At 45.7% G+C, this 128910-nt stretch overlaps 3 protein-coding genes across 3 annotated transcripts; all 3 read left to right on the forward strand.

Annotated features, from left to right (window-relative positions):
* Nucleotides 1-35202: 35202 nt before the first annotated feature.
* LOC144124240 (uncharacterized) lies at nt 35203-60281 on the forward strand. The gene is made up of 8 exons (XM_077656883.1): nt 35203-35521; nt 39348-39949; nt 43006-43274; nt 48022-48294; nt 54143-54369; nt 57746-58887; nt 59673-59863; nt 60275-60281. The coding sequence occupies exons 1-8, from the start codon at nt 35203-35205 to the stop codon at nt 60279-60281; spliced, it is 3030 nt and encodes a 1009-aa protein (XP_077513009.1).
* A 382-nt stretch (nt 60282-60663) lies between these two features.
* On the forward strand, nt 60664-96559 carry LOC144124241 (papilin-like). Its single transcript, XM_077656884.1, has 19 exons — nt 60664-60843; nt 63017-63131; nt 64353-64621; nt 66279-66557; nt 69352-69458; nt 71046-71104; nt 71611-71885; nt 72809-73087; nt 74481-74580; nt 76873-77141; nt 77671-77949; nt 79990-80089; nt 81538-81806; nt 82584-82870; nt 91343-91483; nt 91570-91643; nt 94999-95547; nt 96391-96502; nt 96549-96559. The coding sequence occupies exons 1-19, from the start codon at nt 60737-60739 to the stop codon at nt 96557-96559; spliced, it is 3681 nt and encodes a 1226-aa protein (XP_077513010.1). The 5' UTR covers nt 60664-60736.
* Nucleotides 96560-117126: 20567 nt separating this feature from the next.
* LOC144123453 (papilin-like) lies at nt 117127-124170 on the forward strand. Its single transcript, XM_077656277.1, has 3 exons — nt 117127-117388; nt 119362-119640; nt 123957-124170. The coding sequence occupies exons 1-3, from the start codon at nt 117192-117194 to the stop codon at nt 124105-124107; spliced, it is 627 nt and encodes a 208-aa protein (XP_077512403.1). The 5' UTR covers nt 117127-117191; the 3' UTR covers nt 124108-124170.
* Nucleotides 124171-128910: the final 4740 nt, after the last annotated feature.

Here is a 128910-nt window from a genome sequence, read left to right on the forward strand (position 1 = left end):
GGAGTCCTGGATGCCTTTCTTCTGATATTTGCAGTCAGAAAAAAAAAACATTGTCTGAAAGTCTAACACGATCATGCTTCGCTGCATAAGGAATAGGTTTACAACGGAACAATTACTGTGGGTGTCGAGGTAACCTGGCGTATCTTAGGCAATTTTTTAAACAGATAGTAAATGTTAAAACTTTTGGTTACTGTTTTGTATAATGATTGAAAATTCTTTGTCTTAAACCACCCACAATACTATTAGTTATCCGGTTATAAACCATGAGCACTCGTCTATCACTACAATAAAAATGGTCTAAAGTAAAGGCGCATCACCGATATTGTACCTCTTGTGCACAGTGGCCATCCCCCACGACCGATCTTTGTGCGGCGGCTATGGCACCTTCGGCAGCACGAAGTTCCGGACGGTGCTACTGTGGCACTTCGAGTGCACTTTCGCTCCGTCGGAGCTCCTGCTATTCCTCATCATGGCAGGCATGGTGCGGCCTGCGAGACAGGGTGCGGCTCGACACTGGCGGCAGCTGGAGGTCGACTCCGTCACCGGCTTGTCCAAGAGCGCCTTCCCCACCGCCAAATCGACTGTGCCTAGACCACACACCTCCACTCTCGCTGGACGCCTGGAATTGTGACCGCCTCGAACACCTCACTGAACAATGTAACAACATTTTACGCCCAACGACCACAGATATACAACCGCAGCTAACCATGAGGACCACCACTACGACAACACAAGGACCAGAACAACTGCTAACACAACTACAATCACCAAGGTCACCGAAACGAGCACAACCACCACTGCTACTACCCCTACGAGCCTCACAACAACCTAAACTTCAGCTACACCTACTTCAAGAAGCAAGAAGACCATTTGCTTTACTGCAAACACTACACCTACAATCACTACCACAAGAGCTGAAGTGGCAAATGGGCCCAGAACTGCAAACACATTGCAAATACAACTACAACCAGAACTACTACGACAACGAGTTTCACAATAAGCACAGATGAACCCACAACCACAATTACAACCACGACGACTAAAGGTATAGCTAGTTCCACAAAGACGGCGACCCACCACGACGACTACGACAGCAACTACTGCTATCATAAGCGGCTTCACAACGACCGTAGCAAGCTTCACCACCACAACTAAAACCACGAAGAACAGTTTCCACTACTGTGGTGCCCACAACCACCATCACAACTACTACCACAATGACCCCAACTGCTCACACGACTTGTATCGCCACTGTCACTATAAAATCTACCCCCCCCCCCCCCCCCTCCTCGGAACTACAGAAATGCTACCCACAACTACTAGGCAAACATTACCCCTATCACAAGTCGACCACGAGCTTCATAACCACTGCAGAAATCAAAACCACAGCCATGACGACCACTGCCACAACCCCAACACTGGCAACCACTACACCGACGACCACTTCTTCAACCAGTATAACGACTACTAAAACTCCAGTGGGAAACACCACGACCAGGGCCAAGAGGACCGCTACAACGATCGCTACTATTACTGTTGCTACTACAACTACTACAACAAGCGCTGTTTGTCAAGCCAATTAGTTACAATGGCGACAAATGCCGCGGCCACAGTGTCGACCACGAGCTTCATAACCACTGCAGAAATCAAAACCACCGCCATGACGACCACTGCAACAACCCCAACACTTGCAACCACTACACCGACGACCACTTCTTCAACCAGCATAACGACTACTAAAACTCCGAAGGGAAACACCACGACCAGGGCCAAGACGACCGCTACAACGATCGCTACTATTACTGTTGCTACTACAACGACAACAAGCGCTGTTTGTCAAGCCAATTAATTACAAGGGCGACAAATGCCGCGGCAACAGTGACTTACATGTGCACACCTTTGGCAGGCTTTGATAGCCTTCATTGTGTATAGTCTTGTATAGTGTGACGGTGTACAAGAACCGAAAAGCGCAAAATGTAGTGCTTGAGTCCAATTTTACGAGTAGACTGTGATTCTCCGATTCTATGCAATTAGGATTTCGGCCTTAAGAAAATCTTCATTGGGGCAGAGTTTTTGAACGCTTTCGCAAAAATAGCAGCTAGCTGTGAGAAGACGCTTCAAAAACGCGGAAATGCTAAGATGTAATAAATATCAAACACAGCCCAAAGTCGAGGAGGAGGAGGGGGGTATCAAGTAAAAAAATCATAGGTACCGGCTCGAGCGGTTTGTTGTTGCTTAAGAAGACTAATTCGAAGCATGGAGCTTCATGATGCTTTTGCTTTGATAGTTACTCAAAGCAAAAGCATCATAAAGCTCAATGCTTAAGACCTCCAGATACGGTATTGCTTGAGGCAGATTGCGATCAAAAAGGGACGCGACAGCTGCGCTGAAGATGACAGTCTGTTGTCTACCTATAGATCACGCACTAGAACCCATGGGGCAGTTTTTTCTTGTTCTCGCTTTGCGGTTTCTTAATAGAAATTCATCCTGGCTACGTGCATCAGAGGACAAAGTCCTCTCTCGTAGTTCTCGAATTATTCTCGTATAGTGCCTGCTCCGGGCACCGTATCCCCGCAAACTACTACATCTCATTCCGCCCATCCAACTTTCTGCCGCCCCCTGCTACGCTCGTCTTCTCTTGGTATCAAGTCCGTTACCCTTAGCGACCTTTGATAATCGTATGTTAGAATTACATGTCCTGCCCGAGCCCATTTATTCTTGAATTAACTAGCTTGACATTACCGCGCGTTTAATTATCACATACTCCGCCCTCTTCCTGTTCCTTAACGTAATAACATTTCTGATACCATAACTCGCTGCGTACTCATTAATTTTAGTTGAACCTTTTTCGTTAGCCTCCATGTTTCTGCCCCGTAGGTGAGTACCTCAGACCTGACCTTAGACAAACGGCTCCACTTCTTCCTTATTTAAGGTATTTCCTTCTCGTGATCTGGATCAGCGGTCACTACCGGCTCTAAGTAGACGTATTCCCTAACGACTCCCGCACCCTCGCTACCTACTGTTTCTTGGCGAGACTGTTGAACGTTACTTTGGTTTTCTGCATATTAATTTTTAGACCCGCCATTCTGGTCTGCCTGTCTACTTACCGATAATACCCAGCGACAGTAAATGCGGGAGCGGTTGCAAAGACAGTCGCTGTCGTACCCATTAACACTTAGGAGGCAAGTTGTAGCTATCTGCATGATCCTCTCGGAGGAGAGAAGAAAAAGCAAGCCTTCTAATATACATGCTATTCTTGGGGTGCCCCACTTCATGAAATTAACCATGGTGTCACTGCTTGCAACAGGAACCATCTCATTGGGCTTATTTTTATGAAGCTGTACTAGATTGCCATGAAAAATTTGACTGAATCTATAATATTTTGAATCGACTGGTGCATCTCAATTGTCGAAGTTAGTTTAGACCTATATTTCTCCGTCATCTTCATGCTGAAGTGATGGTGGCTTGTTATTCGTTCGTGTTCAACCTGCACAGCAACCCAGACGTAATCAGCTCGTAATTGGAATATAATTAGTTTTGAAAAACTAATAACTGGTTTACAGAAAGAAAGAACCCCATAAAGTGTGTGTGTGTGTGAAAAACTTTATTTCAGGGAGGAAGCTTGAGGTAGCCGGAGCAACCTCTCGCAATCTCTAATTGGGCTCCTCATTACAGGAGCCCATTGGCGACCGCCGCTATGCGTCTTTTTTCCTCCGAGGTAATGCACTGGCATTGCGCGACAGGAAAAAGCAAGCGTTCTAATATACATGCTAGTCCTGGGGTGCCCCACATAACGGCCATAGAGGCGGCATCTAGGCTGGAAAATGAATACGAATCCACTCTTGTACTCTGCTGTACATGTGAAGAACTATAGCTTCGCGAGTAGGGGTACATAATTGCATGTATGCTGTATATGAACGCTCACAGAAGGTGTGTTGTCGCCAATATCTTTACAAACGTTACAACGTTAGTTATACAATGCTTTCCATGTTAATTGATGTTTTTTAAAGTTTCTAGTGTCATGTTTTGGTTATATAAAATTAAGGAGGTGCTACATTTGTTGGATTACTGTGTATTGTTTGTGATAATGTTAATGGGCCATGGCAGTGAGAAGAGCGACATAAAGTTTTGCGCAGCCAACAGAATATATCTTTTGCTGTGATTATGGTTTCATTTGAAGATGGGTCTTCTGCACCTTATTTTTTTCATGCTTCACTATGAATCCATTAACGAAGTCTTATTTTAGGCCAACTGCCTTGCTGTAATTGCTCCCCTTTTCTTTTCTGATTGTTCTTTAGGCAGTGGTGTGCTTTTGGTAATGCCTGTGCAATTATCGATGAAGTTTCTAAACGCTTTACATTACGGCTTAGACACTGTAGCTTTTTGCTGTGCCCTCTTCGATGTCACAAATATTTAAAAGGGCATTTTTTGAGGGTCCCGTCCTGCAGGAAATGCGGTGGCGTTCGTTGCTAGCGAAAAATGCGGATTGGTCGAAAAGCTGTATGTGTCACTCGCGAATAAGAAGATATAAAAAAATTAAAATATCAACTTTAGGTGTGAGTTCAGGTCGGCAGAGGGAAGGAACACGGAGTGTGTATACTAACCGGGACGTCATGTGCGTAGAAAAATTATCTTTCGATGCACTGAAGCTGGAAAGAAATTAGCGCCATATCTCAGTAGATGAGGGCCCAAGCTAAAAGCCATAGCACCTGAGATTGATTACCCTGCCGTGTTTGCAAAACTGGTTTTACTATGTCTCGTCACCAAATGGCTGTGAACGCCGCCTAATTAATAGGTCGCGGCTCGGCACAGCCCCTTCCTTAACGCACTGGATGCTTTGCGGCGATGGAGTGGGTTCTGTTTACTGAACAGACGGCCGAGAAAACTACAGAATAAAAAAATAATTAGAAATTAAATTTGTGGGATTTATTAACTTTCAGCTCCGATATAATTTTGCTGAACTCAGCTCGAAGCTAGCAGTCGGGCGAAAGCGCAGCATTGTTGAAGACAAGAACAATTTCAAGTTGCACGCACTGGTTGCAACTTGCCGCCGTAAGATTCCCCACTGTGCCCTTTTTGTGCCGAACCTGAGGCAATAGATCACTTGCTGCAATTCTGCCGCCGCTTCTCTTCTTTGAGGAGGCGCCTCTTGCATATTCCGTTTCACCAACTCGGTTTGCCTGTGTCCTCTGCTGTAGTTCTTTCTATTGGCGCTTCTTTGCTAAGACGAAGCTACAGTAGTGTGCGTTCTGCTGTGCAGAATTTTCTCACAATAAACGCAGTGACTCCCATTCTGAGTTTTTTTCCTTTTAATTTCTTTTTTCCTCTTTTTTTCTCTTCCCATTCTCAGTCAGTGCGAAATTGAAACATTGCAGGCGCCGTATACAATTATGCACTTTAAGCCATTGCCCCGTCTTCGATTTTCGAATTAAGAGAACCTCTGTCCTTGAGCCTTAAAATCTGTCAGCCTATATATATACTGTTACTACTCCTTTTCTCTTCGAAACGCTCCTTTTTCCAGCAATTAACCGCCTGTGTCTTGGCCACTGCCCTGTAGTGGGTATGAGCCATCTTTATTTGAGGCCAACCAACCAACCGTGGGTATGTGCCATTAAGCCTGAGGTCATCATCATCATCATCATTATCAGCATCAGCATCAGCATCAGCATCAGCATCTTGCCACGCGCCACTTCTGGTAGTGCCCCTGCATTCCGATCAGATGCTCTTTGCAGACGACTGCTCCTGCTCCGCGGAGAGTTCCTTTTCGTGGCTATTCCTGTTGCTTCTCTCTTCTCTTTCGTTGACCGCACGCCTTGAGCGCACTCGAACTCCGAGCCAACCGGCAGATGAGACTCCGCTCGGAAAGACCACGCCTGTCAAGGACATCACGGCCATGGAGGAGGAGCCTGAGGGCGGAATGGGCTCGTCCACTTCCCGACGTCTTCTCAGCCCACGACGGCCGTCTGCTACAGTGTCTGCCGCGACGGAGGAAAGCTTGGAAGTTGAGTCTGGAGCACCGCACACAACATGTAAGCCCCGGTCGCCAAATTTATAAAGCGCTCCGAGGGCCGAGGGCAGAGTTGCACATGCTGTTAATCTCGACGAAGCGTCGTTATCTCAACCGTTTACAAAAACTACGCGCGGCCGTTTAAGGCACCTTAAGAGTGGAATGCGGTAACATTACATTTCAGATCTGTCACAGCTTTTGTTGCAAATTCTGCACGTGTTTGCGTCAGATTCTTTGCAATTATCGGTCTATCAACAGCCACATTGAGACTGTTAGATGCAGTAGCAGGTATACGCTGTGCTGTGACGGTGCCAATATTTGCACCCGAGTGGAGAAGCAGGTTGCTCACAACTCGGTGGGCAGGTTGTGATGACGTCACAAGGTCACGTGAACTCCGTCGACTAATCAGTGAATTTTGTGACATCGGAGAGCGGATTTTGCTCCTGAGCGAGGCCTAAGCGAGGCCGGTTGCGAATGGTAATTGTGTTCTAAAAGCACTGGTAAAGTTGTGCGTCGTTGCCTAATGGCGAGTAGCAAGTTCCGAGGACATTAAAGCTGAGTTTTTTGCACGCATAAGCACCCTAACTCTGTGATACTTGCGTTATATTTTCAAACAACATTCCGTTGCGTCTGTTCCGGTAGCTTTAGGGAATGTAAATTAATTGCAGCAAACTATTGGCAGGCGCTGACGGATGCACCCAAATACGCATAACAGCCAATAGTAATGTTATGTGTGGCCTGCAAGCTTAGGGATAGACGCTCTGTGGAAAATTTTCTTGAAACCTTTATTCTTCAGTAAATTTTATGCACACAGACAAGTTTTGCACCAGCCACAGATGTTTTGCGATTTTCATCGCCACTTATAAACTGTCTCATAATTTGTAGGCACAGTAAGTGGAAGTTGTAGCACGTTGCTCAGCCATATAAACATTTCAGCCATCATGAAATTTTTTAACTGAGTCAGCTCGAGATTTTGGCGATTGTGATACACCGGTGAAAGATAGAAATTTTGCCATTCAAAGACGCTCGGCTCTAAACCTTGTGAAGCTTTATAGAATTGATTAGTACTATGGTTTTCTCTAATTTTTGGATGCCTCGTCATGGACATGAACCGTCAGTCTAACGTTCTCAGGTCACATGGCTTGCTCTTGAGCCGTACAGTACAACATTTACGCCACCTCTACAAACCTAATGGGGTCGAAACGTGATTCCGACGATTTTCGCTGTCCTATCGAGATTAAGAGCTCTAGTAGTTCTACAGGCAGTTAATTTAGAGGGCTTAAAAGCAGATAGCGTAGCGTGAAGACTCGACCAAGGCTATAATACATGTCCTGGTTTTCAAACGTGGACCCTGTTTGCTAGTGCCTGATGCTTCAATGAAACATATCACGTTTAGCTGTAATGTAGGGCATTTTACAATGCAGCTTGCACTTCTGTGCCAAGAAATTTGGACCTTTTAGAGGTGACTGATAAACGCGCCATGCGCGCACAAGAAATGACAAAAAGAGGTCAAGTCATTGAATTAGTTAATGCCATTATTAACGGAACCCGTGCTGTGCGACCAAATTTAAGTCATGGCATGTCATGATTGCACGCCTTTAAGTCGGCAATAAAATTTCACATTAATATAAACAGTTTATATAAGTACAAAATATTCTTTATATTAGCAAAATGTAATAAAAAATTTGTCTCAGAAAAAAATCCGCCAGTGTGCAAGTCTAAAAAGTGTCCATTAACTCGTGTGCCAGCACACAATTGGAAAGTATCGATCAAGATTGCAGCTCAAAAATAGCATTATTGCCAATTAAAATTCAGTGGATATGAGGCCTTGTCCCAGTGTAACTTGCCCTCATCTGCCGTTTTATAGGATCATGGTTCTAAAAATGATGGACGCTGTTCTGCAGAAGGAATGGGGTCGAGAGTACGCATTACATTGGCAAATGAGTTATGGTGAACTCAGCAAGTACAAATGACCCTCAGGCCAATGGCATTCTATTTGTGCATGCTATGCCGCGTGAATGACAATTACTGTTCAGGCATTAAGTGCTTATTGGCAACAAATATGTGTTTGCGTCATGGGTATAAGACTTGAGCGCGAGAGAGCGCGATGATAAGCTGCCTTTTGGGATCCATGGGTATTTTTTTTTGTTGCCTGCGATAATGATATCGATCCGTGAGCTTTTGCGTCTGAAACTGCACCTGTTGAGTTATAGCTAGGCTCATTTGTTCAGTGGCTCTCAATGTTGTCTGTGTCAAAATTTATTGAAACTGTTGTGAAAGCCGCGCCACAGCCAGGATACCAGCAGCGTTAACTCTTTTCGTGCATAAAAACGGTGCTCCATTTGATTGTATTCTTGCGTCTGACCGTTTGGTTACCACGAGGGCGATTTAATCCGCGACCACCTTTCTAACGTACGCGATAATACAGTAGTTCACGATGAAGCTCGTTGGCTAGAGCTACACGTTTGCGTTAGTTGTGGCTAATATTAAGACCCAACAGACTGTTATGCGGAGTCGACGCAGTTAGACAGGCTGACAGGCAGCATGTCCACAGCAGTGTCACTGCTGAGTAGAAAGGATTAGCTTCATCCTGGATGGTTAGGTTAATACACTTATTGCGTTCACTTGTTGCAGGAAAGCGGCCGAGCAGATGCATACAAATTGAATAGAATGATGTTGCCGGTGACGGTCGAATGGAATTAAGAATTCTTGCGGGCCTTCATGAGTGCATTTTGGGGATTTGAGAGTATCAGGTTTTCATGTAGAGTGGCACATTGGTTGCAAAGCGTGGCGATAAATATCCGCCCTTAATCCCCAGAACCGTGCGAATGAATCGGAGATACCCGTTGTTCATTTTTCCTTTAGAGGCTAACGAACAGCGTTTCTTCTCTGGTACTACGGCTACTCGTCCCGTCATTAAAATGACTAGGCTCTCTTCTAGCAGCGGTGAACAACACTGGTTGAAAAACTAAGGTAACCATGTTCGCAGCCGTAAGCCCACGTTGAAAAAAGGTTTTCTGAATGTCACTATGATTGATTATAGTTTAGGCGTCTGTGTTCCCGGGCGTGTCCTCTAATAGGCGGGCTCTAAGAATTGCATATAGTTTGATGGCATCGTATATTTGAAGAAATATTCTTCTTCTAATACAAGCAGCTAAGACTTGTTCATATGCTTCTGTCGTAGAGACAGTGGTACATGGACCTATGTAAAATACTGAATGGACCAAAATAGGCAAGAATCTCTGCTTAACGAGGAACTAACTGTTCAACAACAGTAACTAGAACTAACTGTTCAATGACAGTAAGCGACATTTATTTCCAACTGGTTCAGTCAGTTTCCGTAAATATTGTGAAAAGCCTCACTGGTATTCAGGAAAAATTTAAGCATCTTACGTATGCAGCATGAACTTCATGTCACCAGCAGCCACTTTTCGTAGTTAGTCGCCCCAGAAACCGCTCGAATGACAGTCATCTGATCCAACCGACGCCAGTTCGGCGCGCCGAGCTAATCAAAACTTGAATTGCTTCCAGAATTTCTAACAGATATTCTGGCATGCGTCAGCTCCCTCTCGCTCTTTTTGCGCAGCGGTCTCCGGGCTCCAGCGACATTTATACGACGAGGATGACTCGAGCACCGTGAAACCGTGGACGATGCTGGCGTGGCGCTGCGGGTTTACGCTTGCGCTTGTGTTGCTCCTGATGTTCCTCATCGTGTCAGGCATGGTGTGGGCTGTGAAGCAGGTAGCCTTCCAAAAGGGGAGGGCGACAGACGTCAGCATCGTCTCCAGCCTGTCCAGGAGCGTCTTTACCAGCGTCGAAGTGACCTTAGCCGAACCGGACCCCAACCACACCCGGAGTACACAAGACGTTGTGACCACTGAGACTACTACACCAACTACGACCACAGAGGAAACCACAACCACACCTACAACCACGAAGGCCGCTAGTGTCATTACCACTACAACCACAACGACCTCAGCTACGACCACACCTACAACTACCACTACACCCGCAACGACCACGATGTCAACTACGACTCGAAAAACAACTGCGAAGACGACTACTACGACTGCTTCGGGTGATTCCAAGACGAGTATTACTGCAGACCCACTCATTGGAGACGTAAGCTGTGAGGAGAGTGTTCTGATATTTGAAATTGTTGCGGAGACTCTATGCTGAGTGGCGTTCAGTGGCGTAATACTTTGGGAAACTTAGGGAGGCATCCTGGCCTCCCAAGTGCGGCTTATTGATTCATTGGAACTGGCGCAAGAAAGAAAAATGAACGGTCGAGAATCGCAAGCAAACGTCATCTTTTTTTCGGAAGAGGCGGGAGTACGCAGCCCCTATAGTTCTACACAAACGCAACAAAGACAGAACATGGCCCAATTTCGCATAAAAAGGAAATGAATAATATAGAAAGTTTCGAACGCAAGAACCAGTATTTCTCTTCTTGATCCTGAGGAAATCCTGCCATTGTAAATATTTTTTATCTGAACATAAAACACAATGGCCGAGTGGCGGTTTTGGATAATTTGTTTGCAGCATCGTGCTTAAAGGTCACGTACTGAATACACTAGTTACCGATATTTTGCTTAGCGAAATGAATGGGTCGTATTTTTGTTTTCATATACTACATAGACCCGATTGTGCAAGGTTGCGGAAAAAGCATGCCATTGGTTTTGAAGCGGATATCACCGCAGCTGCCATTTGAAGCAGTACATTCTGGTTTATGTTAACGCAAATCACGCATCTTTCTCTGCAGTGTTTAGGCCGAGGCCGCATCTTCCAGTTCTGCGAGCGGACAATCCCGGGGGCCTACAGGGACTCGTCGACAAACAGATGTTACGATGTCAAAGACGAGAACCTGTATCTGTGCAACGACGGTCCCAACCGCTTTGCCACTGTCGATGATTGTCGCAAGGAGTGCTTGACGCGGGAGCCGCCGCAGCGCAGATGCTCTGTAGCGCCTAACTTGGCTCCCTGCCGAAGTAAACACCTCAAGAGGACGTGGTGGTTTTACGACAAACGAAAGTAAGCGGCCAAGACGGCAGTTTTTTCCATTTCGGACGCGGTGCGCTCGTATTTCAACGCTTGCAAGTGCAGGATTTTTGGGACATCAATTTTAGTTGTGAGGTGACTGTGAAACAACGTAAGTTATTGGTATAAAACTATTGAAGATGCTGGTTCATTCTTCCGGTGCGTAGCGAAATCTTTATTTTAAATGTTGTCCATCGCCCATTGTCCCATCGCCATTGTTCATAGAGTAGGTTGGAATTGAAAACCAATGGGAAACGCTTTTCACGATAGCTAAAAAGTTAATAGTAAAAAATACAAGGCTCTCAATGGGAGAACTGCAGGAACACTGATTATTAAAGCGGCACATTAAGATCTATGAAAAAAAAATACTGTTCATAACCAACATCGCATCGAAAAATGCTCTTGTCCAGAATTTCTGGATATGTTCTTTCACTTGACTACCTGTGTTTGAATTTACTTTTAGCTGCATTTCTGCAGTAATGTGGTTTTCAATCTAACCTGCATTAGTAGTGCAAGTTTAGATGCACAGGTAAGGTTGTCCACACATAGGTGTAGCTCAGAGCATTATGGGATACATATAAAGAAACATAGAAGCGAGTGACAGTGTTAGATGGGAATATGACTTATGAAATTTTGCTGAGATAGTTTGCTCCCAGCTGGCTCTAGACTGGTTTAGTTTGAATTTAGATTGGAAAGACCCTGGTATCCAGTGGACCAGGGGTGGCAATGATAATGAAAGAAATAAAATTTGAAATCACTGTCTTCAGCACCTGACACAGGCGGTAAAATATCGCTGATGACTAAGCAGCCAACGAATAGAATCTGAGGGTTAGCACATTAAGCATTTTTGATAGGCGAGACCGGCGCTCGAGGTCTGTGCGTTGAAATCTAGACAGACGCTTCTTAACACAGTATACTGAACTGAACAACAAAAAGTGCTCTTGCTCACCTCCCCCGAGCAGTTGTTGTCAGGGATAGAATTCGAGGTGTAAATGTGCAAACCAGCCCGACTTCTGAGCTCCACCGGCCTTCATCGCTTAAGTTCCAGGTGCGCGGAATGGACCCACGGCGAAGGAAAGTGCCCCGACATCGAGGAAAGGGTGCCTGAGTACAGCACCGAGTCGGAGTGCATGGCGAACTGCAACAAGGATTCCCCCTCGGAAGGCTGCTACTCAACGGGCTCCAACAAGCCCTGCCCCGTCAGCCTCATGAAAGAGCCATACTTCGCGTTCCGTTCCGAATACGGGCACATGGAGTGCTACGTGGCGGACGTCCCGACTATGAGCGAGCACCGCTGCATCGACGAGTACCGCAGGTCAGCTGACAACACGATCGCGCACAACGCTGCTTTTTGTCGGGTTTCTTGACTGAATATTCGACGTTTCGAGGAACCCATTCGTGCTATTGCAACCCTGCAATCGAATCGCAAACAGCTTTTATATTGAAGATGAGTACAAGTTGGCATATCAGCGTCCTGCAGGCGAGGCACTTGATAGAGAAAATACAGAAGCCTGGCGGGTGGTTTTTGCTCACAGGGTTGCTTGGGACAAGAATGGTTGTAAATGTTTCATTGGCTGGATTAAGAACGCGTGCTGCATTGGCTTCCCTGTCGAAAGCAGAACCGTGCTGCATGCAGTTAGTTTATGCTTCCACCAGAAAAATACGGCTACTAATGTAACTGTGCTGGTAATCATTGTATCTTGCGCGCGGAGGTAGGAGGGGCAGTTTCTGCTGAATACGGCGGAGGCCTAATCGTTTCGGAATTCGACTGTTAATACTAGGCACGCTGGAAAGATACGTTTTAACGAGGAGCGCATGACCTCCACTTGCTGTGCTTAGGTGGCATGTGCATGTTACAGCTGCGCCTTCTGTACACAGCCCGTAATGTTGGCGGTGTAAGCAAAATCAGGAACCGGTTCTTCCATTCCGTGTTTCTTGTCAACGGTAGTTATTTGCTCAGTGGAGGCTTCGAGGCATGTTTGCGGCTTCGCTACCGCCCTCGGAGCTTGCGTTTTTTTTTTCTTGTAAGGTTGAGGATTCGATTCTGGCCGGGGTTGCATTGGAATAAAGGGGAAATTCAGCAACGCCTGAACTCCAAGATTTCAGTTCATCTGTGGTCGCCCATGTGGCAGAAATTGATCGAGCTCTTCACAATGGTGTTGGTTGTTGGTTGTTGGGGAAGGGAAATGGCGCAGTGTCTGTCTCACATCTCGGCGAAGACCTGAACCGCGCCGTAAGGGAACGGATAAAGGAGAGAGTGAAAGAAGACAGAAAGAAAGAAAGCAGTGCGTAGTGTAGGGCTCCGGAATAATTTCGACGAACTCGGGATTTTTAACGTGCATGGACGTCGCACAGCACACGGGCGCCTTTTGCGTTTTGCCGCCATCGAAACGCGGCCGCCGGGGTCGGGTTTGAACCCGGGTACTCCGGATCAGTAGCCAAGCGCCCTAACCGCTGAGCCACCGCGGCGGGTACAACAGTGTTTCTCATTGCCGTTTTCTTTGCTTTGGCACCTCATTTTTTTAGTGCGCATGCACTGATTTTATATGTACCAATCGCGAGCAAATTCGTCCGTTGTCTGTTCCCGCGGTGGCTCAGTGGTTAGGGCGCTTGGCTACTGATCCGGAGTTCCCGGGTTCGAACCCGACCGCGGCGGCTGCGTTTTTATGGAGGAAAAACGGTAAGGCGCCCGTGTGCTGTGCGATGTCAGTGCACGTTAAAGATCCCCAGGTGGTCGAAATTATTCCGGAGCCCTCCACTACGGAACCTATTATCCTTTCTTCTTTCACTCCCTCCTTTATCCCTTCCCTAACGGCGCGGTTCAGGAGTCCAACGATATATGAGACAGATACTGCGCCATTTCCTTTCCCCCAAAACTAATTATTATTATTATTATTATTATTATTATTATTATTATTATTATTATTATTATTATTATTATTATTATTATTATTATTATTATTATTATTATTATTATTATTATTGTCTGTTCGCCTAGCGTGAGCGCTCCGTCACGTGGCCCTGCCCGCCCATCGTCGTCTTTTACGTAGCAAATATGCGTGCTTTCGCACTAAATTGAATGCAGTAAACATTGTCTGTAGTTACTATTACTTCATTCATTGCAATCTATTAAGAGCTTTTGACCAAACGCAGGTTTACCAATTTGGACGACTGCTTCGAACGGTGTGTAGTGCAACGAGCGATCCAGGCTCTGCCACCGCTTTTCCAGCCGATGCGGTTCAGAACGAAAGACACCGCGTGGAGGACCAACGTCACAAAGCCAGCGTCAGAAGCATTGCACTGACGCACAAATGTGTCCGGCATTGCTGGGAATTCTCACAGTGTTCCTGAGACAATATCGTGTTCGAAATTACGCTAGTGTTGATCACTGATTAGGGTATATGTGAATGGGTTACGGGAGAAACAGCTTTACTGTCGTAAGCGCACACTTTCATGTTTTATTTTCGGAGTGGTAGTATTCCTATCACTCACTTTTTTTAGTAAGAATACATGAAGACTGCGGATATGTGCGTCTAAACGTTACAAACCAGGCCCCAAGGATATTGTTCTGTAGTGGAATTGAACAGAAGCTCTGAAACTGACAAGCTCTATGAATAGGAAGACCAAATGTGCCTTTCATGTGCGTCGAGAGGGCATGGTGGATTTTTTTCTCAACAAGGGAGCGAATATTGTTTGTGCAGTGTCCACAGTTGTGCCCCTGTTGCTGCCCAAAACACATTGAAACGGAATTGCAGCTTCTGAAAACGGAGGCACTGTGTACTTAGCAGAAACTGCAGCGTAACTTGTCATGTCGCATCATGTTATGTGTAGTAACGTATCCCTTCAAATGTTCCATGGTGTGCAGAGACTGGAAGCCCATTTTGTAAACTAATCTTGATCAATTTAGTTATGGTCGTAGTAGCGACCGATTCCGAATCCTGTATCAATTATATTACTTCGTACTCTTAATCTACTACTCGTTATGTTTGCAGCCAAATACGTACGGCAGAAGTATGCTGATTGCTCACTATACATGCCTTTTTTTTAGTTTTTTTTCCACGTTTTTCTCGCGGAAGTCATTGTGTACAAGAAGGAGTCAATTGGCCCAGAATAATTTGGTAATTAAAATGACGGGATACACCTTGCTCGGCTGACGGTTTCGAGAGAGAAACATAGTACAGATTGGAGACCGCCCGTTGGTTATCCCTGTCCAGTCTATGCAAGGGACATAGGCTCAGAATTGTGGCGAACACAAATAAAGGGCTAACTTTTGTAATGTCATCGTACATAGTCGCTGAGGACAAGCGGTTTGTGGAGCGGAGCATCAGATAGTGAGATGCGAGATGAATGACCACGGGTAGGGAAAACGATACAACTATCGCCATTACTACTATGGGTAAAGAACGGGCGCATAATCCTGGAGTAATTTGATCTGTGCTCTCGGAATATAGACACCGCATTAAAGCAGAAGCTCTTAAGCTGCATTAACTGGACTCCGAATCTTCGCATGAAGCACGCCCGCTGAAGAGACTTGCTAAAATTCCGTGACGTTCCCGGAGTTAGTGTCTGAGATCGCATGGGTGATACGAGCAAGATTTCTTTTCTCGAACATCAACTGTGCAAAATCAGGCCTCATGTACAGCTTGTAGGAGAAGAAACTGATATTGCTTGTAATCATCGCTATCGCTCGATATCCGTAAAGAAACAGATGGTGAAACGAGCGAACCCTGATCACACTTTACTAGGGATGTCAGAAGAAATGTTGTGCCACTTTCTTTAAATGCAACTCTCGGATGCGCAGTCGATTTTTCAAGAACGCCATATAGTAGTTTTGACATTTCGAGTTGTATGCTTAATGATTCATATACTTGTTTTGCCATGACCTCTAAACAAAGATGTGCACCAAGTTACGCAACAGCAGTAGAGCAAAACACTTCTACAGAAAAGGAGCTTTTACTTTTTACTAAGGTTGCAATCAGTTGGTGAAGTAAAGACGGTAGTTATCATCTGATGCCGGCACGGGCATGCGGAAGGGCGCGGTCACAAGTCTGTGCGCAGCAATAACACTAAAACTGCTTTGCAGAAGCGCGACGAAATTAATTCCCGCTGCTCTTGTCGAAGGAATTCAGCATAGACATGGGTACGGCAGATCACTTTCACTCACTAGAAGACAAACGTGAGTTTAAACGAAAACTTTACGGCACTGAGCAATAGATCCAAGGGAATTAGATAAATAACGGGCTGAAGCATGAAAGAGGAATTCCACTGCCGGTCGTTCAACGCATGGGTTGAGATTCTTCTCACCAAGATCGAGAGGCAGAAGCAAAGGGACTTAGGCGGGATTACTGTGCGTGGGGATAACTAGAAGCACAGGCCATCGGACATGCACGCATGATGACCGCGAGGTGTGAAGAAACAAAAGCAATGCAGGTAGATAACTGGGGCAGATTAGAAGTGCAAGGAGCGAAGCAACTGTGTGATGATAATACGAAAACAGTAAAGCGCCCACAAAACCAGCCTGTCTCACCCCATGTCGAAACAGGCTAGCTCGGCGAACGCCGGTATACTCATTAACAAATTGAGCAAGGAATTCTCGTATATGCCGAATTGAGTGCTAGATATAAATTAGTTCATGCTTGTGTGCGTGGTCTAGGAGTATATACGCGGCGCAAATTCAGGTTGCTACATTGGTCGGTACTGATTCGCGAGCATCTTCACAAGAAAAATCTTTGGGGTGATGCATCCAGCTAGAGAAATACATTAAAACACGATACTGAAGTTTCTGGATAAATATTGTGGTACACAAGCCACTGTCAGGAACCACATTCTTTTCTACTCGTGCAACATGCATACCGTTTCGGCTAACAACGTGTAGTTTACATTTTTATTTCTCTAATAACACTTCGAGAATGTAATTCACTGACATGTGACTGGATACTGTAATGGATATTTTGTTTTATTTTCGGTTGGAAAATGAGCGTTCGAGAGGAGCTTTGTTTTCTTGTATGTCCGGATTAATATTTTTGTTGATGAACTCAATGAATGAAAAAAATAGGGGTGGTCAATTTGATTGATGCGGAGGAAATGCGATAGCAAGCTTCTTTCACTCGGCAGTTAATTCCATTTCATATCCTACTTCAATTCTGAGTTCATTGACTTTCACTCATTCCACTTCTTATTCTCTTCGAATATAGGCTGCGCAGCTAGGAAAAATGTGTCAGATTTATAGATCGAGGCGAGTCCTCCAAACGCTGTCAGCGCGGTGGAGCAGGGTTTAAGCGAAGCACTACTGCGCTGGCAGGCGGCTGTTTTAAACACAGCCAGCGATAGGGACTGCGAGGGGCAGGTTACTCTTTCGGATCAATACTTGAAGTAGCAGCTCCAGTAAACTTCATTTCTGCATAGATAGTTCTTCTGGAGGCTGATATCCGGTACCCCTTTTAGTGCGTTAGCACTTAGCCGTTTTGTGTTTGTTTTTCAGTCTGTCTCTATGTCTGTAGCCGGCTTGTGGCAGGTTGCCGACTTGCCCACCGCGTGGTGACCAACCTGCCCAGGTGTGTGTTTATAAATGTCTACACCTGGCAGGTTGCCCACTTGCCACTGCCCACCGTGTCTTGGGCAAGCTGCCCACCACAGCAGGTGGCTGTTCAATAAATGATTGGTCGCGAGTGGCTGCTCGGGAAGAGCAAACTGAGTCTCACAAGCCCCATCGATAGTGATACCCAGGCTGCACTTAAAGGAAAGTGGCATGTGGCTTAACCACTGCACCAGGAGTGGTATGAGGACTCCAAGGGATCTATGAATGTAGAGAATGGCCAAGTCCGCATATATGAGCATTAACTCATTATAGGTATCAGAACAAATTCTATCCGCTAACAATGGCTCCGAACACCGAAACCGAAGTAAAACCGAAATGCTAGCGCATGTAATTCGCATTTGGCCGAAATATGCGAATGGACAGTGATTTTTTATGCTACACGATCGGTAGCCTGATTAAAAGCCGGGATACTTTAGCAGAGGACAAAGAGAGCCAGTGTTCGCCATGTCTTTCTTCGATTGGGTAGATTTAGCTCAATGTACAAATGTGAGGCTGTAGTTGCGGGGGTGTACTACCAGCTATAGCCCACTCGGGAAAAAGTTACTCTGCATGAACTTGGGACGTGCAGTTGAAGAAAATTACTTCCTGAGCTAGCTGGTATCAAATCCACTTTGGGTCAGAGCAAGAGACTTCATCTGCAATAGACTCCCCCTTTAGCGGAACCTCTTGCTTTCCCACCCTCACTAAGAAAGATATCGCCATAAATGTTTAACGCGTTAGCATTAGATCCCTTCTTGTGAGCACTAACCGGTGTCGGTGTATCTAAGGCTGTGAACGCTGAAGAGCCACCTGCCACGCTTAGCTGGTGGAAAAGGGCAGAGAGAGAAATTTTCCATTGCATTTATAGTGGAGAGCAGGCAGAGACTGGAATGTCGCTGCCACAAAAAGAACCCACCTCCCCCCACCCCCCACTCCCAAATAGGATCAAAGAATGACTCTGCAAAATGTATTATGACTAATAATGACTCAGCAAAAATGAAAAAGAGGAGTGAAAAAATGGGTAAGAAGTACGAAATAATGACTGAGAAGAATACGACTAAGAAGGAGAATGAATCTCTAGTTGCGATTAAATCCTTAATAGGTCAACGCTCTTTCATCATATAAAATAAATAGCTACAATCTTAGCCGAGTCTTCTGGCTGCCTTATTGAACGCCTCTCCAAGTTCACATGAATGCCACATCGTACTATGCAGCTGCATTGCCGAAGAAAAGCTCTAGCATCCCGACATATAGTCAAGGTGTGCCCAGAAACTTCGCGGCTACACAAATCGCTACATAGTGCGCAAAGGCCTCTAATGCTAATTATTAATGCCCTTTAAGCGCGTAATGAAATTAAGCACCACTAAGCACTTTCTATTCAGTGTCACCAAATATTCTATTCAGCAACGCGAAAGGACCTTTTAAGAGCGCAATTTCCTTCTTGACACATAAACTGTATGGAAGTGTTAAAAACAGCCGCTGTTTCTAAGTAATACTTAGTCTTCCTTAGCGCATAAGTTTTTGGCATATACATTGTATAATTTGATTCCACGCTTGTTAATGTAGTCAGTTTATTTGCTGTAAAGAAAATAAACATTTGTACGTCTAGCACTACACTAATCTAACATGAATTCTTCTTATGAAGCACTCGAATCATTTACCAATTTATTTGTACGTATTCGCAGGAGCACTGCATGTGCACTGTTACCATTGTGATTGCCTTGCCCGAGCAGCATTTCTGTTTTCTCTCGTGGTGAGGTCAAGCCCGCATTACCAGCATTCTGCATTCTTTCTTCAGAAGCCGCATCCTTTATACATTGATGTCATTTTGGTTAATTTTGACTATCTCAGTTAATCATCATTCTAAAGACCCAATTAGATTTGTGAAAAAGTGTTTTCTTTATTTTTGTTAGGCACTGACACAGTGATGCTGTCCATTCATACCACCTTCAGGTTAAATAAAAAGGAAGAAGCGGAAAGGTGACGAAGAGAAGAAGAAGAAGAACTGTGCCCGTAGTCAGCAGGGCCGATCGCGTTCTCCGGTGCAACGGCGCAGTCTCCGTGTAAAGCGACGCTTCTATGCAAACACAGGAATAAGGGATGCTCACTACCTCACGGCTGAGGAAGCGAGCGGTTACGACCGCGACATGGGTGTCACCTTCGGCAGAGGCACAGAGTTCATGACGGGCCGCCCGACGACCTACGAATCGAGCCGCCGGAGACGCCAGAGCGAGGCGTTCAGCACAGCGTTCGCAGAGACCGGCGAAGGAGCAGTGAGCGTCATGCACCCCACTCGAGGCAGTACTACCGCCATTCTGCACTCGGACAAAATACAATATTTTCGAGGTAGGCACCCCCGACCATTAAGTGTTTTCTTTCACAGCGGCAGTTGCTACAGGCAGTATTTCAGCGCCAGATTACTTTGGCTAGTCATTGAAGAGTGCCGTACGTAGCTATAGCGCAATAGGCGTAGACGAAAGAAAGAAGGAAGACACAAGAAAACTCTGAACAGGGGTGCCTGAAATATTGGTAGCGTAGCCGATATCGCAAAACTCTACTCTTATTGATATTTTATTGTGTTCATTCATCCCACAGTCTTAAAGACTAAAAATAGTAAACATGCCAACTTGTGCAAGCTGAAGGCGCGCGTGCGCTGCGAAGCACTAACAGGAGTTTATACTATATCTTACAACTTCTTGCAGTGGAGAGAGGGCTATTGGCCACTTAGAGCCCTTTGGGTCGCTCGTGACTGCTTGAGAGCGCAAGAAAGGACACACCGTAGAGACAAGAATGTTATTTTCCTCTGAGTAATGCTCTGTAGCAGCTCTTGGCTAGTGCGGATGACGTCATGGCCATGCGAGAACGCTATGCATAGCCCTTTCGTGAAGATTAGTGCTGAACGCGCGGCTGCGTCGCCTCTATGGTGACGAACATGTGTGCATGTGTGGCTACGAAGAAACGAAAAGTGAAGAATCTCTTTCACGTGATAACGTGCACAACGTTATGGTGGAATAGTAGAAGGAGATGGTTTATGGGAGTTTAGCGTCCCAAAGCGACTCAGGCTACGAGGGATGCCGTAGTGAAGGACTCCGAAAATTTCGACCACCTGGGGTTCTTTAACGTACACTGACATCGCACAGTACACGCGCCTCTAGAATTTCGCCTCCATCGAAATTATACCGCCGCGACCGGGATCGAACCCCCTTCTTAGAGAGCAGGGGTTGCTCTAGAGGTGGGCTGTAGGTTAACTTTAAGGAGTGCCCATTAGAAACAGAATCTTTATATTATTGCGATGGCATTAGAAGCCACATTGCGAAGCAAATCTGTCCTCGGTGGCTAAATTTGCTTATTGGCTGGAAGGAAGTGACATCACGAGACCTGACCATGTACACTAGCTGAAGAGAAGTGATGTCACCAGACCGGAGGGTTCCCATTGGCTAGAGAGAAGTGACGTCACCTGACAGGAGAATTTCTATTGGCTAGAGGGAAGCAACATAACCAGGCCGGAAGTAATGTCACTTCTGTTAAAGGCTTCAGCCACTGTTAATTCTATCGCATTGCCAACAGATAACAGAATTGGGTGCCCTAAAACGTTTTACATTATCTTTGCGCAACACTTTAGTTTATCTTCAACATACTTGGCACTCTCGATGAAAGATGCTGGGGGTTTGTACAATGTGTTGCACTGCATGACAGTGGTCCATATTTAAAAGCTGTAATTGAAAATTTCGACTATTTTAGACGTAAGCCTCTATGTTGTCACATTGCTTGTTTTTTTATTCGAAGATGAGCTGTATTAAGGCAGGCAACACGGAGAGGGGTAACGGGTAATCTTTCCACGCTGTGAGCAATCCAACAAAGTGAGACGCCGGCTCCTTGGAATGCTACGCGTTTGATCCAGCCATGCGCCCTGAAATATGTGGTGTCAGAAATTTGTCACCACACTGCCTTTAGGCACGAGTGAAGGAATGGCTGTAATTTCTCAAAAAAGAGCAATTTTGCAGATATCTTGCGCAGGTAGTTCCCCAGCTATTCCAGAACCTGTCGCTGAAGTAAGGATGGGATATGTTCATTGTAAAAATGGCATATTCGATTTTGTTTAAACGCTGATGGTGAATGCACTGCGTGCATCTCGCAGCACTACTAACTAACTCAAGTAGCACTGAAAACCGCTTACAGAGTCTGTAACAAAAGCATTTATAGAAGCGTGTTTCTTCGCTGGTAGCGTCATTTCTCGCACTTTGAAATTAAAGCGACCACTGCGGCAGAGACTACAGCGAAATGTACACAAAGGCAAATTTTGAATACATCTATGGTATTTTGGCTTTATTTTGAGAGAAAATTTATCCTTGAGCAAAATCTTTTATATTCATTGAACATAACGATTTTTAAATGACCATGAAAAGATTTCGTTGAGCATATTCTATTGCAACAGATCTGTAGAGATGGCCTTTGCGGGTATTCGAGTCAAATTGGAAAGCTCTGCGCGGGCCCTGTAATTTAGAAATATTTAAAGAAAACTCTGCTCGAAATAACTAGCAGCCGATAGGGCGACACCTCAATGCCGCGTCCCCTACCCCGATGACGTCAGAGCTTAGTCTAGACGAGTCGCTTAATGTCCCAAACCCTCGCTTAATGAAACTTTTCCACCCTGCTACACCAGCAGGGTCGTAACGACGCGATACGAAAACGGCAGTAATCCCGTATTATAGCACTTCTTCCTTTTATACTTGAGAAAAACTTCTCTATCTACTTATTTACGGAACATCAGGGGCCCTGTCATGGGGAATACATAAGGTGCGGGCGGTAACAAAATCCATGAATTTGGATGGTCATGGTTGTTTTCGACGGTTGATTTAAAACGGGAGTGACGTGTCACCGTAGGGAAGTTTTCCGAGAGGTTGTTCCAGTCTTCGGCTGCACGTAGGAAGGGCTGTATAAACATCACAGTATGCGCGCGCTGTTGATAAGAGTTGTTGGGAAAACGTAGAACAAAGGCTTGATACTGAAGGGAATGTTATTCGTCTTTTTTCGCAGGCATGGGGGCCCTGGGTCTTGATGGGCTGGCATTTCATTTCGCATCGTTGCCTTCAGTCTTAGCTGTTTTGCGACCCTACAAAAACACGCGATTACGTTCGATGGAGTGCTTGCTTCAATTTCATGGCGTTCCTTTTCACGCCCAGCGGCGCGAGAGAGAGGCAGTGCCAAGTGGATTTGCTGTGTGTTGCTACTGGTCACGCTCTCACTGCGGCTTCTCCTGGTCTTCTCTGTCTACGCGGGATTTGCCTGGGCGTCCTTCCTGAAACAGGAGAGGAACGTGACCACGGGTCTGCCGATTAAAGCTCCTTCCACCAGTAGCAGCCCCGCTACTACCACTACAACTACCACCATCACTACCACAACCACTACAACTACTACAACAAACACAACTACCACCACCACAACTACTACAACCACTACTACAACCACCACAACTACTACAACCACTACTACAACCACCACAACTACTACAACAACAATTACCATCACCACAACTACCACCACCACTACTACAATCACTACAACTACTACAACCACCACAACTACTACAACAACCACAACTACTACAACCACAATTACCACCACCCCTACTACCACCACAACTACTACCACCACAACTACCACCACCACAACTACTACAACCACCACAACTACAACCACCACAACTACTGCAACCACAACTACCACCACCACAACTACTGCAACCACTACTACAACCACCACAACTCCTACGACAACCACAATTACCAGCACCACAACTACCACCACAACTACCACCACCACAACTACCACCACAACTACCACCACCACTACTACAACCACCACAACTACTACAACAACTACAAGTACTACAACAACCACAACTACTACAACCACAATTACCACCACCCCTACTACCACCACAACTACTACCACCACAACTACCACCACCACAACTACTACAACCACCACAACTACAACCACCACAACTACTGCAACCACAACTACAACCACCACAACTCCTACGACAACCACGACGAAAAAACCGGAACCGAAGAAGTTGGTAAGCTTTGGAAAGAACCTAGAAGCTTGCTTGTACGCAAGATTTCTGACTGCTAATAATGGATTGCGATTCACGAACCTTGTTATGAAGCTTTTGTGATGACAATTAATATTGGTGTGTCGAGCAAGAATTTGGTAATGAAAGGCCTACATACAATTATTTGCTTCCGCGCTGAATGTTTCCCTATTTCTCATTTATTCATGCTAACAAGCGCGCTGGCTTTGTGATTTTGTTTAGTCCCATTAACTTAGCGAACTGGCATATTAGTTCTTCCAAGGACGAGTCAAGGGAAGTGAGCCATATGTTCCAGCTGCCGGTTAAAAACAGTCTGGAGAGTAGCACAACAGTGGGGAATAGACCGGAAGCATGGTGGTGTATTATTTCGGCGGCACTTAATTTAACACCATCTACCATAGTTCCCGCCTTCCAGGCAACAGAAAAAGTTTCCGTGAGTATACATGTCCCGCTCGCGCTGTGGCCATCGCTGCAGCTTCCCAGTACTGCACACTCATGTTACAGGAATATGCGCATGTATGGGCCTTCGATGATGCTTACGCTGGCTACACAAGAAGCTCAAAGCTGCAGGTTTTATCCAGTGTTCTTAAACCTTGTCATTTAGGAATCCTCGATTCAATTACGACCAGAACCCTCGATAATCTTCATAAGCTACCAGTTTATGGCGTCGCTGATGATTTCAGCAACTAGTTGTGGGGCCCTCGACGTTCTTCCTTCACCACATATGGGAAGTTTATTAGACCGCCGCCGATGGCATGGAAGTCCGCTAACGTCTTTACATTGGGCTAAAAAAGCTAAAGTTGAACACGTGGACCATATTGAGTATTTCACAAACGATATCATAAAAGAGCGCAAGGCTTCGAGGAGTTAACGCATGGGGTTGAGCGGAATAGTACATTCTGCGCCTGGCGTACGCGAGGGCTCCTGCATTGTTGCGGCCATTTCACTAGCATTTAAACGGAGAACCCGCGTTGAAACAACACGTAGAAAAGGCGAGGACAGGAAAAGGAAATGCAGTAGGGCTTTCCTCTCCTCGCCTTTCCAACATGTTGTATTACGCTACATTCTTCGCATAAACAATATATCTGACCAACTAGCCGGCCTATTCTACCTTGTCAACATTTAACTAGAATTGAAACCAAATATTTGCACTGCATGGTCTTCATGGATCCCGCAAGGTTCTGTCACAGATAAAATGAAACGCTACACAAAAGTTCCTACAATTCATCATAATGTCAAATTGGCATCACGCTCTGAGTAGGCTGTCTAGACTAGAAACACGAATACGCCTATATGGGAGTAAAAAGGGAATAGGCTGTCCTCTAGCGCACTTTTAGGGCCAGGGTATTCTGCCCAAGGCAAGGGGTAAGCATCGATCACTAAATATTCGGAACGTTCACTCATGGCAACGGAAGCACATTCTCATCGCGAAGCATAGTAACTTCACGCAGTCAACAATAAGAGGAGGCCCTTAAACACAGCATCCTGGCCAACCTGCTGAAGAAAACGAGTCACCAGCCAGTTTTTCTGGACATTGGGTATATCCATCATTTAGCTATTGCCGCAGGCCACTGCATAACATTTCAGTGGGTACCTGCTCACTGTGGCATTATGGCTAATGAAAAAGCAGATGAAGCGGCCCGTAAGGGCCATCAACATCAGAGATACATTCGAAGTTTTCTCACGAAATCTGATGCGTCCCAAATGGCTAAAAGTTTTGCGTACGAAGAAACGTATTGGCTTTGGAGTTTGCCGACACATCAGTACCAATTTCTTCACTCAATCGACCCACATATTAGATCAAGACTCTCACACAGAATTCCTCGACAACTCTAAACACTTTATCACCGACTTCGTCTGAATGCTGCATATACAAACGGCCTGCGATACCGTTTTGGACAAATGAACAGTCCGCATTGTGAAAACTGTGCCTCGATAGAAACTGGAACATATCCTGCTTGAGTGCCCTGCGTATGCTAACGAGCGTGCGTACTATGAACATTGCATGCAGAAGCTCTGCCCAGTGCCCCTAACAATGGACAAAGTTTTAGGCCCCTTAGCCTGCTTCAGGCAACAGAGACTTGCAATGAACTTTCTTTTTACATATTTAAAAGACATTGGACATCTCGATAAGCTCTAAATTCACTTGCAGGTTACCTTCATGCATTCTTCCTGCAGTGAACTTCGTCAGCCCATTTGTCGGACTATGCACTCCATCATTCCATAGGTTACATCAATACTCGCCACTGCATCCTTAGTACCCATTTCATGGCTGCATTTTATCTTCGTTTTTTTTCTTTCCTTCCACCTCTTCACGCTGCTCTCCTTCAGTCTTTATCTCCCAAATTCCCCTCCCTACGCAGAGTAGCATGCCAGCGATATTGAAACGCCGGCTAAATTCTCTGTTTTTTCATTAAAGAGTCTCTCTCTCTCTGCATCTGATTTCTTGAAGTTGTCAAGTATAGGAGATTGAAATATCGTCAGTGTACTGCTAGAACTTCGCATGTTTTGAAGAGAAAATTTCTTTGTTGTCCACGGTAAATATTCCGTGTTTTAAATGATGGAAATCTAGCGCAAGTATTAGCCAACATACCCTGCATCTTAAAGAAATGGCGTTAGGGGACAGCTTACTCGCTTTTTTTATTCCATATAGGCTAATTCATGTTCACAGTGCAATGCATCTCCGTTATTGTGTACCTCGACTACTATTGTTCAGAGAAGCATTGGTCGCGCCTATAGACTACCTCGTCAAACACAATAAGACTAGGAAAAAAAAAACTGCGCTCTTACGACTCCCTGCTCTTTTTGCAGTCAAGTATGGGCCTTCTGATTTCAGATTATTGCTGGTGAAATTGAAAGCTTGAGGACCTGCCGAGATTAATATTGCTTATGTTGTCCAGGATAGTTGTTAGCCCTATTGTAACTGTGGAAGAGAGACCATTTCCACAGCATTTCGCGTGTTATGAGCAGATGTCGCGGAAAAAAGTTCGACTATAAATACAGCTCGTATAAGTTTAGATTTCATTGCCTCACTTTTTAAAAGCAAGATCTCTTCCCAACGTAACACGCAGTAAAGCGCGTTTCCTCAAACAACTCGAGAGCTTGTCTATCCCATCGTGAATAAGAAAGTACCCTAAATTGTTTACTTTCCATTGAGACGAGCTGAGAGTTCTAGCTGAGAAGAACTTCTGAGAACTGAGCTCAAAAGCTCAGTCGCATTTACACTGTTTTCGCTGCTGACGTCGTCAGAATCTGCGTCTTACTTGGCAATTGTGCTGCATTCGCTGCAGTGCCACCCGACGAAGAGCTTCTTCACGTTCTGTGAGAAGAGCAACATCGGGTACTACTATGACGGCAGCGAAAGGAAGTGCCGCTCGACCAATGAGGAGGAGCATTACGCGTGCGACAACAGTGACAACCAGCTCACCGACGCAAACCAGTGCCGTAAGCAGTGCGAGACGCCGGCGTGGCCACTCAAAAAGTGCGAAAGGGGGCGGGGCTTGATGCCTTGCGAAAAGAAACACATGAAGAGGACTTGGTGGTTCTTCAACAAGCTTGAGTAAGTGTGTTAGAAAAAGATACCTTCTTTTTACCCCATCTTGTTCGCATTTGTACGCATTTGTACAGCTATCGAACCGTTAGAAGAGTTCGGGCTTTAGAATTATACGGGTGAATGTCCGCTCACGAAGACGAAGAGACGAAGACATAACGAAAAGTGCTCATTTCCAATTGGTTCTCAATCGTGCGAAGAAACGTTACTGATGCTTGCTTCTCCAGTGAGCGATAAACATGTATTTGATGTTTTATTTTTGTTTTTACAAACAGCTCATAAAGGGCTGGAGAATCCCTTTGTATGCGTAAAAACTGCAACATTAAGGGTAGAAATATTGTTTCTATACGTGTTTAATACGATTTAGAAGTGAGCACATAGAGCCTTTGTCTTTCATTCTTTTCGCGTTTATGAGTGCTTTTTGATTAAGATGCTGTTTTTTTTTGCGCAAGAGATGAGTGCTTTTTCAGCATCATCATGCTATTCTAATTCTCAACTTTTAATTTGTCATCCAGCACCTACACACGTTATTTTCTAACTGTGCAAACGTCAACTTGTTTCTCAGTGGTTTATACGCATTTCTCTGATTGGGAAGCACAACTGATTGGGAAGCAAAAGAAGGAGATAGTTTAGATACACATATTACAGAAGGAAACAGCCATTGACAACAAGGGCAGCATAGGTTATTTTTTTATGACAGTGCTCCTCAGGATGAGCAATGAGTCGTGTAATCTATTTGAGAGAAAATATTATAACTCAGAAAGTAAAAGGAGAGACGCCCATGCGCCACCGATGTGATCAGAATTTATGGCCAACTTTTTACCCTCTATTAGTACTCGTTGTTGTCAAATTAGGATGCGTTGTATTGTATTTTTGTTTGTATTTTTTACTTGTGTTCTTTTCTCTTTTCTAGATAGTGTGTCATCTCTATGAAACTGTATTGTTCCTCTTGTATCCCCTCCTACAACAATGCTCCAAACGGGTGCTGTAGTCATCAGAATAAATACTTTGGCGTGTTTTTTGTTGTTAAAAAGTATCCTGCAGTGCACTACCATTTGAGCATTATCGGGGTTGGCGCTAGAGAACACAGTCAAGGCTAACCTGTACTGAACACGAAGTAGGAGGTCAGACAGCCGCCGCCGTAGCTCTGTTTGTAGAACACCGTACGCGACATGTGGAGGTCGGGGGTTGGGATCCCATCCGGCTCATATGGTTAACTCTTCCTCTACTTCTCCTAGAATTAGCTTCTACAAGAAATAATTACGCAGTACAATTTTGCACTCTCATCCACATCATTCCCTTGCTCTTTTCTTGTTTTCACTGACTTACTGGTTACTAAGGAGAGAATTATTTGTTTTGACTGCTCGAGTTTTCTGCACGAGCGAGACGCAACACTTGTGTTGAGAAATAAGTCGGTGGAGATACAGTCACGAAGAACAAGAGCGTGCGGGAGACAGACAAAATCATTTCCCTTTGTTCAGCGCTTGTCGTGCCTTTGATACTGGTTTCAGCAGAGTCGTGGCCATCTCGCACAATTTGTGATAACAACATAATGACTAACAGGAATAACGGAGTTTTGTATTCGTTGATATGAAGTTGCAATAATTTTAAATACGGCAGTTGGAAATATAGAGTTTACTAGTGCATGGTAAAAATTGCCAGCCAAGTTAATGTCTGTAGTTCTTGGTGCTGTACGCCCTCTGTAACGTGTTTCTTGCATCTCGAAGAACGCGTTTCAACCGAACGTTTCGAATACGACATAGAAACAATGCTATGGATTGATGTTCGAAGGAAATGCTTGGAACAAAATATTATATTACGCTTGGCAACAAGAATAATAAGAGAAATAACGGGTCCTAAAATTAATGAGCCTGGCAGCCATTTGAAGTTGCCCCTCTCAACGGCTCTCCGCTTTCCAGTTCAAGGTGTCTGGAGTAGGGTTTCGAAGACGGCAGGTGTCTCAGCAACCAATACGGCTACGATCGGCCCGACACTAATCACGGTTGCATTGGAAAATGCAAGACTGATCGCTACCTGCCAGGCTGGTACGCTCCAGCCTCCGGTGAAGCCTGTCCCACGTTTCTAATGCACAAACCATATTTTGCGTTCTGTCAAGCGAACGACCATGCGCTGCTATTTGGCGAGCGTATATACGATCAACAATCACCGCTGCTTGGAGGAAAAGCGAAGGTCAGTTCGCACAGCACCTGCACACTATGCTGTGCATGGTCGCAGTGCCACTGCTTTCGTAGTGTAAACAAACATGACGCTAAGGTGAGCACATGCGGCCGAATTTCACAGTCGTTTTCAGCCGCTTTGCCTTCCCCTCTCAAAAGGGAAAGCATTTTTAATGTATCGTGGTCTTCAGTTAATCGCAACATAAAATTGCCTCCGTTCGCTCTGTTTCATAGCTGCTGACTGAAATCGCGTCATGTGGCTCATTCATTCTTTCTGTGTAGTTTTCTGTTGTCCTTTAAAAGTGTTAGGACATCCTTACAAATTGCCACTGAAAGTTAAATGCTCGTTTTCCTCCTGTTAAAAGCCCGTTGGTTCACACCGCATGGCGCTTCGAGAAGCTTGGTTCAAAACCAACTGTATGAATGGCCAGGACCATTCGGGGCATTTCATGAACCAAGTAATCAAGCGTATGTGACTATGCGTGAACGAGACGTCGGGTATTGTGAATATAGAAAAATTGGGTGCAGCGATGCCGACGAAAGTGGAAATGAAACTGCGCGGAAATGAAACTGAACTCACCAGAAGTGAATATATACGAATATTGCCCTCGGGAATGAAGATCAATTTTCTTGATGCGTTGGCATCAGAAGCCACATTAGGGACGAATTATCTGGCGTTGGTGCCCGGTGTGTGAAGCCATGAGAGAGAAGTGGCAAGGAGGAGAGAGGGAAATGGAGGAATAAGAATAGAAGGAGGAGAGGAAGAGGGCAGGGGAAATGGAAAGAGGGTATCACTGGGAGGCAACGGTTGGCGAGAGCGAAACCGCGGTCGTTATGCAGAGTCGAGGAGGGAGGGGGAGGGCAGGGAGTGGCGAGGGTGTACCGCCTGCGTGGCTCACTGTGACTTTAGGATTTGATCGGCCGAGTGAGTGGAGAGGGGTACGGCGTGTCACACAGTGACTGATGGACTAGATCATGTTACCAGCCACCGATATGCAATTCGTTGTGTCGGTTTCTTAATCGCATGATGGCCGCTCGAACTTTCTTTGGGTGGTCTATACGGCATCCAATGGAAACCTATTTTTTTCTGTTCCCGACTTCAAGTTGTCTACCCACACGATGGGTCGATCAATTTCGTTGTAATTAGGGTGATGACATTGAGCTGTCACTGGCCCGGGTTGTAAAAGTCATGTACAGGATACGAGTTTATGCTGGCCATTTACGTAATGTTTTCCTTCTGTTCTCTTGATATATGCATACTGACTGAACACACCAGCACCTGGATCATTAACTATTTGTTTTAACTGATAGCCTTATCTAGGGATGGCAGCCAACTTTGAATACGGTTTACACCTGCTTGAAACACGTGACGAGAACGGGCAAGAAAACAAAAACACGCGCAACGAGTAGTACGCAGAGAATTCCTGTACTTTGGTCTGTTTTAAAAAACGGGGACAGGAATAAATAATTTAAAGAATATCAGGTAACGGTAGTCAATATAGACTAATTTTGCAGACTCCTGAAGGAAAAAAATTGCCCCAAATCAGGGTATATCGGCTTCAAATTCCAAGTAAGGGAATTTGTGGTTACAGCACGAAGCTTCCCTGTTATGAACGCGCTGGTCTTAGACCACTTTTATTAATGCAAGACTTAACAAACGTAGAAACGAAGGAAGCCAACAGTCACTGAAAACAAGGAAAGCATAGGAGAATGTTTCTACCCTTTGTTTAACTTTTGATGTTGGTTAATGGGAAATTAATTGTCTAATTATTTTATGCCTGTGAAATTGGTGAGAAATAAAAAAAAATGCATTCCGCTATGCTTCTTTTTGTTTTGTGGGTCTGTTGGCTTCCTTCATTTGCGTGAGATAAAGAACCCTTAATTTCCCTATTTTTCTCTGCTAAATAGCTTAACGAGGTCTTCGGTTCAGGCAATCTTGATGCCATACATAGTATAAGAGGGTTTCAGGACAGCTCCCGCTCTCACCGTTCGATAGAGTTCGACGTGACATTCACGGTAATACAGGTCGTACTACGTCCGCCGCTTTGGACAGCCACCACCGAAGCTCAGTTGGTAGAGCACAGGACACAAAATTTTGAGGTCATGGGTTCAGAGACCACCGGCGGCATGTGGGGTTTCTAAAACGCGTTATCGTTAAGGGGGCCGTGTCACCGAAAAACCGGCGTCGTCGTCAGCTTCAGGGTCGTTGGCCATGAGCGAAAAATTTAGGAAAAATTCTCAGAGGAGTATCCTGGGGGTCAGGTGGGTCACTTAGGTCACGAACTACCTGGGGCTCACAAACCCCGCCGGTGGCAGCACCTGCCATCGCAGGACAGTGACGCATCGTTTAACTTCTGCACTACTGCGCCAGGAGTGGCATGAGAACTCGCAGGGATCTACGAATGCAAAGTGTAGAATGACCAATTTCGCATATATGAGAGTCACCCCATGGGGTTCACATAAGAGCAAGACTAAACAAGCGTAGAAAAATGAAGGAAGCCACATAATGTTCACATAAGGGCACAAAACAGTCTTGCGTGTTCCCTCCAGTTTTTCTTCTATGTTGTGCTTATTTTTCAGCCATTATGTAATTGCACTCTTAATTTCTCATTTATCTACATCGAAAGTTAAACAAAAAAATCCAAACATTCCCCTATGCTTCTCCTGGGTTTGGTGACTGTTGGCTTCCCTCGTTCATGTCATAACCAGTCCTCTCATTTTCCTGCCCTTGTCTCCTTAACAAATGCAGGTTCGACACCCACGAGGACTGCGAAGCCACGTGCGTCGGAAGTCCTCATCAAGCTCTCTAAGCTCTGCCATCGGTCCTCCATTGCGCACAATGCGCATTCCAGTCGCCCCCATAAAAGATACCAGCGGAACCAAGAATCCACCAAGGGAAGACATATTGACTGATATACGCGTATATGCTGTGTACCACTGCGGATTCTCCTTCAGCTCCTGAGGCGATTTCACGATATTTTTGAACACTAATTACAACAAGAACGGGTATAGTCTAAAACTCAGTTTAGGTTATTGGTGGAGTATCACATTTTAGTGATCTGTTAACGTGTATTTTATTCTCACCCTTTCACAGCGCGCTAAATAAAGACTGCGAATGTGGAGAGGGAAGAAGCAAAATCAAAGCGACGAAAATGTACACAGGTGCACGACAATATTCAAAGTTGTTACTCCGAATTTTACCTCGCCCACACGAAAGAAGACCCGTGATGCCGTGTGGTGTTTTATTCCCCTACTTTGGCTTCGGATGTGTTGAAAAAACAAGCATTGGCTAAAACAGGGCTATTCTGCTTGTTGCGCCAGCCGAAATGATGATGTGGACCCTAGCATACTTCAGTCAATAAAGGGCCTCAGAAAGGGGCTCGCAATAAATTTGCAATATGTCTGGAGTGTTAAAGGACACCCCTTCATAATTATCCTCCAGCAACAATATTTTTAATGAGTTTTGTGGAAGCTGAATAAAGTGCAGAAAAAATTTGAACTTCCACGTCATCGCGCCTTTCCCTCTCCTCTCGCACGCCAAAACGGCGGTGCTCCTCGCCCACTCGGCCCCTGCCCTGCCTCCGCCGGCTGAGGCGCGCGAATAGTGGCCGCGGCCATGGTGGCGCGTGACATCTGAAAGAATTTGGCGCTTGAACCAATGATAACCCACGGCTGCTGACGTCAGTTGCACGACCTGACATCGTATGCCAGATTTTCGTGCGAAAGCCCGGCACCGCACGTCGCCGCAAGGTACATAAGCGGTATTTAAAAAAAAAATGTATTGTAAACTTCCCGCCCGCTTCTGAGGTCTCGTACGCGGCATGGACGCTCGGTGGCCTGTGCTCTACATAGTGCAAGCATTTTAAAGCCAAGCAGTGCCTAAGAACGTTCCTTGCATTATTATAAAAACCTCCAGGACACTGAACCGGTCTAAATTTTGTGACGGTGAAAGGAGTAGATTACTCTTGGTGCGAGTGCCGGCATCGCAAAAAAATGGGGAAATCACAGACCGAATTACGCAAGGCTAGCCCCGCCTGCTGCCTACGACCATCTCAATTTATTCAGAGTCCAGTCAACGAATGCCCCTATTACTACCAACGGGAAGGTGTTAGCAGTCATTTCGAAACAACGCCTTGCAAAGGTGTTTCACATCTACTGACCACATCATGGTGAATAGCTTGAATGAGCACTGTTCACTGGCCTCAGTACAAAAACGAAAATGATCACCATTATGCCTTCCTGCCTTGATTCACTAATGCCCCCTACCCAATCCCTTGCCGTGGGTATGTGACATTAAGCCTGAGGACATTATCATCCTCACTGTCAGTTTGCTCCAGAGTTCCGTAATTTCTGCACGACAGGTTGACGTTTGGTGCCTTTTTCTCTCAGCACTGACGGATTTCTCCACGAGAGGAATGTTGTTTCATAGTTTAAAAGAATATCGTCGAGCTTAAAAAATCGACACTCTTAAGAGGTGGCACCACCCTCCCCAAACCTCTGAGCATGAATTTAAAAAGTCAGAGAAATATAATCATTTTAGCTTCAAACCCGCTAATTGACTCCTATGCTTCCTATTAAACCTGCTTTCGTTTTAAAGTTTGACCTGACCGTCCTTATGCTGATGGATGGGTCCCGGCGGACCATGGTGAGAGAGAAACCACAGGCGGCAACACAGGCAGGACAACTTGCACAGAGAACAAGGCAGGGTGGAAAGCAACAATAATTAACACCAATGACCCAGAATACACGTTAAGCTCTCGTCCAATGCCGCATGGCGAAGTTGTCTTGCAACGCGCTCGCACCTCACTCACGCAAAGCAGTTAAACTACTCTAGCTCAAGGTAGATCACTCAAACTGACACGTTGAGGTAACCTTGCCGCTTAGGTACTGGGGAGCGTCCATCCGAGAAGTGTCCAATGCGTCCAACAAAGCACGGTGGATCCCGAGTTGCTAAAAGCTGCCCGCCGAGTCAACACCCATAGTGTCGTCTTCAGCAACATCCGGCCATCACGGAACTCGACCGTGGTGGCAGGAACTCGCCATCGCCGTCCCTTACGAGATGACGCGCCTTCTCTGCTCGATCACGATGATGATGATGATGTCCACAGGCCTAATGGCACATACCCACGGCAGGGGATTGGCCAGGTTGCATTGCTGATACAAGCGCACACAATGCTCGATCACGCACCACACCCCAAAACCTCGTATCCATCTTCTTCCTCCCAAATCCCACCTGGCCAGGTCATGCGCGTTTCTCTGTCTTCACTGCTGCACCACCTTCAGGGACATTTTATGAGTCGTCTTCAGGAGCACCTCACATACAAGAGCACTTCCTCACTGTTACCATTCTTTTATTCTTGAACAGAAACATCTCCATCATTTGAACTACGAAAAGTGATGCGCGCGATACATTGTAATTAAAATCAGCAGCTTGTTATATAAATTAAAAGAGTGAGGAGCATCGCTGTTTTAAGCAGCAAGCGCTTCCTCGCTGAGACAACGCCGCGACGCACGTACAGCCTATATAATCTAGATCAATTCCCTCTGCATCGGTAATGAGCAATAGTGACCGAAACCTTGGATCTCTAATGAAACGTTTTCTTCGTTTCTACTGACCCGCGCAGTAGCTGTAGTGCCATGTTTTAAGAGGAAGAAGAAGAAGAAGAAGAAGGAGAAGGCTATCGAGAGGCTCTACTGAGGTCAGCTTTGCGAAGTCGAACTCAACGCCTCAATCGACGCGGGAACCTAGGCCGTGAGATGAGAGGCCCGCAGTACCGCAAGGCACAGCGGCGGCGGAGCTCCGCATACTACACGGCCGGTGCCGACGCCGGGGACACCGAGTTCCTGACGCCCCACGGCACGACCGTCGTGCGGGGCGGGCCGAGGCGCCAGAGCGAGGCGTTCTCCACGGCGTTCGATGAGAGCCACGGCACCGCCAACGTCCGGGCGAACAGGCCGAGGCGCCAGAGCGAAGCGCTCTCCACGGCGTTAGAAGAGGCCGGCACAGCCAGAGGGACCGACCGCATCATCCGTGGGGCCAACGCGATGCACTCGGACGAACTACTATATTTACGAGGCAAGCATTCACGTCGACCCCCCCATTGCAATAGCTTTGCTGCTATTATAGTTTGACGGCGAGAGTCCGTTACAACTTTCCGAGCACGTTGTCAGCGGCGGATCTTTATAGAGTAGCAGTAAACTGGCAGGTACGGGATAAATCGGTGGTCACGAGAGGGATGAGGCAGGTTAATAATAGGGTTCTGTGCGCCCAATATAGCGGGTCATTCACTGTTGTGTTCGGTTGTAAAGGCCAAGGTTGTGTCATTGAATCCAATGAATATCGGCTGAATATTGCTGAAATTAGGTTTTTTCTACAGCGAATCAGCCAGAGTTTCTTTAGGTGGTTCACTTTTTTTATTTCCGTCGAATTCTTTCTTTTATGCTCGGTTTAACTTGACTGCTTGCGCACGCTCCACTTCACTGAACTCGAAAGCTGCCGGGAAGGCTCATCATTTTTTCATTGCTATCGCAACAGTTCTTCAAAAAGGACTACGACACCTCTGGCGCTACTCGTTGAGGTTTTTCGCATTTGTCCACAAATCCAAGCGCTGAAAAATAGCTACTCTTAGTACCGCCAGTAGCATTTGATTGCATGCCGAAACTGATTGCATATCGGGGCGGATTTCGCTATGTGATTTAGTACGGCAAAAGGTCGCAGCCGCAGTCGGACCCCGTTTTGTTTTTACTTCGACAACCATGCTAGGCTTCTTCCCGTATGACAACAAATAGTGCGTACCGCGCGAAATTTCAGCTTTTAAGCAGGTAAAGTCCGCGGACTATAGTTCGGAAAATACAATAATAGGCGTCTTGCACTTACACGCGGTCGTCTGGTTGTTATTCCTTTATGTTCTGGCACATATTGCAGCCAATTTTTTTTTGAGGTCGGGTGACTGCCACGCTTCTTTCGCACTTCGATGAAAGGGTCCCATGTTCAACATGTCTTCTACAATGATTATCGCCAGCATTTCTCCTAGCGGAATCGTTACGTTCCGGCCTTTAATGAACATGATTTGTGTTATATGCATATTAATGGAACAGTATTAAAAGCCTCAATAGAGTAACAACCCCGAGGCGACCGGCGTCGTCTGTCATAAAAGTTGCGGATTGGTCGACGGGATGTGTGACGTCTTGAGAGCCCCTTGGCATGGCCGAGCACTGTTTGGTCGAAGAGGTGTGTGGCGTGAAGAGACCACATGACATGCCCGATTTAATAGCTGCTAGTTGTATTTAGCAGGTGCGCTAGTCACCTGGCATATGGCAGCTAGGCGCTTTGTTGGGTGCAGACACGTCTAGGCAGCTCTGAGCATCAGGTTGTCATGAAGCCAAAATCAACGCCACGTGTGTCTACCGTAACGGCATATACCCGCAGAAGTGGAGTCAACCACGGAAGTACGTCGCTGCAGATGGATTATCGGCGGCCGTACAGGCTCAGCGTATGCAGCTGGCATCCCATAAAAAACTAGGAGAAGTAGGCCAAGCGGACATCAAAATTTAATGCTATCGCGTTCTCAACACGTGATGTAATCAGTGGGCTCCACATTTTTGCGAAAAAGGCGCCAATATTAAACGGCAGTCAGAGAAACCACGCGCAGGCTTCTCACGTGTTCTTTTCTTTCTGCTGCTAACTAAAACATTTTGAGGTGAGTTGAGTTGAGGTGTTGAATGCTACAGGTGGGGTTAGCCTTGCTTATTTTATCGGCAATTGCTCCACCATAAAATATTTTGAGTCAACTCGCTCTATAGTACGCGTTAAACGTTATTTGCGTTCTTCGTTCAACATATTGTTTTTCGTGAACTGCAGTGGGTGGAGGCAATACGGCGTCCATTAGCTATTGTACAGACACCCAGCGCACGTAATCTTTACGGCGATGGCTGTTTTCATTGAGGGCGCTTTGTGTCTGTTGGCCAGTGAATGATAGTCGCGTTTCTATCAAACTTCTCCCTGTAATTTAGGGCTATGTTCGCTGGGCATTTCTTCTCATTGGTCAGAGGGCTTTAGAGTCGGCATGACATAGAAATGTTTTGCGAGCAAAACAATTGAAATCAAAGTTTCACTACAGCGAGGAAGATGTCTAGTACGTGTTTAAGGTGTCATGGAATTTTTTGCCAGAATAATCCGTTTCATTTCTGCGAAGAAAATTCTGAAGCGGTCAGAAAAGTCCACAAAACTGTGCTATAAGTTGGTCAAGCAGCATTTTGATTTACGAGGCCTTCTGGCCTTGAGTGGGGTTTTCTTCGTCATTTACAGCCTCGGCAGGCCTTTTCAATAATGTGGACGTCAACAGTTTGACGCAGCCGCGAAGACTTATTTTGAATTTGTCCAAGCATAGGTGTAAATCTGAGGTGGCCTGTTGTGAGTTCATCATGGGAAGCTTGCTAAACATCTTCTATGATAATGGTAAGGAACTGTGCTTGTGTGTGGCTATAATAAAATGATATAGTTAAATGCTCTGCAGTGACCTCACTCACAGTGGTCATCCAAAGTGATCTGTATGGCAGAGAGTAAATGAGGAGATGAAGGAGGGGGAGAAAGAGTCAGCTTAGAGGAATGGCTCCGGAACAGCGTGACATTTGAGCCAGAGATATGATTTGCTCCTGGGCGACGCCAGTGCGCAGTTGTAGTCGTCACCTTTTCGGGAGTAGCCACTTGAGTTCGCCTCTTCAGAGGGTGATCGGAGAAGACTATGAACTTTTCAAGTACTGCAGCTCAGTGTTTAGGTAGAGGACACAACTAATGTCTTCACATGGATGGCGTTTTCCTGCGATTTTTGCTCCGGTGCTTTTCGGATATTCTGAAAACGATGCCGCTAGTACGAGAAAGCGCAGCTCATGAGCGTTTTTTTCCGAAATGAAAGAGAGTGAAGCTGCAGTGAGCGTGTTTCTGGGCTCGGTTTATCCATGACTGCGTCGGTTACGTGTTGTCGGGCGCTCCTTTCATGGCCCGAAAGTTTGTAGTTAGTGTAAGGGGAAACGGTGAGGCGCTGCATTTTTGCATTGCACTCAATGCTTCGTACACTCTGCACGTCAGTGAGGCTCACTGGACTCAAATGCTGAAGTCTTTGGTGTCGATGTTTTATGGTTGTTTTTCACAGCGCGACATTTGCGGCATGCAGCACCGACTGGGCCTCAGCGGCGCACAATGAGTGCGACTTACGTTACGGTACCTGATAAATCTGCGGTACAGAATAAAAGCGTCAAAACACGGAAGTTTTAGCACGCTAGCACTTATAATGGCCAATTCCAGCATTTAGCCGTTGTGTGTTTGTCTCTTTGTTTGTCTGTTTGTCTGAAGCCGGTTGTGTAGTAGACTGCTCACCTGCCCACCGAGTGTTGAGCAGGTGAGCAGCTTGCCCACTGTGTCAAGCGGCAGCTCAATTGTGAGAGGAAGCTCGCGAAGAGCAACCAGGATCGCAACCCAACCCAACCCAAGTAACCCAAGTTCCACCCATGGCCGCACCTGCCATACAAAGGCAGTGGTGCATCACTTGACCGCGTCACCACTGCCCAAGGAGTGGTAGGAAGACTCCCAGGGATCTATGAATGTAGAGAATGACCAATTGCGCATATATGGACATATCGCTATTATCACTATCCCAACTTCCATCCGTGAACATTGTATCTGAACATTGGACCCGAAGTCAAAACAGAACTGCTAGCGCATCTAATTAGCATTTGGCCTATCTACGCAATTCTACCATCATTTACTTTCTATCAGCTTTCTCTCTTCGCCTTTCTCGGTGCCCTAATGTGTGTATAGTCTTATTGTATTCAAAAACATATCTTGACGGATTTCATTTTTGTCGCGCCTGTTATAGCCTCCATGTATTCTTTCCTTCGCGCAGGGAGCGACAACCACGAGAGTTCCTATTACCTGGTGTTGGTGATCTTGTTCCTACTTCTGCTGCTCTTCGTGCTCGTCATGGTCATTGTGTGGATCGCGTTTTGTATTCTGACGGAGAAAACATGGCATGAGGCGGACGCCGGACTTGTGGCACAAGAGACAGTCACACTCGGCACCACGACCACAACTACCACCACCACTACTACAACTACCACGACGACCACAACCACCACAACTACCACTACTACCAGAACCACCACAACTACTACCACTACTACTACAACTACCACGACGACCACTACCACCACAACTACCACCACTACCACAACAACAACCACAACCACTACTACAACTACCACTACCACCACCACGACTACTACAACCACTACCACCACAACTACCACTACTACCACAACCACTACTACAACTACCACTACCACCACCACGACTACCACAACCACGACTACTACAACTACCACTACTACCACTACTACGACTACCACGACCACTACCACGACAACCACAACCACTACTACAACCACTACTACAACGACAACTACCACTACAACAACTACTACACAAAAGCCGGAACCGGTAAAAGAGGTAAGCGTGATGAAATAATAATAGTGTTGATCACCATATGTAGCCACAGTTTACGACAGCAATCTTGAATGCCGCTGTAATGTGTCACCATTTACGTTAGAAACTGGCCGTGATGTTCCTTGTCGCTCAGTGTCGCCACCTAATTTCTCTCACTCACGCGTCGCATATGAAGTGACTGTGCCTTATCGTTCCGACGCGTTACGTTAAGTGCTGTTGAATTTCAAAGCGTAGTTCGGAGCAACATCCCGAACAACATATTCTGTTTTCTGACCTAAGCATTTGAGATAACACGTTGAGAGAACGGACTGCGTGTGCTAAAGGAGCAGCGGAAAGAGTTGCCAAGCCAAGATAACTGCGGACTGCTCCATTGAAATAGGCGGAAGCTTGCGTGGCACAATTATTTTGACGTCAAGCAATCGGGAGCGTTGCACAGATTGTCCTCTCCTTCAGCCCGCTGCATACCGTTCTGTTAGAGAACGTTGTTGCTCCTGCTGCAGGAGCAATACCGTTCTGTCAGAGAACGTTGTTGCTCCTGCTGCAGGAATGGACGCAGGCTCCCGTCAGTGAAATCGCAGCTTGACTTGGGTGTATTACGAGCGCTAGAAAGAAAGACCAGAGTGAGCGCTCTCCCCCTCAAAGATGCATTCTGTTGTCGAGCGTTCAATTGCTCCCGATATGCCTTCGGAATTTATAATTAACGGTAATAAGTGGCGCACTTCCTGAATGACGCCTGGTGAGCTTTCGCCATTTATTTTATAAGGACTGACTTAAGTAAAAAAAAACGCCCAGTTTCTCCTTTGGGTAACCTAGTCAAGCGCGACGAGCCAAAGAACGAGAGCGCACCGTATAGGCGCTCATATTTCTCCAAAGCGATTAATATTCCTTAGCACACAGCCCAGGGGTGATGTTATCCACTAGTAAGAGTGATTCGAACCTCAACACATCCCACAACTTTTAAGCTTCTACAAGCGAAGAAAATTCGCCCAATTAGAACTTTATCGCTCACAATTCTATGGTGAACCATCATTCGCATCCTCTCATACACACCATGCATATCATATTTGCAGTCGTATGGGCCATGCGCACAATGTATCCCCTATTTTCAAGTGCATCAAAAAATATCAATATTTTTTCTGAGCAGTACGAATAAATGAATGGAATTCTTTGCCCGCAACCTTCGTCAGCCCTACAGATCGGACTAGATTTCAATGCGCAATAATATAATTTCTCGAAACTGGGAACGTGCTGTGACACTGCTTAACTTTTTCTGTATGCTTGCTATGTGGTTTTAGTTTACTCTCTCTTATCATTATGCCTTTTATTTGGTCTGTATTTGGTGCTCTTTTCCTTTGATTTGATGTGAACTTGTGATTTGTATTGCATTAAGCTTCGTGATTTTTTTTTTGCAATTTTCTGTACGGCCCGCTTTGCAATTCACCACAGGCTCTTGCTTATTTATAAAAAATAAATCGCGGAGCTGCGGATGAGACACCATTAAATTCGATAGATAAACCTGAAGAAATCAACATATGCTACAGTCGCATTCACAGCAATGGCCCAGCTGTCGAGAGCTAGTTGCTTCCCGAGAAATTTAATTTCTATGTTTTGAAAACGAGAAATTTAATTTCTATGTTTTGAAAACTGTTGCACGTCGGATCTTTACCTTTATGACGCAAGGCAGGTCATATACAGAAATTCTGGAAAAGACCATTTTTTGGAAGGAAAGTTATTAATGAAAGCATTTTTTCGCACCGTTGTAAGACTGGACTATAATAATCAATATATCTGCAGATCTCTCTACGGAGCGCTTGTAGTTTACTAGGGCAAGCTTAAATACTAACATTTTGCTACGCATCGGATTATTAGACCATTCCTATCAATAATAACTGTGTCTCACATTACCTCATAGTTGCCTTACAATTAAAAATGATCTCCAGAAAAAGGTGGGATGAGGCTTAGCTAAGGTGTTAAGCCTGGATATCTTGAAGCGAAAAGCTTCGTGGCGATGCTCGTGGTTTAGCTTAAGGTTTCATACATAGGGTTTCATCACTATTGGTATATACATCACTATACGTAACTTAAACTATATCACTATTCAAATCAAATCATCCCGCAACTGCCATAGTCTTTCACACACGTCACACACGTGGCCGAACGGGTTGTCCACAAAGTCTGTCGTAAAGACCTTGGTCATGCTGGCACTTTCACCGAGTTTCAACATGTAGTCTGTGTAGCGGGAGTCTTTACCTCTTCTTTTATAGCGTCGTCGTCTTCACTCTGTTGGCTGCTAACACTGGTAGCAGACGCGGCTAAGAGTCGCTGTTGAGCGTCTTGTCGTCGTCGTTTAGCGAGACGCTCCTCTCGTTGCTCGGGTGTTTCGGTTGCTCATTTAGCTCTGGCCTTTTCATTCTTTCTTCGAAACCGCTCGACGTCTCCCGAAGTACAGTCTTCGCTCACCTGGCCACTCTCAATTGACGCAGCCAAACGGCGCAATTCAGCGTCCTTTGGCCGCCGTTTAGCAAGGCGTGCCTCTCGTGATTCTGGCGTTTCAGCCGCTTTTCTAGCTTTGCACTTTTCTTATCTTCGCTGCTTTTGAGCCAACTCCCATGCTACCACTTCTGCTTCTTCTCCTCCTTCCATGGCGAAAGGTCAGACGATGGAGGCAGCGCGCGGCGGCGACGACGGCTGCGGCAGCAGCGGCCACCTGCGCTCCGCGTGACGTCACTCGGTTTCGCGCATGCGCAGCTATGGCAAATCTGTACTGTGGCTCACGCGAAGCCCGGTGTTGACGAGCCTAGTGAAGCTCTTCGCTTCAAAAATCGGACTAGTCCTAACAAAGCCGTACTACCGGGCCTCTGATCAGAACTGCCCGCAGTCCAATATTAAACTGACAACTGACGTAGTTCGACTGCGTCGCTCCTTAATCCAGCTTTGTTCGCCTACTTCGCGAGCACTGAAACCGTGGTGTCATTCTTGCAGCTTGTCTTTGAAAGTGCAACTTGCTGTCTGTGCTCTGGAGCTGCAGCTACGAATAATGCGCTTGACTTTTCCTGCAGTGCCACCCGACCAAGAGCATCTTCAGGTTCTGTGAAAAGAGCAACTACGGATTCTACTACGACGGCCAGAGGAAGCAGTGCCTCTCGACCCGGGACGAGGAGCACTTCTTGTGCGACAACAGTGACAACCGCTTCCCCAACGCGAATGAGTGCGTAAGGCAATGCGTGAAGCCAGCCAAGCCTCCCAAGAAATGCGAAATGGGGCGAGACCTGAGGCCTTGCGAAAGGAAACACGTCACGAGGTCGTGGTGGTTCTACGACCGTCAAAAGTAAGCGATAAATTTGTTTTTGCGATATCACTCATTGTTTTGCCTTTCCTCAATGTCCATGGATGTCCTTTGGAAGCTTCACCGTCCAGAATAGATACCCACCACAAACCCCACTTGCTCTACCCTTCATAACGTCTCCACCCACTGAATGCCCCGGGAGCAGCGGAACGAAAAAGTGACGGTGATATCGCAGCGGTATCGTACAAATGCTTATTTACCATTAATGGGAGGTCCAGATAAGGTCATTCCCTCTGAGACCACCTTCTGTATATTGCCTTTTTTTAGTAACCACCCAGGCGGTGGGCATCGGAGGACACCTGCATCACGTTAATTATTGCTGGCGAACTAATTTCGGGTTGTCAACATTTTAGCTAATGCAGTTAAGCGCCTGATTGTGATAAAAAATTTTGTACCATAACTTTCGTCACAGCGATAGCAGTTTTTAGTTTTGAAAAGAAGGTTATATGTTTGGAGCTTAATATAATTTGCCCGCATTGTTAAAAATCGCGCGGCTGTGGAGGGCACTTAGTTACGCCCGCAAGCAAACGTCACTCACCGACGCACGCGTCACGTGGCCTTCCCGGTCCTCTCAACGCTGGGAGCTGGAGAAGCTAGGCGATGCTTGGACCTGTGTGGCGCACAGTAATTCACGTGGCACATCTGACATTAAGTGGCGTGTGGTAGCGAGTGTGACGGCGTGTGTTCATAGCCATGCGATTTTAAATTACTCACGGGGCTGCTAAAATTCGTTGCGCCAAGGCGCCGAGCATAATCACGTTTTCAAAAATCATGAAAACTGATATAGCTATGAAAAGATCACAAATTAGTACCTGGCTCCTGAAAGTAACAGTTGAAAAGATAACTATTGGAAACTAGCTCAGCAGCAAACACATTAACACTGTTTGACGTGTTTTCTGAGGTCCGCTACAGTTGGTATTACTATAGATCGTAAATGTCATGTTAAAATATTTAAAATGTTAAAATATTTAAAAAATAAAAAGAAAAATATAAAAGAATAAGAAGAAATACTCCCTGGATTTCCTGGATCATATGGTTACGAACTATGAATGTCTTCATATTACACCATGAAGAACTTGTGCGCAGACAATACCGAAAAAAATGGTAGACATGCGCAAAACATACTGAAAGCTTACGCGTTTCCGTTCATTTTCCACATTATATGAACTCCATTTAGCATAAATTCGTATGCGCTGGTTATATACAAAATGTTCCAGTAGTGAAACTCTATCTGAAGATAAATCTGTAGAGTCGAAAGCAAAACTCAGTATACCACGTGAGCTTCAGTAACACTACATTGCTGCGCCACTCTTCAGGAGCGCAAGCTCTCAAGGCGGGCGACGAAGTGACTGTTTTGTACCTAGAGGGAGTTAGTGTACTCGTTATGATGCGTGGCTCTCCTGCTTAGTTTAAAATTTACGCGCTACCTAACGTACACACCAAAATACAAAATAGACAGAACGACGCACAACACGAGCGCAAAATTATAACTGTTTGTTACCACACATATTTTATCCATATGGGACATAACGATCACAAATGATGTCATACATGCAAGAAAGCTGTTTCACCTTGCCTATGCCCTAGCTGTTCAATGCAGTCATATAATATATAATTGGTTTTGGGGGAAAGGAAATGGCGCAGTATCTGTCTCATATATCGTTGGACACCTGAACTGCGCCGTAAGGGAAGGGATAAAGGAGGGAGTGAAAGAAGAAAGGAAGAAAGAGGTGTTGTAGTGGAGGGCTCCGGAATAATTTCGACCACCTGGGGATCTTAAACGTGCACTGACATCGCACAGCACACGGGCGCCTTAGCGTTTTTCCTCCATAAAATCTCACTTTTCGTGATTGCGATTGAAGTATCACTCTTAGCATACCCAAAAATTATGGACAAAAGCAGTTTTGAGCGGGAAACCGTTGATGAACACAGTTTTTTCATATAATGAATTATTTCACTAAAACAATCAATATATACGCAGATCACCCGACAGCAGTCTTGCACTTGTTTTTTCTGTTAACGTTCTTGCTGTTGTCAAAAGCGTTCCCCATTGGTTTTCTATCGCAGTCTTAACTGTTCGATGTGATCGATCGAAACATTTTAAAAAAGAATGGACCATTAACTTCAATTATTTACGATTTTGCAATTTTCAAAATTTTTTGTTTGAGAACGTTGCACATGTACACATTCATTCATCTCCAGTTGCAAAGAAAAAAGGTTCCACGACCTCCATTTCTACTGTCTCTCTTTCATAATTCACTATCTCTGTTTTATCAAACATTGGCTTTGATAAGTGATTTGATAAAAAATAGGTAGTAGTGCGTGAGAGAGAGAGAGAGATAGTAGAAAGGAAAATAAAAAAAAGCATTTTATTTTAAGCGGTTCTGAATGCGCGAAATTGAAATGACCCCCCTAGAGCAGTGCAGAACAGAACGTGATGAAACTGCTCGCTAGCATGCATGACATTGCTTGTGATGTTGACATTCCAGATTTATAAAAATGTCTTAATAAACAGCTGTAACATTTCGCTTGTTTCGTGCGTCGTTCTGTTCTATTTGATAGTACCAGAAGTAGAGATTAGGGCATTCAGAGGAGCGCGCACATTTAAAACATGATCAACCAGCAGGCCCATGTATTATGCTAATTTATTTCCTGCTGGGCGCAAGCGCAAAAATGTGGTGAAAGAGAAGCGGGGCAAGTAAACACAAGCGGTCATCACATTTCTTGCTGCTAACAGTACCGGTCCTTTCTTAAAGCAAAATTATTGTTGAGTCTCTTTTTTTTTTCACCTTTCTGCCTGTTATTCCTCCTCGTGGAGAACTTTAACTAATAATAAAGTTCATGGCATTAAACAGAATGTTGGCGCAGAGTTTATAGTTTTGCAAATCACTCGATGCAGCAGCTGGTATATGTGATAGTGTGATGTGCAGGTTACTTAGAGCCTGTAATTCACAAGAAATACGATACTGAAATAGCCTAGCAGTGTAATCTAGTCTTTGAAATAAAAAAACAACAACATTTTACCTTTACTGCTGTACCCTTGTAGTAGTAGTAGTAGAAAACATTTATTCCAAAAAGGTATAGAGAGGCAAAAATACAGATTTTGGGTGGAGTCCTTATTTCAGGACCCCAATGTCCACCACAGTTGCTCTTGCTTGGGATATCAGCTTTCGCTGCGTCGCCAAGTCAGAGCTGAGCAGGGCAGACTACCACTGTTCCTCGGAGTGATGTTTGTCTAGTTCGGGGGGCTTGGGACCGGAGCAGCCCCATGTTACTTGATATGTTGTTGGAATTCCGCCACACCAGGGGCAGTTGCTGTCATATCTGTCGGGGAAGATGATGTGGTACTTGTGTAGGTTAGGAAAGGTGTTCGTCTGTAGTTGTCGCCATTCCCTCGCCTCTGCCGCCGTTAGCTTACGGTGTGGTGGGGGATAGACTTGTCTTTGTGTTCGGAGAAGGAGGAGGCGCTCGCCGTACGTAGAGGGGAGAGGGGTGAGGTCGAGGAGGTTAGTCGCTCGGTTAGTATATCCTCGAGCTAGACTGTCCGCGGCCTCATTTCCCTCGAGCCCCTCGTGCCCAGGAGTCCAAGTGATTTGGTGCTTGCATGTGGAATTTTGAACTTGTGGGGTAGTCAGAATGGGAGCGACGGAGTGTGGAAGTCTGCCAGAGAGGAAGAGGCGACACGTGGACTGGGAGTCTGTAATAATTTTTAACTCATTTCCCGTAGCATCGCCGTGCTGGATTGCGAGGGCAATTGCAGCAGTTTCTGCTACTGTGGGAGAGCAGTTTCGTAGGGAGGCGCTGGCGATTTCCTTTAAATTGGTGTCCAAGACGACCGCCACCGCGTTTGTTGAATCGGGGTACGTGGCTGCGTCCACGTATACAGCATTTTGTGCCTGTCGATGTGTGCGGCGCAGATAGTCCACTGGCGCCTTCCGTCGTCCTTTTTGTGAGTCCGAGTGCATGTTCTTCGGGAGTGGAGCTACATACACGCGAGTTCGCAGAGTTGAGGGTAGGTCTCGGTTGTCCTGGACGGCGCGTATGTCAGCCGGGGAACCCACTCTTTCCAAGATTGTGCGTCCAGCTTTGGTGGTGAGGAGGCGTTCCTTTTGCGATGCTAGGACGGCTTCTCGAATTTCTTCTATTGTGTTGGTCAGTCCCAGGTCCTCGAGGTGGCAGTTGGCCGTGTACATCGGGGGGCCTAACGCATGTTTGTAGGCGGTACGGATGATGGCATCTGCTTTGTCTCGCTCATTCCCCAGAAGTGGTAGGAATGTGAGACCATATGACAGGCGGCTCATAACTAGAGCCTGTATCAGTCGAATTGTATCCTCCTCTCTCATGCCTTTTCGGTTGCGAGTGATGCGCCGAATCATGCGGGAGATCTGGAGGGCAGTTGTCCGGAGACGCTGTAACATGTGGTTGGCTTTCCTGTCGCTCTGAAGCCAAAGGCCCAGGATGCGGATAAGAGGGACTTCCTTTATTCTCGTGCCTTCGAGGTAAACCTCGATGTCGCCGGGAAATTTGTAAATACCTCTTTCATCTATCTGTGGCAATTTCGACACAGTACATCAGACGTAGCACCAGGAAAACGTGATCGCGAAGAAAAACACAGCTGGTGAGCGTTCCGCTGTCATTAGCAATAGTTACTGGTGATAACAGAAGTCAGAAATGCCTTATCGCGGCAGGCAGCTCCAACTGGCCCTTCCACTCATTCTCCTTTCTTTAGTTCCAGGTGCGTGGAGTGGGAATTCCAAGACGGCAAGTGCCCCAGCAACCCTTACGGATATACTCAGCCAGACAGTGAATTTGGATGCATTTCCAAATGCAAGTCTGATCGCTATGTCCCATTGTGCAACGCCCCAAACTCCGGTGAAGCGTGCCATGTCCTCCTCATGCGCGAACCCTACTTCGCATTTCGTTATGCGAACGGGAGCATGACCTGCTACTCGGCGAACATCAAAACAATTAAGGGCCACCGTTGCGTCGAGGAAAAACGAAGGTCAGTAGGCACAGCTTCTCAGCATTCATTCCTTCGTAAGACTGCACGTAAACGAACCTCAGGTGGCCGAAATTTTCCGGGGCCCTCCAATACGGTGCCCCTCGTAACCAGGGTTGCTTTAGGACGTTGAACCCCTTAAACAAAAAAAATCATTCCTTTGTTAGCTCATTCGTTAGCTCATTCGTTGGGGTGTTGCATCGTTGGGCTGTTAGTTAAATATATGTTAAATATGGGAACTGGAGCCAAGAAAGATGTGCAAATCTGTGCTAATGTGTGACAGTGAGAAGTCCTTTTAAGAAGTTTTAACGCGAGAGTATTACAGACCCCGCTATTCAGAAGCTTTGGTGTCGGCATCGGCGTTGTGAGCGAAAAATCACGAGCATGGCTCTGGCAGGTGGTCCCCAGAGAGCAATGAAGGAGGCAATTGGGCCGCCTAGGTCACTTGACCTTGCTGCGTCATCACAACCTGGCCACCGGATTGTGAGCAAACTGCCAACCGTGGCAGGTGTCAGTTACGTTAATGATTGGTCGTTCGGGAAGAGCAACCTGTACCCCACAAGGCTCACCGCTTGGAACACCTGCCATCGCTGGGCAGTGGAGCATCGTTTAACTGCTGCACCACTGCGTCAGGAGGGGTATGACGACTATCAGAAATCTATGAATGTAAAGTAGAGAACAACCTTCTGCATTTATTAGAATGAACTATTACGCTATCGCTTCATGCCCTTAAGGATGAGTTTTAGTGTCCCCTTCAATTTTAATCAGGAAATACTGTTCGCGGAAGTTATGAGTGTTGCACGATTTGGAATTGATTCCTTTTCGAGCAACGAAAAAAGACGTTGACGAGAGAGCAGAGCTCGATACTGGCGCTGTACTGCAGCCGCAGGCTTATGAAACACTAACAATTACGAATACTTGATCGTTATCGGTAATGTTATTTGGCTGTTACTTGTTATTTGATTGTTGTCTTGATTGCTACTTTTCTTTTTACTGATAGTTGCTACCAACGTCGGGATTATTAATTTTGCCATTAGGAGTCGATTATAGTCTTAAACATTAAGATTCATTGAATGGTTGTGCTGGTGAGTGAGTGAGTGACGCAAGCACCACTGTCTTTTGTAGTGCCGGAAATGCGAAACTCAGTCAATCGGTGACCGTTCGATTATTTTTCAAAGCATATCTGTTTAGCCACCTGTAATACATAGATTTAAATGATGAAAACACAACCAAGGTTGTAAAATTTCGTGCAGGATTCTCGCAATCACTGGAACATTTGACATTCGCTTTACAGTCTGACATTTAAAATTCAGACTGAGCACAGTTTCGTAAAGGGAGGTGCGAACGAGTCTAGTCTGGGGGCTAGCCGAGCGTACGTCAACTTGGTCATAGGCTGACCGCAATACAGTTTTCATGTGCATCCACATGTGCAGTGGATCTAGCTACAGACGGCCAAATACCTGACTGATCATAGGTTCTAGATATTTCAGAAGAGGAGATGGAAGAATGCGCGTGCAGTGGGATTTCACTACGGAGGAGATCGTAATTCATAATGGGCAACCATAACGAAGCGGCTTGTAATGGGTTCCTAATAACTTAGATTGAATTATTAGTCACTCACAGTTGCATCAAAAAACATTGCTAACAGTTATAGATATTCACGTCGGAAACAGTGCTGTGTCATATCACCCCTATTTGTTGCCGGCCGCTTCAGACCTATTGTAAGACCCACATTTATGGCTTGAGAGAAGAAGGAGCTTGCCGGACAATATTGCGTTGACGCCGTGATGTCACACTGGAGCCTAAGTAAGCTGTTGCGGCATTTTGCAAAATTTAGGTGAAGTGATGTTGTGTTTGGCACTGTGTATGAATATACGAGCCAAATGAACAACTTTGGTTCATGATAAAGACCAGAAGTGACGTCACCAGCCTGGAAGTGAGGTAATCCAAGCATGAAATTCACGTCACAAGGCACGAGTTAGTCACGCTCAGTATATAAGCAGCGCTATGCTATCGCATCATGGCGTAATAGAATAAGTGTCCCATAAATTTTTGTTGTCACGCCAAACAAACGCAGGTTCGACACTATGACAGACTGCGAAGCCACCTGCGTTAAGAGGTGACGCCAAAGTCTCCGTGCTCCGCCGCTGGAACGTCAAAGGGGTGCGGTGCGAGCGGCAACGTAAATGAGACCAACGTCACCGAAGTCGCCCTAGAGGAGCGAGATTGACGAAGATATGTGCAGCACATCGCTTTGAAGATTTGGCTAGAGACTGAGAGAAACGTGTTCCAGCTAGGCGTTGGTATCTCCGAATATTGATTAGAACTGACCCAAACGGGTGCCATTTTTAGGCCTTAGACATGCATATCTACAATATCGCTTTGTAAGGCTCGTTTCACGTATGCTTAATCATTTTCATTTGTTGACGTAAGATTTAAAGAGTGCGCCACAGGAAAGAGAAAAAAGTACGAAAATATTAACAGACAAATACGAATTGGGTGCGAAGGTTTCTATTGAACCACAAAAGCAAGCTCAAACTGCCTACCCGGATGATTGTCTCTTTCGAGAGGAGATTCGGCGACTAACGCAACTGTTAACTTGATGCAAGCGAATATGGCTCAGAGCAGAGATAGGGAGACCGAATTTGTCTATTGTCAGGGCTGTGTGTAGCTCCGCTTTTTCCCGCGTGTACACAAGAGAGCGTAGTTGTACGCCACGCGCCCACGTAGGCCTTAGCCGTCACATCTAGCATACGCAACAACAGAATACAGTTGTATTACGCTTCATTTCGCGTGATATGACAAGTCTCCTTTCCTTATATTTTCTGTCACTAGCAATATTATCCCGCATACTATTACGGACTCCTGCTTTAATGTAGACTGATGAATTAATAAAATACTGTTAGTTATAAGAAACAGTGGTGTTTTTTTATCCTGCTACTTACTTCATGGCGAGATTAACGTGACGTATATCGCGTATGGATGATTGTTGACTCCTGCCCCAGAATCAATCCTATTGAGCGTTCTGTACATTGAATACCCTGAACCAACATCTGTGCAGTCTATGACAATGTAATCTTGACGGAGCTTTCCAAATGGGATGGCGCGAAACGACACAAAATCAAGCGAAGTTCACCAGAATCTCGAATTTTCCAAGCCTCAAGACTCGAAGATTCAAGTCCCCGGAACTAAATATATTTTTTTCCACTTCATTGAGAAGAAAGGGCTCATCATCATCATCAACCTCACGACGCCTACTGCTGGGCAAAGGACTCTTCCATGTCTCTTCAATTAACCCTGTTCTTTGCAAGCTGCGGCCAACGTATCCCCGCCAGCTTCTTAATATCATCCGCCCACCTAACTTCCTGCCGCCCACTGCTACGCTTGCCTTCGCTTAAAATACACTTCGCTACCCTTCAAAGATGATAGCTTGATGTGTGTAACACATTGTTGCACAAACTTTCTGTAGTCTACGTGGACTACGCAATATTTTGCCAGCCAATGGTGCCTTCGTTTCGGCCTTTAAAGGGGGTGGATTTAAAGAGCTGGAGACCTTCCTTGTCAAGCGTCATAGAGTGCATTCCCCCCCCCCCCCCCCCCCCTACTTCTCCTGTTTTTTCTGCTTTGAATCAAGTGCATCCGAGACCACTTGAGACTGTATGGTGCATATAAGGCTCAGAAGCGTTGGTTAATAAACATCGTTACGAAATCAGAGATACAACTGACGGCGTCTGCGTGCAAGCGTGTCTACAAATGTAGCCCACCTTCAGTCTCTGAACTGCCCTCAGTGCCAAGTAAAGCAGATCAAGGGCACGTCTTGTGCAAGGGTGTCTTGTACAAGGACGCACAAAATAAAACAAACGTTTATTTGAGTTGTTAGTTTTGCCATTACAGGACAGTCGGAAAATCCTTCTCCTGGGGGAACCTCAGAAGACGAGCCGCTATACAGAAGTTATTCCAAGACTGCTTCGCATCAGCGGGACTCATCCAGTGGAGTTACTCTTGCGGACACTATTATCGACTCAGTTAAATTTTTTTCATCCCTATTCTGTCTTTACTTTTCTTTCTTTTTTCCTTACTTTTTTTTCTTGATCCCAAGGCTGTCTATGTGTATTTAAGCATTTTATTTTTCTATGAATGCATGCATTAAGGCGTCCTCAATGTATTGGTAAGAATATTTTCTTTCTTTATTTGCTTGAAACACAAAGTACCGATAATATTTGTGCCATGTCACGAAGGTAACAACAACATCAACAACAACCAGCTGAGAACAGAAAAGGGAACAGACAACGACGATTTTGCTCTCCGTTGTTACGCATCGGATTAGTGCTTACGCATTTAAAAGCGTACTTCGCTAGAATGCAGTAGTATACATCCAGATTTCGAATTAGGTACCGTCAGTATGCCAGAACCCACAGGATTCAGGGAGAGACCCGAAATGGGAATGCAACTGCGCTGGATGTTGGCAAGAAACTGTTGGATGAACTTAAAAACAGGGCGTTGACATAAAGCCAGAAATTCAGGAATAAAAGTAGGCATGGCATAAATGTCAGTGGAATCTCTACTCAACAAGGATAGCTCAAAAATAGAACTTTTTAAGTCTGAGACATCTTTAAGGCGAAATAATAATAATAATAATAATAATAATAATAATAATAATAATAATAATAATAATAATAATAATAATAATAATAATAATAATAATAATAATAATAATAATAATAATAATAATAATAATAATAATAATAATAATAATAATAATAATAATAATAATAATAATAATAATAATAATAATAATAATAATCAGCCCGACTTATCAAAAGTTTTCACCTACCTACCTAGGGCGAAGGCCTCTTCCATGTCTCTCCAATTATCCCTGTTCTTTGACAGCTGCGGCCACCATGTCCCCGCTAACTTCTTAATCTCATCCTCTCGCCCAACTTTCTGCTACGATGCAGACACACACAAAAGAAATAATACCGAGGTTGATGCCACCTGCCACCGCCCTGTTTCAAACATAGCGCTCTTAGCGCTCGCAGGGTAACGAAGTGAATTCCAAGTGTGGGCAAACGTAGCAAGGGACGGGCGACAGTCAAGTGCGCGGACTATAGAGGAGGCGGGTGGATGTTTGCGGGGATGGCGTAACAGCAGCTGGCGGAGGACAGGGTTGTCTGGGGTTTATTGGGTGAGAGCTCTGTCCAGCAGGCGGCGCAGTTAGGCCCATGGTGGTGATCATATATACAGTGATCCAATTTCTGGCTGCGGCCATCACTGCTATTAGTAGCCCCAATAATGTGCCCGATCATTAAAAATGGAAGCCTCATAAACATCGAATACATGGATTTGTGATCCATCTCAATCAATCAAATCTGGGATCGGCATCCACAGCTCTGCAGCTAAGATGAAATCTCGCGTCAGGGCATAGCACCTCCATGGCCAATCCACGCCGTGGGTATGTGCCATTAAGACTGAGGACATCATCATCATCACCATCTCCAGGTAAAAAAGAGCACAAGACACGATCGGCGCATGTCCAAAAATGCTTGATTCTATTCCTGGTAATTCATATTTGTTTAATTCATTTGCATTTTCAAATTTTTATCTTGACTCAGTCTTCTCACATCTTTTTTTCCCCGTGCAAATGCTTCAATGGCATTCTACGCTGTACCTTGGTCAATCCTCCCGCGTGGGCATGTGCCATATTTACTGAGGTGAAGAAGAAGAAGGTCGGCGAGCGCTCTCACCAGGGTCGACTGCGCTCCGCAGAGAAAGAAGGCCATGATTGCCGACGCAAGCCGACGTCCACTGCTGAGCTGAGCACAGAGATGAGTAACAGGCGCCCCTTAGGCAGGCTCCAAGCGAGGCGCGCCTCCGGCTTCGAGACGACTGCCACGGGCGCCGGTGACACCGACTTCTCAACGGCCCGACGCTACTCTACCGCGGCGGGCGCGCGGAGGCGCCAGAGTGATGCCTTCACCACAGGGCTCGAGGAGAGCGGCACAGCTGCCATGACCAGCCGTACCTCTGTCTACAGTGCCTCCGCCACAACGTACTCGGACGATCTGCTGGGCCTACGAAGTAAGTTTCCACGGTCGCATGCCTGTGGCATGTTTTTTTTTTTTCTTGCACGGCGCCACTCTCAGCGTTTGTAGCGTACGTGACAGGCACCTCTTGCAATGCCTGGAGGGTAGCATCAGCTGCAATAGAACGGGAGTGGCAGTACATGATCACGAGTGAGGCGAGTCGTTCCTCAACGGCCTCAAGTGTACACTGGCATCTTTTCACTGCCGTTACAGGAAGCGGTTTCCTCTATGGTCGCCTGAATCGTACCTAGAACAGCGCGTCATATGTCAGCCCTTTGATTCTGCAATGTTGTCCTTCCAACAAGAATAACGGTAACGCTTAGGTTAAATTTGCGATTTAGAGCAACAACACGGTCAGGGTTAATTCGAGAGGACATGGTTAATTGGAGAAGGAAAGGGTTAATTGGAGAGATATGGAAGCGGTCTTTGGCCTGCAGTGGGCGTAATCGGGCTAATGTTGACGCTGCATGAAATCATCCGTGCAGAAATGAGTGAGTGGTCTATTCAGACTGAGTCCAAGTAATTTAAAGTGTGAGACAGTGCCGTCTTATCGTTGCACAAGTCTTGCGTAATATGGCGCATGTGTTGCACATAAAATTCCTACGATGAAGCCGTGCCAAAGTGGACGACCACGAGCTGTAAGAATCGCTATTTACTCTACGTCGAACGGAGCGCCATACAAAACAAGTGCGGCAGATCAGAAGGACTTGCACTTACCCTCACCAACTTTCATGCGTAAGTGCCTGGTCAGAGTTCGAAAATCGTAGAATAGGCGTGCACTGACATCATGCAAGCCCTCATCTGTTAACGACATGCAGCAGCAGATCTGGCTTTATAATCGCACACACTGCGCACCTCTGAGAATGTATTAAGGTGGTCTTTGCGACCTTCGCTATTTCAACCCGTAGCTACTGCCGATAAGAGGTTATTCTTAATGCGATTAAAAGCTCTGAAGCCAATGAGTGTGGCCAATCCGGATGACCGCATTATACGGTCAACCAATGGAATACACAAAAAAATGTGCACATCAGTCACTGTTAGTTTATCTGCCACGCCTTACAATGATCAGTTTAATTTATACATTGATTCTTGACGTGCTTCTATTACGACCCTAATTATCCTAACCCCTTGAAGCACGGCGCTTAAAACTGTAGACGCGACGTGAACACTGTTTAATCGCCGTGCACGATGCTTAATGTCCACAAATGTGGGCTCTAGAAATAAGTGCTTAAATGTGCAAAATCTTCGTCGGTATTATTTAAAGCCAGATATGCGACATTAACGCACAAATAGTCTTTAAAATTCAACGCCGCCGCGTTTTTGCGAGCTTTGGTGAGGCTCTGCTAGGGCCAATTTTTTATAGTTTGCAAGAAAGCGATTTGAAACTTTTTATAAGAGGACTGACCAAATAAGCATAACTGAGACCCTGTAACCAGTGTTTATTTGAAATGTGGAGAAATGAGGTCTCGATAAGAATTGTAATATTATGGCCGTCAAAAAATGTGAAAATTTTAACACTTTTTTCGCATTTTGATTTTCTGACACGTAACACTACTACGTAACAATACCACGTAACAATAAACCTAGTTCGCTGATTGACCTCATTGGAATGACGGGCAGCGGTATTACGGTGAAATTAGGATTTTTTTTCCGCTTCGTTACAGCTGAGATTATTTCAGAGTAAATCCCTTTTCGCATTAGCTTCCTTGCTATTTGCACTGCAGGTTAAGATAGAAACTATAGGCTTCGTTGCTACTTTTAAACGACCTAGTTATGCGGTACCTGATGCAATTAACCACGACTTGTTTCTCGAGATCGTTTTTACACACTTTTTGGACACTGGACCCAGGAGTTCCTCCCCAAAGATGTTAGGCGCTTCAAGAATTTTCAGCGCATGATGCTCTCTTTCTAGCGTTATTCACATATCATTTGAATTTTTAAAACAGAGATAATCTGCGCTTCCAATTTTTTTTTGTTGACGAAAAACCAGCGCTGTCATTTCCGGCATCTTCTTTTAGTAGTTGCACTTTTGGCCTCCACATTTTCTTAAGGCATTACGCCGTTTTTATAACTGCTCTTTCAATTACCTTATTCTACCAGAGTCGTGTTGATTTATTGTCTTAAAGACTCTTTTTGGGGTATTACGTAAGAGGTGCTTCCCTTTTAGCGTTCGAATAAAATTTTCGGAGCCCCTTCTGGTTTTTCACGATTGGCAACATTCAAGGACTTGGTAGCCACATTTTGTGACTTTTTTTTCCTTTTTCCTCTATGCTTTGCGTTTATGCTTGATATCTGCTCATCGCTGAAAAGTAAGTTGAACGAAGGTTTATTCCTATGGTAAAGTTCCGCGTTCGACACTCGGAGCGTTACGTTTATTCTGCCTGCCTAAGTACCTAGTTCCTCGTAACTTTCATGCCACATAGCTTGTTACTGCCTATTTCTTGGAACCTGGCGCCGCCGCGGTGGCTTAGCGGTTATAGTGCTCGACTGCTGACCCGAAAGACGCGGGTTCAATCCCGGCCACGGCGGTCGAATTTCGATGAAGATAAAATTCTATAGGCCCGTGTATACTGTGCAATGTCAGTACACGTTAAAGAACACCAGGTGGTCAAAATTCTCCGGAGGTCTTCAGTACGGCGTCGCTCATAGTCTGAGTCGCTTTGGGACGTTAAATCCCCATAAACCTTAAACAAATCCTACGAAGCTGAAGCTACTATCAATAACAGCTTGCTTATTTTGAAATCCTGTTGCGATTTTATACTGCATCGAGGTTCTTTATTTACGATCAAAAGATTGTGCGGCTTTCAACATTAAGTACGCAGTTGTCGCTTTATTCTGAACATTCATCGAAGTAATTGCCAGGACGATCTTTATTAACCAAGAGTACGACATCCACCGCCACTGCGAGGTCCATTATATCAAGAAACCACGAGTGCCGTGCTCTTCGGGTCGATCGTTCATCACATTCGACCTCTTCCCTTCGCCAGCACGTCGTTTCGTCAACGAGCATACCAGTTCCATGCCTTTTGATTCCTTCCTTGGTTCTATTGCATCCTTTGCACATTGATGCTTTTGTAACCGCATTTTGACGGGGGCGATGACGTTCAGCGTTATTTTTCTTTATATTTTTTCAACCACAGCAGTTACTCGCGTAAAATTCATCCTCATTTCAATTGTGCATTTTTATTTATTATTTTCTAGGCCTTCCCAATGAATCTGTCTGCCCGTGTTTATGTTGATGCGAGCAGAATACTTATATTATTTTTTTATGGAGCGCTAAGCTAACACCTAACGCAAAACATGAACCTACTTAGGGTGCATCGAATCTAAGTCTACGTTTTCTTTTCGTCTTGCTTCTTTGTTTTTCACAGTTGTGAGAGCGCAAGACGAAGAAAACGTTGTGTGGGGGCCCATCTGCATCCGGTTGCTGCTCACAATGCTCGTGCTTCTTCTCCTGTTCTTCCTAGTGGTGTCGGGCGCGGTGCTGGGCGCACTTGCGAGAAAAGGCACGAACAAGACCACGCGTTCCCTCGACGTAGGATCCCTGCCGGGGACTCTGGACGAGGTCACTGTGGACACTGCCACCACCACACTCAGTACCGAGACCACTGCGTCAATTGTGGGCAGTGTGCCTACCGTAACCACACCCACGACGTCCAACACCGCTACTGCCACCGCCACCGCAACCACCCCCACGACCACCACCAACACAGCTACTGCCACCACTACCACGGCAACCACCACCACGGCCACCTCTAACACCGCTACAGCCACCACTACCACGGCAACCATCACAACGACCACTTCTAACACAGATACTGCCACTACTACCGCGGCAACCACCACCACGACCACCTCCAACACAGCTACTGCATCCACTAGCAAAGCAACAACCCCCACGACCACCTCCAGCACCGCTACTGACACCACTATCTCAACTACAACCCCGGCCACAACCATAACTACGACCACCGCTACCATGACCACCACCACAACCACAACAACGACCACCACAACAACCACAACTACGACCACCACAACCACCACAACCACCACAACCACAACTACGACCACCACTACGACCACCACAACCACAACTACGACCACCACGACCACCACAACTACAACCACCACAACCACGACCACCACTACAACCACCACAACTACGACCACCACTACGACCACCACAACCACAACTACGACCACCACTACCACGACCACCACAACTACAACCACCACAACCACGACAACGACCACTACAACCACAACGACCACGACCACCACTACAACCACCACTACGACAACGACCACTACAACCACGACAACTACAACTACAACAACCACCACCACGACGACGACCACCACTACTACAACCACTACAACAACGACGACTACAACCACCACAACTACTACCACTACAACAACCACCACCACGACTACAACCACCACTACGACTACAACGACTACAAGCAGTTCAACAACTACAACGGGAAAACCAATACCTGGCAAGATAGTAAGTATCTGAAAATGCTAGAAGCCTACTAGCCGGTATGTGGGGCTCTTTTGATGGGAAGCAGTGCTTATTACAGACAGGAACATTTGTGCACATCTGCCTAAGTAGGCTGTTTTCAAGTTATTACTCTCAACTACACTTTAGTATTGCAGAAGGAATTACACGGCCTTGATAATTCAGGTGCGTCCTTCATGATCTTTTTTATCAGACAGCAAACTTTAATAGTCAAAAAGGTAATTTTTAGAAATTAGTTAACCATCTTACTAGTTGTTAAGATTCACCAGTCTTCTGGTGTCCGCCAATCTTGGCATCCATGTCCGACAATCCATGTCGCCAGTCAAATTAAAAGGTTAATAATACTATATCTGAATATTACTTATTCGCCTCTGAAACACCTGGTCTAAAAATAACCGCACTTTCAGCAAATCTTACTTTTCCTGCCTCAAAGAAAATAACGCGGTCTTCTGAAGTAGCTTCACAGCGCTTTAGGGCGTTTATGTGTATGAATAGAGTAAATTGCTGGGCTAGTTGGACCATAATGCGCAATGGTGGAGCCAGCGAAACAGACGCAGGACAAAAACAAAGAGGTACGTACACAACACCGCTAGACTTACAACTGTGAAGTCCTCGTTCAACGGATTCCGCTTCCGAGATGAGCATTGCTTTCCTGGTTACCCAGCGTTCGCGCTACCGCTATGACATTGAAGAGCCGAGTTCGAAAGCCCACTTTTCCAGCTGTGATCAAGTTAGAGCTTCAAGGAAAGCGCACGCGTCCTTTGTCGCAGTGTCACCGGGTGAAGAGCGCCTTCAACTTCTGTGAAAAAGGCATCCACGGGTATTACTACGACGGCCACAAGCAGAAGTGCATGTCGACGCGAGACGAGGAGCACTTCGTGTGCTACATTGGCCCCAACCGGTTCGCCACCGAAGACATGTGCCGCAGCTCGTGCTTGACGGATCGCGAACCGGCGGCGAGGTGCGTCTGGGGGCGGGACCTAGACCCCTGCGAGAGCAAACACATGAAAACCTCGTGGGTGGTTCTACAACCCCAACATGTAAGCATCACCACGGCCATCTCTTTGTCACTCTTTCTTCGTTCTTGCAGAGGGCGAGAGGAACAGCGCTTCCACTTGTGAGCGACCGCTTATATTTGCTTTGTGTGTGTGTGTGTGTTCTCAGTGCCCATCAAAATGCATTTCTTACTCTGGCGTTGCAAGCATTGGCAGTAAGCACCAATAATGGTGCCACTAGCAGGACGGAGTGCATGAAATACATCAACAGGTATAACAGTGATAGGTACGATAGTAATATGATAGATGTGACTGTGATCAGTCATCAAGTGACGATTGGTTTGCTGTTAGTCCTGTTTGTGCCCCATATTGTGCAGCCCCTAATTGCGAGTAGCATAATAAAACAGCGCCACTTACACAGGCAAGATTGAGGATAGCCTGAAGGCTTTGGGACTGCTATGCAAAAACTCAGATATATGTTTTCTTCACGCAAGGCCAGCGCCTATAGTTAGCGGCATATAGAGGATAGCCAATTTTCGCCACTGCACGAAAATTCGAAACCAGAAGTACTTAGTGAGAGATGACATTTTCACAGTCCTCGATATAGAGAGCGAAGAAATGCAAGCTCGACATCCATTAACATGTCTCCACACCCTCTGCTTTCTAGTCAATCGTGCAGGGAGTGGCCATATGAGGACGGAAAATGCCCTCGCGTAAGGAACGGGGTCAATTATTTTGCGACTGAACTTGACTGCGTGCAAAACTGCGTCCGGAGCGGTTCTGTGAAGCCGCCTGGATGCTACGCCCCGTCCTACGGAGTCCCGTGCCCTGTTTCTGCAATGAGTGAACCGTACTTCGCATTCGAGTATTCGGACGGGACGTGGCGGTGCCACAAGCCCGATATTGCCACGATCAGGGAGCACCGATGCATTGAAGAAAAGCGGAGGTAAGTTCGCGCGTACGTTGAAGACTGCCGCGTGCTTAGGCGAAGCTTTTTTTTTTTGTAGCGATAGCTACATTGGCCACGAACCCGCAGTTTCGCCGTGCTCGCATTCCTTGAATCACCGTGGTGGCACCGCACCACGTGACCAACCACGTGACTGGTCACGTGACCAACCGCGTGACGAACAACTTGACAACAACTAGCCAGACAACCAGACTAACCTGGACTTTCAATCAAAATTAACCAAGGCTATACAAGCTATGCCTTAGCTTTCGCTATGTATATCCTGGCGTAGCCGAGCTAAGCCACTGCCCATTTTTTTCCATAGCGTCGGCTATGACGACGTGGAATGGAATGCACGCGACAGCGGTCAGCGCCCTCTTTTTGCAGCGACGCTTCCGGTTCTTAGGTTCACGGGTAGTCAGTAAGTATCAGGCCTATCCAAATAACAGCCGTATCTTGGTAAATGATGGATAGATTTTACTGCCAGACAAAGGGGTGTCAAGAAGAGAGTAAAATCATGCCCGATGATAGCTGCAAATGTGTTGAAGGGGACCATGTTGTATACCCATATACGCTATTGTGACGAAATCGATGGTTAGAATGTGAGGGCATAAATACTTATTTTTCAATAAACCATTTTAAGCGCTATGTCCGTAGTTATGTACGAAGTGAACTCGCAGCATGTCCGCTAGAGCTCGGAATCATTTTTTTTTCAGGTGATTTTAGCAAACTATCGCAAAAAGCATATTTCCCAAACTAGTCAGCTAGGAACATGTTCTCCGCCATTTTCATGCCGATAGGATTGGTAACGAATAACATATAAATTCTGGATTTCTGACGTCATATGTATATTCGAGGAAAAAAAAGCGATTCCACGTTGTCTTGAGTGTTTCCTCGACAAATAATGGCAAGCGGAAGTTAACATTTTCAAATATTGTAACACGTTGTGCAAAATTTTGCAGATCTTTATAAAAAATTAAGCGTTAGTGGTTTCTGTAGGAAAATTAACGTTGAATTTTTTGAGGCCTGAATGAAATATGAACTTCGAAAAGTGTTTTTTCTAAATCAGAACATGAATCGACGCATCGGAAAGAACGAGGAAATTAAAACGGAATGTGAACGAAAGCGTCGATATACAGGTTTGTTGCCTTGTGTGAAAACACAGCACTAATCTCTGTAAAGCATCCCTATCTTAATGGGGAACTTGGTTGTTCAAGAGCATCAACTAGTTGTATGGTCTATAGAAATGCAAAGGAGATTACCAAACATTAACAATTGTGTCAGTAATTTTAGACTTTCCGCCCTAGAGGGCGTGAAGGGGTAGTCACGTAAATTAAAAGCATTTCTCTGAATTTTCTGCGCCTGGCTATAAAAGAAAACTTGAAATGAACTTAACACTCCCAATGTCCACAAGCACTTCTGCATGCATTTTCCGCCAGGCTCTTGCTTCAGACCTACCAGTGAAATTCTAGAGAAATATGTGCAAAAGTACTTCACAGACAAAAATTTCAAACTTCAGAACGAGTTACTATGCAATAAGCGCCTCATCATTATGTTGACTCAGATTTAGTGATCTTTACACATATGCATTTGCGTAGACATTTCAATATTCCTAGCCCATTGTGCTTCGCACACGAAAATATGTGAAAGTCATATGAAAGTCATATGTGAAAGTCATATTTGAAAGTATAATGTACCATTTCTCAGCATCAAGTCCCAGGTTCGATCTGGTCGAAGCCGCCATCGCTCTATGAATGCGAAATGGGAAAAAGCACCTGTACCACAGGTGCGATGATTACCCTGTACAGGTGTAGAGGTAGCGACTTCGACCACAATCGAACCACAGACATGATACTGAATAACGGAACATACTATTCAAGATATTTGACTTCGATACATATAAAAAAGAAAACGGCGTGAGGGGGACACCAACGGGCTGAAACTTGTTCAGCCTACCAGTACCGCAATTCGGCCACGTATCGCGTTCGCTTTTTCACTTTGAAATAAATTATATGCTATCAAAGCTGCATTCACACAGTTCCAGCGCCCCCTCCCCCACCCCACACACACACACAGACGCACACACGCGCGCGCGCGAGTGGAGATACTTGCATATCATCGTTGAACGTGACTTCTACTCTTCCTGGTTTGTAACAGATCTCTCTAAACGCAGGTTCAACACTGTAGAAGATTGCATAGCCACCTGTGGACACGGACAGGCTGACGAACAAACAGAGGCCACAACGACTACGACGACAACGACGAAAAAACCGGAGCCATCAGATATGGTAAGCCCCCAATGACGCTCCTGACTTTCCTTTCAAACGCACATTTAACGAAGATGAGAAACCAGCTGCAGCTGGGCCCACGTATTCTTAATTTATGTCATCCTACTTCATGCGCAGTTATTCTTCAGCAATTGAGAGAGGTATGATTTTAGACGACCGCCATACGAAGTTGACCAGGACCAGCTCCAGTCTCTTTCTTTCGGTTTAGTGATCGCCTGAAGAGTAGAAGATCACTGGACAGAAAGAACGGGCTTGGTACAAGTCCTGGTGATCACTGCTATATTATTTATCCCTTACTCGGCCAACAACGCCACCTACTACTCCTCTTCACTCGGCGGTTCTAAGCAAGCAGAAAGTGGAGATGTTTGCTTGCATGCTGCTGCTTCCTTTTTGTACTGCCACGCGTCGCGCGGGAACTTTCTACATAATATCACTGCACCACACTACTTTCCTAAATAGAAACACTGGCTGCTCGGGTGAACTGCGTGATTAAAAGCCACAGGCCACAAAAAAAACTGCGTGTATACAGGCCTTTGGTTCGCCTTATTTTTCCAGTCAACTCAGCACAGTCTCATTTGGAACAATTATCGCTGAAAACAAAATGCTCAGAGCACTGCTCAAGGTATGCGGGCAAGAACTAGAGCAGAATCCAAAATGATCAAGGCGGTAGAGTATATGAAACACAATGACCAAAAAACACAAACTGAAATGTAGTGACCAGCACTTTCAATCGGAACATAGACTCAGCTCCAGTGTGGGCATTATGCAGTGTTTCAAGCATGAGGAATTGCTAAGGCAAAACAAGCTAAGGTACAAAAGCATCCTAAGAGTCGTTGACCAACTCGTCATGCAAAAGGAACGGCGCTGCAGCACAGGCGAAGCTGCTATGATTCTTTTAGAGGAGCTGCCAAAATCCCACAGTCCTTCGTTTGTAGCAAGCTGCTTCAGAGAAGTTGTACTCGATGGCCGCTTTGATCCAAGCGACAAGTCAGTTTGCTTTGCTTTTACCTTCTCGTTGCTCATAGATGATTATAACTATTCCTGTGCTGAAAGCATTGTTCGTCGAATGTTTGTTAAAGCGACGCACAGTGCAGCCCGGTTGCATTCGCGTAAGGCGAGTCACGCTCCGTTTCGAGCGTTAATGCTAGGGGGCTGTGAATCGTCAATTGCGGCATTGTTCTGCGATGTTTGAACGGGCACGTGGTTCGATCTCCGCTGCAGTGTCACCGGGTGAAGAGCTACTTCCGGTTCTGCGAAAAGAGCAACCCGGGCTACTACCACGACGGCCACAGACTGAAGTGCATGTCGACGCGAGACCAGGAGCACTACGTGTGCTACCACGGCCCCAACCGGTTCGCCACCGAGGAGATGTGCCTCAAGGCGTGCGTCAGGGGCGACAGGATGGACGAGAGGTGCCCGCACGGACGGGACTTGGTTCCGTGTGAAAGCAGGCACCTGAAAACCACGTGGTGGTTCTACAGCTTCGCGAGGTAAACGGGAACAGTGTTTTTTTTTTAATAGGGACAGAAATAGGCTTCGCTCCTATTTCGAACGCTTATGCTATTGCCATTCTCTGACTACATCGGTCTTGTACTATCAGCAACAAATGAAACGCGAATGCACTCGCTGACCGCTGCGCTGGCTCAGTTCTTATAGGAGGGGGAGAAGGAAAAACCCTTATTCAGGGCCAGTACTAAGGCCTAGTGAAAAAGAGCGCTTTCTCCGCTATGGCCCGCTGGTAATCTGAAGAGCCTGGGAGCTGAGCATCAGGACGCTGGTTCAATCCAGGCAGCACCGTCCGTGTTCCGATGGAGGTGAAACGCGAATGTGCGCGTATACTGCACCTGAAACGCAGCGGAGAAAAAAAAAAGAACTTGGGGGGGGGGGGGGAGGGAGAGCGGAGGGGACATTTAAACGCAGCGTTAAGGGTATGACGCTCCGAGGGGGAGGGGGGTCGAAATTATTCTAGAGCCTTCCACGATGACCGCTGTCTCTCTCGCTCCTTTGAATATCTACTTCATCCCTTCGCGACGTTGTTGAGGTGCCCAACACTTCACCGAAAACCGTTTTTTCACTTTTCTTTTAGTCCGCCGCGGTGGCTCAGTGGTTAGGGCGCTCGACAACTGATCCGGAGTTCCCGGGTTCGAACCCGACCGCGGCGGCTGCGTTTTTATGGAGGAAAAACGCTAAGGCGCCCGTGTGGTGTGCGATGTCAGTGCACGTTAAAGATCCCCAGGTGGTCGAAATTATTCTGGAGCCCTCCACTACGGCACCTCTTCTTCCTTTCTTCTTTCACTCCCTCCTTTATCCCTTCCCTTACGGCGCGGTTCAGGTGTCCAACGGTATCTGAGACAGATACTGCGCCATTTCCTTTCCCCCTCCCCCCCAAAAAAACCAAAAAAACAGAACTTTTCTTTTAATTTAAAACCGTTAAGGGTCCCTTTCAGCGGAGAAGCCGGCGGTGGCGTTGACATGTCGAGAAAAGTGGGTGGCAGTGAAATTAATTCAGCCAAATTAAATGCTCTTGCCATCTGCCCGCCTTGCAACTGCGCATGAGACACGTGGGAGCTGCGGAAAAGAAACCAGCGCCCCGGTATACGCACCGGTGGCTTTGTTCAATACAGCCACCTGCCAGGGCAGTGACACATCGCTTAAGCGCTGCAGCACTGCGCTAGTAGTGGTGTCAGGACAGGTTCCGATTTTTGAATTTAAAGAATTACTTTTTTTTTTTCAGAATTGTCGAGTCTATAAGGCCCAAAGAGGTCCGCAGAAGGACCCCTGTGAGGTCGTACGATCCCGAGTAGCTGAAGGAATCTCCAATGCTATCGCGTCATACTCTTAAGTCGGCGTTTATATGTCCCCCCCCCCCCTCTCCCCCTCAGGTTGGGTTTCCTCTACAGTAAAGGTCATCGCTGAAGAAATAACCCATTTGAAAATTCACTTTCCCAGTATTAAATGCCTCTTCTCCTGCAGCACAACTTCAGAATAGGCACACACAACTACAGAGTCGAATTTTGCTAAGAAAGGAGATGAAATGAAGTTTTCTTCAATGTCAATTAAAACACACTTTTTGAACGCTCGCAATATACCTGGTCGGTATACAAATTACATTAGCCTTGAAATGACCCTCCGCTCTTGGCATTGCAGTAAAGCGTGCCAGGAGTGGTCGTACAAGGACGGCAAATGTCCCGACATCAGGGACGACGTGCAATATTTCTCGACCTACGGCGACTGCGAGCAGCACTGCGCACGAAGTGGTTCTGCGAAACCGATCGGCTGCTATGCCCCGTCCTCCGGCATCCCCTGCCCCGTCACGGTCATGGTCGAACCGTACTTTGCGTTCAACCACACAGGTGGCATCTGGCGGTGCCACAAGGCTGACATCAACACAATCAGAGAACACCGGTGCCTCGAAGAAAAGCGAAGGTGAGCTCTCGCCGAGACCGCTGTCTGCGAGTTGATGAACTCGCTGTTGCGTGTGTTTTTTTTTAGTGCGCTAGCACTAAGGCTTCCATTCAGCCGAAAAGCCATTGTATATCAGCTTCTGCGGTCCCTCTATATGTCCACTGCGTTGTAGATGGCAGGTGATCCAGCTAGATCACGTGACCTTATTTCTTCACAACTGCCCACCGGATTGTGAGCACTTGTGGCAGCGTAATTAAAGATTGGCCGCGAGAGATTTCCCGGCAAGAGAAACTTAAGTGTCACAAGTCCCACAGCAGCTGTCATCGCAGGGAAGTGGCACATCGCTTAGCAGCTGCACCACTGTCTTTTTTTCTTTATTCCATGGAAGTACACCCGCTCTGAGAGGCTTCAAACCCGACTTAACCAGGTCGCATTCCGCAATTTGCCATGCGAGTGCTACACTGGGCTACCAGCCGAGCATTTCGCGGTACATGGGAGAGGAAAGTTGTGCGCATGCGCCGATGGCAACGGGAGAGGAGAAAGGTGCGGCGTGCGCTTCGCCGCCGTCGAGGGCGCGCGCCTGGTCCACCGTCGAAGCCGAGCGTGACGTCACGCGGATGAGCAGTTGTGCGCATGCGTCGATAACATGGTAACAAGACAGACACCACAGGTGTGCCGCGTTCTTCGTCGCCGCCTCGCCGCACGCCACTCTTATCTCCCGAACCGCACGTCGCATGCGCAACATTGCGTATAAAAGGCGGAGATGTAATAGGCGCCTCCAACATAACTTTTGACATGCAAGCAAAGAAGGAGAGTCCGGGCGCTGCTAAACGGTGGTATAGACAAAAAAAGATTAACTATTCCGATCCTGAGGTTGTCGCCTGACACTTGGCTACACAACAAAGAGAGTATGAGCGTATGAAAGTGAAGAGAGCAGCGGAGACTCCCGAACAGAGGAACGGCTTGCCAAACGAAGATGCCAGGCTGCTGAGCGTAATAGACCGCGCATAGCCGCCTATATAGAGCTTATGGAAGGCGTCAGTCAACGGGAACTAGCAGAAGAGGATGTGAAGGCTAGTCGTATGACTGATGACACCACGCGAGTTTCCGAAAGAGAAGCTGAGCCAGGGAAACGTACTTGTTGCTACGTATATCCTGGCGTAGCCAAGCTAAGCCACTGCCAAGTTTTGTCATACCATACATCTTACCACTCTGTCAGGAGCGGTATGAACACTCCAGCGGTCTATGAATCTAGAGAACCTTGAAATCCGAGGCTTGAACCTAAACCGAAGTTATAGCCAGTGGCACCAAGTAGCTGCCCGTCAAATAGTCGTCAGTGCTACATACTAGCTGTTCTGGATGGAAGGCCACAAGAGACTATTCGACGCGTCATGTTGCAAGGACTCAATCTCCAGCTGCCACCTCTTTTCATGAAACTGACAATGGCTCAAGACGACAAGACTGCGTGTGTCTCGAACGATGGCATCAATGCGCCGGGAAGAAAATAACGGTGCCTCGTCACTGCTGACGCGACCGCCTTACACAAGGAACACGAACAGCCAACCGACCCACGAGAAAAAAGTTAAGCATGGTTTAAGCATGAGGTGAACCTAGTTAAACGAGCGAAAGCTCTGTTTATGCTTGACTTTACTTTGTTTGGTTTGCTTGGTTTCACAAATGACAACTACGACGTCAGAAAGACACGCCAACGCTGCTTCAACTTAAACGCATCATCAAACGAAAGATCAAAGTTCAAGGTCAAAGGATGAGATCGAAGGTCACATGACCGCTGGTCAGTGGTCATGCTAATTGGTCAGTAGATATACAACCATACCATTCTTTGTATATGATAGCTATGGCAGAATGACGAAGTCCTAGTTTGACGTTGCTAGGATTTGAAGGTCAGGACGACTAACCGACGTTAAATCAGAAATTTTACCTCGTGTAGTAGAGCTTTCGATTTAAAATGTGTTATGTGTCATCCTGCTTTATTTTTTTTTGTCTGATCCAGACTTGCTGCTCTCACCCAGTGCACGGCGCTAAGGCCATTTCAACATATAAGCATCAGCATGCTCATAGCGCGCCGGCAGGTCGACTTTTGTCCTCTAGGCATATTTATTCGGAGCGATTTAAGTAGTTGAGAAAGCAGCTCTTGCAACAAAGAAGGAACCTGCATTCGCTACGAGGTGTTTACAGCCTCGGCAACGGTATAAAATCATTACTGCATCGACGCAAACGCAGAACTATTACGAGAGAAAAAAAAACATTTATTGAATATGAAGTGTTTGCGATTGTGGCCCGGCATGTACTCATTGCTGGTGTTGAGACTTGGTTTTCGTAGAACGTTATGATCTGGCAGAACGAGGTGCGCTTGGCTATTAAGTCATACTGGAGGCCAACAATTTGTCCCAGGCAGGAGGGGCTATACTTATGAATGCAGACATAATAATCGATGATGCGAGAAGCAATGTCCAACAAATCATTAAACGCAGACATCTTTTTCCCCCTACAGTCTACTAAAAAGACTTTGAAACATTTACATAAAATAATTAGTTTAAAGAATATCAATGGGGAGTGAATTCGCATCCGGAACTGTGCACGGGAAGAATGTGTACTTCGGCGAGTTCGTTTAGACAAAAATGGGTGCTAATGAATAATGACGAGTATGTTGAGTCCTTCTGACACTGACTGCCTTCGCCCAACTGGATAGCCGGAAAGTAATTTTGCCTGAAATTTTGTTGTTGCTTGCGAGTTATTTTACCACGATTTCTCGATACGCATGCACTTCTTTTAAGAAAAACTCCACGAAACGCAGGTTCGACTCCGAATCAGAATGCATAGCCACTTGCGGAGAAGGGAAGCCTCCTAGAGATAAAACGAGCACAACGATCGCGACGAGAAAACCACCCCCCGCGAGAAAGGGTAAGTATTTATCTCCGAGCGCTCTCTAATTTCATTGATATGACACCACAGCCCCCACAGACGGGAACAGTGCTGCAAGCGAGCACATGTGTCCTGAATTTGCCATGACGTAATTCGTGCGCTGTTCTTCACTCAGGTTTTATGATAGAAAGAAGTGGCGATATTTATCCGCATGCTCATTTGTACCCTCGCCTCCACCACACCCTATATTTTGTGCAACCACGCTTCGTATCTAGGCTCTCTTTGTTTCGTCATTGGCTCACATCAGCTTAAATAACCGCTCCAAAGGAGGGCTTCTTACGCACAGCATACGGCGTGCTTTTGGTATTGTTCACTTTCTCGCGCACGATATCGCTCAAAATGACCTTAGTCGGCCCGGTTAACTGCCTTATAAAAAGTGACAGGCCGGACAACGAATGCTCAGCGGGTCTGAGCGCTTACCATTAAACCAGTTTTGGCAGAGAACGGAGCGCAGTGTGATTTCGCGCTCCAAGGTGTCGCAGTTGACGGTATTAGTGCTTCTCAGCATGTCGCACAAAACTGTCATTGACTCGTAGAGAAACTGTGGACCGCAATGCGTTAAATGCTGTTCGAATATATCGACCACCTTCTGCAGCCGTTTTCCGAGTGCTGGCGAGGCCGTAGACGGGAGTTTGTGTTGTTACACGTGCCAGAGAAGGAATTGCAGATACTGAAGCAGTAACCAGGATGTTTTGATTCTAAAACTATTATGACGGTTGTTAGTGAGTAAGGTAACTTAATAGTGCGCACAAAGTGTGTCTGATTTTTCAGCAGGAGCAGCTAAGGTTGCAGAATGCTTCAGTTGTAGCAAAGTGCTTCATTGAAGCTGCAATTAACTGCTATTCTGAAACAGGGGGAACCTCCACTTGCTTCGTCCAGAGTCCCTTTGCGCTTCCGCCGTAGTATTATACTTTCCTTTCTTTACAGCAACAACACCTCTCATTTTACGCTTTTTTTGCAACGCTGTTGGCAAGTATGTATTTTGAAATCCTGTTAAATGTAGTGCAAACCCCGAATTCAAAAAAACACCTCGTCCAATTTTTGTCCTGTAACAATCGATACTATGGTCTCTGCGGCTATGTGGATGTTTGGCAGCAAAAGAGGTATTTAATGTTGAGACATTTGAATTTATCAATGAAACAGTTATTTTTCCGCCACAAGATTTAAATTGGTGATGTCAAAGGTAACGGTGATGTAGCTTCGCCTCAGGGTGTGGAATTCTGGGGGCCTCTGCGCCCCGCATTGTCATTGCGCCGATACAGCGTCTCTGGTCGCTAACTGCGTAGGGGTTTATGTATGCTGTTTATTACACTTGCAAATAATTCACGGAATGGGCCAGGAAGCTACAAAACGTAAACTAAGCATTCCTCTGAAGTTAAAAGCTAAAAGGACTTCATACTTAACTGCTGGGGCAGGGGCGCGAATTCGGCGTTATCGGCGGCGAACGTTATCCGACGGGTCTTACCGTGCGCGCCGCATCCTCGGGCCATAGCCATTCCAGGGCATTTGCAGGGGGAGCTGATAAAAGCGCACTTTTGCTGCGCTTGCTGCGCTGCCTGGAACCAGAAGTCCAGCGGCAGGGCGCGGGATCTTCCAGTGCGCCTGCCAGAGAAGGTGACGGAAACGTGCGGCGGGAAGCGCGCGCGACGCTGGCCGGATCCCGAAGAACTAATCGGTTCCGTGGAGTTCCCCTTAACTTTTGAGGTGGCGCTGCCATCGCTCCTTCCGCTTGCCTGAGGGAGCTTACCTCCTCGCCCTGCCGGCGCTGTTCCGACGCATGATGGTGATGATGCTCGGACGCCTCGAGATCGAGAGGGAAATACGTTTTCCACAACGGATAGCCGGCTAAGACTATCTAGACGCTACCGCAGTTTGCCCGCTGAAAAACCCGATGATGGCAACATCTATATTTCACATTCTGGACTATCCTATCTTATTAAACCTGCATTTTCAGTTAAAGAAGCCTTACTGCTACATTAACGTGTTAATCTGTCGACACAGACCGCCATCAATAGGTCAGCAGTGTAGATTTAAATGAGGTGGTACTGCCATGCTCAGCAAGCAGTAAAACTCCAGTTACGTCACTGTACCACGCGCTTGAACGTTTCCTTTGCGCGACTTTTCACCACAGTGTCACCGGGTGAAGAGCTACTTCAAGTTCTGCGAAAAGAGCAACGTCGGCTACTACTACGACGGCCACCAGCACAAGTGCTTCTCGACACGGGAGAAAGAGCACTACGTGTGCTACACCGGTCCAAACCGGTTCCGCACCGAGGATGCCTGCCGCAGGGCGTGTGTGACGCCGGCCGAAAAGGACAAGGGACCGATGTGCGACGACGAGCGCCACCTGGTTCCCTGCGAAAGCTCGCACTTAACCATCACATGGTGGTTCTACGACTCCATGCTGTAAGCTGGAAAAGGATTTTGATTTTTTTTCTCTCGCAATATCAGAAAGACAGAAAGGCTGTGTTCGTATGTGCGTGCTCATGTTATCGCTGCTCAGTGTTGATTTGCCGTTGCCAGTTCCTACTTTTGAGCTTCGCGCATATTCTTCTCAAGTGATTATTTTGTAACTAGTTTTTGTGTACATTATTCTCCCCCCACCCCCCTCCCCGATCCATCCTTCGAGTCCCTTCACCTCTTTCATTTCATTTCCCCATTCTGCCTTCTATCCTTTATTTCCGCTGCCCCAGCTCAGGTGCTTCACTATCGACGGCAGATGCTGGGGCTAGCAAAATCATTCCTTCCTTTCTTCTTATTATTTTTAAGAAAAACCACTTAGTAATACTACCTAAGTGCGCGAATCTAGATATATTTGCTTGGCGGGTATCATCTACATGCTTCAAATTGATTTCATTAGTCGGAAAAGGAAAGTTCGGGAGCAATGAGAGTGGATATTCACTCTATGATTAATTATTTGTTTAGATAAATGTAGGTCACTCCTTATTGCAGGAGATATGGCTAGTAACTACGGGTCATAAACGAGTAAAATAACCCTACTGACTCAGCGGACAGCGAAAACAGCCAATTGGCTTAATCTTTCTCAGAACAATCAATAAAACATCAATCAATCAATCAATCAATCACTCAATCAATCAATCAATCAATCAATCAATCAATCAATCAATCAATCAAGCAAATAAATAAACAAACTGTTTTTTTAGACAACGTCATGGCTAGTTCAATGATATGTAAGGAACGCCTTGTTCTGTGTTTTTTTTTTAAGTTTCAGTAAACTTTGAGAACACGCTTTGGCAGTGATCGCTTTCGAGAGGAAATAGAAGTTCAATATGCTTTAACATGGCTTGCCGCTCTTCTATGCTTTCCAGGCGAACGTGCAAGGAGTGGCCATACGTGGACGGGAAGTGCCCCGCAACCTCGAACGGAGTGAATTATTTCAGGTCCCAGGACGAATGCATGCAAAATTGCGCCTGGAGGGGCTCTGCGAAACCAGCCGGATGCCGCGCCCCGTCGTTCGGCGTACCGTGCCCTGCTTCGGCTATGGAGAATCCCTACTTCGCATTCAACTCCTCAGGTGGTATCTGGCGATGCCACAAGGCTGACATCAACACTATCAGGGAACACCGGTGCCTGGAAGAAAAGCGAAGGTGAGCTGACGCCGAGATTACGCAGAGCGCTGTGCGTGACCCAAAATCTTTTTTTTTCGGTAATGTTTTAAATGTCGACGGGAAAATCAGCCCGTGACAAGACAGCGGGCCATCCGACTGCCGTGTTTCTAGCAATAGTGAAGTTCCAATATGTTTTCACATTATCAAGCGACTTCAAACAAAACATAAAAAAATTTACACAGATGGCCGGATTTCATCTGAGAAATGACCAATTGCCGTCATAGAGGGCGATTAAAACTGAGACTTTAACTCTAAACACACTCTAAGCACATGTTTTTCGATTCGTTTCATTCATCATTCAATATCTTTTTTATTAAGTGACTCGGCCACTGATCGGTGGTTCGCTCACTGAATTTTTACTAGCCCATTACTTCAATCGGCCGCCGCGGTGGCTCAGTGGTTATGGCGCTCCGCTGCTGACCCGAAAGACGCAGGTTCGATCCTGGCCATGGTGGTAGCATTTTGATGGAGTCGAAATGCTAGACGCCTTTGAACTGTTCAAAGTCAGTGCACATTACAAAAACCCCCGGTGCTCGAAATTTCTGGAGCCCTTGAGTATGACGTCCATCATAGCCTGGGTTTCTTTGGGACTTGTTTGAAACAAGCATAAACCTAAACCATCACTTTAAACTCTCTGGGAAACTTATTATGACTCAATTCTCCATTTACACGCTCCACGTAGAAGCTTTATAGGGTTCTGCTTCCCAAAGCGAATCGGGCTTTGAGGGACATCGCAGTGGACGGCTCTGGATAACTTCGACTACCTGGTGTTCCTTAACGTCCACTGACATCGCATAGTACACGGGCCTCTAGTATTTAGCCCCCATCGAAATGCGACCTCGCCCCGACCAGGATCGAACCCGCGTCTTCTTTATTCAGAGATACGCCACAAATAAGCAGTGATTGTATTACCAGCAAAAAGCTCAGAATATGTCGACGAAATTCACTTAGAATTCACTAAATTCACTTTGACAGTTTCACTAAAAAAATGCTTTATACGAAGTACAGGGCACTCCATGCGGCAGATGTGCTTAGCACGCCGGTATAATTGATAACCACGCAAAATGGATTGTGCTACGGATGTCCAGGTAACGGGAAGGGCACCGATAGCTGTGGCTGCTTTTGAATGAATGATTTCACTTCCCTTTCCAAACCCTAGGCTACCAGAATTTCTTTGTTGCCCGGGTGTCTGGGCGTCTGCTTAATTTCCACTTAGCCCTGATACATTATATTGGTAATTTGAATAGGCTACCATGAAAACTACATGTAGGAATAAACATTAACTTGGTATCGAAAAAATTCGTTTCGGAAGACCTTACTACAGACTTTTGTGGCCTCAAGCTTCCGTTAAAAGAACGCCGTCGGAATGCAGGTTCGACACCGAAGAAGCATGCAGAGCTACTTGTGACCGAGGGTACAGCCCAAAACCAACAATCAAAACAACAACCTCGCCGGAGAAGAAAAAGGAGATGGTAAGCACAAACGTCATTGCACTGATTATTTCGTGCAAGCTTCGCTATGCAGAGGGGAACACCACATTGCAAGTGAGCCAATTAAGGTATCCGGTGCTCACAAACGACGTTAATAGGCTGTTCTGCGCACAGATTTTACGCATGCAAAGGTTGCAATATTTAGTTGTATGCTCTTGCGGTCAGAATTCCAGGTATCTAAACGTATTGTAATCGTATCTATTACTGAAATCAATAACTTTCTTAAAGCTTTACTTAGTTTTATAAACTCTTACAGCTTTGTCCTGAACTAATGCATTTATTGTCTTAGATAACATTGTGTATACAGGATTCATCTTTTATGAACCCGTTCTTTTTCTACCATTGTTTTCTGCTCAGTCACCTCTGTAATGCCTGTACAGGCCCTGAAGGTAAAAATAAATAAATAAATAAATAAATAAATAAATAAATAAATAAATAAATAAATAAATAAATAAATAAATAAATAAATAAATAAATAAATAAATAAATAAATAAATAAATAAATAAATAAATAAATAAAAGATAGAGGCCAGTTGACGAACGAGCGCCGCATACACGAGGTGCTGTAGAATAAAATTTGTGCCGTTTGAAGTGACGCATTATTGCAGACAAAAACTACACTAGTACAGTGGATTAATAAGAACTATTGTGCTGCCTTGAAGCCATCTTGACGCGTGTGGGATCTAGATACGTATACCATGGAAAAGTATTAAAAACCCTCAGGAATATTGCTCCCCTGGTTGCTTTTGGAGCTATAACGCGGCCTCAGTCTACGGTTCATGAAAAGTCACGTTGCATTCATCGAGCGCACATAAAATGCGAAGATTACATAAACAGCCCCCAGGTGAGGGTAGCTGGGGTGTCTAGATTTCGCAACTGTTCATAAATTCAGGAAGATCTAGGGTGCGCTCAGCTGAGCCCAAAAGCGGGCCTGTTTCTACCGCGGAAGCAACAGGATCCTCGGCTGATTTTCAAAAGTTAGGTGCATTGAAACCGCGTACTCTGTTGCTGCACGAGAACAGTATCATGCAAATTACCTTTTTTTTTTGCAGTTCTCGAACTTCGCGACAGTATGTAAACGTAATTTTTCAGCAGTATTGTCGCAACAAGACTCATATCAAATCATTCAGTCTTTCGATACATCGGCAAGCTTCACTTGGAAAAAGAAGGCTCCTCGCCAGTTAGGTTAGACCAAGAAGGAACATTTTTGCCAAAAGTATTCAGGCATTGGGGTTTGCTTTTCAGATTGATGTAGAGCCCTTACGAGAACTTTTGATACCAAAAGTTCTCGAAATTTGGGGGCGAGGAGTTTTCTTACCTTGTGCAGATTTAGAGTTCAAATGGACCGAACGGTGACCAAAATGTGTCGTGAGATTATAGCGTAAATGAAAAGATCGAGCCTCAAATTGTAAGAGATGAGCACCACAATATAAAAGCAATGTTTTATAATTTTAATGTGGCAATGAAAATCTCATAAAAAGCCATCTTGCTGCGAAACCCGCTGTTATCATAGTTGTCCAGCATTTGACCCCATCTCGGTAAAATATTGCGTATTTTTTTAAGCGCACAGTGTTTTTTTTTTTTCGAGGAGTGTTCGTCCTGTTTTATTGTAGCCTACACACTCTCCAGTGCGCCAGTCGATGGAAAGCAACGATCCCTTCGCATTGTCGACCATGCGTGTTTATCTTTTGTAACTAGAGGGCGCCACAGCTTCTTGAATTTCTTGGATGGAGCGGCAACCAGGGTCGGCTAAAACTTTCGTCGACAAGGCGTAAATCATTGTGCCATAACAGCTTTGGCTTGGAAACAGAAATGGACGCTAGTCTATGTACTAAAGATATCGCATTACTGTGAGGCGGATCAGATTTATTATAGTTTTTGTTACCGTGCTTTCGCCGAGAGACAATCACCATTGCGCTCGCTGATAATGGTTTCCAGCATCGGATGCATTAAAACGGGCGTATGCACTGCTTTTGAAAATTCCCGGTGAAAACTTCCTACAGCGTTTAAAATAAAACCTTTCCGGAATGCACGAGCTTAGTCGGCAAGCTTACCGCTGGGCCGAAAAAATTGGGTCCTTAAAATTCAGTACCCTTTCCCTCTGAGGTGTGTTGTAAGTGTTCCGTTACACGGCTGAGAAAGGCATCCTGTGCACCGGTTACTTTAGGCAAAAACTGTGCGATGTGAGCGCCTCTACAGCCGTGATTTGAAAGCCCTGTTTGTCGTCTATACTCAACTCACAGTCACTAGGTTGAAGTGTGAATTTCCCCGCAGTGTCACAAGGTGAAGAGCTACTTCAGGTTCTGCGATAAGGGCAACGATGGTTACTACTTCGACGGCCACCAAATGAAGTGCCTGTCGGTCAGGGCCGAGGAGCATTTCGTGTGCAATACTGGCCCCAACCGGTTCGCCACCGAAGAAGATTGTCTTCGGGACTGCGTGAGGCCTCATCATAAGGGAAATAAGTGCAGTATTAGTCGAGAGTTGGTTCCCTGCGAAGAAAATCACATCAACGTCACGTGGTGGTTCTACGACTTCGGTCTGTAAGTGCACAGAGCGCGATTCTACAATTTCTCGCTGGATTATGGGGTAGACTATGGGAGACAAGGATGCTATTTGTGTCCTATCGTTTTACTGTATTACCTCTGACATTGGCTCTCCAATATATCTCCAATTAACCCTCTAATGTACCTTCTGCGGTCACCCTATTGCTGACACTTCTTAATCTAAAACATCCACGTAATTTTCTGCTGTCCTCTACAACGCTTCATTGCCTTCCCAGCTTAACCTTCTTTACAGTGGTGCTGGCACAGGTGTGATAGATGATACGTATCAACTCAATAGCGTTAAGGCCCCCGCTGCACCGCTGTTCCACTGCGCCAGGAATGGTATCACACTGGTATCACTGATGGTTTCGCACACGGGGAAGGTTTTTAATATTTTTAAGCCCAGTGCATCGAATAAGAGAACTACCGTTCATTAAAAAAAGATATTTTTCCTCAGTGCTCTTCGCGGAGAGAACATAAAAAGGTAGAAACGCAATAACAGGCTTCATCCCTCTGCGCATTGCAGTTACTCATGCACGAAATGGACATATGACACCGGAAAATGCCCTGGCATTAATACAGGCGTGAATTATTTCACAACAAAAGACGCCTGCATTGCCGCATGCGCCCCGGGTGGGCACCGGAAACCAGCTCCGTGCTACGCCCCGACATTCGGCCACACCTGCCCCACCTCTGTTATGAAGGAGCCGTACTTCGCACACCAGTATGCAGACGGCACATGGCGGTGTCACAAGGCCGACATCAGCACCATCAGGGAACACCGCTGCGTCGAAGAAAAAAGAAGGTCAGTTGGTGTGTCCGAGGCCTTGTTTGATTCTCGCCTACATACAAGCAATACGTGCACCAGCGGTGAGGGGCCGCTGGCGGCCGCGCTATGCGCAGTCTTCTGTGTGGAAGGGTCTTGAACGCGATAGCGTTAAGCCTCCCATTGTGTAGAAAATCTGGCTGCGTCGGCGTCTTCGTAGGCGTTGTGAGCGATAAATAGGCTTGCCTAGGCGGTCACCCCCAGAGAAGCAACCTATAGAGGGGCTAACTAGGTCACGTAATCTTGTCGCGTCATTACAACCTGCCCACGGAATTGGGAGCAAACTAAGCAGCCTGGCAGTTGGCAGTCAAATTAATGACTGATCGCGAGACGTTGCTGAGGAAGACCAACTTAGGTCGCACAAGACCCGCCGGTGGCAGCACCTGCCATCGCAAGGCAGTGGCGCATTTCAGAACCGCTGCACCGCTGCGCAAAGAGTGGTATGGGGACTCCCAAGGGCATATAAATGTTAACCTGAGGCTCACCAATTCCGCATGTATGGGCATTACGTCATTAACACTATCGTGTCATACCAGTATGGCTGAGCTTAAGTATTTTCACAAAGACGACGAATCTGGGAGTGGCGCGGGATGGAGCGCTCGCGTTAGGCCAGCAGCCATTAAAATAACCTCACTGCCATCGTTCTTGTCTCCTCATTCTTGGTCTGGTCGGCACGTAAGAGTATCCCCACCAATATTGAAAACAGCAGGCCTTTTTAAATTTAAAGGTGGCATAATTTCCCAACTGACGCCTTAGACCGTTCGCTTCTCCGACCAACTGGCTGGCATAGTGCCAGATAGATTTGATGGAAAAGCTTTAAAGGCCCCATTCTGCACAAAATCCGGTGTCGGCGTTTTCAGCCTCGGCATTTTGAGCGAAATACCTCGAGCATGACTCTGGCAGATGGTGCACAGAGAGCAAACTAGGAGGCAGGTGGGCCTCCTAGGTCATGTGACGCCGAGGTGTCTTCACAACCTGCCCACTGGATAGCGAGCAAGCTGTAAGCAGCAAACTGATCTCCAACTGCGCACCGCTGTGTGCACCTGTCATCGAAGGGCAATGGCGCATTGCTTAACTGCTGCAACACGGTGCCATGAAGGGATATGAAGATTCCCAGTGATCTAGGAATGTAATGTAGTGAATGACCTTTCTGCAGATATGGGAATTAACCCATTACGCTGCCGCGTCATACCTTTTAGGTGGAGCTTGAGTGTCCCCACCGATTTTTCTTCTTTCGTTCGGTCTTTACAATGATTCGGTGATCATTAGCTAATTATTACTGACTTATTTAATTTGATTGGGCAAAATCGCTACTTGTTTAGGTTCAGCGTTCAAAAATGACTCAGGCTATGGGGGAGGACGCAGCGGAGGGCTCCGGATAATTTAGACCACCTGAGGTTCTTTAACGCGCACTGGCATCGCACAGTACACAGGCCTCCGGTATATATTGCCCCCATAGAAAGGCGAACACTCCCCTCCGACCGGGATCAAATCCGCGTCTTCTTCCTTCAGAGGTAAGCCGCAAATAAACATTGGTTGTATTACCAGTACAAATCTGTTAATATGTCCACTAAGTTAACTTCGAATTCACTTAGAATTCACTGAATTCACTTTCATAGTTTTACTCAAAAATCTTCTATACTAAATACAGCGCACTCCGCGCGGCAGATGTGCTTAGCATGCCGGTGTCATTGATAACTACGCGAAATGGATTGTGCTGCGCATGTCCACGTAACGGAAAAGGTGCCGGTAGCAGCGGCTGCTTTTGAATGAATGATTTCAACGCCCTTTACAGAACACTATGTGACCACAATTTCTTCGCTGCCCGCTAATGCCGAGTGTTTGCACCTTGGCCGCTTAGTTCTAATGCGCTACATTGGTTATTTTGAGAGGCTGTCATGAAAACGACGTGCAGGAGTAAACAATAACACAGTATCGAACAAATCCGTTTCGAAGTTTTTTTGACCGACCTTTTGTGACGCAAGCTCCCGCTGTTAAAAGAACGCCGTCGGAACGCAGGTTCGACACCGAAGAAGCCTGCAAAGCTACCTGTGACCAAGGGGACAATCCAGTGCCGACAATCAAAACAACTGCCTCGCCGAAGAAGAAAAAGGAGATGGTAAGCACAAACGGACATTGCCCTGATTATTTCGTGCAAGCTTTGCTATGCAGAGGCGAACACTACATTGCAAGTCAGCCAATTAAAGTATCCGGCGCTCACAAACGACGTTAATAGGCTGTTCTGCGCACAGATTTTACGCATGCAAAGATTGCGATATTTAGTTGCATGCTCTTGCGTTCAGAATTCCTATCTAATTGTATTGTGATTGTATCTATTAATGACGTATTTAACTTTCGCAAAGCTTTACCTAGCGTTTATAAACTCTTGATAGGTTTTTTCCTGCATTAATGCATTTATTGTCTTAGATAACATTGTATATACAGGATTCATCTTTTATGAACCCTTTCTTCTTTCTAACTTTGTTTTCTATACATTTTTCATCCCATTCATCACTGTAAAGCCTGTACAGGCCCTGAAGGCATAAATAAATAAACAAATAAATAAACAAACAAATAAATAAATAAATAAATAAATAAAAGACAGGCCTGTTGACGAACGAGCGCCGCATACACGAGGTGCTGCAGAATAAAATATGTGCCGTTTGAAGTGAGGCATTATTGCAGACAAAAACTACACTAGTACAGTGGATTAATAAGAACTATTGTGCTGCCTTGAAGCCATCTTGACGCGTGTAGGATCTAGATACGTATGCCATGGAAAAGTATTAAAAACCCTCAGGAATGTTGCTTCCCTGGTTGCTTTTGGAGCTATAACGCGGCCTCAGTCTACGGTTCATGAAAAGTCACGCTGCATTCATCGAGCGCACATAAAATGCGGAGATTACTTAAACAGCCCCCAGGTGAGGGTAGCTGGGGTGTCTAGATTTCCCAACTGTTCACAAATTCAGGAGAATCGAGGATGCACTCAGCTGAGCCCAAAGGCGGGCCTGTTTTTACCGCGGAAGCAACAGGATCCTCGGCTGATTTTCAAAAGCTAGGTGCATTGAAACCGTGTACTCAGTGGATGCACGAGAACAGTATCGTGGAATTTTTTTTTTTGTAGTGTAAGCCACACTGGCCTAGGTTGAGCAGTTTCGCGTGGCTCCTGGAGAGTCGTGCTGCGCATGCGCAAACAGCAGTGACGTCACAGAGCACACGGCTGGCGTGCCGCAGCCGCCGCTTGCGCCTCGCCGGTCTGCGCATCCTCTGAAACCGCACCACGTGACCAACCACGTGACTGGTCACGTGGCAAACCGCGTGACGAACCAAGTGACCAGCCAAGGCGCCGCACAACGGTACCAATCACGTGGTCAACCGCGGTATTCTGTCCCTCTAAAGGGTGGCATATGCGTTCCGTCAAACGGCTGAGAAAGGAACCCCTCTCCCCAGTTAGTTCTGTCAAAAACTCTGCGGTATAAGCGTCTTTACAGGCACGATTTGAAGTCCCTGTTTTTTTGCCTGTGTTCAACTCACAGTCACTAAACTGAAGTGTGAATTTCGCCGCAGTGTCACAAGGTGAAGAGCTACTTCAGGTTCTGCGATAAGGGCAACGATGGTTACTACTTCGACGGCCACCAAATGAAGTGCCTCTCGGTCAGAGCCGAGGAGCATTTCGTGTGCAACACTGGCCCCAACCGGTTCGCCACCGAAGAAGATTGTCTCCGGGACTGCGTGAGGCCTCATCATAAGGGAAATAAGTGCAGCATTAGTCGGGAGTTGGTTCCCTGCGAAGAAAATCACATCAACGTCACGTGGTGGTTCTACGACTTCGGCCTGTAAGTGTACAGAGCGATATCCTCCTTTTTATCGCTGGATTATGAGGTAGACTATGGAGACAAGGATGCTATTTATGTCCTATCGTTTCACTGTATTACCTCTGACATTGTCTCTCCAATATATCTCCAATTAACCCTCTAATGTACCTTCTGCGGTCACCCTATTGCTGATACTTCTTAATCTCAACCATCCAGGTAATTTCCTGCTGTCCTCTACAACGCTTCATTGCCTTCCCAGCTTAACCTTCTTTACAGTGGTGCTGGCACCGGTGTGATAGATGATACGTATCAACTCAATAGCGTTAAGGCCCCTGCTGCACCGCGGTGCCACTGCGCCAGGAATGGTATCAGGACTGCCAGCGGCCTATGAATGTAATGTTGGCGAATTATCGATTCCGCGTTATTGGGCACAAACCAAGGCTATCGCATGATATCTTAAGGCCGAGGTTAGGTTCAACTTCTAGCTTTCTTGAATATTCATGTAGATGATTAATTCAAGTTTCTAGGTATCTTTGTGCGGCAACTCATGTCCCTGGTCGAGTATTTCATAGGTAATAAGTTTGACAAAACTCTGTTGTTGACCAAGGTGGGGGGGGGGGGGGGGTAGTGGTTTGACACACGCGGAAGGCTTATAATATTATTTTTAAGCGCAGTGCGTAGAACGAGACAACTACCGTTCGTTCAAAGAAAAAAATATTTTTCCTCTGCGCTCTTCGCGGAGAGAAAATAAAGAGGTAGAAACGCAATTAACAGGCTTCATCCCTCTGCGCATTCCAGTTACTCATGCACGAAATGGACATATGACACCGGAAAATGCCCTGGCATTAATACAGGCGTGAATTATTTCACAACAAAAGACGCCTGCATTGCCGCATGCGCCCCGGGAGGGCACCGGAAACCAGCTGCATGCTACGCCCCAACACACGGCCACACCTGCCCCACCTCTGTCATGAAGGAGCCGTACTTCGCACACCAGTATGCAGACGGGACATGGCGGTGTCACAAGGCCGACATCAGCACCATCAGGGAACACCGCTGCGTCGAAGAAAAAAGAAGGTCAGTTGGTGTGTCCAACACTTCCTGCCTTGTATGATTCAAGCCGACGTGAAAAGCAATACGTGCACCAGCGGTTAGTGGCTTCTGGCGGCCGCGCTATGCGTATTTAGCATTGAAGGGGTTTTAACGGGATAGCGTTAAGGCTTCCGTTGTACAGATCATCCGGCGTCGTCGGAATCTTCGTCGGCGTTTTGAGCGATAAATTGGGTAGCATAGGCGGTCACCCCCAGTGAAGCGACGTAGCTGGCCTAACTATAGGTCACGTGTTTGTTGCGTCATTACAACGTTCCCACCGGATTGGGAGCAAACTATAACTCTCCTGGCAGCTGGCAGTTGAGTTAATGATTGATCGCGAGAGCTTGCTCAGGAAGAGCAACCTGGGTCGCACAAGGCCCACAGGTGGCGGCACCTGCCATTGCAAGGCAGTTACCCATTCCAGAACTGCTGCACCATTGCGCAAGGAGTGGCATGCGGACTCCCGGGGACATCTGAATGTGAAGTTCAGACTGACCAATTCCGCATATATGGGCCTAAACTCGTTAACGCAATCGCGTCATACCCTTAAGGCGGAGCCTAAGTATCCCCTCCAATTTTGAAATTAGCAGGCCTCTTTAAATGTTAATCTAACATGATTTCCCAAGTGACCCTTTCGACCGTTCACGCCTTCTCCGACCAACTGAGCGGCATCGTGCCAGATAGTTTTAACGCAATAGCTTTAAAGGCCCCGTTATGCAGAAAATCCGTTGTCGGCGCTATCGGCACCGGCGTTGTAAGAGAAAAAATACGATCATGACTCTAGCAGGCGGTGCCCAGAGAGCCCCCCAGGAGGCAGGTGGGCCTCCTAGGTCACGTGGCATTGCGCCGTCTTCACAACCTGCCCACAGGATAGTAAGCAAGCTGTGAGCAGTAAAGTGATCCCAAACTGCTCATCGCTTGGAGCACCTACCATCGCAGAGCACTTGTGCATCGCTTAACCGCTGCATCACTGCTCCAGGAGGGGTATGGGGACTTCCAGGGATCTGTAAATGTAAAGTAGAAAATGACCTCCTGAATATGTGGGGATTAACCCATTACGTTACCGCACCATACCCTTACGGTGGAGCTTAAGTGTATCCTCCAATTTTTGTTTTCTCGTTCGGTCTGACACGCTGATACGTTGGTCGTTAACTAATTATTAGTGACTTATTAATTTCATCGGGCGAAATCACTTTAACCTGATGGTGGGTATGCAGTAAATTTATGAACGTGAAATTTATGAATTTCAGGCTTTACGAATTTCTGGGTATCGACTAGACAGAGAAAAACTGTAACTAGTAGCGGAATTCATTTAGTTCATTTACTGGTACTAGATATGTCGCTCAGGGATATCTGAAGTATCAATAGGGGCATTTGACAAAAGGGTTGGTCCGTTAGAGCTTGTCTATGATTTTTTCAAAGAATGCCTTGAAAGTCTGGACAAAGCATGTGTTAAGAAGCGAAAAGGTATGAGCAGGTGCCGGACAGACTGCTCTATTACGATGAATGTGGTGAGAAATTCGGTGAGCATATATGCTGATATAGCTTCCAAGTAGCGAGTGGCAAAATTTATGACACACGGACTGGCTATTTTACGACGTGAATAGATTGACGATACTAGAATTGAGTATTCAGAATGAAGTAGCCTTACTGCACGGTTTAGATTGATTCGAGCGCGAAAGAAAGATTGGACTGATGAGGGTGCCAAACTGCGCATGCGTGTTCCAGGTTGGGACGAACGTGCTAGCAGCAGGTTACGGCGTGAAAAACCATGAACGCCGTTGGAGATCTTTAGTTATGTTGGAATGAGATTAGTGGAATGAGAAAGGGCGACATGAAATCATTTATAAGAGCCGACTGAGGATATTCCGGAATGAGTTTATTTTAGTTAAGGAAAGGATTGCCTACGGTGAAATATAATTAGTGATGTTTTCTTAGGGTTCCTATACATGAGGTATTTGGTAGACCAAGATTCAGTGTAGTTCGCGTCAGCTTGTTGCAGTAAGGTATCGTTCATGCCTGTAATAGGCCGATAGATTACGCAGTCGTCAGCAAATAATCGCATGTTTGAAATGATCCCAGCAGGTAGGTCATTATGTGGAATGAGACAAACAAAGGTGCGAATACCGTACCTTGTGGCACACCATTCGAAAGGGGGTCCGAGGAAGGAAATGTCCATTCGCATATACAAACTTTTTACGATTAGTGACAAAGCAACGGATCCGACCGAGAATGAGAGGTTTAAAATTAATACGTGAAGTTCGTTTGTCGGGAACTTAGCTGAAAGCTTTCTCGAAATCTGGGAATAATGCGTCCAGTGACATGTTAAGGTCCGGTGAGAACAGCTGTCAATAATGAATAATAGTAGTTAAGTGTCACATGACGTGCTTTTCCGTCAACCTGCTTATTGGGGTGAAAGCATATAGTGATATTAAATGTTTTTTGATCAGAGTGTAAGCGTAATGCTTAATTAACGTTGGAAATATGATAGGATCATGGCATGATAGCTGTTGCATCATCATGTCACCTTGCCTACCTTTCAATCCTGGGACACCGCTTTGGACGCTAATGGTAGCTGAACTATGTGGGACAGAATAACGCTTTTAATATTTTATCGTTTTTTTAGTAGTTCGGAGTCGACGCCAGCTGTGGACGAGAACTTGTGAGATACTATTAGCTTCACGATGCCTTTAGCACGATAGGTATAAGTAGGCATGGCTGGGAATTGTAATGCGAGAAATTTGGATGATTATCATGAGGTTGAATAGTAAACATTATTGAAAATACGAAACTTGGTGCTCCAAGTACCTTTGGAACAGGAATGGGATTGTTGTGGTCATCGAGCATAGATAACGAATTGCAGTTTATGGGAATAATTTTCGAAATCCTTTTATATGATTTGTTGGTAATATAATAGGAAACGTATTCGAATGCAGGATGCACGTTTTCATGACAGTAATTTAAATGTTTTGTCGATAGTGTGGTGTTTTCCTGAGCGGAGGAGGCGTTTGAACGTTTACCAATAATCGTAGTCTCTCGCACTAGGGCTTACATAAGTGTAGTGAAAGGTGAATTGTGCATTTTACTCTGTCGCAGACATGATTTGCAGAGAAAAATGGTTTATAAAGAAATATAACCGGTCCCTTTTTCGTTGTCTTGGGCTCGTGATAGATCTACGTAGCGGCCGCAATTCGATTAAAATACTTTGTGCCGTAGTAACAGCAAGCTTTAAACAAAACGCAAGAAGGCCGAATCTTGTTCAGAGCCACTCAGTGCTGCCTTTCCACCTAACCGTGGTCACAGCTAGGTTTATTTTTTTTTTACTAGGAGCTCCTAACTACAAATGGTAATTTTGTCGCAAATAATTCTGACTGTACGTTTTGTGCAATTCACTTAAAACGTTGAGCCATTATTAATAACGCCGACGGAATGCAGGTTCGACACTGAAGAGGCCTGCAAAGCTACCTGCGTAGGAAATTCGCATCGAGAACTCCAAGCTCTGCCACCCAGCCTGCAGCCAAAGGAGGGCGCATTGGGCGGCGCCGAAAGAGGTCTAAACGTCATCGAGGCTGGGCCAAAACAATGACGCACCCGTCTGCTGTGCATCGCTGAAAGCCCGCACAATTCACTACAGCCGATGCCACGTTAAAAATGCAACAAATGTGGACACTGCTCAGAACGGATGACAACGACCAGATTATTTCAATTTTGAACTCTTCGTATCATATCAGCATTGCCATATCGACGTTTAACTCTTAATTTGTTTTGTGTCTTCTCGGCGGAACATGAATGGACAACGTAAAGGAATGAAAAATAACGAAACTACAAAAATATGAACACATACGAGTGTCGTTAGAAGCACATCGTCCAGTGGCATCCTCGAACAAAATGCTGGCTTTGAAACTAATAGGTTTTATGGGCTTTGCGCTGCTTCCGATTTGTTTTTAACGCCTGTACAGGCGTATGAGTGAAAGACGTTTCACGCACGCACGCTAATACTGCTCAACCAATAAGGATTCCGAATGCGGCTGTCATGCATGGTGCCAACATATGGTGCTTTATGACGTAAAGAAAATGATCATTCATCGATATTTTTGTGCGCAGTGCCATGAGTAACTTAATTATGCGTACCACGAACTGTTTCACGGAAACATGAATTACGTGATATCAAAGCAACGCGCAAAAACTGCACTGTCATGTACCCTCATGCCTGGCACGTTGTGAATTTGTATTGTTGCTGCCATATCTAGTTCTATACTTTATATGTTTATGGTTTTGTCGCAGTTCCTAAGATTTACACTTTCTGGTTCATCGCAGAGCTCGCGCTACCATTGTTCTGTTTGTGCAATATGATACTGCGCAAGTGAAATGCTCCATTTAACGAAATCAAAACCACCTTGACCTGGACTGCGTAGACTACATCGTCGTAATGTCGGTCATCTAGTGGTTGTGCATATGAACTTTGTAGATGCATTATCAGTTCCCTTTAGCCTACTCTGTCTGGCGTAGGGCGAGGGTGTCAGGAATTCATTCCGTGGCCATATTTTTTTCTTGCATTGCTAGTATCGGTTGCCTATGTCTCGTTAACCTTGCATTCTGTATTATGCATTCTTTACCATTGTGACTTTGTGCATGTTTTCACCCAATGCCCGCTGCGGTCAGAAACGTTCAATAAAGAAAACTATGCCGCCCTATTTTCTTCTTAAAAACCATTCTATCCACAAGGACGACGGCAGGAGGGCACTGTTGTAAAAAAGGTTTGTCTTTGGGGGACTATAAACCTTGACTGATGTTCCGGTTTGTAATAAGTTTAACTCGATTTTCCAGCAGAAAGCGCTGAGCGACGAGTACGAGTTTGCCGTTGTTCGGAAGTGCGCAGTTTTAGGAATGAAAATCTTCTGCTACAGTGCCATCGCCGAGCTGCTAACTCAACTGTCCACTTGAACCAGTGGTCCATAAATTGGACGTGTGTAAAGATTTCCCTCCAATAAATGTAATTGCACCTTTAGAATGTGAAAGAGAGAATTGTTTGCGCTGGTTCATTTGATGCATGGTGGCGCCGTTATTGTGGTGCTCGATGTCTGCTAGTAAAAATGTTTCGAATGTACTAGTTAAATTGGCAGACACTAAATACCAGGCGCTGCTCACTAAGACATCACGCCGAAGACTATTGAGTGTCAAGGTCCCACGTGGCGACGTGCAAAAAGACTAACACCGTTTACATGACGCAGGCTTTTTGTCGACAGCTGCTGTTCTGAAAATTATTTGCAAATTATTTTTCCCCTGCAAAAATACTGATTATTGTCGCTTGTATTTTTAGTGGTATTTTCTGCTCCACTTAAGCTTGCCGGCCTGTTTTCACACACTGGAGGAATAAAAGCGCTAGAATGCACTGCTAGACACCAAACGCCCCATGTGGACTTAAAAAAAAAAAAGAAGGCGCTGCAGCTTGCGTTGGTCTGACTTGTCCAGCTCGCCGACTTAAGGACAACTCCCACGCCCCCTTTGCAAGCGCCTCCGCGTTTGGGTAATAAACCTACAAAGGACCGGCAACTTCTTGGCGCAGATCGCGCATGAATGACTGCTGACTCCTGCCCTGAGTCAACCTTGAGCCAACATGTGCGCCATCTATGACAATATAATCTAGACTGAGCTCTCTCACTCTGGGATGACACGCAAGTAGGGCGGGATGCATTAAAACTGCGCTATGCTTTATTTGGCAAGGCATAGAGGGAAATAGCGTGCATATGCCTCGTCTTTAGGTTTATTTGGGACTGTGCCTCGAGTGAAGCCTCTGTATCGTCGGGAAATAATTATCAGCCTGACAGCTTCTTTGTGCCGAAGAATGGAGGCAGATGGAGCGCAGGGGAAGAGTGCGCGTACAAACCATTGATATCAAACAGGAAGCGATGACACTTCTGCGTGGTACGAGCCCGCTTGTATTCTAGAACCAGAACTCCGCAAAATCAAGCCATGATCACCAGAACAGAAGAATACAGAAGTCCTTTTTTTCTTCAGTGCGCTAGCAATAATAGCGGCCATTCTCTGCATATAGGCGTTGCTTCTTTGTCTGTTTGCCTGAAGCCAGTTTTGTGGCAGACTTCTCACCTGCCCACTGTGCCGGGCGAGAGCCCATTTAATCGTGAGGGGCTGTTCAGGAAGAGCAACCTGTGTCACAACCCAGCCCAATCAACGAAAGTACCACCAATGGCAACACCTGCCATAGCACCTGCCTTGTGCTACTGTGCCACTGTTCATCTGCCCAGAGGTTGGCTTACTTGTCAAGGTGTAGGAGGTGGTAACCAGGAAAGAACCTCGGGCGCTGCGCCACAGCTAACCTGCCCACCAGGTGGCTTACTTGCCAGGGTATAGCTGATACCCAAGCAAGAACTTGGGGCGTCATGTCGATGCACTTACACAATGTCGCCAAAGGTACATGTTTTCTTTATTTTTTCACAATCATCCCCTGTTTAGTTTTCCTTCTTCTTTTTCTCTTCGTGTTAAAAATTAAATAGGCTTTCGTGTTGCAGCCTGTTATTTTTCCAACGATGCATGCACCAAGACTTTCGCGCTGTACTGGTAAGCTAATTTCGTTTTCTTTTAGTTTTTTTAAACAATAGCAGCCGAGACTATTTACCACATTAGAATCGGTGCGAAAGCAAGGATTTGTGCCACGTAGCAAACGACGATGAGCGGGCAGCTCTGCGGGACTGCATGTTCTTATGAATTCAATTTTATTTTATTTATTTTCTAGTAATGTTGATAGGTGAAGGACGTTACAGGGTTGAGACAGAAAACAAGCTTTTTTCACGATAAAAAGTCAATCTTGTTAGAAAAAGAACACAACAACAAATAAAATCATGAGTGCAAAACTGCACCATTTATGAAATGCATTTTAAAGGTTGGGGTTAATACCATTTTCGGATTATGACAACGTGTCTATGGTGTTTTTTTTCCTTTTTTTTTCTTGCCTCTTTATTTTATCTCTGACTTATTCCCAAAGCACGTCCATTAGCTTGGCACCAGTTTACTTTCTTCTCTCCGTCCTCCTCAGTGAACCCTGGTCCATGCCCCGTCGTGTGTGTGCGCCTTGTTACTAACGTAACAAATACAACGTCAATGGAAAGGTTTTGCCAGGTCAGCTGTGAATACAGAAGGGAACGGGACACGGACGAATTTACTCGGCGTTGCTACCCATCGGATTAGTGCTTACGTACTAGAAAATGTACTCTGCTAGATATCAGCAGTATACATCCAGATTTCGAAGTAGGCACAATCAGTATGCCAGAAGGCACATGATTCAGATAGAAAGCTGAAATGTGCATGCAACTGCGCTGGATGTTGCCAAGAAACTGTTAAAGGAACTTAAAATCAGGGCAGTAGGTATGGCATAAAAGTCAATGTCATCAGCATTTTACAAGGATCCAGGTATGGCATAAAAGTCAATGTCATCAGCATTTTACAAGGATCCATCAAAAATAATACTTTTTAAGGTTGCAACACTGCATGAAAATATATAAGAAAATAGTGACCCAGCAAATAGAAAAACACCTGATCTGTCGGCCCCTGCCACAGCCCTGCTTCAAAAGAGGCGCTCTAAGAGCTCATTTATCTATCCATCCCTCAGGGTAACGAAGTGAATTCCAAGAGTAGGCAAACCTAGCGAGAGGCGGGCGACAGTCAAATGCGCGGACTATAGAGGAGGCGGGTGGAAGCTTGCGGAGATGCCGTGACAGCAGCTCGCAGAGGACAGGGTTGTCTGAAGTTTAATGGGTGAGAGTTTTGCCCAGCAGGCGGCGCAGTCAGATCGATGGTGGTCATCATCGACATGTGATCCTTCATCATTTCTGGCTAGGGCCATCACTGCTATTATTGGCCCTTATAATGTACCCGAACATTAAAAATAAAAGTCTCACAAACATCAACTACATGGTTTTGTGGTACAGTTCAATTAAATCTGGGATCGGAATCCGCAGCTGTGCGGTCAAGATGAAATCTCTCGTCAAGGCATACCACCTCCATGGCCAATCCACGTCATGGGTATGTGCCATAAAGCCTGAGGACATCATCATCATCATCACCATCTTCAGGTAAAGAAGAAGACAAGACACGATGCCATATTACTTGAGGAGGAGAAGAAGAAGAAGAAGAAGAAGAAGAAGAAGAAGAAGAAGAAGAAGAAGCAGAAGAAGAAGAAGAAGAAGAAGAAGAAGAAGAAGAAGAAGAAGAAGAAGAAGAAGAAGAAGAAGAAGAAGAAGAAGAAGAAGAAGAAGAAGAAGAGGAAGAAGAAGAAGATCGGCACGCACTCTCACTAGGGCTGATCGCGTTCCGTAGAGCAGGGGCTGATTGCCGACGCAAGCCGACGTCCACTGCTGAGCTGAGCATCGTGATGAGTTACAGGCGCCCCTTAAGCCGGCACCAAGCGAGGCGTGCCTCCGGCTTTGAAACGACTGCCACGGGTGCAGGTGACATCGACTTCTCGAGGACCCGACGCTATCCGACCGCGGCGGGCGCGCGGAGGCGCCAGAGTGATGCCTTCACCACGGGGCTCGAGGAGAGTGGCACAGCGGCCACAACGTACTCGGGCGATCTGCTGGACCTACGATGCAAGTTCCTACGGTCGCATGCCATTAGCGTGTTTTTTTCAATATTTGTACGGCGCCAGTCTCAGCTTTTGTATCGTACTTGACAGGTACCTCTTGCAAAGCCTTCAGAGCAGTATCAGCTGCAATGAAGCGGGAGTGGGCGTGCATGATCACGAATGAGGCGAGTCGTTCCTCAACGGCCTCAAGTGCACCCTGGCATCTTTTCACTGCCTTTAGAGGAAGCGGTTTCTTCTATTGTCGCCTGAATCGCACCTAGAACAGCGAGTCATATGTGAACTTTTTATTTCCGCAACGTTGTCCTTCGAACAAAAAAAAAAAAAACGGTACCGTTTAGGTTAAATTGGCGATTTAGAGCAGCACTACGGTCAGGGTTGATTCGAGAGGACATGGTTAGTGTGAGAAGGACAGGATTAATTTGAGAGATACGCAAGCGGCCTTTGGCCCGCAGTAGTCTTAGTCGGGCTGATGATGATGCCGCAAGAAATCATCCGTGCAGAAGTTAGCGACCGGACTGTTTGACTGAGTGGTATTATGTACGGCCACTCAGTCCAAGTAATTGCAAGCGCAATACAGTGTCGGCCTATCCTGGCATAAGTCTTGCGAAATGTCACGCATGTGTTGCATATAGAGTTTCTACGATGAAGCTTTGCCAGATCGAACGATCACGAGATATAAGCGTGGCTAAGCAAGTTGGTGCGCGAGTTGGCGATGATGTTGCACAGTTACAGCGCGCAAGACAGGGCAAGAGAGGATACAGCTTTGTGTTCTGTCGTCTGCTCTTGTTCTGTATTTCACGCTGTAACTATGAAAGCTTGGCTAGTTAGTCCACGCTGAAGGAAAGACTATACCAAACAAGTGCTGCAAATCAGAAGGACTTGTGCCTACCGCCCCAACCTTGAGTAATTGCGCGGTCAGAGTTGGAAAATGTTAGCATAGCTGTGTACTGACTACATGCAAGCCCTCATCACTTACGACACACAGTAGCAGATCTAGCTTTATAAGCGCACACACTGCGCTTCTCTAAGAAGGGTTAGAGTGCTCTCTTTGCGGCCCGCGTTATTTCTTCCCGTAGCTACAGCGGGTAAGAGGTTATTCTTAATGCGATTACAAGTTCTGAAGCCATTGGGTGCGGTCAATCCAGATGGCCGCATTTTATTGTCAACCGATGGAATACTCGTACACGAAAAAAATGTACACATCAGTTGCTGTTAGTTTATCTGCCACGCCTTACAATAATCAGGTTAATTTATAAATTACTTCTTGACGTGCTTCTATTACGGCTCTAAGTATCGTAACCGCTTGAAGCACGGCGCTTAAAACTGCAGACGCGACATGAACACACTCTAATCGCCGTGCACGATGCTTAATGTCCACAAATGTTGCAACTAGAAGTAAGTGCTTAAAAGTGCAAAATATTCCCCGGTACCATTTTAGCCATTTATGCGACATTAACGCAGAAATAGTCTTTATGTTTCCACGACGCCGCATTTTTGTGAGCTCTGGTGTGGCCCGCTGTGTGCAAATTTCCTTTAGTTAGCAAGAAAGCGCTTTAAAACTCCTGAAATGTGCTTATTTCTTTTTAGAATCTTTTATGGGAGGAGTGATCAAAATAAGTGTAACTGAGGCCCTATCGAAATGTAGAGAAATGAGGTCTCGATAGAAATTGTAATAAGTTCGTCAGAAAAATCTTCAAATTTAACATTTTTTTGCATTTTGATAATCACTTCGGACTAAGGGGGTTAAACGTCCTCATTGATTTTAAGCCTATTTCACTAATTGACCTCACGGGAATTTTTTTCAGCTGTATTACGGTGCACTTAGATTTTTTTTCGCTTCGCTACAGCTGCGATCATTCCGGTGTATTTCCCTTTCCGCGTAACCTCCCTTTCTATTTGGACTGCAAGCACAAATACAAAGTAGGCTTGGTTACTTTTTTAAACTACTTGGTTATGGTGACCTCATGTAATTTACTGTGTCTTTTTTCTGTAAATTGTTTTTACATAGTTGTTGCACACTGAACATTGAAGATTCTCCACAAATCTGATAGGCGCTTCAAAATTTTCAGCGCAAGATGCTCTTTCTAGTTTTTATGACACTCATACATCATTTGCATTTTAAGCAGAGAGAATCTGTGCTTCTGTTTATTTTACGGCGAAAAAGCAATGGTTTTATTACCAGAATTTCCTTTTAGTATGTCTACTTTAGACATTCACATTTCTTTAAGCACTCTTACTATTGCGATTTCATTTACCTTATACCAGCAGCTTCGAGATTTTTTTTGGCGTTAGAATAGTATTTTCGCAGCCTCTTCTGGTTTTAACGATCGGCAACATCTAAGGTCTTGAAAGCCAAATTTTGTTAGTGTTTTCTCCTTATTTTCATTGCTTCGCGTTTATGCTTGATGTCTGTTTATCGCTCAAAAGTAAGTTCAACGAAGGGTTACCCCTATTTTACCGTGCGGTGTCTGACACTCGGAGCGTTGCGTTTATTCTGCCTGCCTAAGTAGCTCTTTCCTCGAAACTTTCACGCCACATATCTTGTTACTGTCTATTCCTTTGAACCTGAAGCTGTTATCAGTCAAAGCTTGCTTTTTATGGAATCCTGTTGTGATTTTATACTGTATCAAAGTTCTTTATTTAGGATCAAAAGATTGTGCACCTTGCAATATTAAATATGCAGTCATCGGTTTAGACTGCACTTTTCCAAGTCCTTTACAGGGTCATCCTTATTAACCAAGAGTATGACATCTACCACCGCTCCGAAGACCATTCCATTGAGCAATACTGCGTGCCGTGCTCTAACGGCCGATTTTTCATTGCATTCGAGCCCTGCCTTTTGTGAGCACGTCGTCTCGTCAACGTGGAGCATGCCAGTCCCACGACTTGCAATTCTTTCGTTCGTTCTATTACACCCTTTACACATTGATGCTTTTGTAACATAATTTTTTGCGGGGCAAGCCGTTCAGTATATTTTTTTCAAATGTTTTTCAACCTGAGCAATTAGACTCATAAAATTCATCCCTCTTTCAAATGTGCGGGCAGGGTACCATTTTTCTTAATTATTTGGCTCGCCTCTCTATTGAATGCATCTGAATGCGCGCAGAACACTTTTATTATTTTTTAAAGAATTGCTAAGCTAGCACGTTACCTGGACAAACTGTGCTGTCCGCATCGAGAAACTGATGCTATTGTTACTGTGCCTTTGTTTTTTTTTGCCATGTATGATGTAATCTGCGATGTTAAGTTGTGTATGATGTTATTGGTTGTATATTTCACGTGCTAGTCTCTATTGCTGCGTCATCATGTGTACCCGAAACCAGTTGATTGTGCGTTACCTTTTTCCCCCATTCAATTCTGTTTACATTGGCCAATTATCTTTGTTTAACATATCTCGTTGTCCTTTTTGTAAGTTCATGCGAATGTCTCTACCAAAAATATGCAGTCTTCTACCCACTCCTGTAAAAATCCCTGAAAAAGGGTTTGAGAGTATTATGAAATAAAAATAAAAAACATGAGCCTACGTTTTATTTTCGTCTCGCTTCCTTGTTTTTCCCAGTTGTGAGAGCACAGCGGGAAGAACATATCGTGTGGGGCAACCTCTGCATCCGGTTGCTGCTCACGCTGCTCGTGCTTCTTCTCCTGTACTTCCTAGTGGTGTCGGGCGTGGTGCTGGGCGCACTTGCGAGAAAAAGCACAAACGGGACCAGGCGTTTTCCAGGATCCCTGCCGCGGCCCCCGGGGGAGGTCACTGTCGACGTTGCCACCACCGCACTGAATACCAAGACCACTGCTTCAATTGCGGGCAGTGTGCCCACCACAACCACAACCACGATGTCCAACACCGCTACTGACACCACTACCACGGCAACAACCACCACAACTACAACCACTACCACTACCACCACAACAACTACAACCATCACAACTACGACGACCACCACCACCACAACAACCACCACCACGACAACGACCACTACAACCACAACAACAACTACAACCCCTACAACAACCACCACCACGACGACGACCACCACTACAACAGGAAAACCAATACCTGGCAAGATAGTAAGTACCTGCAAATGCTAGAAGCCTACCTGCTGGTATGTGCGGCTATTAACTGATGGGAAGCAGTGCTTATTACAGACGAACAGGCGTGCACATTTGCCTAAACAGCCTGTTTTCAGTTCATGCGCTGCACTACGCTTTAGTTTTACAGAAAGAAGCACTAGGTTGTGATAAATGATGTGGGCGCTTCATGCTCTTTTTCTGTTCCTAGCAGTATGGGGCAGCGACCTGGTTCTTTTTTAGTGCCAGAATACAGGCTCAATCGAAGGGCATGCAGGCACAGCATCCCATCCAGTCCCGTAACAAGTCGAAATCACCAAATTTTGTAGAGCCACAGTGGCGAGAGTAATCGCGTCCTCAGAATCCTAATAAATGTTATGGCGGTTAGTGAGGACCGGCTAAAACATCTCTAATTGCGACCAGGCGGTGCACCTTAATAGCCAAAAAAGTCAATTTTTGGAAATTACTTAGCCATCTTAATAGGGATATGATTCACCGGCTTCCTGGTGTACACCAACCACGGCAATGCCACGCCGTGAAAGCCACATATTTCCCTCAAAAATTCTATATTTGGAAATTATTATTCCTCCCTGAAACACCTGATATAAAAAAGTAGCTTCGCACTTTGAGCAAATGTGAGTATGGTTGCCTCAAAGCAAACAATGCTGTCTTTTGAAGAAGCTTCACAGCGCTTCACCATGCTTAGGTGTATGAAATTCGCGTTGGACGAATTTCGCTTCTGAGCCGAGCATTGCTCCCGTGGTTACCGGATTTCACGGTACCGTTTTGCCAGCTGTGATCAAGTTGGAGCTTCCAGGAAGGCGCACGCGTCCTTTGTCGCAGTGTCACCGGGTGAAGAGCGCCTTCAACTTCTGTGAAAGAGGCATCCACGGGTATTACTACGATGGCCACAAGCAGAAGTGCATGTCGACGCGAGACGAGGAGCACTTCGTGTGCAACATTGGCCCCAACCGGTTCGCCACCGAGGACATGTGCCGCAGCTCGTGCTTGACGGGTCGCGAACCGGCGGCGAGGTGCGTCTGGGGGCGGGACCTAGACCCCTGCGAGAGCAAACACATGAAAACCTCGTGGTGGTTCTACAACCCCGACATGTAAGCGTCACCACAGCCGTCTCTCTGCCACTCTTTCTTTGTTCTTGCAGAGGGCGAGAGGAACAGCGCTTCCACTTGTGAACGACCGCTTATATTTGCCGTGTGTGTGTGTGTGTGTTCTCAGTGCCCATCAAAATCCATTTCTTACTCAGGCGTTGCAAGCATTGGCAGTAAGCACCAATAATGGTGCCACTAGCAGGATGGAGTGCATGAAATACATCAATAGGCATAACAGTGATAGGTACGATAGTAATATGACAGATGTGACAGTGATCAGTCATCAAGTGACGATTGGTATGCTGTTAGTCCTATTTGTGTCCCATATTGTGCAGCCCGTAATTGCGAGTAGCACAATAAAACAGAGCCACTTACACAGGCTAGATTGAGGATAGCCTGAAGGCCTTGGGACTGCTATGCAAAAATTCAGATATATGTTTTCTTCACGGCAAGGCCAGCGGCTAAAGTTAGCGGCATATAGCGGATAGCCCATTTACGCCACTGCATGAAAATTCGAAACCAGAAGTACTTAGTGAGAGATGACATTTTCACAGTCCTCGATATAGAGACCAAAGAAATGCAAGCTAGACATCCATTAACATGTCTCCCCACCCTCTGCTTTCTAGTCAATCGTGCAGGGAGTGGCCATATGAGGACGGAAAATGCCCTGGCGTAAGGAACGGGGTCAGTTATTTCGCGACTGAACTTAGCTGCGTGGAAAACTGCGTCCGGAGCGGTTCTGTGAAGCCGCCTGGATGCTACGCCCCGTCCTACGGAGTCCCGTGCCCTGTTTCTGCAATGAGTGAACCGTACTTCGCATTCGAGTATTCGGACGGGACGTGGCGGTGCCACAAGCCCGATATCGCCACGATCAGGGAGCACCGATGCATTGAAGAAAAGCGGAGGTAAGTTCGCACATACGTTGAAGACTGCCGCGTGCTTAGGCGAAGCTTTTTTTTTTTTCATGCATGGTGTCGGATATGACGACGTGGAAAGTAAATGCACGCGCCAAATGTCAGCGCCCTCTTCTTGCATTGACGCTTCCGGTGCTTAGGTTTGCGGGAAGTTAGCAAATATCACGCCTATTCAAATAGTAGTCGTATATTGGTACAATGATGATAGATTTCATTGCCAGGCAACGGGGTGTGAAGAAGAAAGTAAAATAATGTCGAATGATTATTGCAGATAAATGTGTTTAAGCACAGCATATTGTGCCTAAATATGCTATTTTGACCAAGTCGAAGGTTAGAATATGAAGGTACAAATTTATTTTTAATCAAACCCTTTTGGGCACTATGTCCGCAGTCGCGTACAAAGTGAACTTGCTGCTTTTTTTTTATAGTATATGCTACAGCTGGGATTCATTTCTTTCAGATGGATTTGGCATGGCTTCACAAAAAGTATACTTCATGAAATACTGAGCTAAGAATATACCGTCCGCCATTTTCTTGTGAAGAGGATTTGCCAGGAATAAAATATAACTTCTGAATTTTTGTTTCATAAGCATTATTGAGACAAAAAGCAATTCCACGATGCCTCGAGGGTGTCTAGGAGAAAAGATACTTGCATATTTCATGGAACGTGACTTCTACACTTCCTAGTTAGTAATAGATCTTACTATACACAGGTTCAACACTGTAGAAGACTGCATAGCTACCTGTGGAGATGGAAAGGCTGACGAACAAACAGAGGCCACAACGACTACGACAACAACGACGAAAAAACCGGAGCCATCAGATATGGTAAGCCCCAAATGACGCTCTAGACTTTCTTTTCTAACGTGCATTTAACGAAGATGAGAAACCAGCTGCAGCTGGGCCTGCGTATTCTTAATCTATGTCGTCCTACTTCATGCGCAGTTATTCTTCAGCAATTGAGAGAGATATGATTTTAGACGACCGCAATACGAAGATGACCAGGACCAGCTCCAGTCTCTTTTTTTCGGTTTAGTGATCGCCTGAAGAGTAGAAGATCACTGGACAGAAAGAACGGGCTTGGTACTGGTGATCATTGCTATATTATTTATCCCTTACTCGGCCAACAACGCCACCTACTCCTCCTCTTCACTCGGGGGTTTTAAGCAAGCAGAAAGTGGAGGTATGTGCTTGCATACTGCTGAGTCCTTTTTGTACTTCCACGCTTCGCGCGGGAACTTTCTACAGAATATTATTCTTCCGCATCAGCTCAAATAACCATTAACAAGCAATGCTTTTTCACCAAGCAATCTTGTGTTAATTTTACATTTTTCGCTCCCTCGCATCCGATATCCCTCAATAGAAACACTGGCTGCTGGGTGAACTGCCTGATTAAAAGCCACAGGCCACAAAAAGAACTGCGTGTCTACAGGCCGTTGGTTCGCCCTATTTTTCCAGTCAACTCAGCACAGTCTCATTTGGAACAATTATCGCTGAAAACAAAATGCTCAGAGCACTGCTCAAGGTATGCGGCCAAGAACTAGAGCAAAATCCAAAATGATCAAGGCGGTAGAGTATATGAAATACAATGACAAAAAAAAAAACACAAACTGAAATGTAGCGACCAGCAATTTCAATCGGAACATAGACTCAGCTCCAGTGTGGGTATGATGCAATGTTTCAAGCATGAGGAATTGCTAAGGCAAAACAAGCTAAGGTACAAAAGCATCCTAAGAGTCGTTGATCAACTCGTCATGCAAAACGAACGGCGCTGCAGCACAGGCGAAGCTGCTATGATTCTTTTAGAGAAGCCGCCAAAATCCCACAATCCTTCGTTTGTAGCAAGCTGCTTCAGATAAGTTGTACTCGATGGCCGCTTTGATGTATGCGACGTGTCAATTAGCTTTGCTTTTACCTTGTCGTTGCTCATAGATGGTTATAACTATTCCTGTGCTGAAAATATTGTTCGTCGCCAAGTTTGTTAAAGCGACGCGCAGTGCAGCCCGGTTGCATTCGCGTAAGGCGAGTCACGCTCCGTTTCGAGCGTTAATGCTAGGGGGCTGTGAATCGTCAATTGCGGCATTGTTCTGCAATGTTTGAACGGGCACTTGGTTCGATCTCCGTTGAAGTGTCGCCGGGTGAAGAGCTACCTCCGGTTCTGCGAAAAGAGCAACCCGGGCTACTACCACGACGGCCACAGACTGAAGTGCATGTCGACGCGAGACCAGGAGCACTACGTGTGCTACCACGGCCCCAACCGGTTCGCCACCGAGGAGATGTGCCTCAAGGCATGCGTCAGGGGCGACATGCTGGACGAGAGATGCCGGCACGGACGGGACTTGGTTCCGTGTGAAAGCAGGCACCTGAAAACCACCTGGTGGTTCTACAGCTTCGCGAGGTAAGCAGGAACAGTGTTGTTAACTTTATTATTTTTTTTTTCACAGAGAGAGAAAAAGTCTGCGCTCCTATTCCGTGCACTTTTGTTATCGCCATTGCCTGGTTGTATCGGTCTTCTACATCCATTTGTCTGCTTCGTGTAGATGCGTCCTTAGCGTGCGTGCATCTGTCTGTATTCGCTACGAGTGGGTTTCGTCACTATGCCTGAAACGATACTTGTTACGCTTACTTCTCAACTCTCGAAGGAGCCACAAATAGCCACTGTCCTTACCATCCCTGCGTAGATGAGATGCTAAAACGTGTATGATAGTGATTACTAACCTATATATTATTTATAGACATATAAAATATAAACTAGCACGTCCCTCCGACTCGCTGGTTATATTGCTGACTAACTAATAGCCAAGCAGAATAGCGCACTCGGGCGTTCAGTAGCGATAACCCCTTGCAATCCTAACGACTACAAAAGGGAAAAATTTTGGTGTATTTTTGCTAAGGCCAGCACTTAAGATTGCTGGAATACTCAGGACGGAACTTTTTACTTCAGTACACACAAAAAAGAGAGCATGAGGGACATTAAAAAGAAACTGGAGTTGGCTGCTACTGATAGAGTACCCAGTCATAACGACAAAGACCGTTTTTTTTTTTTTGAAGCACAGGTTTGATAAGCTAGCGGAGGTCAAGAAATAAAATACAAGAATAGCCACACAAGCAGTTGGCACAAGGAACTTTCAGAGCGTTAATTTTTAACAGCGGATCCCGGAGGCCGTGATAGATGACCATACACTTACTTCCAGGAGGTGTTTTTGACACACCGAGTTTGAATCCAGTGAAAGGAAAGGATAAAAAAATTGAGCGTACACTTAAGTTCCTCCTTAAGAGTATGGCGCAAGAGAGTTACCGGTTCCCTTAAGCGGCATAGGGTCCTCCTTGCGTGTCACTCCGTAGACACCTATATTGTTCTTTCTTTTATCGTCACAAACCTTTCAATTTTCTTTTAGGAGTGCAGTGCGATAGCATTAGATCTCCCTCACGCTCAGGTGTTTCATATGTGTCAGCTGTATCCTGTCAAAATGTCCATATATGCGGAATTAGTCATTTTTGATTTGCACTCCTAGATCGCTTGAAGTCGTCTTACCACTCAAGGCGCATCGGTGAAGCGGTTAAGTGACATGCCAGTGTCCTGCGATGGCAGGTGCTGGCAATGGTGGGGCTTGTAAGACCCATGTTTCTCTGGTCGAGCAGCCTCTGGCGACCAATTATTGATTTAACTGCCACCTACCACCTCCGGTGGGAGAAGATTAGGCATAATTACGAGGAATTCAGCACAACTGGTTCTAGTTCCCTCGGCTGCCATCACGTGGCGCATGGCTTTGAAGATTCAAAAATAACCCGTCGACATCATTCATGACGTAAGAAAAAAAATTACCTACTGGCCTTCCATTGAAGCCCTATAGGGCGCTAGGCTTAGTGGCACTGGCTTTGCGCTCTCCTGAATTCATGGCAATGATTTCATGAACTGGAGCCTCATGAGCTCATGACACACTAACTCAGCTGCATACTGAGGAACATTGCAAAAGTTGCGGCAGTGCACTTAAAGCAAACGACAGGTACTGCTGACAAGTGGCGGGCGGCTGCTTCATGAGAGCGCCCGGGTCATAACGCGCACACCATCATCACCTTTCTAGGATGATCCGATTGGAATATTTTGAAACATGCCATCATAGCCCGGACCTGGCGCCCAGTTATTCTCACTATTTTGTTCATCTGAACAAGCATCTCGCTGAAAACTATTCCCCGATAACGAGTTCACTAGAAGAGGCGTGACGTAGTTAACAAGGAAGGTGAGAGACATCTCTGACCGCAGCATCTAAAAGTTGATTGCAAAGCTATAAAAATTGTTTAGATAAAGCATAAAAATGTGTGGAAAAATTAAGATTTTACTTTAAGATTTTATTTTTTTAATGAAGATTTTTTACGATTATTACTTTTGAGCTAAAGCTTTGCGGAGTAAAACTTTTTCAGAGCTGCTTTGGCCTTTGTATGTTTACTTTCCACACACGCCTCGGAACAAAAGACCCCGGAGTGGTGTGCGACATCACCGCACATTAAATAACCGCGGGTGGTTCCTAATTAAGTCCAGAGTTCAGCACTGCGGCAGATGTTTCTCCATTCTGTAATCCATTTCTTATTTCAAGCCTTTGAAGTTATGTGGTCGAAATACCTCCGGAGCCCTCCAATACAGCAAATATCTCTTCTTTGACTCCATCCTTCCTTCAGCACGCGATTGAGGCGTCCGCACAGAAGTGAGACTATTACTGCGTCTTTGGTTGCCTTTCAATCATTTTTTATTTTTCTTTTACACAGATGGTCGTAGCGGCGGCGTTTCTAAAACGGCGAAGCTGAAAAGTGGTTGTGAGGTGTGTGATGTCAATACACTTAATCCAGCATTCTTTAGTGCTGACCTTAGCAAAGATACAGTCAATATAGTTTTTAGTTGATTCACATTATTTTTCAGGAGACTGTTGCGGATGAATAGCGCAGTGCACTAACTTGCTTGGACATTACTTCATCAGCAATATAAGCTGTGAGACGGCGATACTTTCGAGGTGGTAAAATTGTTTTTCTTTTTCCAGGAAAGGTAAAGGTCCAGTAAATTCTCACGTTTCGGTGGACACCTCAACCGCGCCTTGAAGGAATGGATGAAGAATGAAGTGAAATCAGGAGAGAAAGAGTTGGTTCTGGAATAATTTCAGCCAATTGGGGATCTATAATATGCACTGACATCGCAGAGCACAGGAATGCCTTTTGCATGATCCCTTCATCGAACCGATATTATTCCGCAGCCCTCCACTATAGCCCAATTTTTTCCTTCTTCCTTCACTGCCTGCTTCAAACATTCTTTCATGGCACAGTTGAGGGGTCAAGCCAGAAACGAGACGGTTACTGGGCGCTTTAATTCCTCCACAAATCAAGTTTGATGCACTCGCTGCCCGCTGCGCTGGCTCGTGCTTAGAGGAGGAGGAGGAAAAAAGCTTCACTCAGGGCCAGCACTAAGGCCCAGTGAAAGAGAGCGCTTGCTCCGCTAAGGCCCGCTGATAATCAGACGAGCCCGGCAGCTGTGCACGAGGACACTGGTTCAATTCAGGCCGCACCGGCCGTGTTCCGATGGAGCTGAAACATGAGTGGGCCCGTGTAATGCAGGTGAAGCGCAGCGTAGAAAAAACATGGAGGAAGGAGGGGGGGGGGACATTAAAACGCACCCTTACGAGTGTGACGCTCCCAAGGGTCGAAATTATTCTATAGCTTTCCACTATGGCCTCTCTGTCTCCCTTCTTTCAATCTCTGCGCCATCCCTTCGCGACATAGTTGAGGTGCGCACCACTTCCCCGAAATCCGTTATTAAGGCGAAAGCCTTTAATGGCTGATACTTGCGGCCATGACCTTGTCCGGTCTCAAGTCATGTCACACCGATGTCAAAATAACATAAGTAAAAAATCCTTGTGCACGGCGGGATTCGAACCACCATCCTTCCGTTCCGCAGCCGAGCGTGCTAACTACGCTACTTCCTGCCAACAAATATGTAGTTCTCCTTGTCTAGCCCGTTTAAGCCCGTTGTGCCATTGGCGGTGTGGCCTCGGCAACATTATTTTTTTCTTTTTCTCTGCCCACATTAATATATGTCTAGCCCGTTTCAGTGGCGCAGGCCAGGGCTTATTATATTTCAATCTTTTTAGGTTGCCCCAACATAACGAATATCTAGCCCGTTCTGTCGCAAGACGGTGCGGGCAGGGCAGTTGTTTTTTTTCTTTAGCCCAATCTAACCTCTGTCTAGCCCGTTAGCCCGTTGTGTCGCAAGACGCTGTGGGCAGGGCATTTTTTTTTCTTTAGCCGAATCTAACCTCTGTCTAGCCCGCTACGGGCAGGGACACTCTATTTTTTTTTGTTCTTTTTATCGTCCCACAATAATTTTTTTCCAGCCCGTTGTTGCACGGGGCAAGGACACTTTATTTTTGTTTTGTTTTTATCGTCCCATAATAATTTTTTTGTCTAGCCCGCTGTGCCGCAAGACGGTGCGGGCAGGGCAATTGTTTTCTTTAGCCCAATCTAACCTCTGTCTAGCGCGGGGCTTATTATTTTTCAATCTTTTTAGGTTGCCCCAACCTAATATATGTCTAGCGTAAGGACGCTGGAGAGTGTTTTCGGAAGGCCGTTGAATCAGACGGATGCCTCCCAAACGCCTTCCAGTGTTAAGATTCACAAACAATTGTGTACTTAATAAACATCTTAACCACACATCAGTGACACAAGCAGCAACACCGTACTAAAGGTTTTCGCCTCACCGCACTTTAGGTCAACAAAGTGCCCTTAATTTTTAAAAATAGTTTTTAAATCGGTAGCGTTACGGTACCCTTTCAGCCGGTGGTGGCGTTGATGTGTCGAGAAAACCAGGTGGCAGTGAAATTAATTCAGGTAAATTCAATGCAACTACCATCTGCCCATCGCAGAAAATGCGCATGAGCTTTTCGGGAGCTCCGGAAAAGAAACCAGTGCCCCCCTAGACCCACCGGTGGCTTTGTTCAAAGCAGCCACCTGGCGAGGCAGTGACGCATCGCTTAAGCGCTGCACCACCACTGTGCTAGTAGTGATGTGAAAACTGGCCGCAATATTTGAATTTAAAGTACTTTTTCAGAACTGTAGTGCGTATAAGGTACAAAGAGGTCTGCAGGAGGACCCCAGTGGTGTAGTAGTACCCGCGGCCGCTGAAGAGATCTACAACGCTATGTCGTCATGCTCTTAACACGGCGTTTAGGTGTCCCCCCCTCCCCCCCCCCCCCTCTTCTTAAGGTTATTTCTGCGTTGGGTTTCCTCTCCAGTAACGGCCATCGCCGAAAAAAATATTCGATCTCAAAATCCACTTTCCCAGCATTAAAGGCCTTTTTTCCTGCAGGACGTGAGCAATCTGCCTGGTTGGTATAAAAATTACGTACACCTTGAAATGACTCTCCGCTCTCGGCTTTCCAGTCATGCATGCGAGGAGTGGTCGTACCAGGACGGCAAATGTCCCGACATAGAGGACGGCGCGCAGTATTTCTCTACCTACGGCGACTGCGAGCAAGGCTGCGCACGAAGTGGTTCTGCGAAACCGATCGGCTGCTATGCCCCGTCCTCCGGCATCCCCTGCCCCGTCACGGCTATGGTCGAACCGTACTTCGCGTTCAACCACACAGGCGGCATCTGGCGGTGCCACAAGGCTGACATCAACACAATCAGAGAACACCGGTGCCTCGAAGAAAAGCGAAGGTGAGCTCTCGCCGAGACGGCTGATTGCGATTTCCTTGACTCACCCTGCGCTTGGATTAAGGCTTCCACTCAGCCGAAAGACCGCTGTGAGCCTTCGTGAGCGGGTGGGCTAACTAAGTGGCGTGATATTATTTCTTCCAAATCTACCCCTCCGGACTTCGAGAAACCTTGCTTGTGGCAGTGCAATTAACGATTGGTCGCGAGAGGTTGCTCGGGAAGCGCAACTCGGGTCGCACAAGACCCAAAGGCGGCGCCACCTGCCATCGCAGCGAAGTGGCGCATCACTTAGCCGCTGCACCACTGTGTTTTTTTTCTGTATTGCATGAAAATACAGCCGTTCTGACAGGCTTCAAACCCGACTCAACCAGGTCGCATTCCGCAACTCGTCATACACAGTCACACCAGTATTCTACGTCGTTGTGTCATACCTCTTACCGCTCTGTCAAGAGTGGTATGAAGACTCCCAGCGATCTACGAACCTTGAAAACCGAGGCTCGAACCGAAGCCGAAATGATAGCCGAAATGCTAGGGCACCTGATTCGCTTTTGGCCTAACTGTGCAAATCGACCGGCATTTTTTTTTATGGCTTTTCACCTATCGATGAGAATAGCACGCGTTTCAGAGTTGAGCGGCCTCTAACAGTGTGACATGAAAAAAGAGGCAGAAAAGGGCACGATGACATATTAAACGCGGCAGCAACAAATATTTTTTAAGTAAGGGCCTGCAAAAATAAACAGTTTATGAATAATGATTAGTGTGAAAGTAAAATGGGGTGGCCTAGTTTGGAGGATCGTCACCTCATGGTGCACGGTTTGTAGACCATCGACACTGCGTCCGGGTCGTCAGTGTAACAAGAGTGCATACCAAGTTTTATGCTTTTATTTCGGATTTAAAATAACTTGTAGCAATGCTTTGCAAACGTGGGAATTACTACACATTCTACTTTAACGACATGGTAACGAGGAAGTCTTAGGGGCTCGAGCAGGGCGCCGAGATACGAGCTATATCTTGAGTCCTGTCGATGTGAGTTCTGAAAACCAAGTTAATGCTGGTGACCAAGTGAATGCTTTCATTAAAATGTATCCCAGGCGATGGGGACGCTGTAAACCGCCAGTGCTGGGCTATTTTCACTAAAGAAGCTTGACCAAAAGAGAAGATGGAAGCACGTGGCGGTCATTTTCATCAACGTGCACAATTTTATATTGTGCATTAGGCTTCTGCACTCTTCGATCTTACACCGGTGCCGAACCGTTGGTTCGGAAAAAATAGCAGACGCTTTAGCATGGCTAAACGCAGTATACCATGCAGTTGCACTTGTTACAGTGGGTACTTAAATTTCTTATGTGCTAAAGTCATTTGACCAAAACGACTTTACCATAAAGGCCATTCCCTGAAAGCCTTTAATCGGAACGCATTTACCAAGAAGGCCTACATTCTAGACGCCTTTAGCATAGTCCTTACCCTGAAGACCTTTGACTTAAAATGTCTTTACGCTTAAAAGATTTACCTTAAAGGCCTTGACCTAGGCTTTCACCTGGGTGAAGGCTTTCCAAGTGTACACACCTGGCAGGTTGCCCACAACCCGGTGGGCAAGTGGGCCGCCTACCATGAAACCGGCTTCAGGGGCGTATAAGTACCTACGTATGTCCGAAATCGAAAAATGCGCCTAGAAGCGCTACCGCCCCCCCCCCCAAAAAAAAAAAAATACTCGCCGCGGCGTCTAAGTGGTCAGGGCGCTCGGCTGCTGATCCGGAGTACCCCAGTTAAACCCGACCGCAGCGGCCGCGATTTGACTGAGGCCAAACGCAAAATGCGCCTGCGTGCTCTGCAATGTCAGTCCACTGTAACGATCGCATATGGCGTAAATCATTCCAGCGCTCTGCACAATAGCAGCTCTGCCTTTCCTTTCTCTCCCACCTTCCTCCCTTCCGTCACGGCGTGGTTGAGGGGTCCACCGAGAATTAAGTCAGTTGGCGCCCCTTTCATTTCCTGATAACCAATCATTTCGAAAATGAATTCGCGAAGCAAAATATATCAACCTATGCACGCCTGTGGGCTCAGCTTCGTGTGGCCGCTACGCCGCCGAACCGGATAGAGCAACATAGGGCAATAGGGGTAAGACAGGGCAGCTGCGCCCTGTCCTATAGCCCTGCACCCACATCTTTGGCCACGCCATGACTCGATTGATGAGGTAGTAGATCCTGTGCATAAGCCCATGCTATTCTAGTTCTGATCTAATTTCAAGTGACACCTTCGAAAGGCTGCTCATCTTCAGATCTTTTGACGCAGATTTATTCAGTTATTCATCGACTAAACTGACCTTGAAACACGTCCATGAAAGAACTAGTTCCAAAACCAAACTTACAATGTGGAAGAATCTGTACTTCTGAGAGTCTGTTTTGGCACAAATGGGTGCTAATGAATACCTTTGAGTTCGTCGAGTCCATCTGAAACTGACTGCCTTCACGCTACTGGCCAGCTGGATATTAATTTTGCCTGAAAGGGTGTTGACGAGTAAAACAAGGCGGCTGATTTTCCTTCTTGCTTCTAATGTTTGGATACCATAGTATGAACGCATGAACGCGACTACTCTCTGTAATCGCGGAGCGGTGCCAAAAAAGAAATTGTAGCAAGCGGATTTTGTGGCGAACATCCGGAACCGGTTCCACGTTTCAGCCTCTCTGTCTCCCGTGTTGCCCTCCCATGTTCACCTTCCATATTCATTGCAGAAAGAAAACCAGCGCAAAAGACTGAGACACAGAACAGGAACACAGGACGACGCTGGACTACTGACTGCATTTATTTCAGAAACGATCACATTTATACCCTTCAGTATGAGACCACGCTTGCACACACATGACAGATTTACAAGAAAAGGTAGATTGCAGCATCACTGACAAACATCAGGACCACAATCATTGTGCGACACGTTACGTTAAGGAGTTCAAAAATATAATTTCTTTATCTTATAGACAAACCGTCGTGTCACTTACACATCGATCTGCTTGTGTATCGATAAGTATGCCTCTAGAATTTCGCGTTGACTCTTAGTTCTACCACGTCCAAAAATTGAAGCTTTCTTGAAGAGCGGAGTGCATTTGTGCTTCCTGCAATGTTTAGGCAAATTCGCCCGTCATCTGTGGAAAGCGACCTTTCATGTTCTCTGAGCCGGGTGTTAAGACAGCGGCCAGTCTGCCCAATGTACACATTCATATCTCGCTATTCGATCGGAATTCAGTTGCTTGGCGAGGATTGAAGACACTACTCCAAATTCACCAGTGGAATACTCCACAAGCTTGTGCACAGGCATTTCAAACAATGAAAAGTCTGATGCTCGGGCCAGGGTAATTCATATTTAGTCATTTTTAATTCGTCCACCGTAATAAAGCTTGTGTCATGTGGAAACACAAAACGACTAAAAAAAATAGCAACTAGTGTCTCACCGTGGTGGTAAGGTTTTCACACGTTAACTTAACTACATTTTGTAGATACGTCACTCTGTGCTGCAGATGCCCCGTGTTCGATCACCATCGCAGTGGCAACAATTCTAAAATGCTAAACGTGAAAACGCCTTGTTACCATGATTTCAGTGCTCATTCAATTGGGGACAGGAAGGGGGGGGGGGAGGTTTATGCTTCAGGGGCCGGTGCTTGTTTCGAGTAATTCACTACTGCAAGCCTGCTGCTAGTGGCGAAGGTCTCGGCGTGGCATATTGGATTTTTTTCGTCGGATACTCTCAAAACAGTACCCAGCGGGAAACATTAACGTCGCAAAGGTCATTTATGCTTGCGAGTTATTTTCACTCGATTTCTCGCAACGCATACACTTCTTTTAAGAAAAACTCAACGAAACGCAGGTTCGACTCCGAATCAGAATGCATAGCCACTTGCGGAGAAGGGAAGCCTCCTAGAGATAAAACGAGCACAACGATCGCGACGAGAAAACCGCCCCCGCGAGAAAGGGTAAGTATTTATCTCCGAGCGCTCTCTAATTTCATTGATATGACACCACAGCCCCCACAGACGGGAACAGTGCTGCAAGCGAGCACATGTGTCCTGAATTTGCTAGGACGCAATTAGCGCGCTGTTCTTCACTCAGGTTTCAAGTTATAAAGAAGTGGCGATATATATTCGCATGCTCATTTGTACCCTCGCCTCCACCACACCCTATGTTTTGTGCAACCACGCTTCGTATCCAGGCTTTCTTTATTTCGTCATTGGCTCACATCAGCTAAAATAACCGCTCCAAAGGAGGAGGGATTTTTCCGCACAGCATACGGTGTCTTTTCGGTACTGTTTGCTTTCTCGCGCACGATATCGCTCAAAATAACCTTAGTCGGCCCGGTTAACTGCCTTCTAAAAAGCGACAGGCCGGACAACGAATGCACAGCGGGTCAGAGCGCTTACCGTTAAACCAGTTTTGGCAGAGAACGAAGAGCAGTGTGATTTCGCACTACAAGTTGTCGCAGTTGAGGGCGATAGTGCTTCTCAGCATGTTGCGCCAAAGTCTCGTGGAATCGTGGAGAAAATACGAAGTGCAATGCGTTAAATGCTGTTTACATATATCGAACACCTTCTGTAGCCGTTTTCCGAGTGCTGCCGGAGCCGTATACTGGAGAGCTCATCTATTATTGCAAGTGCCATGACGTGGGTGCAGAAAGCAATTGGCGCAGTTGGCGCAGTTGCGGTGATACCACTTAGCTCTGTGAGCAGTTATGTGGGCCAGCCGATTTTTCCATCCATTACCAAAGCACATTCTCTCTACAGGCCCCTGAAAGGCCCGCTGATGGCCACACATATTGTTAACATTTTTCCTTGTCTTAGCTTATGAAACATATACATTCAGTTAAAGAAGACTTAATGTTACTACAACGTGGTAATCTGTCGGCACGGACCACCGTCAATTTGTCCTCAGTGTAGAGTTAATTCAAGCGCTATCGCCTTGCTTAGCAAGCAGTAAAACTCTAGTTACGTCACTGCATCACGTGTTTTAAAGTTCCCCTTGCGCGACTTTTCACCACAGTGTCACCCGGTGAAGAGCTACTTCAAGTTCTGCGAAAAGAGCAACGTCGGCTACTACTACGACGGCCACCAGCACAAGTGCTTCTCGACACGGGAGAAAGCGCACTACGTGTGCTACACCGGTCCGAACCAGTTCCCCACCGATGAAGCCTGCCGCAGGGCGTGCGTGGTGCCTGCCGAAAAGGACAAGGGACCGATGTGCGACGACGAGCGCCACCTGGTTCCCTGCAATAGTTCACACCTGGTCATCACATGGTGGTTCTACGACTTTACACTGTACGCTGGAAACAAGATTTAGATTTCTTTAATGCGAAAGCATTAGATGGATGTATGTCCCGAGCTACGTGTCAGCAAAACTTTCTCCGCATCATTACGTCGTTCAGTGAAGATAAATGCGCAAAAATTTAATTGTACTAGTAGTGTGTGCTGAGGTCTCGCTGGTGGTAAAATTTGGTCGATGTAGTAAAATTAGATAATCAATTACACGTGAAAACTAGACTTCGAAGTCGCAACAGCCACGGACGTCGACCTAGCTTCTCCGCATGACTGTGTCGTTCTATGAAGATGTGTGTGCAAAGATTTTGGTAGGTAGTGTGTAATGAGGTCTCGCTGTGGGAAAATTTTGATTGACGTGGTGTAATTGGTTAATTAACCGCGAAAATTACACTTTCACGTCACGATAGTTCGTGTTTATGTCCCGTGTTTCCTGTCAGCAGAAGTTGCTTCGCATGATTACGTCGTTTCGTTAAGATAAATGCACAAGAGTTTGATTGCATTACATAGGGCGTGATAATTTCTTGCTGTGGGAAATATTCGGTTTATGAATTGTAATTACTTAAACTTCGGCGATACTATAGCCACGAACGTCTACATAGAACCTGGATGTCAAAGCAGCCACGGACGTGGACGTAGCACCTGGCCGTGAAAAGTAAAACAAATAAACATAAAACACAATAAAAACAGAAAAAATTTAAAATTCGTGAAAAAGATACAAATAAAAATCACAAATTAGAAACTAAAAATAATAAAATATAGAAAATATAGATCGCACACTTGCGTCGTGAAAAAAAAAGCCGCCTTCTAGAAAGTTTTATGCTTTCGCATTTCTCCTCGTAAGAAGGCCTAAGTGCCCTGGTAATTTTTTTTTCTTGCAATATTCATACCCAACAATTCTGGATAACAGCATTTTTGAACGGAAGGAATTTAATGAACGCATTTTTTTCATATATTGTAATATTTCACAACAACAATCATTATATCCGCAGATGTCTCGTCGACCGGCTTTCATTTTTCTTTTTGCTATTAACATTTTTGCTATCGTCATAAGGGTTCCCCATCGGCATTCTATGGCAGTCTTGACTGCTCGATACGAGTGATGGAAAAAACTTAAAAGAAATATTTTGCTCCACATCAGAAGAACTAACCATTACCTTCAACATTCCTGTAACAGTACCTCACAATTTTTCAATATTCAAAATTTTTTCCAAGAATGTTTGACATGCAGAAAGGCAGAGAGTTGCAGTGCTCGTATTTACGTGTTCATGTTATCGCTGCTCACTGTTGATCTGGTGTTAACGGTTTCCATTATCTCTCTTTAAGTGCGTGCGTCTAGATATACACGCTTGGAATGTCTAGTCGATATTTTTCGAATAGATTTTGTTGATCCGACAGAGAAACTTCGGGAGTAGTTGTAAATAATAACGTCCTCAGCATGCCTGCAGGCGTGAGATGCTGGAACAGACATAAAAGTGGACATTCATTGTCTGATGATTGATCTGCTTAAACAATTGTAGGTCGCCCCTTATCCGAGCAATCTGGCTAGTAACTACGAGTAATAAACGAGTAAAATAACGCAATTTAATTAGACGGTAGCGAGAACTGCTGATACTCTAATGCTTCTTAGAAATAAAACAAACTGCTTTTTGGACATCGTCCTGGATAGAGGTCATTGGCGTCGAAGGTATGCTTTGTTCGGCAAATAAGTCCTTAAAGGACAATTAAAAAGATATACTTTGAAAAGACGCTTTGGCAGCGATTGCTTTGAGAGCAGTATGCTTTAGCATGGCTTGCCGCTCTTCTCTGCTTTCCAGGCAGACGTGCAAGGAGTGGCCATACGAGGACGGAAAGTGCCCCGGTGCCTACAACAAAGTAAAGTATTTCAGGTCCCAGGATGACTGCTTGCAAAACTGCGGCCGGAGAGAATATGCGAAACCAGCCGGATGCCACGCCCCGCCGTTCGGCGTACCCTGCCCCGCTTCGGTTATGAAGAATCCCTACTTCGCATTCAACTCCACAGGTGGTATCTGGCTGTGCTACATGGCCGACAACATCACGATCAGGGAACACCGGTGCCTGGAAGAAAAGCGAAGGTGAGCTCGCGGCGAAAATAGGCAGAGCGTTATGTGTGACCCAGAAGGTTTCTTTTTTTCGATAACGTTCTACACGTTGACATAAAATTCGATTAATGTGACAACAAAGCGTGCCGTCTGGCTGCCGTACTGCTTGCACTGATGAAGTTCCAAGATGTTTTTGAGTTATCACGCGTCTTGAAATATACATAGTGAGTTAATGATAGAGATTTGAACGACGAATGGAATGAATCGAGCCAGAAGTGTTTGAAGTTGAAGTCGCAGTTTAAATCGCACTCCATGACCAAATGATTTCATCTGACCAATGAACAATTGCGCTCGTCAAGTGCGATTAAAACTGAAACATCAAGTCTAAACACTTCTGGCTAGATTCCTTCCATTCTTCATTCAATATCTCTCTCATTAGCTCACTCGGCCACTGATCGGTGGTCGCTCACTTAACAGTCACTCACCCATCACTTTAATTTCTCTGGGAAACATATAATGACCTAGTGCTGCGTTTGCACACTACATATGAAAGTTTTATTGGGTTAAATGAATCGAAGAGTCGCAGGCTTTAAGGGGCGTCGTAGTTTAAGACTCTGGATAATTACGGCCACCTAGAGTTCTTTAACGTGCACAGACATCGCGAAGTACACGGGTTTCAAGCATTTCGCCTCCATCGAAATGCGACCCCAGTGGCCGGGATCACGTCCACGTCATCTTCATTCAGAGGTGCGCCGAACATAACAAAGTGCTATGAATGTGTTCGCAAAATTCACTTAGCATTAATGACACTTTTACTCAAAAAATGTTTTATACGAAGTACAGAGCACTGCGTGCGGCACATGAGCTTAGCACGCCGGTATAACTGATAACCACCAAAATGGGTTCTGCTACGTCTAGGGATAAACATTACCTTGGTATCGAACAAACCAATTTCGGCGTTTGAAGTTTGAAGTTTGAAGTTTATTTGACATCAATTTGTCAGAGGTGACGGGACAAAAGGCAATTCATTTTTTGCCTGACGTGGCCCCGTCACCCGTTACATTGCTCAGGGGGGTGGCAAATTATACAGCAAAATACACAAAGCAAAACAAGAAAAGTAACAACATCGCATACGTACTACATGAATTATATGTAAGGATCAATGAGTTACACATAATTAACACAAATGCAATGAAAAATGAAGGAAACAACAACGCATAGCTAAAATGTCTCTAGGACAAAACAAAAAAATTGACATAGCAAACAATGAGATACACAGAATTAACATACAGGCAAGGGGAGAAATAGCACGCAAACCAAAAACAATGAAAACCGCATCGCATGTCTCCTACGTCTTTAGGACAACAAAACCAAAAATAGCGAACCTGGACATACACCTAGCGAGTAAAAAAAAAAAAACTAGAAACTGGACACTTTATGGAGGAGACAGGGACAGAAGGTACATTTTAACATTGTTCTTGAAGTTACGGGGGGAACAAGGCTGCTGCAGAAGTTCCGTAATACGTGGGTGTTTATTAAGTAAATCAGGAATTAAGTAATCAATGTGCTGCATACCATAATTCGTTCTCATCAGAGGCATTTGAAAGTGACTATACCGGAAATCATAAGGTTTCTTGTTAGGGAAGTATAATGCATAAAAGGAAACTGGGTCACGGGTGACTTCATGATATATATGATATGCAAGCTTTAGTTGAAACAGTCCGTTTATCTTGAGTAAATTATGTTTTAAGAATAATGGGTATGTATGTTCTAGCGGACCTACATCTTCTATGCAACGCAGAGCTCGTTTTTGCAATATCTCAAGCCTGCGCAAGTTTGTCTTGGTAGTGGTGCCCCAGATTAACAGACAGTAATGTAAATGAGACTGTACTAAAGCAAAATACAACTGACGTTTAATAGAGCTGGGAACCAAATATCTCACTTTATACAAAATGCCTAGAGATCTAGAGATATTTGTGTGAACCTTTACAACCGACCTCTTGTGACATCATGCCCCCTTTGTTTTCTTTTCCACTTAGCCCTGATACATTATATTGCGTATTTGGAGAGGCTGCCATAAAAACTACATGTGGCGATAAACATTAACTTGGTATTGAAATGATTCGTTTCGGCAGAACTTACTACAGACCTTTTGTGACGTCAAGCTCCCGTTAAAAGAACGCCGTCGGAACGCAGGTTCGACACCGAAGAAGCCTGCAGAGCTACCTGTGACCGAGGGTACAGTCCAATACCAACAATCAAAACAACAGCCTCACCGAACAAAAAAAGAGAGATGGTAAGCACAAACGGACACTGCACTTCAGTTCTATTCATTTATTTTACCCTCAGGACTTTCGCATTACAGTGATTATTTTGCGCGAGCTTTTATATATAGAGGCGAACACTAAATTGCTAGTGAGTCAAGGTGTCCGGCGCTCGCAAACGATGTTAATAGGCTGTTCTGCGCATTGATTTCACACCGGCATAGTTTGCGATACATAGTTGCACGCTCCTTTATCCGTGGTTCGAGTGTGGCCTGGTTTGGTATTTGGTATGTCCCACACTGTATTTGCCCTATATTAACCAGTACCGCTTCTCCGGTATAGAGTACTCTGCATCTTCGAAATTGTTGCAGATATCGCCGAACAGAATCATCCTTACGTGCGACAAAATTCCTCGTTAAAAGCGAGGCGTCAGACGACGAATGTGCGCCGCATACGCGAGATTCTGTAGAATAAAATCAGTACCGTTTGAAATCAGGCATTATTGCAGACAAAAACTACGATTAGTACCATGGATTAATAAGAACTACTGTACGATCTTGGAGCAATCTTGACGCGTGTAGGAACTAGATAATGTATGCCATGCAAAGGTATTAAAAATCTTATCACGAATTTCTTCCTGTGGTAGCTTTTGGAGCTATTACAAAGCCTCAGTGTGGAGCTCATTCAAGACTGGTGCAATTCATAGAGCACACATAGGAAGTGAAGATATGCAGAAACAGCCCCCAGGTGAGTGAGCTGGGATGGCTCAATTTCGTAGCAATCAACAAAATTGAGGAGAATTGAGGGTACGCTCGGCCCAGTCCGAAAAGCGGGCCTGTTTCTTCTACGCAAGCAACAGAATATTTGGTATATGTTGAAAGGCTAGGTGCTTTGAAATTGCGTACTCGGTGGCCGCACTAATAAAATATCAGCTAAATTAATTTTCTCCCCGCAGTTTTCACACTTATCGACAGTATTAAAGACTGCTTTGTAGTAAACATAATTTTTCAGCAGTATTGTTGCAGAAACAGTGAACCAAACTATTTTTTTTTTCATTGTACATCGGGGTGCCTCACATCGAAATAGAAGGCTATTCACCAGGTTAGACCAAGAAGTACGATTTTTGCCAAAAGTGAGAGAATAGTGGGTTGCTTTCCTGACTGATAGTAGAGCCCTTGCGGAAACTCTAGATACCAAACGTTCTTGAGATTTGACAGCGATGATATTTCTTACGTTGTGCAGATTTATAAAACAACCTTTCCATTGGGCCGAAAAAAAGTGGGTGCTTAAAGTTCAGTACTCGGTCCCATTAAGGGTGCCATAAGTGTTCTGCGAATTGAGCGGTGCAGTATAAAAAAAAACAAAAAACGAGGAGATATAATTTTATTTTGGTATTGAAAATCGCATAAAAAATGCCATTATGCGGCGAAACCCGCCATTATCATAGTAGTCTAACAGGTGACCACTTCTTGGCAAAATATCTCGTATTTCTTTTAAGTGCACAGTGGTTTTTTTTTCGAGGAGTGTTCGTCATGCTTTATTGTAGTTTACACTCTCACCAGTGCGCCATTCGACAAAAAGCAACGCTTCTTCAGCATCGTCGAGCATGCGCCTCTAGCTTTTGGTAACTAGATGGCGCCACAGTGTTTTGAATTTCTTGAATGGAGCGGCTACCAGGGTCTGCTAAAACTTTCATCGATGAGGCTTAAATCACTGCGCCATAACAACTTTGGGTTAGAAACTGCAATGGACGCAACAGAAATGAACGCTAGTCTATGTACTAAAAAAATAACTTATTACTGTCTGGCGGATGAGGTTTATATCAGTTTTTGTTACAGCACTTTTGCCGAGGTGCAATCCACATCAGGCTCGGTGACCATGGTTTCCAGCATAGGGTGCAAAAAAAACGGGCATACGCAGTGATTTTGAAAATTTTTGGTAAAAATTTCCTGAATAACTTCTTAAAGAACGGTTGCGGAATGCAGCACCTTGTACAACAACCTTTCCGTTGGGCCGAAAAAAAGTGGGTCCTTAAAATTCAGTACTCTGTCCCTTTAAGTGGTGCCATAAGTGTTCTGCTACACGGCTAAGAAAGAAACCCCTTGGCCCGGTTACTTCTGGCAAAGAGAGTGCGGTACAAACGCCTTTACAGACGCGATTTGAAAGCCCAGTTTCTCGCCTGTGCTCAACTCAGAGGCACTGGGTTGAAGTGTGAATTTCCGCGCAGTGTCACAAGGTGAAGAGCTACTTCAGGTTCTGCGATAAGGGCAACGATGGTTACTACTTCGACGGCCACCAAATGAAGTGCCTCTCGGTCAGGGCCGAGGAGCATTCCGTGTGCAACACTGGCCCCAACCGGTTCGCCACCGAAGAAGACTGTCTCCGGGAATGCGTGAGGCCTCAACGGAAAGATAATAAGTGCAGCATTAGTCGGGAGTTGGCTCCCTGCGAAGAAAATCACATCAACGTCACGTGGTGGTTCTACGACTTCGGCCTGTAAGTGTGCCGAGCGCTTTTCTTCTCTTTCTCGGTGGATTCTGAGGCAGAGTATAGGAGAGAAGGGTGCTTTTTGTTTCCTATCGTTTTAGTGTATCAGCTCTGACGTTGTCTTTCCACAGTCTTACCGTCGTCATCAGCCAGCCTACGCTCATTGCAGGGCAAAGGTGTCTCCAATATTTCTCCAATTAACCCCGTGCGGCACCACCTGCGGCCACCCTATCTTCGCACACTTCTTAATCTCATCCACCCACCTAAGCTTCTGCCGTCCACTGCTAGGCTTGCCTTTCCAGCTTAACCTTCTATACAATGATGCTGGCGCATGTTTGATAGATGATACGTATTAACTCAATAGCATTAAGGCTGCCGTTCTGAAAGTAATCCAGCGTCGTCGGAGATAACATCGTCGTCATGCCTAGGGTGGCTCACCTGCCACCTAGGCCACGTAACCTTGTGACGTCGCCACAACCTGCCTACCGAATTATGAACAAATTTCCCACCATGGCAGACGGCCGTAAAATTAATGTCTGATCGCGAGAGGTTGCTCAGGAAGAGCAACCTGGGTTGTGCAAGCCCCACCGCTGGCTGTGTTTGAAACAGCCACCTGCTGGCGGGCCAGTGGCGTATCGCTCAACCGCTACACCACCCTTACAAAAGTGGTCTATACACAGTCTATGTACTTCTTATAGACTCTATTGTCTTCCTATAGAGATTTCATTTTGTCTATTAATAGGCTATAGACTGTCTATAGGCAAAATTCTACTAAAAGGGTATGGCCATAAATCTATTGATTGTTCGTAGACTGCCCCATAGGATTTGTAATGCCTATAATTGTTTTCTAAGGTTTTTCTATAGACACTCTATAGAGTTTATAGACAGAAGTCTACGGACAGTCTATAGACTGTCTAAAGAAATTTTCGTGAGGACGCAACGCCAGGAGTGGTATCAGGACTGACAGCTGTCTGGGAATGTAATGCTGGAGAACGTTCAATTTCGTATAATTGGGCATTAAACCAGGCTATCGCACGGTATCTTTAAGGCAGAGCATAGGTGCCCCCTCCAGATTTTTTGATTATGAAGTAGACGATTAATCTAAATTCTAAGTATCTTTACGCTGCAGATCACGTACCTGGTCGAGTAATTTATAACTAACATAGTATAAAAACAAAACTAATTTGCTGGCTAAGGCGTGGGATAACGGTTTGGCACGCGGGGAAGGCTGTCATTATTATTTTTTAGCCCAGTGAATTGAACGAGACAACTAACGTTTTTTCGAGAAAAAATGCTGCCACCGACTGGAAGGCGTTGAAGTAACGAGCGTTAGCTTAACTAGCCATGCTTAAAACAAAGGTCTTTCCGCACCCAGCGGGGCCAGTGAAGACAACCCTGAGAGGTTAGTAAAAGTAACACACCTTCTTCACCCAGCGGAGCGATCGACACCTAGCGCCATGATGTCAGAAAAATTACGATTCACTTCTACACGTTGCCGAGTTACACCCCTTCAAGATACCTCCCAAACGGAAGTTGCTTCGTTTGGGGGGATAAAGTGGGGCTATAATTCGGATTGCTGTGCAATATGGTAACGCTTCAACTAGTGGTTGCATGTATACAATGTTTACCTATTATTTAATTGTGGTTTTATTTCTATGCCACAACCCATAGGGTTTTATTTGCCTACCAAATTCGGTACACAACAGTCCCCGTATGGGTGCCCCTTGCTGTCAGAGTATATATAGCGGAACGAATGTATACACTGTACATGGCGCCACAAGCCTCCATGCGAGATTGCTGTCTTCTAGTTGTTGCCACAGTTGGCGCTGCGATCCAAGGGTGGTAGCAGACCCAACGAAATCTCGAAACGTGGTGAGTAATAGCTAACGCTCTTCAAATAGATTTGCTCTGCGCCCTGCGTGGAGAGAAAATGTCGGAGTTATAATCGTATTTAACAGCCTTCACACTTCTATGCTTCCCAGTTACGCATGCACGCAATGGACATATGACACCGGAAAATGCCCTGCCATCCACAGCGGCGTGAACTATTTCACAACCCAAAAGGACTGCATTGCTGCATGCACCCCGCGTGGGCTCAAGAAACCAGCTCCGTGCTACGCCCCGACATTCGGCTACACCTGCCCCGCCTCTGTTATGAAAGAACCGTACTTCGCACATCAGTATGCAGACGGGACATGGCGGTGTCACAAGGCCGACATCAGCACCATCAGGGAACACCGCTGCATCGAAGAAAAATGGAGGTCAGTTGGTGTGAAAAGCAATAGGTGTACCAGCGATGAAGGGCCGCTGGCGGCCGCGCTGTGCGCATTCTTCAGTGTGGAAGGGACTTTGAAAGCGTTAAAGTTTCCGTTCATAGAAGCACCATAGAAGCAACCTAAGTGGTCGAACTAGATCACATGACCTTGTGGCGTCATCACAGCCTGCCCACCAGGTTGCGAGCAAACTATAGCCCCGTAGAAGGTGGCAGTTGAATTAATGATTGGTCGCGAGAGGTTCCTCGGAAAGAACAACTTGGACCTGATAAGGCCCAACGGTGGCAGCCCCTGTCATCACAGTGCAGTGGCGCGTCTCTTACCCGCTGCACCATTGCGCCGGGAGGGGTATGGAGACTCCCAGGGAGATATGAATGTAGATTGGAGACTCACAAATTCCGCGTATATTTGCATAAACTCATTAACGCCATGCGTCATACTCTTAAGGCGGAGCTTGGTATTCAATCCAATTCTCAAAATAGCAGGCCTATTTAAATTTAAAGCTGACATGATTTCCCAACTGACGCTTTCGACCACTCACTGCTTCTCCGACCAACTGACCGGCCGGATAGCTTTAACGCAATTGCGTTAAAGGCGCCTTTGACCAGAAATTCCGGTCTAGGCGTTGTCGGCGTCGGCGTTGTGAGCGAAAAATCACCAGCATGACTGTTGCAGGTGGTACTCAGAGAACAACCTAGGAGGCAGGTGGCCCACCTAGGTCACGTGACTTTGCGGCGTCATCACAAACTGCCCCGCGGATAGTGCGCGAACTGCCCACAATTTCTCGTGGCAGTTAAATTAACCATTAGTAGCTCGGGAAATGCAACCTGGGCCTCAGGCGACCCAACGCTGGGAGTGCCTAGCACCGCAGTGTAGTGGCGCATCGCCTAAAGCTGTACCACGAGGAGGACAATCGATTCCCGGAGATCTATGATTGTAAAGTAGAGAATGACTTTCTGCATACATGAAAATTAACCCCTTATGCTACCTTATCATACTCTTAAACTAAGCGTAAGTGTGTGTCACTTTTCATTTTTGTTTGTTCGTTCGGTCTTACATGCCGATATGTTGATCCTTAACTAATTAATAATGATTTATTGATTTCAATCAGCGAATATCACTTTAATCTGATGATTGGTAATAAATTTGTCGATTAGGTAGAGGACAACTAGAATTGGCAGCGTGACTTATTTAGTTCATTTAGTGGTACCTCAGATGCCCTTGAGGGTTATCTAAAGTAGCAATAGGGGCATTTGACATAAGGGCTTGGTCGTTACAATTTGTCCATAAATCTTTCAAAGAATGCGTTGAAAGGTGCTGGATGAATGTGGTTAACTACGTCGGCAGGAAAGTGTTTCCAGTCCTCTCCAGTCTGGACGAAGCATGCGTTTAGATGTGAAGAGTTAGGTCCAGATGTCGGATAGATTGATTTATTATGATTTTTGTGGTGAGAAATTCGGTGAGCAGACATGATGACATAACTACCAAGTAGTGAGCCGAAAAAATGATGAGACATATAATCTGGCTATTTTAAGACGTGAATAGAGGGGTGGAAGATCGGATTTCGACTTCAGATTGGTGACACTGCAGTGGAGTATTCGAAATGAATGAACCTTACTGCAGGATTGTGGACTTATTCGATGGCAAAAAAAAAGATTTTACTGATGATCGTCTCAAACTGCGCATGCATGCTCCACTTAGGGACGAACGAGCGTTAAACAGGCTGATAGTTTTACGCAGGGAGGTGGTAGTAGCAGGTTACGGCGGCCAAAACCATGCACGGCGTTGACGTCTCTATTAAAGTTAGAAATGTGAGCTGACGAATTAGGGGAATGAAAAATTGTAACACCAAAGTATTTATAACAGCCGGCTGAGGATATTTCAGAACGAGAGTTGTATTTAGGTTCAAGGTAGGATTGTCTACAGTGAAATATAATTACTGATGCTTTATTTTTCTAATGTTTCGAGACATGAGATATTTAGTGGTGCAAGATTGAGTGTAGTTTGGACCAGATTGTAGCAGTTAAGTATCGTTCGTGTCAGTAATAGGCCGATAGATTGCGCAATCATCAAATAATCAAATGTTAGAAATGATGCTAGCAGACAGGTCGTTAAGGGGAATGAGAAGAACAAAGTTGCGAGTACTGTACCTTGTGCCACACTAGACGAAAGGGGGCCCAAGGAGGGGAATGTTCATTGGCATATACAAAACTTTTACGGGTCGTGACGAAGCTTTCCTCAAGTATACGAACAATGCGTTAAGGTCTGATTTGAACTGCTGTCAATAATGAATAGATCTAGATGAGCGTGCATGACGTGCCTTTTCGAAGACGTTCTTACTGACGTGAACGAAATTTACTGATATAAAAGGTTATTGATCAGGAAGTAAGCGATATGCTTCATTAAGTTTGAACAAATGATTCTGAGCGACATGGGATGATAGCTGTTGCATCATCTTGTTCCCGTGCCTACCTCTAATTCTGAGACACTGCTGTCGATAATAATAGCTGAACTATGTGCTACAGAATGACGCACGTAATTTTTTCGTGTTTTTAGGGGTTTGGAGTTGATGCAATCTACGCCAGCTGAAGACGAGAACTTTTGAGAGTCTATTAGCTTCATGATGCCCGACAGGTATAAGCAAGCATGACGAGGGATTGTAATGAGGAAATCTGGAAGGTTATCATCAGGCTGATTAGTAAACAGGGATGAAAATATGAAATTTAGTGCTTCCGGTACCTTTTGGTCAGGAATAGGATTGTTGTGGTCATCGAGCATTGACAGCTTATTGGAGCGTGATGGGTTTATAATTCTCGAATCCTGTATGGGATTTGTGCGTAATATAATAGGTAACGTATTTGATTGCAGGGTGCGCGTGTTCAAGATGATCAGTGATTTAAATGCCTTGTCGACAGAGCGGTGGTTTTCCTAAGTGGATGAGGCGTTTAAACGTTTAGCCATAATCGCAGTCTCTTGTGGTTCCGCTTACCGAAGTTGATTGAAAGTTTAGCTGTGCCTTTTACTCTGTCGCGAATGTGCTTTGTGGAGAAAAGTGGTTCATAAACAAATAGAACAGTTGCCCGTTTCGTTGTCTTGGTCGCCATCTCGGCTATGTTTATTTTTTGTTCATCATCATCATCATCATCATCATCATCATCATCATCATCATCATCATCATCAGCCTTACTACACCCACTGCAGGGCAAAGGCCTCTCCCATGTCTCGCCAATTAACCCTATCCTTTGCCAGCTGCATCCACCCTTTGCCTGCAAACTTCTTAATCTCATCCGCCCACCTAACCTTCTGTCGCCCCCTGCTCCGCTTACTTTCTCTTGGAATCCACTCCGTTACCCTTAAGGACCAGCGGTTATCTTGCCTTCGCATTACATGCCCTGCCCAACCCCATTTCTTTCTCTTGATTTCGACTAGGATGTCATTAACCCGTGTTTGTTCCCTCACCCACTCTGCCCGCTTCCGATCTCTTAACGTTACACCTATCATTTTTCTTTCCATGACTCGCTGCGTTCTCCTTAACTGAAGCTGAGCTCTTTTCGTTAGCCTCCATGTTTCTGCCCCGTAGGTGAGTACCGGTAAGATTATGCTGTTGTACACTTTCCTCTTGAGGGAAATTGGTAAACTGCCACTCATGATCTGCGAGAATTTGCCATATGCGCTCCACTCCATTCTTATCCTTCTAGTTATCTCCCTCTCATGATCCGGATCAGCTGCCACTACCTGCCCTAAGTAGACGTATTCCGTCACAATTTCTAGGCTCTCGCTGCCGATTGTGAACTGTTGTTCCCTTGCTAGGCTGTTGAACATTACCTTGGTTTTCTGCATGTTAATGTTTAGACTCATTGGTCTGCTCTGCCTGTCTAACTCATTGATCATGATTTGCAGTTCACCTCCTGAGTGACTCAGCAAGGCAATGTCATCAGCAAATCGCAGATTATTTAGGTATTCTCCATTTATTCTTATTCCCAACTGTTCCCAATGCAGGCCTCGAAATACCTCCTGTAAACATGCGGTGAACAGCATTGGCGAGATCGTGTCTCCTTGCCTGACGCCCTTCCTTATTGGAATTTTATTGCGGACTTTATGGAGGACTATAGTAGCTGTGCAGTTGCTATACATATCTTCCAGTATTTTGACATAAGGCTCTTCTACCCCCTGATTACTATGGAATATAGCATCAATTTTTTATCAAAAGCTCGAGCAGTTCTGAAATTAATTTTGTCGCCAATTATTCTGAATGTACGTCTTTAAAGCGTTGAGCCCCTATTAATAACGCCGACGGAATGCAGGTTCGACACTGAAGAGGACTGCAAAGCTACCTGCGTAGGAAATCCGCGTCAAGAACTCCAAGCTCTTCCACCCAGCCTGCAGCCAATGGAGAGCGCATTGAGCGGCGCCGAAAGAGGACTAAACGTCATCGAGGCTGGGCCAAAACAATGACGCACGCATATGCTGTGCATCGCTGAAAGCCCGCACAATTCACTACAGCCGATGCCACGTTAAAAATGTAACAAATGCTTAGAACGGATGACAACGACCAGGACATTTCAATTTAGAACTCTTCGTATCATATCAGCATTGCCATGTCGACGTTTAACTATTAATTTTTTTTTGTGTCTTCTCGGCGGAACATGAATTGGCAACGGAAAGAAAAGAAAAATAGCGAAATTACGAAACTATGAACACGTACGAGTGTCGTTAGAAGCACATCGTCCAGTGGCGTGCGTTGTTAACTCAATTCCGGCTGGGAAACTAATGGGCTGCCGTGGTTTCGCGCAAATCCCTATTTGTTTTTCAAGCCTGTTTAGGCGAATGAGTGAAATATGTTTCACGCAAGCACGCTGATACTGCCCAACCAATAAGGATTTCGAATGAGACTGTCATGCATGGTGCCTACGTCCGTTGCTCTATGACGTAAAGAGAATGGTCATGCAGCGATATTTTTGTGCGCAGTGCCACCAGGAACTTCATTCCGCGTTCCACAAACTGTTTCACAAAAGCATGAATTACGCGATATCTGTCAAAGTAACCGCGGTAAAGCTGGACTGTCGTGCCTGGCAGGTGGCGAATTTGATTTGTTGCCACCTTATCTATTGTTATGATGCATATCAATGTACTGTTTTCAAGGCGCTTGTAAAGACGTGCTATGGTTTTGTCGCTGCGCCTAACATTTACAACTTCTGGTTCTTTGCATAGCGCGCGAAACCATTATGCGGTTTGTGCAACTAGAAAACTGCGCAAGTGAAACGCTCCATTGAATAAAATCGGATCCACCTTGATCCGGGCTATGTAGACTACATCGTCGTAGATGTCGGTCATCTAGGGGTGGTACGCATGAGCTTTGGAGATGCATTGTCAGTTCCCTATGACCGGCTCGGTCTGGCGTAGGGCGAGGGTGTAAGGAGTTCATTCCGTGGCCATATTTTTGTCTTGCATTGCCAGCATTGGTTGCCTCTGTTGTTTTGTTAACCTGACATTCTGTGTTGTGCATTCTTTATCAATTGTGACGTCTTCATCCAATGCACACTGCGGCCTTAAAGTTTCAAAAAAGAAAACCGTGCCCTCGTGTTTTCTCCTGACAAACCAACCAGTCCACAAGGAGGATGGCAGGAGGGCATGTTGTAAGAAAGGTTTGTGTATATGGTTCTTTAAACCTTGCCTGACGTTCCGGTTTGTAATAATGAAGTGTAACCTGATTGCCTTATAAAAAGCAATTTGTGACGAGTCCGAGTTTGCCGTTGTTCGGAAGCGCGCAGTATCAAGAGTGAAAATCTATTTCTGAAGTGCATCCTACGTCGACACACAAGGTGTGTTCGCTGATCTCTCGCGCCGTTGTTGAACCGTTTTTACCTTCTCAGTCAGTAAAATTGAGCTGTCGTCGAGTGAATTGAGCCAGCAAGTGAAGGCGCAGCAGGATGCGTTGGCCCGACTCTTGTCATTTGACCGACTGAGTCTCGACGTACATTTGTCCTGTCTTAGGCGCAGCGAAGCCTAAGTAATCACAGTGTTCTGATAATGTGCTGAAGGCTGCGGTGTCTTAACGGCGCGTACGCTGTGCAAAAAGGCTCGTGTACTGATATTTTGTTTCACACTTCGTCAAATATAAGCGCCGGGTTTTGGAATGGCGTCCCATCGCCGAGCTGCTGACTCAACGACCACTTGAACCAGTCGGCCGAAAATTGGACGTAAGTGAAGTTTTTCCCTCCCATAATGCATTCGGGAATATTCAAAATTCCGCAAGTGAGCTTTTCCGCATAACGTTGCGTAAGACAAGATGGCTGAGCATGCATTTCCAGTCGAAACAAATCAAGGAAGACTATTTTGTTTTGTGCGATTCTTCTAAAACACGTTTTGTGCATTTTATCTACACCCTTAGCGGCTTTCATTTACCCCGCGCAGTATTAATAGCACTAGCTCTTGCTCATTACGTTTATCGATTACTTGGGGTCGGCTCTCGCCTCCCTTCGGCGCGAAATTTTCTAAGCCCGAGAAATTCAAGATGGTGGCCCCATAGTAAATCGATATAGTAACCCAGTTGGCTACTGATTGGTGATGTCATTATTATATCGAATTGGTGATCGATTGGTGTCGTCAATGACATATCCAATTGGCGATTGATTGGTGACAAAACTTGTAAATTCTAGATGTCTGCCAATAATGGTAATGAATTGACGTCCTTAATTAATCCAAGATTGCGGCCGACTTAGGTGGCCACGAGTCTATCACGTCATAATCCAAAATGGCGGCCAAATTCGGGTGCCAGTGATGACGTCATGGTCTAGTATGGCGGATAGAAGAACCACGTTATTATGACGTCAAGGGACCAAATGGCGGCATAGTTTCGTTTTCCCAAATGCAAGATGGCGCCTATAGGTGTGACGTCATAGCCAAATAGGCGGCCACTAAAATTCGTGGTGCCCCTACACCTCCTCCGTACACAGTTAAGGAGATGTTAAGCAGTGATGTGTGTGATGGTTGGTTGCAATACGTACAAGTGAAATGTTTGTCAGTGTGTTTATCGTATGGAAAAAAACGTACAAATTCGTATTACCATTGGTGTACCTCACTTTAATCTGATTCATATTGATTCTAGTAAACCAAACAGCTAACGCTCGTTACTTCGTCTACCGGACGGTGGCGGAATCTCTTTTTCTTTTACAGAGAAGTCGGTCATCTTGTCTTTGGCAACATAGTTATGTGAGAAAGCGGACTTGCGGAATTTTGAATATCCCCTTTGTACCTTTAGGATGTGGAAAGAGAGAATAGTTTGCGCTGGTTCTCTCCATGGTGGCGCCACTATTGTGATGCTCAAAGTTTATATGTTAGTGAACAAAAGTTTCGGATGTACTAAAAACGGTTGATTTCGAAGACCATAAATACGAGGCGCTGCTCATTATGAGTGTCCAGATGTCGCGTGGGAACAACAGTTTGTCCAAAACTAAGACTAACAGTGTTTACTTAGCATTAGCGTTTCTTCGCCAGGTGGCGTTTTGTTATTACGGCAAAAATATTGGCTTTCTTTTTACTCATCATAATTATGGGGCAGATTAAATTTATGGATAGACATTGATTACGGGATAGACGCGGTATTTTCTGCTTCACGAAAGCTTGCTGGCATGTGTTCACGCACTGGAGGAAGAAAAGCTCAAGAATGCACTGCTGGACACCAAACGCCCCATGTGGACTTCAAAAAAGAGTTCCCGCTCAAGTGCGGCAAGGTATACTTTGGGCAAACCGGGCAATGTCTCAATGAGTGCCTGCGTAAACACAAGCGTATGTAAAAAAATGTCTACCATCTTCGAAATCACTGCAATGCCTGCTCGGTGACGAACCGTGTCACCTGCGAAGCTTGCCTATCGGATTGTTAGCAGACTTTTATATCCAGAAACAAGGAGGTGATTGTATAAGTGATATGTCAGTGGTGCTTCGCCGGAGTGAAATGGCATTTCTTGATAGGCATCGGTAAACACATGAATGTCTGTGGTCCGCGCCATGGAGCAAGAGTAAAGAAGCTGGTATATAAACGCTCTTGGTAAAATAAAGCTTGTTGATAGTAAAGCACTCGTCCCGTTCCCTCGCAATGTCCTTGTTTGTATGTTCGCGCTCCTTCGTTTTTGCTGAATAAAGATATATTCCCTGTTTTTCATTGCTATGTTCAGCCGCGTTAGGCAGAGCCGATGAGTGGGAGCGAATTATTTCTTTCGCCTATTTGACTGCAAATTTTGGCGTCTCTCTTTCACTGGAAATTATCTGTTAGCATGCAAGGCAGATGTGTCGGATGGTGAAGCATGGTACGGTAAGTGGAGTTTAAAAACTGTCGAAACTGCACACGGGCGTTGTGGAGACATGTAGTAGGACGCTCCGAATTAATTTCAGTCAACTGGGGTTTTATAACGTGTTGTGACATCGCAATAGTTAAAGTGGAATGCGTTTAGCATGACCTCGAATGCCGCTTAGGTCACGATGAGGACACAGTCTAGACATAGTACCACTCTCGTGACCGGCAAGTGAGGCTTATTGACCCCAGCAACATTATAACGTAGTCGACGAGCCAACAGCATCCCCCTCCATCTGTCTGAGCACTGCTGCACTGCGCTTTTGGTCCTTTGCAAGTAAATTTGAAAGCTTAGCGGCCTATAAAGCGACTTCATCTACCTCACTTGTACTTTAATTGTCAGAACTAACCATGTAGCGAACACTGACAGTAAACGTGTAATTACCTCTTAAATTACTTTTGCGCTGCCATCCTTCCAGTGTATGGCGAAAGCTGTATGCCACGTCTTAGCACCACTCGATACATTGCACAGGATCCGTGCCACGACGAGCCAATCGGTGAACAGAAAATCACCCCACACATTTCGAAAACGCGACGTGGAGGCAAAGGATGCACTTCCGCAAAATGTGTCCGCGGCGACATCACTCATATTACGTACGGATCGTCTATGGTTTTAAAATGGCACAGAAAAACCTGGGAGAACCAAATCCGCCTTTGTTTACCCACCAAGACTGGTCTTCAACATCTTTCGTTCCGTTTTCCCTAATGTAACTACTTTTATTTCGTATCTCCTTATATATTTTTGACCCACTCAACAGAAATCTCGCTGGAAAGAACTTTGAAATGACGGTTTAATTATAGTGCTGTTGTTATAATTCTTATCTCGGGCGGTCCTATCGGTGCTACCTGCCGAGCAACCCACTCAGCTGGCTACTCTAGGGTGCTTCGATGACAACGTCCCTTTTCAC

This window comes from Amblyomma americanum, chromosome 3 (assembly GCF_052857255.1).
Source record: "Amblyomma americanum isolate KBUSLIRL-KWMA chromosome 3, ASM5285725v1, whole genome shotgun sequence".
Classification (NCBI taxonomy): Eukaryota; Metazoa; Arthropoda; class Arachnida; order Ixodida; family Ixodidae; genus Amblyomma; species Amblyomma americanum.

Bases quoted from the DNA above. Each gene is read 5' to 3' on its own strand.
- LOC144124240 (XM_077656883.1), top strand. From the start codon at position 35,203: ATGAGAGGCCCGCAGTACCGCAAGGCACAGCGGCGGCGGAGCTCCGCA. The intron at 48,295-54,142 runs GTCAGTAGGCAC...CCCCTTAGGCAG, and splicing joins TGCGTCGAGGAAAAACGAAG to GCTCCAAGCGAGGCGCGCCT. The intron at 54,370-57,745 runs GTAAGTTTCCAC...TGTTTTTCACAG, and splicing joins CGATCTGCTGGGCCTACGAA to TTGTGAGAGCGCAAGACGAA.
- LOC144123453 (XM_077656277.1), top strand. From the start codon at position 117,192: ATGAAGTGCCTCTCGGTCAGGGCCGAGGAGCATTCCGTGTGCAACACT. The intron at 117,389-119,361 runs GTAAGTGTGCCG...TATGCTTCCCAG, and splicing joins TGGTTCTACGACTTCGGCCT to TTACGCATGCACGCAATGGA. The intron at 119,641-123,956 runs GTCAGTTGGTGT...GACGGAATGCAG, and splicing joins TGCATCGAAGAAAAATGGAG to GTTCGACACTGAAGAGGACT.
- LOC144124241 (XM_077656884.1), top strand. From the start codon at position 60,737: ATGAGTGAACCGTACTTCGCATTCGAGTATTCGGACGGGACGTGGCGG. The intron at 64,622-66,278 runs GTAAACGGGAAC...TTGGCATTGCAG, and splicing joins TGGTTCTACAGCTTCGCGAG to TAAAGCGTGCCAGGAGTGGT. The intron at 77,950-79,989 runs GTCAGTTGGTGT...GTCGGAACGCAG, and splicing joins TGCGTCGAAGAAAAAAGAAG to GTTCGACACCGAAGAAGCCT.